Raw genomic sequence first — 121,894 nt, 5'->3', positions numbered from 1 at the left:
ACTTCCAAATTCGAGAGTTGCTTTGTTTTCTTTAAATAATACCAATTTCTTACCTTGAAATAAAGAAAGTATGTTTTAAATAAAATAGTAATCATGTTATTAAAAATCTGACGAATATGAATCCGTCATCGCACTGCGACTTTCTCTGAAAAAAATTTTTATCTCTAAAATATAGTCTGTGCACTATTTAGACATTGACATCTCTATATTCTGTGAAAAATGAAGAAAAAAAATCAATTGTCAAATGTCAACAAAGTACAAACACAAACGCAAATCTACAAATTTATACTAGTAATCTGTGGATTAGTCAAAAGTCAGAAAGAAACGTGAAAACAACAAAATCGCGTAAAAATAAAAAAGTTCCACTTTAATCATTATTGTTGTAAGCATAGTTTACTGTCGTGAAAGTGAAAAGTAAAGTTGAACCTATCCAGTTGTGATCTGCAAACAATTTTCTTTGTGTGTCTTCTAAGTTCTAAGACGGTGTTGGTATGTACCTGTTTATAAAATTTTCTTTAGTTTCTTACAAGAATGAAACAGAAATCAAACTCTCTTTTATTCAGAATGATGAATGATTGTGAATGCACGTATAACTGTTTCCTCTTTGACAGCAATAAAAGCGGCAGTATTATCATCATCATACTATCTGAACTGAACCATTCTATTTCTGACTTACTCCGGAATTTGTGTAGCTATCACTGGGGCTACTCCAAAATATTATTCACTCTGGCCTGTGTTAATTTTTCAAGTAAGGACTAAGGACATACAGTAAATAATCCGACCAAAATCTGACATGTTGCACACATCATATCAGAATATTGAGAGAAAAATTGTCAGACTTTGATACTGTCTATGCTGGTGCCTTTAGTATGAAAATGTTGCAGTAAGTATAAATATATCCTATTTAATCTGCACAATAAACATGCAAATACTAGCTTGTCTGTCTTGCACTCTTGTTTCACTAAAAGAATTAATTACTTTAGTTGTTGTATTAATTTCATTGATTGGAAATTCTAGTGTTTTAGGGTTTAAAGGTTTGAACTCATATTTTCCTTTCATGTGGTCTCCTTTTTATCTATACCACTAATATAAAAATTATATAACATGAAAATTGCTCCAGTAGTTAGTGAGATAAGCCCTTACAAATAATTTTCCACATTTTCCTCTGTTACTTTGCTCCTATTAGTCTTAGAGTGATAATATAGCCTTCCTCGATAAATGACTGATTTTTCATATTGGACCTACTGAGATTAGCACGTTCAAACAAACAAACTCTTCAGCTTTATAATATTAGTATAGATGTAACACTGCATAACGTAATAATAAACTAAGAAGACATATTTTAGGGGAAATGTATTGCTCCATTAATTAGGAACATTACCACTAATTTTGGTGAGGTATCATGCCTTTTACCTTTAATCTCATATTCTCAAGCTGCAAAGCACCTGAGTATCAAACTGAGATTCCGGATACGAAAATTCGTTCTAGGTGTGATAGCTCATAAGTCATAACTAAAAATTTTTGCTAAAATATTTTGATGCAAAAAGTTTCAAATTTAATATGTAGTACTATTTTAATATGTATTTGTGGTTAAAACCCATAGGTAAATGGCTTGAGCATTACATTTTTGCCTTGACCGACAATGTGTGAGTTTTGAGCGCCAAATTATGCTTGCATAATGTGTGCTATTCTTCTAACCTTTGTCATTTGGTTTGAAACTCACTGGTTTTTAGGGTTCTGTAGCCAAATGGCAAAAAAACGGAACCCTTTAAATAGATTCGTCATGTATGTCAGTCTGTCTGTCTGTCTGTCTGTCCGTCCGTCCGTCTGTATGTCACAGCTACTTCTCTGCAACTATAAGGATGGATTGCACCAGAGGAATAGTTATAGTTAAGGTTGTCGTCAAATATGGCGTCCATTATGAACTATACTATTGAAACTTGGTAAGTAGATGTAGTCTGTGAACCGCATTAAGATTTTGATACAAAAATGGAAAAATTATTAATAGGGGTCCCTATAGGTACAACTGAAACAAAAAATGTTTTTTTCATCTAACCTATGCGTGTGGGATAACTATTTATGGATAGGTCTTCAAAAATCATATTGAGTTTCTAATATTTTTTTTTTCTAACCTGAATAGTTTGCGAGAGATACCCTTCCAAAGTGGTAAATCTCGCTTTCACGCCAAAACTACGGAACCGATTGTAATGAAATTTTGTACACAGATAGTCTAAAGCCTGAGAAAGGACATAGGCTACTTTTTAACTGGAAAAAGGGGTTGTAAGGGGGTGAAAATGCGTAAATTTGTTCAAATTAAGTTAGTTCCAAAAATTAATAACAGATGGCGATAAGAGTCGTCTACATCGCGCTATCGCTTGCTCTTACGTGTTTCTATAAGAGGTGGTACCATCTCAATTCTCAAGTTACATTTTTCGATTCTTTAGATTGTTTTACACGCTTAAATTACATAACTCCCTACTCAGTACTTTATCTATGCAGTGACGTAACCTTAAACCTTTCAATGATAAATAATAAATTATAGTTTATGGGTAATGTTGTGTAATGGGGGACTTAATAAGCTTAAATATTTGGCATAAATAAGATATTTTGATGAGATGAGAATTTAAAATAATGAAATATTATGTGCACACTGCACAGCGGTTTTTGGGTATTTTGATTTAAGGTATACAACGAGGATTAGTGAAATTTCATGTTTTTATTTTCACTAGAACTTTGACCAGAAGTAATTATAAGCATTTAAACATTTTTTGTAGCTTTGTTACGTTCCTTACCAAGGTTCCTGACAGCTTATAATTTTAATTTAAACTATTTACTACTAAAAAAAGAGTAATAAAGAATGATACTTTCAAAATTTTATTTCGACTAGAATTCAGCGAAAATAAATGCAGGAAAAAATATTTTTACACAAAAATGTTTAAATTATGATTTCGAAGGTCCTGGTCAGCTTCGTTTTTGATAAATAATAATAATAATAATAAAAATAAGTAGTTTAGATCACAAATTCGAACGATTTGTTATTTTACAAAAGCAACGATTTGATTTTGAATTTGCCACTTTAATTCCACAGGCGCTTTGATGGATAAAAATTTAATGACATAAGTCAAATCTGTGTGTCAGAGGCTGATTGTCTATCATAGAGTATGTTCACAAATATATCCCAGTATTCTGGCCGTACAATAGTACAGCGCCGTAATTTGACGTCTTGAGCAATGGTCAGTAGACTGAGTTTTATTTCGGAACCTAGTCAACATTTTTGGTTTACAAATACTACAATATTGCTTTGTAACCTAAATTATATGGCGAGAGACTATCTAATAAGATGCTATTTGATAATTTACATTCGCTAAACGATCATTATTACGTTTTTGGTAGGTTTTAAAGTCATAAAATGTAAACATTACAGCTTAGTCAGAAAACAATGTACAGAGTACTGCAACAGAGAGTTATCTATGTGTCAAAACTTTGTAAAATGATATTAATATGTTATTTTATCGCACATGTCCAATCCTTAGCAATAGAAAGAATTATCACATCTTAGCACTGGAGTACTGAAATCTGCACAAGAAATCGCAAAAACATAGTGCTATTATCATGCGGATAGATCTAGATCTATAGATACCTACACCATGATTTTGGTGCACCTCGGGAGGAAATAACTAAGGATTCTTTACAGAAAATATATTGTGATCGAAATGAAATGCCCTAAAACCTTATTTGATTTTGAACGAAAATCGCGACGACATTTAGAAGTAAATAGTAAAGAGCATTTATACAATTATTAATTCTTTACTCACAACAATTTGATGCAATATACAGGAACCGTAAATTTTTTCGGGATAAAAAGTATCCTTTCTAGTTTCTTCACCAAATTTCATAAAAAATGGTTCAGCATGAATCAAAATCAAAGATGACAGACAGACTATTCTAATATAAGTATAGATTATTATTAAAGTTGAAATATAATAAGGTACATATTTCCTAAATATTTCAAACACCTACCGCTTGTCATTATTGAATTATTGATGTCAAACAAAAAAGGTCTAAAATCGCGTTTTTGTTTTGAATATTCCAGCCCTCTTAAATATTCATTTTAGCTTGTTTCTATTTGTTGTTATGGTAACAACAAGAATACGTATTCTTTAAAATTTCAGTTCGCTAGCTACCGCGTTACTTGATATTGTTACGTGCTATCCACTGACTCATCTACCAGTGGCTATTTATATGGGCCGAGACGAGTTCCAGAACGTACGAGAATTTCCTTCCATTCCTTTCTAGAATGTACCCGATTCCCGTAAATAAGTGTGGAATATTTCTGAAAGCCTAACGCCATCTAGTATCGAATAGGGGTTTTATGTTGTTTGAGAGTATAATATCCCCCGATAAGTTACATCGGTTTGACGCTAGATGGCATTATATGTCGTAAGTTCGTAACAATATACACCCTGGAGACAGACGGATAGATAGCAAAGCGAAGACTTCCCGGGCCAAGGGTCTCTTTTGGGAACAGATTCCTGAAAATGACAAAGAAAATATGAATATGATTTGCATATAACTATAATGAATATTATAATCTAATTAAAAACTTGTCAAGCGGGTCAAAAACGTTACCTTGCTGCAAGTAGAGTTTTAGTTTTTGAACTTTTGGAGGGTGTTATATAGATTCCAGGTGATGCTGCAGCGTCAGATACAAGTGATTGTCATGATGAAATTATTGTAGCTAAGAACTTTTGAATCTACTTTACCGAATTTTAAATCGACTTCGGTATCAATACTTTGGGGTACGTATATTATATTATCATTTTCACTGTGAAAGTAGCAGTGCTAAAAGAGTTACTTTTGGGTTCCATGTTTCTATGGAAAATACGCCAATATGATAAATAATATAGTATTTCTTTATAACTATTTTATGGCAAATTCATAATGTTGGCGTATTTTCCATGCACAAGCATATATTTATGCAATGAACTATACAGGGTGTAACAAAACTAAGTGATAATAATTTAGAGTGTGTACATGTTCCTTGTAGAGAGTTCTCTGTGAAAGTAGCAGCGCTGAAAGACCAATTTTTTTTCACTTTTGTATGGGCGAGCGCCCCAGCGTCACAAGTTTCTCCATACAAATGTGAAAAAAATTGGTCTTTCAGCGCTACTACTTTCACAGTGAACTCTCTACAAGGAATACATACACACCCTAAAGTATTATTACTTAGTTTTGTTACACTTTGTATACTTGTATAGGTATGGGTAATGTTTTATTTTGTTATACATTGTATATGTATTATTTAGAGGAAATACATTTTTTATGTTCGTGAGTACTGAGTACAGAACAAACATCATACTTAAATACCTAATACATACCTACGTTCGTCGCCAATCGCCACATTCGTAAAGAATTAACGATTTTCGTACAGAGATGTTAAGAAATATATTTATTATACAAAGGGTTTTATTTTAACTACTACTAAATAGAATATATGTATATAATATACTCGTACAAAGAGCTACACGCATTAGGCTTTGTTGCTTTATCGAAAACACTAGCTCGCACGGCCGCGCCAGCGTCCCTGACCGCTTTTCATTGATGCATGATGAAAACTAGGTTAAAAGTACATTACGAAAGTCATCAGGGAAATACGAAAAACGATAGGGGATTTCCCGATTTTTTTTAAAGAAAAATCCGGGATATCTTACAGGCATAATATTGAAAATTATTATACTAGACGACGACGTCCGAAACTTTGTTGCGCCAAGATTCGTTTATTACGTAGAAACCGTATCCATACTAATATTTCGTGGATATAAGACGTATCCATACTAATATTATAAATGCGAAAGAGTGTCTGTCTGTCCGTCTGTCTGTCTGTCCGTCTGTCTGTCTGTCCGTCTGTCTGTCTGTCTGTTACCTCTTCACGCCCAAACCGCTGAACCGATTTGGCTGAAATTTGGCATGGAGCTACCAGTGGCGAAGGGTGAATATTTTCAGAAGGGAAGCCGGAGTAAAAAATCTACTTACCAAAACGCTCAGCACTGATGTTCAACAATGTTTCAAGTTTGATAATGATGCCTTTGAAAAATGCCTTCTGAGTTAAGTTGTATGCTTGACGGCACATGCGGTCACAATAGACATAACAACCAGTAGTTCGACTGCTAAGAAACGGACAGGTTTCAATATCTGTCAAATTCGTCGGGTTTCACTAGGATTATAAATGGAATGTGCCTCGCGCTGGCTGATATAATTTATTTTTAAATATTTAAAATAAAGATTTCAAAATTGGATTCTGACAATTTTAATCGCGTGTGCCAAAACACAAACAACAATACGACCAAAGAGGAACACGTCCAGCGAATATGTCATAGTTTTAAATTCGTAGGTAACAAGTTAACAACCCTAGCGACGATTTTCGTCATAATACGTCAAATTTAAAAATTTCAACATCAGTTCTAAGTCGGCATACTCTATAGTTCCGTCTACTCTGATACGGTCATTCAAAACTAAGTTTGGAAAACGAAGTTTCCTTCGACAGCAAATAATCTGTCAGACAACAGTCTCAGCTGTACGAGTCACAATTAACCATAGACTTAATAATTAACAAATCACAATACAAATTAATTTAAATTCACGACACTGCACTCTTCTTAACGTTAAAACAAATAACATTCGACATTCGACAACACGAAACTAACAAGTTGTTTACAAACACTCATCCGCCATTTGACTCTGAATAACAATTTACAATTTTACTTCATGACTCATCTTTCTCGCTCGCACTTGTGCGTTGCTAATTAACCTTTCTCCGTAATAACTCGCCGAGTATCGGCTTATTTCCGAGTATATTGGTGCGTGGTAGAACGAGACAGAACATGACGATCAGTTCACAGGAATGAAAAGGACAGATGCTTACTATGAAATATCGTTGTATGAAGAAATAACCCGCTAATTTATCGGCTTCTATCGGAGATTGCCTGCACGTTGCATTGCCTATATAAATTTGTAGGCGATTAATTAACGCCCCCACCCTAGGCGATATCGTAATATATAGCCTATGTGTTGACCCGACCTCTAAGTAATATCCGTGCAAAATTTGAAGTAAATCCATTAAGTACTTTCTGAGTTTATCCCGGACATACATACAGACAAACTGACAAAAATTCTAAAAACTATATTTTTGCCTTCTATATCGATTGTAGATCACGTCGCAAGTATTATGTTTCAAAAATTTTCAATGTACAGAATTGACTTTCCTACGATTTTATTATATGTATAATAGATAATATTACATTCATGATTGTGCACCTATCTGCTATCCATATCCAATCTCTCTCCGTAGGGCTGCTGGAAGAGAGACACAAAGGATCTGCTTATTAGAAATAAGCAGATCCTTTGTGTCGTCTTTCTGTGTAAATTATTGTTTTGTTAATATTTCTTGTGCACAATAAATCATTATTATAAATAAATACATATAAGTATATTATGTCCTTTCCCGGCACTCAAAGTATCGCCATACCTCAGCAAAATCGGTTCAGTGATAATTGGGCGTGAAGAGGTAACAGAAAGACACATTCCCGCATTTATAATATTAGTATGGATTTGCGCCGATCTTGTTCGCGAGCGTAGCGCAAGTTGCAACGTATTGTCCGCCGTATAAATGCGAAAGAATAGAAACAATATACTGTACTCGGCGAAACATGGCGGTAGCGGTCATTGACTTCTTGTCAAAAACTTGTCATTTTCTATACAAACCGTGATTGACAATGAAGTGTCAGATGTTCGGTGTTCCTAGTCGGGCTAGTCCATTGTCAATCGCGGTTTATCATTTACTCCCTGTCAAAAAAACTTGTCATTTTCTATATTTAAATATAGAAAATGACAAGTTTTTTCAACAAGACAGGGAGTAAATGACCGCCACCGCCATGTTTCGCCGAGTACAGTATAGTTAAGAGGATACACCAGGGGCTAGAGAAATAAAAAAAAAGGACGTGAAATATCTATAGCTGTCTCCCTTACCTCAAGCCTATACCGCAGAACGCGATAGAGACAACTGCAGAAAATCCAGAAAATCAACGATTCGTTGTCCCCTGATTCCTTCTCCAAAACTTAACCGATTTAAGTACTTTTTTCATTAAAGATTAAAAAAAGGCTTGAGCTGTGTTCCTATGTTTTGCTTTTTTTGTATAATCTAGTCAAATCTGTTTTCTGGACGTGAACACAGCGAAAAATCTGGCAATTTTTTTGGGTTTTTGAACGTTCATATCTTTTTCAATAATTAAATTATGAAAAAAAAGAAAACATAGGGACATTGTATTAGTGGCCGTAGATATTCAGGAAAAAAATTATAACTCTACATTATCCAGGGAGGAAACAGGGGACAACGTTTGTATGGGAAAAAGGGCGGTGTGGACTCCTCTTAATGTTAACCCGTCCCCAAAGTCTGTTAACAGACTTTGGGGACGGGTTTCCTTTGCCAATCTGTCACTTGGCCTACTCTTCCGTAGAAAGATATGGTGGCCATGCCAAGGCCTATGTTTCCTTGATGTTATTAATTGGCGTCATACCAAGAATATTTTTTTAAATACATAGTAAGTACTGTGAAGTATTACATTGAATTAAGCTGTAAACCGTCACGAAAAAAGCGCTATTAAAAACTTTAACGTGTCCATGTTAAAACTCTCCAAAGCTTGGCAGGATTTAATTAAAATTGCGTTGTATAAAATTTCGAACATCTCTTTGAAGTTTGACAATTTTTTTCGTTTAAAAATTACTGAGCTATTCTTAGTTTAATTGCGACGCTGCGATCATTAGTTTACCATTTTAATGAAAATATATTTTATCTTATCATTTATCTCATCATCATTTATAATATTATGTATTAGTAATAGTATGAAAGTATGGATTTAATCAATAAGGAGCTCTCAGAATCCTACTTCCTACTATCCTACTAATATTATAAAGGCGAAAGTTTGTTTGGATGTATAGATGTATGGATGTGTGGATGTATGGATGTTTGTTACTCTTTCACGCAAAAACTACTGATCGTATTTTAATGAAACTTTACAATAATATAGCTTATACATCAGAGTAACACATAGGCTACAATTTTAACCGACTTTCAAAATGGGGGAGGTGTTATGTTCGTTTTCTTTATTCAACGATTACTCCGCCGTTTGTTAACCGATTTTTAAAATTTTTCTTTTGCTATATAGGGTATCATCCCAATTTGGTATTATATTCACAAAAGTGGTGATCTGATGAAGGATCCATAAGTAATCGAGGGAACTCGTCAAAATTTATAGGGAAACATGTGGTGACTTCGGTTTCGTGAAAAGTATTCTAAGCATATAATGCTACCAACAAGTAAGATTTTGCACCAAGGTATACCTGGTATACCGTGGTTCGGAAGGTGCTGAGAGAACTCCTGATTCTTTATAGATACAAGTTTGGGAGTTTTGGCGTTGTTTTAAGAACGGAAACGCGGAATTTAATATTGCAGTGAAAGATGTCTGTCCTATATTCTTTATTCTATTAATGTCGAAGTTTAATGCGACCTAATTGGGTAATTAGTCCATATTATGAACTACTTTCATAACTCGTATGGACTCTAGTGAGAGTAAGTTATAATTAGTAAACTAAGACGTTCCGCGCGGCTTCGCCCGCGTTAATTAGGAACTTAACGGAAACCGTACATTTTCCCGCAAAAAAAATAGCCTGTCTCTTCACGTGGTCCTCTTTATATCTGTGCCAAATAACATAAAAATTGCTCCAGTGGTTCGGGAGTTCGTTTTTTTTTCACATTTTCCTCTGTTTCTATGTTTCTATTTAGTCTTAGCGTGAATAGCCTTCCTCGATAAATGAGCTATCTAACACTGAAATATTTTTTTTAAATCGGACCAGTAGGTGAATCTCTATTCTCTCTCTACTACTAACTAGCTCCGCTTCTCAAAGTCTGTTGTCTGACTGTCTGTATGTTATGTAACTTTTACAATGTGCCAAACAAAACAAGCAGGCCTATGGTTACGTACTGTGTAATTATAAACCAAAGACCATCATTCGCACCAGCAATCACGGGTGACGGGACAATTTGAAAAGGCGAAAGGACAGACCACTTGTCTGACACTAGGATTTTCCATTGCCAGTTCGTACCAAATACCAATCGTTTCGCGATGGATCGAAACGATCGATCGCAATTCGCAAATGATTAGGTCTTGATTACACCTACCGAGAGAGTGGCTTTTGGCCAATCACATTATCTGTATTGTCTCCACTCGGTAGGTATAACAAAACCCTGAGGGTTGATCTAAGATTTCACGCGGATTTTTTTTTTCACCACGGAAGTTTATTGTTTAGTGATTATAAGATTACAGTTAGAACATTAGAATGTAAATTGGTCTACACCACGTGAGCCAATTATAAACGCTAGTTTCGACTACGGTCAGGATACGGTATTGGTTGCGTTATTGTCTTCCGGTCAGCGGGGTGTCTGATTATTGATAGATTAGTCATCAAACGGTTCCGCATGTTCTTTGTGCTCATCATCAAAACCTTGCCTTAAGCCCGCTGTACATTGGTCCAATGCTGGGCCAACGCATTGGACCAGTGCATGGAGCAAACGTGTAGAGCAGGGGTCACCAAATGGCGGACCGCGGTCCGCATCCGGACCGCCGACCCATTGTGTGCGGACCGAGCATGTTCGAAGATGATCTTCGTTTATCTTTGGACTTCAACACCTCCAGGATTTAATGTCAATATCTATGGCTTGCACCAATATTTCACTCCAAACTTCAGAGAGATAATTAGCTACAAAAAAATAAAAGCTACAAATAAATACTTAGTTCTAGTGCTAAGTACAAAAAAGAGACATCTCAGGGCGATCGACAAAGGGGTGGGAGCTCACACACACGCTGATTATATTTTTGGTGTACCTCTAAATATTTTTATTTTCCTGTATATATGGTATGTACCTAGAACATCTAGGAAAGACTAGAAGACAAAAAGTTTGCGACTGGTGTAGAGTACGGAATGTCGCTCCCAACTTATGGCCAAGTAGGCTCTATAGTCTATAGGCTCTACACGTTGCCCCAATTCGCTGGCTCAATGCGTATGCCCAATGTGTATAGCGGGCTTTAGGTCGTATATTTCAATTCCTCATCAAAATCTTGACTCTAGTTAGGTACAGTTCCTAGGATCCGAACCAAAAGTCACAAAACTGAATATTAAATGTCGGTATATGTGACACACTTTGACTATAGTATATCTGCAATGACCAAGGATTCTCTATCCAAATGACATTGGAGCGAAGGTTGGTGTCGTGACTCGTGAATTTCCCAGTTTCAACAAAAACAATGGCTTATATGACGCGTGTATTATGACAGATGAAGGTCAGGAAGGCTCAAGGTCACCTAAATATTGCAAATGTATTGAAATGTGTACCGAAGGTACACTTTTTTAGTAGTATTGTGGAGCATGTTTTTGACGGAGTTACTTTTCCTTAGTTTTTATTATTCGTAGCTATTAACTATCAAAAATGCAAATTAAATGTCAAGAGAAGGAATTGCAGACTGTCATTGCTTTCAAAAATGTTCTGGGAATTTCAAATCTGATACTTTTTGAAACATTGATCAGACGAAAATTAAGTAATCTGTGATCATTTTGATTTGACATGCGATTTGTTTATTTTCGTTCATTTGTCAGAATTCCGAATTTCAATTTTTCAGACGATATCGAATCCTAAATTCTTCTTCATTATAGAAATGAAATTGATTATAATATACATTTTTTGAAAATAAAACGAGTACTGCAAATAAACAGTTTATTTGCATAATCGACGTATTTCTTACGAATTTTTATTAAAACTTCATAATAAATGTGTTTACGTAGTTTCAAAGGGAAAATGTAGATTCACATAAAAAATCATTGAATTCATAAGTTAATTCACCCACAATTACCGACTAGTTGACACAGCTTTTGACAAACCTTTAATCTATGTTCACGGCTTGACAAGCGTTTCGGAAACCCAAAATGGCGGTTGACATATCATTCTCGAGTCAAATTAAACAGCTACCGTCAACTGGTCGCGCTGATCAAATTAAACTAACTAACCGTGCTTCTAGCAACCCAATTTTTACTTGACAAGAGATTTAACAGGCGATTAGTTAATTTTAGTGTTGATCAGCCTTTCAGAAACCGGGTGTAACTGCCGCACTCACAAACGAATATTAATTAAGTACTTAACTGTTGTTAAATGAAAAATTTTGACATAAACCCCTTAGGCAACCATTACACGGTAGGTTTTGCTGCCAGTTTTACCACAGTCATGAGTCATGACTGTGATTGTTGAATAACCTACCGTGTAATGCAGTGACTGATAGTTGTATGAAGTTGATTGACGAAAATCTGGATATCTTGATTTTTGCTTCATGCAACCATCAGTCACGAATTTTGAGCACGAGTGTTGTCCCATCTGACAAAATAGGAAAAAATTAGAAACGTATACCTTAGAAAATTTTAGCTTTGACTCACAAAAAACTGAAGAGAATTGCGTGACTGTCTAATAACATTCGTCAGTCCATCAGTCAAACATAATTAGTGATTGACGGAATTGACTGTCGCTTGCATGAGCGTGTAATGGATGCCATACATTATCTGTCAAACTCTTCATCAAATTGAAGTTTTTCTACCTTAGATTAAGTGCCGCAAAGATAGTAGGCATCAGGAAGACATTCTGAAAAAAATTGATTCAAATTTACTCAGAAATAAATGATTTTTTTTTTATATCGGTGTTGTTATTTACATGGCAAAGTGAGTATAATAATAATTACTTAATTAGTAATACAGTACAGTGCATACTGCTTGTTAATGTGTTAACTGTTTCACAAGCACGCTTGTTAATTAAAGTGTAATCTAAATCACTGTGACTGCTGTGATTTATTTGATTTGCCACTAAGATTGGCATGCCATTCTTATGTAATGTGCTAAGTCGCAAAAGTTGCTGGAAACTTTCAAACAAAAAACTATTTTTAACACCCGACCAAAAAGGGGGGTGTTATAAGTTTGACGTGTCTGTCTGTCGGTCTATCTGTCTGTCTGTATGTCTGTCTGTCTGTGGCATCGTAGCATCCAAACGGGTGGACCGATTTTGATCTAGTTTTTTATTGTTGTTAAGGAAATGTTTATATCCTGCCAGAAAACACACACAGACGGACAAATGAACAATCAACGAGATCTCGTTTTGTACAAAACATAAAATGATGTTGATACTGGAACTGTAAGCTATTTTCAACTTTGCAATGAGGCTTTCAGCTTGGAACGGTTGCGTTGCTAGTTGAGAGTTTCATGTGCCTGCTTAACTTTACATCGATACCTTGTTCAAAACAATGCTTTGTGATGTATATTTTACCTCGATAGTTCTTTAAAATATTTATAAGCGTCTATTCAAAATTAAGCTACTCGTGTGAATTTTGCTTGATAGTAACCGAAATGCCACATGTACCAAGGACCCGGAATAACGGTTGGATAAATTTTTAACAGGGATGGGCTGTTACTAAATGGACCATAAATCCATTTTCGTAGGTCTCAAAATCGAAATAATTTGGTGTCCTATACATGATTAGCCATAAATCTTCTGACCTTGACCCCTCACAGTCAAGGCTTACAACTCTCCCAATTAACTACCATTGGTCACGGTTTGCGACATTCACACAAAAACGATATTACCTCCATTTTCTTTCGCTAAAATCTCGTTATCTGTTAGTTTCTTACAATATAAAAATGTTCGGCGTGGCTGGTTGGTGCTGGTTATGGACAAAAAAAACTTCACCTCATCTATGTGGTATACTTGGTCAGGCCGAATCCCACTGTAGACATTTCAGACGTCAAGTGGTTACAAGATGTCAAATTGATCTCAGAAACCTCGATGTAGCGGTCAACGATTGTGTGCTACAACGATCTATTTGCTCCGCTACACCATCAGTCTCCATCGTGTAAAACCTGAGGCGGCACATTTTATTAGGAATCTCATTAATTTTGATTTTGCTCCTTTATGTCAAAAAAATATTTAATAACTATTTATAATTGTTTTTACTTCTAGCTTTATGGGTCATGAACCCTTAATTAGGGACAGAGATTGTACGACAATCCCAACTTGAGCTGAGTAGTTCGTGTTGTTCGTCTCTTGCGGCGCTGAAGGCTGACGCAAAGATCCTATCAACTCGTGTGAAGACTGGAGAACCATTCTTCTTGGGGACTAATTGACCTTAAACAGTATAGCGTCATCACTTTTGAAATGACAAAAGATTTGTATGAAAACCAAACAAATCGCTGTCTTAAGCCTGAGCTGGTAGAGCTAAAATGCTGAAAATGCTGAAATGACCTTCTACCTCTTTCGTTCTTATTTGCGAAAGAGAAGGCATGATATTGAAACTAATGATAAAATATATATTTTTAGGACATCAAATTTTTATGGTGATAAAATATGCTTAGTCAATGATGTAATTGTTATTTTAAAAGCTAAACAACTTGCTACTCTACTTCCTTAACCGGGTCTATAATAATAATTATACTATAGACCTATTTTTCGAATAATCATTTGTATCTGAATGACGGAAAATAATTTTACTCTGTACAATACGGTTTTTCACGAGATCGTGCGGACAAATTCAAAGAAATCCTTCTGAACAGTTCGAAAGTCTATTTTATTCACAGCATGATCGATGCGAATTAAATAAATTGCTTTACCAAAGATACTTTTTATGGGCTTTTTTGTTCAAAAATATATTTTCGATTTCAATTCATCGACATTGTACAGTGCAGTTCCTGAAGTGAAAAATTAATAATACTCAATATTGGCTGGCTCAATATTGTCTTGCAGTAGCAAGACAATATTGAACCTACTGCAAGACGATATTATTGAGACTCACACTTTATGAGGTGGCTATTTTTAACCGCATTGTAAGTTTCAAAACTGCATTCGCTGCCTTGTTCCAGTGATCGACTTTCGATTGGTCATAATATTTAAATGACAATTAAAAATATTATGTCAGTTATTGAAGTTATATAAACTAGGAAATAAGGTGCAAGTGAGACGAATTCGCTAAACTCGGGACATTACTCAACCATGCAACACCTAGGTCGATTAAAATCATATCAATCTTAAGTCTAATTATTATGGTGTTGAAAAACCGTTTGTTACGTATATTACAGATGTTGGGCAAGTAAAGCAACAGGTAGAAATTGGGATTTTGGAGATTATTTGTAAATCGTAAGTCATTAAGCTTACACTTAACTCAATCCTTTGGAAACAGGATATGTGTAAAGCAGTTTTTAACTTTTTTCTTGTCAATTGTGTCAAAGGACTGTTCTTCTTGCAAATCAAAACTCTTGAAACTCCTTTGGAAAGTCGGATGGACAGACCGTTGGCAGTTCAGACATAATTCCCAGGCCACGGTCAGGAAGTAAGATAATTCCGACGTGCCCTGGATGCTTGATCAATGTGACAGTCTTTCTCTTTTATGCACCGACGTTCTTGTGCTCAGTGAAAGTCAACCTTTTGTCAAACACAATTTCAAGCTCAAAGAGTCAAACTGTCATCACTCATTGTGACGACGAAGTTCGGGGACAAAAAAAATAAAGGAATCGAAATAGCGTTGATTTCTTGAACATCAATCACAATATCATAAAATAATTGTGAAGTGACGATGAAACATTTTTTCTCACTTTAACCTGTTCCATATCGCACAAAGGTTAGTTTAGTGTTTGAATTTTAGTCCACTATTTTCAAGTATCGCTTTATGCCTACTTTTGTTTAACCCATACACTTTCAAAAAATATATTTTTTCTGAATATAATTCTAATTTTTCGCGCTTGTCTGCGCGTCCGATATATTCTAGACATTGTCCGTGTTATCTTCTGCATGGCAATGAATGTCATTAATTTGCAACATGTCATTGATATAGTAGGTGATAGAACAAAGCCTTGTAGGACACATCGATAAATGTATTATCTGAGTATTTACCGTCTACAGCTTGCGTTATATACTTCTGGCTGCTAAGTTTTAAGAAATTATGCTAGTAGGTAAACTACCATAATTTCTCAGGAGCCCTTTTTAAACCGCTTTATGTAAAACACGATTGAAAGGTTTCGCTATGTGACTTGTCCATTGTCCACCCTTCTCCCTAGTATCAATTGACTGTGCTCAAATTGAGTCGAAAAAAGCAGAGTAACACTTACTGCAGAACCCTGGTTTTTAGGTACTGCTGTAAGAAGTCCCAAGGCTATTATGATCATGTGCACCTAAGCCGCCAAAATATTAAAAACTATTTTAACTATTCATTCCTTACGGCTAGCGAATGAAAGTGATACTTTTTTACTTTTATTAGTCCGCGAAATGAAAACAACGTCGTTATATTTCGCAGAGAAGCGGACGTCACACAGTGTGGACTGTTCACTGTGGACGGTTTCGCGGTCATTCAGTCGGTGTTGGCGCCCAAACGCGGCGCTCGTGTGTTGTGTTTCCTAAAAATATAAATAAAAAACATATCGTCGAAATAAGTATTACGGCGTCCCGGATTGTTTGTGATTGTGTGAAACTCTTAACTGGATCTAGTATTGTGTTGATTTTGAAAAGGGAGTCCTCGGGTTTAACAGGTTTGTCTAGTTCTATTTTTGAATTCCTCCGCAGCCTCTAGGGCTTTTAAACTTATGTACCTTGAATCGCCAAAGCTACATACCAGCAAGTTTAACTTTTGATACTTTTTTTTTATTTGTTTTTATTGGCACAAAATATATTCTGTTTTTAGGGTTCCGTACTCAAAGGGTAAAAACGGGACCCTATTACTTACTAAGACTTCGATATCTGTCCGTCTGTCTATCTCCAGACTGTATCTCAAGAACGGTGATAGCTAGAAGGTTTAAAATTTTCACAAATTATGTGTTTCTGTTGCCACTGTAACAACAAATACTAAAATCAAAATAAATTAAGTATTTAAGGACTCCCATACATTTACAACAACGTGATTTTTTGGCCTTTTTGGCTCTAATCCACAAAGGCTACTCGTAGCTAGAAATATTTAGAAAATACTTAATAATTGTATTTGTACTTTAATCATTTACTAGGTAGTTGACGGTATTCGATAAAACACGAATAAAATGACATTTTCTAAAAATGATTCTTAGCTAGATCGATTTATTGCCCCCGAAACCCCTTATGTACTAAATTCGTGCGTCAGTCCAACTGGATGATTATTAATTGATGTCACATAGAACCACGAACAACAAGGATGTAAATATTATGGTAATAGTTAAACTCGTGCAGAATATTCAAACACCTCGCTAATCCCTAATGAGAGTCACTCCTTTTACTCCTCACACGGAAGATTAATTTACATTTTATGAGTAACAGTACATAAATACTTGTCTCTTTTTAAAGTTAAAGCTATTTCATAGGGAGAAGAGATATGCGTGTTTGGGACTTTTTAATTATACATCGTTTTTTATTAAAAAAATCCACATAGTCCTGCAGTTTCGGACAGAAATATTGAAAGTAAATTCAGTATTAATATTTGAGAAATTCCGAGGAATGTTCGGAATCTTCCTCCTGCAAGTTTCCGCCATCGTTCCACGAGAAAAATATCCTCTGCCTGACTACCACCTTGATGAGTGGCAGTCTTCCAGCGTGCTTTATTCGCGTTACTCTCTACCAACACTCCGTCACGAACGTCAGTAACACTCCGGGACGAACTGTCGCTAGCAGTACTTCCGCACCAATATAACCTGCAACCTTCAAGAAAAGAGCGTAGTCTTTCATAAGCCTCTTAACGTGACGCCGCGTTAAAGTAAAAAATCGTTTTGGATATGTTTTAGATCGCTTGTTTTAAACAAGAAATGGAACAGCAAGAAATGGAAAGGGCGTAAGCGACAAAATGGTTGTTGTCGCGTAATTTAAATACCATAAATATATTTCATATAAGCTATGGGCAAACTAATCTAAGTACAAATTTTGAAAGCTTAAATCACTCTCCTCTGTTGGCAATTAAATTAGAATCCCTGTTTTTATAGAGATCTTTTTGATTGATTATTCTGTTATAAAAGTTGACCAATAGTGTTATGTTATGGGTAATTCAAAGATGAAGACATGATGAATACTGACAATGAACATAAATTTTTTAGCTTTAGTCATTGTTGAGAAAAATCGATATCGCTACAGCCAAATTATCAAGGCGTCACCTTAAGAGCCCATATGACCCTAACTTGACTACATACTTTAACCTAGATCTCAAAATCTGTAAGGTCTAGAAAACTGATTTTTTGACACAAGTAACTTCAGTTCATAAAGATTAAATGCTCAAGACGAAAACACGATTACTCCAAAAATGCTCGATAGTTTCTTTTTTACAAAAAACCTTGTTTTAGACACATTTTTGCTTGGATCTTCGAAGTTTGCTGTCTTTTCTTTAATATTTTTTAATATCTAAAAAGGTATTGATAAAACCTAAATTTGCTCAAAACACTTTTTTCATAATCATATATATGTAGTATATATGATTATGAAATATATATATGTATATATATATATTTCGTCTTTTATTCAAGTAAAACCAACTCGGCGATGATTCCGCGCCGTCCTTTTTCACCTGGCATATGAAAGACGGGCGTGAGTGTGAAGAGAGAAGGACGATGTATGATTTTTAGAATCAGGTGAGCTCTTAAGTCGACTAGATACGACATCATTTAAGGTCGCAACTCGTAGATCTATCATATTGAAAAGTTGAATATTATTGTCAAGTGTGTATTGTCTTGCGTGTAAGGCCTAGCGCGCACCACGACTTTATGCAACGCGATTATTTTATCGCAGAAATACAACGTAGTATGACAGTGCGCGCACATGCGAGTAAATAATCGCAGCGATTTTAAAATTGTGATTTGTCATATTTTGCTGCGACTGCTCGCGACGCGATTGTCCCGAAAATAAAATGCAGAATATGAAATTGTGCGGTACCGCGCGCACTGCGATAATAAAATCGCACACTCGGGCCGACCGGCACTTCATTTGTATTTCATCTGTCCACAGATTAATACATAATATTATCATCTGTCCAACAATAAACATCGTAGTGGTTTATATTATACTCTTTATTAAGTATGTTGGATTGTCGGCGCCTGTATCTCCAATGAAGTGACCTTCTCTAAACGATACGAAGATAGACGTGGAACATTTGATAATCGCAGTACAAGAAAGACCGACAGCATATAAATAAGTCTATGAGAAAGACCACAATTATGTTTTTATTCTATAATAGCCAAAGAATTTTTTGGGATACATCCGAATTCCGTTCATGGTATTTCTGATAAAAGAAACCTTTGATAATTGTATCCGCTGTAAAAGGATGAGTCCAGTATTGACGAATTTTCTTTTTTTTAATTCTGATCCTCCGAAGTAGTAAATAAAGACAAGCAACTTGTACGAAATCCATGGTGAAAGTGAGCAAAGATCACTATTTATTTATCGCAGTGCGCGCACCGTACTCTCTGCGATTTTTTGCAGCGCGATTTTGAAATCGTGTCGCAAAAATTAAAATCGTGGTGCGCGCTAGCCCTAATAAGAATTTTATCTCTACCCCATGTAGACGTCCAAAAAGTGTTAATTTTTAACCAATTTGGATTTTTTAAAAATCATTATCATTTTTTAAAATATACGAAGGAACTAAGAAGTGAGATGCGTTGGTCTTTTATATCTTATTTATCGCTTATTAAACAAACTGGTAATAATATTGACCTTTAGTAACCCTGACCTGAGTAAGGCGAATGATTCACATATTATTATGGTGTTATCCCCAAGATTGCGATCCAGATGAGATGAGACTTAAAGAATTTTTTGATATGGCATACTTCCTGTGATGTTGATTTTTCAAAGAGCCTGGGTAGATAAAAGTAATACGCATGAGAAAGTCAACTATGGTACACAGTTTGAATAAATTGGAAATTGTCTGCTAGTTTTGCATTAGGTAATTAGAAACTGAAGATAATAATGCCTATTATATTGTATCATAAAAAGTTTAATGCGTCTAAATAATATGCCAAGCCCGCGAAAGAATATTAAAATCGCATTTATTGGCAATTTGCATCATCTCGTAGCGAAAGTCCCTAACGACTTGAAAAAATTATGCTTTTATTTTGTTTCTTGGAACTTGTAGGTAGCTGAAGTAGTTATAAGGTTTTTATAAGAATCTTGGGTATGACTTTAAATATTTGGAATATCTGAATTTTGAAGGCGTTCCGGCGTTACTAGGGATTTTTTTAGGGTTCCGTAGTCAATAACGAACAATTATAGTTTCGGTCTGTCCGTCCGTCTGTCCGTCTGTCTGTCCGTCTGTCTGTCCATCTGTCTGTCTGTCTGTATTTGGCATGAATGCACATATTAATGATGCCAAAAAAATGGTACATTAAATCTAATTTTTTTTGTGGTACCTTCCTACATATCAAGTGGGGATGATTTTTTTTTCGCGTCCACCCCATCGTGTGGGGTGTCGTTAGATAAGTTTTTTTTTAAATCTTAGGAGTATTCATAGATCATTTTCCGATTTAGGGATCCGTTTATGAAATATTAAGTTTTAAAGTGGTAAATATTGTTAGAGTCTAATGTCCCCCCCCCCCCCTTCTAGCAGCTAAACGGTGGCTTCTGGAAATGTGAAAAAAATCACGGGAGTAGGTAATATGCTGAATTTAAAAGGAAAACTATTACGGCTAAGAAGACTTCATAAATTATTGAGTAATAGTCGATCAACTAAAAAAATGTATTCGGCAATGTATAAAGGAACTTTTCGTTCAAATTCCTTTAAAAGTAACTGAGATGATGTTGTTAGTAGTGTATAACACGTAATATAAAGGTACATTCATAGACCATACAAAAAATTTAAAAAACTTTAATTTATTGCGCGTGGCCCGACATGCACTTGGCCGGTTTTCTAGGGTAAACGTCGCCCTTTTAGGACTTAGGTAGGCAGTAGGTAGTGGAAGCTGCGTTGTTGGTAAATCAGTGTTGGATTTGAATAACTATGTATGAGAAGATTTTCAAATACTTACTAAAGTTTAAACGGATAATCAAGGCACAAAACTTCACAATTTTTATGTAATTCTATTCGTACCTGTAATAGTCGTTCCTGGGAATCTTATTTCCCAGGAACTTTACGTCATTAGAATACTGAATGATGAGCCCGCAACTCCGTGGGAACCGCATATTTTTCCGGGATAAAAAGTATCCTATATCCTTTCCCGGGACTCAAAGTATCTCCATACAAAATTTCAGCACGAACAGTTCAGCGGTTTGGGCGTGAAGAGATAATAAGCAGACCAGACCCACTTTCGCATTTATAATATTAGTAAAGTATAAAAAAAATTATATATCTTTCGCTACCGACAAAATCTAAGCCAGTGCGTGGCTTAAGAGGATACCACAGCGGCTAGAGAAATGAAAAAAAAGTACGTGTAATATCTATAGCTGTCTCCCTTACCTCAAGCCTATACCGCAGAACGCGATAGAGACAACTGCAGAAAATCCAGAAAATCAACGATTCGTTGTCCCCTGATTCCTTCTCCAAAACTTAACCGATTTAAGTACTTTTTTCATAAAAGATTAAAAAAAGGCTTGAGCTGTGTTCCTATGTTTTGCTTTTTTGTATAATCTATCCAAATCTGTTTTCTGGACGTTTGAACACAGTGGAAAATCTGGCCATTTTTTTGGGTTTTTGAACGTTTATATCTTATTTAATAATTAAATTATGAAAAAAAGAAAACATAGGGACATTGTATTAGTGGCCGTAGATATTCAGGAAAAAAATTATAACTCTACTAGCATTATCCAGGGAGGAAACAGGGGACAACGTTTGTATGGAAAAAATGGCGGTGTGGAATCCTCTTAAGGATTTTTGCGCAGTTATACGTCATCCCCATCTGTTGCATGTGAAAAGTACAAGGTTGAACGTAAACTGAAATCGATAGGGCTATTTGTTTTCCCTTACTCCATTTGTTGACAAGAACTTTCCTATACCGTTAGAGACCAAAACATTTGGACACGTAATTTTTTTAACCTTATTTTGTTTGCGTTGGGATGAAGTGGATAACTAACATTTTGCTATTTTTTTTTCCTTATAATTTGAACAAACCTTGTAACTTACATTACTTCATCATCTGGCTTCTCTTCGTCTATTTGGCAATTTATAAAATACACATTTTTTTCGATTTCAATTCATTTTCCCAATCTTAGAGCCTCCAAATGTTTTATTTCCATTTAAGCTTCATAAAGAATTTGGTGATGCCACATAGAAAGTTCTCCAACGTAACACTTCGGTACAGTTTTAATCGAATATTTGCGTGTCACGAGAATTTTGAAATTGCTTGCCTTATGCTCCAAACATTGGGTTTAAAGCTGAGAAGATTCGAGCGTTTCTCGTTTATTGTGGGCTTTCTTGGAAGACATTGGTTGCTAGAAGTAACAGCCAAGAAATGGTATTCCTGGCGAAAATAATGGGTTGTCATGAGTTGGTCTTGCCGCTCTCAGAAATATTTAATGATGAAACTTCAATTGAGTGAAGAGTTTGACAGATATATAATATAATATATGGGGCTGTCAAAATCTTTATTTAATTACAGATAAGTTATTAATATTCGTGTCTGAGTGCGGCAGTTAGATCGCATACGATAACTGTAATAAACAAAAAGTTGGAAAATATTGATTGCAACAATGATATAATAATAAAAAACTCAAAGCAGATATGTTACTACCGCGCGCGTTGTGAAGCTTCAAATACGACCCAATTGGGTCGTCTTTTATTTAGTCTGTCTCTTTTATGTAAATGGCATTTCGTATCTTTTGTTTCACTTATCTGTCAAATTTGTCAATGTTGTTCGGAAGAGATTTAGCCCGGCCGCACATTGTCCGAATTCTGATCAGAAACAGTTGAATTTCGCCGGACCGCCACCCCGCACACTATCCGAAATATCCTTCCGGCGAGCTCACTCGGCTCAGTACAAAATGTAAGAGACAGCGCGGATGTTCAACTGTTTCTGATCAGAAATTTCGGACAATGTGCGGCCGGGCTTAAGCCGGAAAATAGTATGAACGTAACAGATCTGTATAAGTAGAATATCATTGGATTGCTACCAATATTTAAAAAAAAACTTATTCCTGTCTGAGACTAGTCTTATGTATAGTGGAGGTTCAAGAGTCGACCTCTAATCCTGTTCGTGGAGTTGAATGAACTGTAATATCTATTGGGACCTGGAAAGCTGCTTAGAGGCTCTTTGCTACTGGCAACCTTATTTCTTCATCGCTTTGAGAATTAAGGATATTGTGTTTGTACCCTTGGGCAAATATGATCTTCGTATTTTCGGGAAATTCCCTTTTTTTTTGGGGTTTGTCAATTGGTAGAGGTTGTTTCTGACATAATTTCGTGATATTAAGAAGTACTCCTACAGAACCTTAAAAATTAATTCCGGTAAAAAAATTGGAAAAAACGGCCAGTTGCAACTTTGCTCTTGCGAAGTTTTCGTATCATCAAAAAGTTTTTTTTTTGCATAAATAAAGGTTTAAGATCCGGAAAATTACTTGAAATAAAAAAAACTAAATTTTATATGTAACCAGATATATTATTACCCGGATTATGAGTAGGTAAGTTACAAGGATTGTACAAATTATAAGGGAAAAAAATGAGTAATTATTGTCTTTATGTTATAAAATATTAGTTATCTGGTTCTTCCACACACGTCCTTGATTGTCTGCAATCGATATATTTATTTTTAAAACAGGACATTCGTTCAGATTTTTTTTTCGTCGGCACCAGCTTACTATAATGCAAATGGTGTCAACATTGTTGTGGTAGAATACTGATGTTGTTCATTTAACCATTTTTGGTACAAATTGCGAAACCGTTAGCCATGCTCCCATTTGGCAATCGTAAAAATGTACAGCATTAATATTTTGATAACAAAATGTATAAAGCTCACATTTCATTGTATAATAATGGTTTGCATTGTTTCAATATTATAATGTAGGTCGACGCAAAACTGGGGGCATGGTAGAGCTGCCGCCAAGACGAGCCAAGCGCGAGGGTACAACGCTATTTAGGGTTCCGTTGTCAAATGGCAAAAACGGAACCCTTTAAGATTCTGTTTCGGAACTGCTCTTCGAAATATTTTAATGGTGGCCAAATATAAGATAAGTTGCTAGTAATGTTCTTCGAAGTAATGAATTTGGTTTAGATTTTGCACCTAAATCGTAAGTCAAAAGACGGTAAATTACGCATTTATAGGTAATTCAGATGCAGCTACTGAAGTCTTAAGGCGTAAATAAGCGCTGTAATCACGGAACAAGAAGCGTAAAATTATAGCGCCAATCAGTAAAACTATAGTGTGTAAATTCAGAAAAAAAATGTCTGATAAACGGGTACCGGTGAGATGGGCGCACGCACTGCGGTCGCCTCGGGCCGTTTGCCATCGCCACCGCCAACGGAACGTCAACGACAAAAATCCATACTTGGCATACTATAAATAGGAAAGTATGTCTGTCTGTTTGTTACCTCTTCACGCCCAAACCACCGAACCAATTTTGTGGAAATTGAGTATGGAAACACTTTGAATTCCGGGAAAGGACATAGGATACTTTTATTCCAGAAAAATGTATGGTTCCCCCGTGATATAATTATGAATTTAGGCGCAACGGGGTTGCAGGCATCATCTAGTTCTAGTCTAATATGAAACCACTTTATGACCTAGACTTGGTTTCATTTTCTACCGACATGGGTTTAGCGACCCATGCCACCGCTGCTTTGTAGTGGCATAGAGCAAAATAAACTCATATACAAGTTGAACTAAGTGATAATACTTTAGGGTATGTATGTGTTCCTTGTAGAGAGTTCACTGTGAAAGTAGTAGCGCTGAAAGACCCATTTTTTTCACTTTTGTATGGGGCACCTCGTGACGTTGGGGCGCTTGCCCATACAAAAGTGAAAAAAATTTGGTCTTTCAGCGCTGCTTTCACAGTGAACTCTCTACAAGGGACACATACACACTCTAAAGTATTATCACTTAGTTTTGTTACACCCTGTATACTAGGTATTTTATTTGAATTTCTGTCGACGTCCCGGTGACGCGGACGGCTCACGGCGGCAGTGGACAGACGGACTCTCACGGTCTATTAAAACGTAATTGTGAATACGCAATGCGTCCAGCGGGGCTAAAATGGTCGCTTTGAAGAATCATGACATGAATCATAATATGATTCATATTTCTAAAATCGCAAAATGCAACTCTGCTTGCAATTCATTTCTGTATTTCTGTACTGATTTGACATTTGTCAGTTTGACAGTTATTACTGTCAAACTTACAATTACAATTTACAATTCATTTGCTGAATTGATTGAGAGGGATTGCTAAATGTGACCATTTTAGCCCCGCTGTTCACATTGTCGTTTATTAGTTTTAGGACGACACGGCATTGCCCAAGTCAACTGGTCCGAGAAGCATGTGCAACATTTATAAATTCCTAGACTGAAGCGATCGCTATTTCCTGTCTGTCAGTTAAATTCATTCCAATCCATGCTAATGTCTGTCTGTCTATCTGTAACCTCTTCACGCCCAAACCGCTGAACGTATATGGCTGAAAGGTACGGAGATACTTTGAGTCCCGGGAAAGGATATAGCCAGGATACTTTTATGTGATTAAAAAAGTTAATGTGATATTTATGTTCAATTAAATAATTATACACTTTCCTTGTACTTATTCCACTTTATTTTATTAGATTTATTACAAAATTATTAAGTATATACACGACCGGTTTCGAAAAAGTCATCATCAGTAGCCTTAGCACGGTAACCAGTGGAAATGCGAAAGTATAGACAAACTGTGGAGATATGGTGGAGATAAACTTAAGGTGTCGTTCCAAACTTTTTTCGTTCCGAAAAATTCAATTAAAATGCCACTTTATGACAGACTATAGTCACAAACTGTGAAGATAAACTTAAGGTGCCGTTCCTATCTTTTTTCGTTCCGAAAAATTTAATTCAAATGCCACTTTATGACAGAATATAGTCCTAAAAATTCAAATAACATCTTACTTTACGACATATACTATAGTCTGTCATAAAGTGGCATTTTAATTGAATTTTTGTCGGTCGCGATTAGCCGCGGTAAAGATCGGACCGGCACCTTAAGTTTATGTCCGCAGTTTGTCTATACTTTCGCATTTCTACTTTTCGCCGTGCTAGCACTACTGGTGTAACAAATCTATTAAAATAAATTGATATAAGTGCAAGGAAAGTGTATAAATAATTAACATGAATTACCACCAAGAAGTGATAGTACATTCAATATTATTTGCTATTTATGTGTGTAAAAAGACCTGTATCTCTCCTCACATATTTCTCTTTTCTTTAGAAAAAACTTCATGATATTATAAGCATTATCTTTAAGGATACTTAACAATTTTTATTAAGAAACTGTTTTTGTTGCTTTCAATTCGGTCCAAGCACGTAGTCTAGTTAACCTTGGCTATTGAAATGTCTTGAAAGGGAAATGATTTTATGGGCTTGAATTTATTCAGAACAACGTAAACTTTTAAGTGACTGGGATTTTTTCAAAATTATAACACTTATGACATTTTTCACCATTTACTGATAAGTACCGGATAGGCTTTCCGCAACTTATCTGACAGATAGAGTATGGAGTATCTGTCAGATAAGTTGTGGATCGCCTATTCGGAACTTATCAGTAGGTAAGTGGTGAAACAGGCCCTTAGTTTTCAAGTTAATTCTTATGCGGCATTTTTTTTCAATACTGGTATTCCTTTTAATATTGGCTTGTCATGTAGTACGAAGTTCTTTGTCTTTAAGCAACTAATCGTTTAAAAGCACTTTGAATCGTGACCAATTCACAAGATTACTTTGCGCCATTGTTTCCTTCAAATGTTCCTACTTAATTATTGCTTAAAGATTTTGCGACATTTGACGACGAAATAGCTTTTTATCTTGAAAAACTATGTACTATGTAGCCCTTATCATATTCGTGACATTATCACCAAGTTTTATGCGAATTTTGGAAAGTTTTATTCTGTTATTGTTGCCATTGATCATTGTATTGACGACATTTATGGGAATTTAGGAAAGTTTCCTAAATTCTCTTACAGTTTTAGTACCCGATTGTTTAAAAAATTGCAAACAATCGCCTCGTCTAACGGCAGCATTGTCATGTTCCTTTGATACTAAACTCCATTTCCTCGGTAGGGGTCATCCATAAAGTATATCACACCAAAAGGGCGGTGAGGGGGTCGACGTAGTGTGACACGGTGTGACAAGGACCGGGACGTCCCACGTGTTCCTAAGTTTTGTGACATCACAATTTAAAATTACTATTTTAAATTGAGTAGCGAAATTTCAATTCAATTCAATTCAATTCGTTTATTTGCTATAAAAGTGGTGAATACAGTAGGTGGTAATGATTATTTTCTTAAGATCTAACACTTTTAGCTATGTATAAAATAGCATGCAAATATATATTTAAATTATAATCATGTACAAAAATATGTTTTACACTAAAAATATTCAAATCAATTTTATACATAAGTTATCAATCATCATTAATAATAGTAATAATTAAACATATTATCATAAAGTTATAATATAAGTAATTATAATCATACAAAATATATTTTACGCTAACAATACCTATTCAAATCAATTTTTACATACTTAGTAATAATTAAACATGTCATGAGAGTAATGAGAAATCTATATATTTATGTCAAGAAATTAAATAAAGTAAAAATGTCAATTAATTTAAAAACTATTGTCATAAAATAAAATAAGTTAATGTCAACTATTTAAGAATTCCTTTACATCATAATAAGATTCATTTATTAGCATTCTTTTTAGTTCTCTAATAGACTGTTTTTTAGACAAGTGTTTTATGTGATCTGGTATTTTGTTATAAATCTTTACACACATTGTATATGCATTATTTAGAAAAAGAGTTGTTTTTGGTTTTTTATTTATAATTAATCTATTTGAATTTCTAAAATATTTAGTTGGGTTTGTGTCAATCAATTGTGTAAAAATGTCCTTATTGTGTGTAACGAATTTAAATATTTCTAAAATGTACATGCTAGGTAGAGTCAATATGTTGAATTTTTTAAAGAAAGGCTTACATGACTCATACGGTGGAATCTTAGCTATAGCACGAATACATTTCTTTTGCACAATGAATGCTTTGTCTATATGCGTTGAGTTTCCCCAGACAACTAGACCATATCGCAGGACTGAGGACACGTAGCCGTGATAGGCTGTAATTGAGGTTTGGATACTAACTGTCCATGCTAACCTGCGCAAGACAAAAACAAATTTGTTCAGTTTTGAACAAACTTTATCTATGTGTGCATGCCAATTACAGTGTTTGTCAATTTGTACGCCTAAAAACAAGTTTTCCTCAACTTCCTCTATTTTTTCATTATTGTGTGTTAATTTTAAGTCAACGGGTTTTTTGTTATAAGTTCTAAATTGTATATACCTAGTTTTATTAACATTAATTTTAAGGTTATTACATGTCAGCCATTCAATTAAATATCTAAGTGTCAAGTTTATGTCATTTTCGATTTTATTCACGTCCGATTTATTATATGTAAATATTATAGATATGTCATCAGCAAATAATGTAAATTTATAATTATTCATGATTATTGGATTATTAATTTCAATGGGAATGTCATTTATGTAAAACAAGAATAGCTGAGGACCTAGTACAGAGCCTTGTGGAACTCCATATTTATTAAGTAAGACTGCAGATTCAGTATTGACTAATTCATTATCTCCGTTAATGTTTTCTATTATTGTGTATTGCGTTCTATTTTCAAGGAAGGCCTTAATCCAATTTAAAGCATTTGAAACATTGAGGTAGTTTTTGACCGACTTCCAAAAAGGAGGAGGTAATACGTTCGGCTGTATGTATTTAGATTTAAAATTGCAAACTTATGGCTTCACACATGGGAGGGGAGCGTCTCAACCTGCTCTGAGGTCTCAACTCTCACCAATGTGACCTTTGGCAAGGAGAAGAGGGGGAGGTTTAAAAATCCATGAAAATTGCATGACGTACTTTATGGATGGTCCCGTAACACAAGACATGACAATGGGTAGGTATACTCAAACGTAACCCAATAGGCGATCTAATCTTGTTGTAAGCGATATGGGTGGTGCAACAGCAGTGACGACACCATTGTACTGCCATGTTTTATCTCGTTAAACCCACTTGCCCTAGTCTAGGCTATTGATAATTGGTACCTTAACGCATGCCTTTTCTTTCAAGTGACATAGTTCTGCAGGCTCAGCATATAACAACATTAGAAACGAGATTGAATGGGTACCTACACTGACAGATTTTAGTAACAAAATGGCGGATTACCGTTGTCCATCTGTCACTTTGTCTATTATCCCGTAGAAAAAAACCGTTTCTATGGTAAGTGGTGACCATCCTGCTCAAGGAATTTTAGGAATCTTCAAGGAATTGGGATTCTTCTGGCTTGATTCCCACACCGGTTGTAGGTCAACAAGTATGACAATTCTAAAAAGTTTCCAAATCCAGAACTCTTTTGGTCGCCTTTACCATTAAAAATGTACCGTATCGAAAGCGTTTAAGAGTATAAATTACAGGATGTAATCTGTGTTGTTAGCTTACCGTAATTGGTCGCTGTTAAGCATTAGTGTCCTAACCCACAAATTTTTTTGTTGTTAAATTTTGAATGCAGTCTTGTTCTAAATCATCTAAAGAACATAACTGCATTCATAACTCAACACGTAATTTTTGTGTGGGTTAGTACACGAATGCTTAACAGCATCCATTACTAGGGAGCGCTGGGCATGACAGAATAAGGCCGAGTATTGTGTGTCACTCAGATGGGCGGAAAATTAGATTTTTTATTGCATAGCTCTTCAGCAATGTATTGTTTTATGTAAATTACCGTGACGATGATGCCTCGTCCTTTTCTTGGCACGTTTTCTAAGATATAAGATGGATATCGCAGTGTTTTCTACAGAGCAGCTAAGGTCCAGCATAGACAGTGTTGCCAAATGTCCGGTCTTTACGGTGAAAAACTTACGTAGGTACGTCCGTTTGAATGGAATAGGCTATGTTCGTTTTGTTACCAAATATGTATTTGTAAAAAGTAGGCTTGGCTAAGGGCTAAGGCGGTGCTTACTAAAGGTCGAAGTTCGTATTGCGTGGGTTCTTAATCTGTTTGCCATCAACTTTAGTATTGAATTTGGGCGAAATACATTAATATTTAAGTACTTCAATTTAGCTTTAAGGCTTACCTTAATATTTATTTCTGTATTTGTATTTAAAAATAAAACAAAATAGGCGATTATTGGCATTTATCTTCCTTGTTGTTATTTTCCTTAAAATGATTTTTTTTTAATTATTGTATCAGTTTAGAAATTCCTTTTTATTTATTTCCTTAGTATAATTACTTTTCTTTATAATTCATTATTCTTACGATTCAAATTAAAATCATATTTGGCTCATCCGATTATAGCGGAATCAATAGTGCTGTTGGTGCCAGACAAAATAATTTAGGACTCATTTCGTCTTAGTTATAAAATAATATAGTAATATCTACTAGTCGTTGTCTGATAATTGGAAAAGTCACAAAGACAGCGAAAATTGAATGCTTTATGTTATCCATATTCCATACTAATATCCATACATCAATATTATTATTTAGTTTATTTACATTATAAATGCGAAAGTGTGTCTGTCTCTCTGTCTGTCTGTTTAACTTTAAAATAAATAAATAAACTCTGCTTCCTCTTCACGCTGATTTTTGCTGGAATTTGGTATGGAGATAGTTTGAAAAAAAAACATAGGATACTTTTTGTCCCAGAAAAATGAGCGGTTCCCGCGCGATAAACAAATTTTGGCGAAACGGAGGTGCGGGTGACGGGTGTCATTTAGCACTGCAATAACTCTTTATTCTATTAGTAATGGGGGCAAAGTAACATTGGAATGAACAGTTCAAAGCGGTATTCGTTGACAATTCAAGTGAGATGCCCGTTAGGTGGAAAAAATGTCAGAAATGGACCGTTGACGGGCCACGGGCCACGCGGAGCGGGCAGCGGTCGTTGCGTGTGAACTAGCTTTCCCACTCTCAAGGCTGAGCCCCGGATGTCTAATGGAGGGTGACGTCTACGAGAAGAAATCTCGTTGTTGCGTAACGCGTAGACAGATCCAAGATTGGACGTTTTCAGGTTTAGCATGGCCACTAATTATAGTGGCCATGCTAAACCTGAAAATCTTGGATCTTGGATCTGTCTACGCTATTAAGAAAGGTTTATTCTATATATCTATTAAGAAAGGTTTATTCTTGCGGTAAAGTAGACAAATGGATTAACAAAGGAAATCTGTCAGTTTGTCCGCGAAAACTGTCAACTTTTCGCAAAAACTGTCAGCAATACGCACTTCTTCTGTGGCCATATTTGTCCTTTTTATAAGTGCCAAAGATAGAATTCGCTGAAGCTTTTGGCAGTATGTAACTATTCTGGATGACCAAAAACCACATGTTGTCCACCAACCATGACCTTATGTCATTGGCTACTAAAAATATAAAGTTATTTTGTTTCTTATGTTTCATTTTTCAAAATTATTTTCTTGTTGTTTCAGGCGTGCACTGTTGCGACACCAATGAGTTCACGGTGAATCACTGTTCAAACTATCCCATCGGGTAAGCGTTCTTGAAATAATTTTAAGCACAACACCAATATGATCTTGGGTAAACGTGCGTTTCTACCGGAGGTGCGTTGTGAAGAATGTGTTTCTAGGATCCAATAGAATCACTGCGCTGAGCGAGGTCAGGCAAATGAACTGACCTATTGGTCCCTAAAAACTCATTCCTCGCAAGTCGCAACACAGATCCTGTAGAAACGCAGCCTAATGAACTCTGGCTTATTCTAGCAATATTTTAATGTAAAAAATATAAATCTAATACTAATAATTCTATCTTGGCTAATAGACGCTTGGTTGTGTCATACTCAATCCCCCAGTTTCCACCCATGACACTACTGGTCGTTTGTGAATTGATATACGTAGGAATTAGGATGTAATATGACCAATACAACTACTCAGGCAATAATATTCTTGCTCTTACTCCTAAAGAAGAGCAAACATTTTTATTTTTAACTTCCTTGTTTCCACTGGGACTTCCCCATGGTCCAAGCCACAAGACGACTCACAAAACTTCATAATATGAAAATGTGACTAGATTTGCATAATATGAATGACTTGCCTCAAAATTTACCTTGCCTCTGACCATGATGTGATTTAAACATGGCCGACTCCAGCGGCTGAAATGTGTCATTGTTTCCGAAACAAGATAATTTTCCTCCTATTTATGCTTTTAGTGTCCCCTAATACATTTGGAGCTAATGGTAATGAGTGTGAAGAAAAGAATTAAGAATATTATTTCTTGTATAATATTACTCATTCCAGCCGGTTATGAATTTATTGTTCAGTTAGTGAAATCCGAATACATGAAAAGAAACAGTTGCTAAGTAAGCTGGAGCCTGGAATTAATTGTCGCTCGCAGTATTTCTGGACTAATATACGATCTGCAAACCCTCAAGAGTGCATATTCCCTCTTAAAAGGCCGGCAGGGCAGCGCACCTGCAACTCTTCTGATGTCGTGTCCATGGGCGATGGTAGTTGCTTTCCATCAGGCGGGTTACTCGTTTGCTCCTTAATTTTATAAGAAAAAGCTAATACATTAGTAATATGTAATCAACCAATTACCGATATTCCAACCTTGCGGTCGGTTGATTACTTCATCGGTGCCCTCCGTTCGTGGGATGTACACAATATAAACATCCGACGATTCAAAGGGGCTTTTATTTACTAAGTAGTATGTCATCAACAGTTTAATAGGGAGTTACGTCGTTTGATTCTAATGCGTTCATACATAATATATTTTATCTAGCAAAACTAGGCTACTACCACAGACATAGATCAAGATAGATACCGCATGTCGCTCCATTTGTATGAAAACGAGCGTGCCACTTTTTTATAGCTACTGTGTCGTTTATATAGGCCAACGTTTCCAGCTCAATACGGCACTTTTAGACATTTAGGCATTTTTAAAATTCCGATTGACGTCCGATTCCGTCTCTTCTCGTCGTTTGGGAGCGCGATATGGCACGCGAAGTACATACACATGCGGTATCTATCATGATCTATGTCTGTGGCTACTATCATGTTTCCTTTTACAACAGCTAAGCCGTCAATAGATGGTAAATTCTATAAGAACTGTCTGTCATTGATTTAAAATATAAATAAAGAATATTACGCAAAGTTCCGAGCAGAGGGCGCTACTAGCAAATACATGATACAGCAAATAACCCGACCAAAATCCGACATATTGTACAAGACCACATGTCATATGAGTTGTCAAACATCAAACAAAACCTTTTGGTTACTGTTTATGCTGGTGCTACATTTAGAGCAGGTATGTACACATTGGGCGTTTTGAAGCGCGCGCTTTGCTAACGCGCGTTTTGAGAACCCCGGATTCTATTGAAGCGTGCACATGCAAGCGCGCCAGACGCCAATAATGCGCGTTAGCAACACGCGTGCTTCAAAACGACCAATGTGTAGGTCTGCTCTTAATGCGAATGCTCCCGGTGACGAAACTGTTACTGGAACACGTGGAATATAAAACCCCAAAGCGTTTATACGTGGGAGAGCCATGCTTCGGCACGAATGGGCCGGCGCGACCGGAGAAATACCACGTTCTCACAGAAAACCGGCGTGAAACAGCGCTTGCGCTGTGTTTCGCCGAGTGAGTGAGTTTTCCGGAGGCCCAATCCCCTACCCTATTCCCTTCCCTACCCTCCCTTATTCCCTTCCCTTCCCTTTCCTAACCTCCCCTATTACCCTATTCCCTCTTAAAAGGCCGGCAACGCACCTGCAGCTGATGCTGCGAGTGTCCATGGGCGACGGAAGTTGCTTTCCATCAGGTAACCCGTTTGCTCGTTTGCCCCCTTATTTCATTAAAAAAAAAAGCGATCTTGTCATAAAAAGAGCTTGTACACAAAAGGAAAACGCTATTCAATAGTCTGATTCAATGAACTTGTACAAATACAAACTGGCAAGCCTGTATGAATCACTAATCACTATGTTGTGATACACAGCACACACCCACGAGTGACCACTGACCAGTCCACAGAGGTCTTAACTGTAACATTTTATGTAATTCTTTATGGTAATTTATACATAAATCCAACTCTTTCGTTGTTATGCTCTCTATGGTAATTTATTGTAATTTTGTCTGCGCCTTGTTAACTATATTCGCGAAAAGATTATTGTTGACTCTTTCTTGTTATTTTGATTGCAATGAGACAAAACATTTTTACGAGAATTTTAGTAATATTCATTTGCAAATATAGGTACCTAATTAAAATGTGGAAGTATGTTATACTTACTTATGATTTATTAATGTCATTATTTTTTTACTCGTGTGAATAGTTGATCTATTTCAGAACGCAATGCACTATCTATTGAAAAAATCGTAAACCTTAGAATCAGTTAACGTTACGCCTTGTTTCTCGTTAAGAATTTTACGTAATAAATCCTTCAACCACCCGGGCGTTAGCGGTAGGTACAGATGGCAGCATGCAAATATTCCATTCACATTCTTCATATTTCTTGAGTATATTTAGAGTTGGTTCCAGAATTCCGGTTGAGTCAAAGCGATGAATTTAATCTATCGTTACTCAACTCGCTAAAACTTGAGAACGGCTGAACCAATTTGGCTAATTTTAGTCTTGAAATGTTCGTGGAAGTCCAGCGGAGCTAAAATGGTCACATTTAGCAATTCCCCTCCAGCAATTCAGCAAATGAATTGTCGAAACTGTCAAACTGACAAATGTCAAATCAGTACAAAAATACAGAAATGAATTGCAAGCAGGGTTGCATTTTGCGATTTTGGAAAAATGAATCATATTATGATTCATATCATGATTCTTCAAAGCGACCATTTTAGCCCCGCAGGTTGTAATATATTAGGTGGAAAATGATACGAAGCTCATCGGATCATTTAGATTCTAGTTATAAGTTATATTCTACAGTGTGTAACAAAAATAAGTGAGTACTTTTGTATGGGGAAACTCGTGACGCTCGGGCCCTTGCCCATACAAAAGTGAAAAAAAATTTTGGTCTTTCAGCGCTGCTACTTTCACAGAGAACTCTCTACAAGGAACACGTACACACCCTAAAGTATTATCACTTATTTTTGTTACACACTGTAGATGACGCCCGCAACTCCGTTGCGCCAAATTCGTTTATACTTATCGCGTGGAAACCGTTGATCTCTCCGCACAAAAGGTAACCTATGTCCTTTCTCAAGACTCAAGGTATCGCCATACCAAATTTCATCAAAAGTGGTTCAGCGGTTTGGGCGTGAAAAGGTAACATACAGAACACTTTGGCATTTATATTATTAGTATTGGATACTTGTGAGAAGATTACTCAACCATTTCTTGTGTTGACGGCATGGATATTCCAAATGAGTGACTAATCAGCCCCCTCAGCTTCTACGTATCTGATTCATAGGTATTACAAACTGCAAAGTTGATGCTTTCTTCCTTGTAGAACAATGCACTTTACCTTAGTCAACGGTTTTAGCTGCATCTCCATAAATCGGGTAATGATAGGCAAACTAACAGATAACAAGGGGAATATAGTGTAGAGCAGTTTTACCTTTTTCAGCCACGGACCCCCAGGAAGTGAAGCACGGTTTTCACGGACCCCCTTAATAAAAAAACAGCAAAAAATCGGATTATGTATGGTCCAGAAATGACCAAACAAATACTCGCGGACCCCCAAAGGTCCGCGGACCACAGGTTGGGAAACACTGCTGGAATATGCTGGAGAGCTTATCGAACGATGATCTTCAGACCGAGCGAAGAACACTTTCTTACTTATTTTCAGACTTCGCGTTGTAATCACAACTCCTTTTAGAATCTCCAACTTTCAGTAAACAATTTCAGTTCGATAATGCGATTGATTTTGCGGTTATTGGCTCTCTACAACGGTATTTCGGGAAAAAATGATAGCTGACGCATTATCAATTATGTCGCCGCCTCACTAGAATTCATTGAGCAGAGTGTACTCCAACAGCGACGACTATTAACGCTGGAGTGCGCATCTAAATTAACGTCAAGGGAGCGCGAACTCGCAGCAATTTCCATTTGCAAACGAGCGAACAACCTCCGAGATGAGTGCGATTTATTCAAGTTCTCTCACTGCCTTCTAAAGCACGAATTTTCAGGACATTTTTGGCCAAGTTAATGATTAACCGCTTTTCGGGTCGCTCGTCTTTTGTTTTGGACTTTGCTATGAATATATGTTTAAAAATGTAATAAAAAAGCTGCGGGGCTAAAATGGTCGCTTTGGAGAATCATATATTGAATCATAATATGATTCATTTTTAAACTCCACTTTGCGTGCAATTCATATAGTGATTCGCTTACATCAATGATTGGTCTCTCGCGCGGCGCTCGCGCGCGGCGACCAATCATTAATCGAAGCGAATCACTATATGAATTGCACGCAAAGTGTAGTTTAAAAATGAATCACATTATGATTAATTATTATATGATTCTCCAAAGCGACCATTTTAGCCCCGCTGATCGTCTGGTCAACACAGAATCAACTAGCTGGTCAAACTCGGGTGAAGCCAAACGAGCGTAATTTGTGAGTTTTGACTTGTGAGTCGCAGAATTTCGGCTGGCAGAAATTCTGCTGCATTCAGTTTCATACAAAAGTCCTCTTTGATACACACGAGCGTAATTTTGTGAGTCATGATTAAAGCTGGAAACTTATAATTTCGCAAACGTGTTCCTTTCACCTTGTTGGGTTTAAGGAAGTTTTCTTGAAATTCCACCCCTAAAAATATTACATAAATTGCGAGTAAATATGCTCAGTAAATAAATATCCTCAAGATAGTGAAAGAACAAAATAAATAATAATGTTATTGCATCCGGGGTGAAGCCAGACTGCAGCCTCTAAAGGTCAGCAGCCAGCCTTTAAAGGTTGCTATTATATTTCAACAAATACCTGAACTATGGAAACAATGGATTCCAGATACTGTTAGGACATAGCAAGTCGTGACCGTATTATGATCTGAAGGTTGGTGGGCAATGGGCATTGACCGACCGGGCGTTTAAAGGATGTTTAACGTAATCAAACATAGAAGTACGTACGTTTTTAGAGTGTAGAACGGCCATTAGTGAAGTATAGTGAGCCAAAAATACTGATCGTAGAGACAGAGTCAATCTGTCATTTTGTTTATTTACACTTCTGTAAAAAGAAAGCTTTTTCAACGCAATACGTGTAGGGCCTAAAAGTTCCATAAGGTGTCACGGAACCTTAAAAGGGAGGTTCTTTAGATAATAAATGCCTTAAACCTTGAAAGAGCAGGTTGCGGTTTCCGTGTATGGACACGAGATATCGACGCCAAAAGGTATTACTGTCCAGTCATCGGATATGGCGTCATATTTTGTCTTCGCGCTAAAATAAAACATAGATCTCCAGTACGTTAACCTTTGTGAAATGGAACCCACGATGTCCTAAAGGGGCCAGTCATGGTTCGGTAGACCCGTACAAGGATCTTTTTGAGTGTAAACATAGTTACTACATGCCAATTTAGGACTGTGCTTTGCTACTATTGATAGCGGCAACTGCTCTACCAGAGGACAAGACATCTGATGTAATATGTCTTAACAGCACCATTGAGTCGGAAGCACGCACACATACTTGCAAATAAAATAAACACGTAGTCATTTCTTGCAAAGGCAATAGTTTTGAGACACATCCTTATTGTGTCAGTCAAGCATTGATGATGATTCAATAATCATGCATTGACGTCAATCAGTTTTTCTTTGAACCCCATTAAATTATACTACATGACACCCGAAACTCATGTATCGAGAAACCGTTCATTTTTCCGGGATAAAAGCATCCCGTGTCCTTTCCCGGAACTGTAAGTATCTCCATACCAATTTTCAGCAAAATCGGTTCTGAGGTTTGGGCGTGAAGAGGTTAAACAGACAAACAGACTGACAGGAAGACACACTTTCGCATTTTTAATATTAGTTTGGATGGAAGTCCAGATATCGTCCTATCCAACATCATCTTTCAAAGCAAGAAGGTATTGTATTGACACAATGCATTCGTTTTCACAAACGATAACGTGGCCGCTCGTAATTATGTTAGTAGTGTGTTTCTCACGGTCACGACATAAGATTGTTATGTAATTAAGAAACCATTACCACAACGCGGAAGGCTTCACGTTGCATTAATCCGATACATAAACTATATCTGTGTCATCGCTGTTGTCTGTTGGTCAATTCTTGTGCAGCCTCCTAAATAATCGAGGTAATGGGTTATACTCTTTAGCAGAGGTAGGTAACAGGCGGACCGCGGTCCGTTTGCGGACCGCGGTCCGCAAACGAAACGGACGGAGGTCGAATCTCGGACCGCAAAATATTGTAATGTATTTTGTGCCAAGTATCAATTAATTTAAAGATGAGGTAAACGTATAACTTTATTAATTAAATAATATTTTTAAGCTACATAGGACAAGTGTGTTTTTTGTTTCTGGACCTCGTCAAAATTTTTCAGCAGTATCCGGACCGGACCCCACCTAAAATTACTTGCCGACCCCTGCTCTATAGTCTATAGTAAGTATATTTGGTTTCTGTCAAAAAGCGGTAGCGTATATTCTAAGATCCAGTATTACTGGATTCCAACGTAGCTCCAACGTGAACATAATATTTATTATTCAGTATCCAGCAGAAGGCGCTCGGTCCAAGCGCATCAGATAGGGGAGGCGCTTCTGTACCAGTATTAATCAGCACTGGGTGATCTAATTTTTGTTGGATACAAAGTTATACACAGCCTTAAAATACACACAAGGCCTTAAAATATCCTGAGTATTCCTGAATATTTTAACGTCTTGTGTGGTTTCGGTTTAATACCAAGTTCAGTTGTGTAATTTAATAATTGTTGCTTGTTGCAGGTCGCCCCCGCAGTCACCCTGACGTCATGACGCTGCACTGGTGGATGCACTGGTTCTGGGTGACGATGTTGCTCACCATTCTAGGTAATAAATACCACACATTACTTAAGTTACTGATAGGTAGTTGATTGGCACCTATACAATTTTGATGTTGTTAAGCTCAAATCCTAACTGGTTGATCCTAACGTAGCCCTGACAGCCTATGGGCTATGTAGGGCATCGAAACTCTTGCCTTATGAGTTATGAGGCATTAAGTTAAGAGGAGTCCACACCGCCCTTTTTTCCATACAAACGTTGTCCCCTGTTTCCTCCCTGGATAATGCTAGTAGAGTTATAATTTTTTTCCTGAATATCTACGGCCACTAATACAATGTCCCTATGTTTTCTTTTTTTTCATAATTTAATTATTAAATAAGATATGAACATTCAAAAACCCAAAAAAATGGCCAGATTTTCCGCTGTGTTCAAACGTCCAGAAAACAGATTTGGCTAGATTATACAAAAAAAGCAAATCATAGGAACACAGCTCAAGCCTTTTTTTAATCTTTAATGAAAAAAGTACTTAAATCGATTAAGTTTTGGAGAAGGAATCAGGGGACAACGAATCGTTGATTTTCTGGATTTTCTGCAGTTGTCTCTATCGCGTTCTGCGGTATAGGCTCGAGGTAAGGGAGACAGCTATAGATATTACATGTACTTTTTTTTTCATTTCTCTAGCCCCTGGTGTATCCTCTTAAGAAAATACTCTTCAATTTGTCAAGGAAGTTAAAGTTAAAATACCTTAAAGGAAGTACCGATAATTACCGCGCTCCTAATTTCTCGTAATTAAATTCTTTGTCAGGAGAAATTTTAGAAAGTAGGATATTATTTCGACAATAAAGGCTTGTAATAAAGAAGGAAAGTTTTTAAGGCATTTAGGTACTAAAACGTAACAAAAAGCGGAGGAAGAAGCGATAAACAAAATAGATGGAAGTGGACGGTCACGTCCTCAATGCACGTGTGTTGATTGACAAACAGTAAAGTGTAGTTCACACGTAGGTGTCACAACTGTGCTAAAGTAAACTAACAGAGCCAAGGATCGGTGTGAATTGCTGAGGTTCGACTGCATTTAAATTATCGGGAGTTGGCATGAAGGGTTTCGTTTAAAACGTCTAGATAAAAATTTGTTTGAACGAAAGCACCCTTTTAAAATTTATCTTTGTACTGTTTAATTAGTTTAAACTTTAGCCGGACTCTAGGAACTTCAATTAAATGCATTATTTTATCAGTTATCAGTTAGGTTAGTTGCTGTCCTTGATATCCAGCTAAGAGACGGAGACTATGATTTAAGGAACCCTTTACTTTAACAAGCGTCTGAGAATCAGTCGGAGAACTGAATTAAACACTGTTTGTGTTACGACTTACGACACCATTGTGATTGGGACAATCGTCGTGTGGTGCATATTCTGTCGCAACTTGCAACCAATCGTGATGTTGCATCCCCTACTCTGCTCTGATCTTAATAGCTCAATTAGCTATGCTGACTTCTGAGTAAGCTAAGCACTGCTTGCTTACTTAAATTTGCCCGCGTATATACCTACAGGCTACAGGGAATCATGATATTTGTACTTATACAAAACTTTTTGTAAATCTATCTACACTTAGTGGTTCTTGTAAGAGTATGAAACCTCCGTGATAGAATCCGACTCGAACTTGCCAGTTTCCAAGGAGTTATCTCAAGACATTCGAACCTACCTCTGTGTGTATGCGTAGGCGAAGGTAATACTAGTAAAGAGTCGTCTAAAGTCAATATTGTCGCTTAGCAAACGAAATGCGAGCTCCTATGACAACACTATAGTCGACTCAAGAGTTATTGTGGACTTGATATTGCCCGCAACTTCGTCTATCGCAATATAATATTTTATCCGTGATGTGTTTTTTTTTTATGAAAGAAGGGGGCAAACGAGCTAACGGGTCACCTGATGGAAAGCAACTTCCGTCGCCCATGGACACTCGCAGCATCAGAAGAGCTGCAGGTGCGTTGCCGGCCTTTTAAGAGGGAATAGGGTAATAGGGGAGGGTAGGGATGGGAAGGGAAGGGAATAGGGGTGGATATGGAAGGGAATCGGGCCTCCGGTAAACTCACTCACTCGGCGAAACACAGCGCAAGCGCTGTTTCACGCCGGTTTTCTGTGAGAACGTGGTATTTCTCCGGTCGAGCCGGCCCATTCGTGCCGAAGCATGGCTCTCCCACGTATATAATGTGTCCTTTTCAGGACTCAAAGTATCTCCGTGCCAAAATTCATTTAAATCGGTTCAGCGGCTTGGGCTTAATAGACGGGCTCGGCGGAATACACGTACTTACTCGTACTCAATGGCTAATGTAATAACTATAAGCTCTTTGACTAGAAACATGGATTTTGTGATTTTAAGGATTCTTTGGTCTTAACAGGCAAACATTTCAACCACTGTTCGTTTTCCCTGACACTTGCCAATGGAAACCCAGCCTTATTCATTTAGCTGAGCTAAACTAAATTACAGTAATTAAGTTAGCGACGCTAAATGCTATTATCACATGCGAGCACTAACATAAACATGAAAGAACTGGTGACCTTGACTTGCGTAAGCGATCGAAAAGGCTTCTATAGATAATACGCTAATGCGATAGGGGTAAGTGCTGTCGATTCTATGACATGACTCATCAGTCATCCTGCATGTCATGGGTATCTACGGGGGTTTAGAAATTAAACTAAAAGTTACTTGAAAATGCGGTGCCCTTGAATGTGGCCTCTTCATGTCGTAGTATTTGTTGCTTGTTTCATTAATATCCTGCATACTAATATTATAAATGCGAATTTTTGATATGATAGATACTTTGAGCCCCGGGGAAGGATATAGGATACTTTTAATTCCGGAAAAATGTACGGCGGTAAAACTCGTTTACCGCGAGGGATCGCGGTAAACGAGTTTTACCGCAAAGGAGTTTCGGGTGTCATCTAGTATTTCTATAAATTCTACGCAATATATCTGGGTGTGGACAGTGCCGTAAATAGGGCGGTGCCACCGGTGCCCAGGCACAGGGCGTAGACTCCGGGGGCGCGCAAGAATGGCCAGACAGATCCTTATTTTTCGAATTGCTCCCGATAAGTTCCCGCTGCGCCCTAGAGATGTTTCCCAATGTATTAGAAAAATATCCACATCCGAACATAATATAACCTCCTCCTTTTTGGAAGTCGGTTAAAAAACAAAGGTGCAGTTATACAGGGCGCAAAAAAGGCTATTTACGGCACTGGGTGTGGACCCTTTCCTCCCCGCACCCATATTGTGTTTAGTTCGACCTCGCGCGTGTTTGTAGAGCCGAGTTAATACTCTTATTAGCTTAATCGCAGAGCTCGCAAATAAGACCGGATTTTGTTATTAGCTTGTTATTATCTACTTAGTACCCGCTTATTGTGTGTTGGGAAAGGATATCTTGGAATCTGGACACACCTAGTTAGTAGTTAAGTAGGTCCAGTTTGTAGCGGACGATTTTAAACTACAGCAAACGGCGTGTCGCATTGATACTACTGGTTTCATTGAATTTCTACGAACTTCTTTTAGTACTTACTTACAAGTATGGAGGGTGGATGGAGGAGAACTACCTTATATGGGGGATATTTGAAAAAGTGTCCAGCTGTACGCAGTGAATAACAGTTGAAAAATACTCTAAGAGTGACGCTAGCTGCAGCAAAGGGTATGGAATGAATGTAGCCGTTGGTGACAAAATATAAATTGAAGTTAGCCGAATAGCCGAGTCACAGAATTACTGGGTTAATACCAATATATTTTGACCTAAAATAGCTGAAATAAAAGATACTAAATGATTTAAAATTTATCTTGTTGCTACTATAGCGCCACCCTAATTTAACGCATTTCAGCGGACACTTTTTACATACAGAGATAGTTCTCCTCCATCTACACTCCATACTTACTTGCTAGCAAGTGAAGAAAGGCCTATGGGGGATTTTGTATGGACCCCGTTCCCACCCTTCAACAGTCATGGGATGCGTCTCGATTTGTTCACTGGGACCCAGAAAAGTCTTAAGTACCAGTGTCAGTTTCAAATCAATGGGGTTCATTAAAAAAATAACTTTTCTCCAAAAAAAAGGTGTTTATTTTTTAACAAAAAAATACTTTTTTCTACAAACAAAAAGCATATCAGGGTTCCATAGTCAACAAGGAACCCTTATAGTTTCGGTCCGTCCGTCCGTCTGTGTGTCTGTCTGTCTGTCCGCGGTTTTTCTCAGAGACTACAGGCCTACAAAGCTGTAATTCGGCATGTATGCATATTATCTTAATGATGGCGACAAAATGGTATATAAAATCTTTATTTTTTTATGGTACCTCCCCATACACATCAAGCGGGGGTGATTTTTTTTCCGCGTCCATCCTATCGTGTGGGGTGTCGTTGGGTACGTTTTAAAAAAAAATATTTAAAGTATTCAAAGATCATTTTCCGATTTAGGGATCCACTTGTGAAATGTGAAGTTTTAAAGTGGAAAAAAGAGTCCAGTGTCCCCCCTTCCACTAGCTCAAATTGTTTTAGCTCAGGTTTCAGGCTCAGGTTTAGCTGTTTAGCTCATGTTGCTTCTGGAAATGTGGAAAAATTCGCGGGAGTAGGAGATATTATGCTGACTTTAAAGGAAAACTATCACGGCTAAGAAAACTTCATAAATAAGTAATTGAGTAATAGTCGATCAACTAAAAAAATCTATTCGAAGAAGTATAAAGAAACTTTTCGTTCAAATTATTTTGAACACAACTGAGATGGTATTGTTGGTAGTGAAAAACACGTTACAAATGTACATTCATTGACGATATAAAAATTATCAAAAACTAGCGGTACTACAGAGCCCTATATTGCGCGTGACCCGATACGCACTGTGCCATTTAATTCCATGTACAAACAAATGACGATTTAATTGAAGACAATAATATTAATATGATCTCCATATTTTAACACTATTTGTTTGGCGACGTTTCTTCTCATAGTCCTTTCTTTCAAAAACTTCCTTTGCTTCCAGTAAGGGCCTCGTTACACCTACCTAGTAGTGTGGCGAGACAGTGCCCTCGGCCGAGCACATCCGTGCTATTATTCAGGCCTTTAGTGTCGCTGTGGCCTGCGACACGTCGTTTGTGTCGTGCGCTAGGCAAGCGTTGGTTGTGGACCATATCAAATAAAATAGGTAGGATCGCATACTTCTGAGTAATATGCTACTTGTACTGATTGTCAATTTGATGATGTTTCAGCAACAACTCGAGAGAACCACGCCGCTCCCCACGCTGAAGTCGAGTCGGAGCGCCAGGCGCGCGCCATGTACTTCACTAAAACCCAGCCCGTCGTGCCCGTCACTACGCCGCGCGACGACGCCAACGCCACCACGACGCCCGAGAACGTCACTACGCCCGTCACGTGGACGCCCGTCAACGTGACGGAGGCGCCGACGAATGCGACGTACACCAAGCGTCGTAATCTCACAAGGCCAGTGTTTGTAGCAGACGACGTGGCGGCGGAGAGCCGCATCGTGACGGAGAAACCGCTGTCGTTGGAGACGACTTTCCTGCAGACGAGGGTGCCTGATGTGGAGTCCTCGCGACGGGTTAGTATACACATTAATATCCACAGACACTTTTAAGGTCCACAGTAACTTGATAGTGTTTCAAGCCTACTACGTTTAAAATGATCCCAGTCGTGGACCGTGTCAGATAATAGAAAATAAGTTCATGTTTTGCGTACGTTTATAGGAACTAAAAGGACAAAACGGACTAATGTCCGGGTTGGGTAGTACTGTAATAGCTGTTAGCCTGTTTATCCGACGCAATCTGCAATCACCCTGAGGGTCTGATAACATGGGCTCAGGGAAAATATTCAGCTTATCATTTGTCAATTCCAGGTGGTCCAAGCCGGCTCTGTCGCATCCGGCGGTCTGGACGCTGGCGCCATCGCGGGCATCTCGCTGGCGACGCTGGCGGCGGCTACGCTGGCTGCCAGCACGGCGCTGGTGCTGTACCGCCGGCGATACCTCAACAAGCCGCAGACGCTCAACGACAAGTGCTCCAACCCCGATAGCAGCGGCTACCTCGATGATAGTACTATACGGGTAAAAGACAATATTACTGTGCACAATAAGTAATCTGCTGGCCGGGACGCTGGCGTCATCGCGGGCATCTCACTGGCGACGCTGGCGGCGGCGACGCTGGCTGCCAGCTCGGCGCTGGTGCTGTACCGCCCGCGCCGGCGATACCTCAACAAGCCGCAGGCGCTCAACGGCAAGTGCTCCAACTCCGACAAGTACATACACAGAGTAAGCGTGTGCGACAATTTTACTGCATGTGAGAAAGCTGTAATATAACAAGAAAAAAACTGGTCAAATTCGACTCGCCGACACATAGACAAACGGACTGACAGACCGCTAAGTCTTATTGATTTTATTTGGTTTTCTTGTAAAATAAGTTATAAAAATTATTGATAAAAAATGTTTATTTGTTATTATTGACCTGCAATCTTACTCCCGAAACAGATATGATTTTGATTTACGAGTCTAATTAGTTCCAATTAGAGCCGCAGCACGATCGTCCGCTAGTATAGCTGTCAGGAGAGGGAAAAGCCGTTGAGATCGAATTAGACTTTGCGCTAGTATACCTATATGGCGGAAGTAGCAAAAGCTTTGAGATCGAGCTGATTCGATTCTCCATTCGATTCTGATTCTGTCGGGAGTAAGGCAGCTGTTTATGTTTTTACGTAATAAAATATCTATTAATAATCATTATTTTCAGGACAACTCTGAGGAGATGTACAGTCTGGACAACGACTCGTTCCTCAACTCGCTGGAGGCGATGACGATACAGAACTACTGGACCGACACCGTCAAACACACCAAGCTCTGAGCTTGATTATGGGCACTTGATACTTGACATCAAACTTGAGTGATATTGACGCTAAACCTGTACAAATACGGCAGAACTTTATTTTATGCGGCCGCGTGAATTAGTAACTGCCGCTTTCAGTGACGTTTAACTAGTGGTGGACTCTTATTTAATGAAGAGTTTGTCGTACATTCTATAAATTTCCTGTAAAACAAATCATTAGCTATGTCCACACTGTACACTTTCATCTTCAACTTTCATATCGGCGCAATCAACAATAGAATGCGTCAAGGAACGCAACGTCAATATTGTCATTTTTGAAATTTTGGATACGGTCAGAGGGCATGCGTCGCGGGCATGCCTCACGTGCGCTGTTGACTGCGCTATAACGCATGCCCTTGACGAACAGAAAAAGGCACAGTGTGGACATAGATATTGAATTAAAGTTAAGTACCTAATTATTTAATGTTTCTGAGTGCGGCCGTAAGACTACTGGGCTATATGATCTATGTGGCTGTCTCTGTCTGTCAATTGGATTTTCCAAAGTACTAGACAAGGACAGAAACATGGATTGGTTAGTTATGTCTTATTGGTATTGGGCATCGAGATGGAACGTAATTTTAAAGATAGACATTCAAAATTAAACTCTATTGAAAAACAATTTCGTTGCAAGAGCGACGACTCTTGCAATGAAACATGTATCTTCAAGTGTAATAAATAAAGTTCAATTTTGAATTCAAATCGTCTCGGTGTGGGTGAACCTACTGTATTTAAAGTAGCTAATTTACAGAGGTTTCGTCTATAGAAAGTAATATACTAAGCTAAGCAATATGAAAACAAGAATATGACAAAATTGCAAATAAGCAGAAAGTTGTTAAAACTTAAAACTGCTATTGCTTAAATTATGAACGTGAATTGGCGGTGGTGATCGTCATTTTGACGTTTGACCTTTTCAAAACGTAAAAAAGTAGGAACGTCAAAATTTTGACATTTATACTTTTTAAATATTTTAAAAAAGTCATCAACCGCCAATTGATGCTCATGGTATTAGTTCTGACTTCTGATCCTCATTGTCTCAATAAAAAACAGCTATTTAAAAACAATCATTGGCTTCGTGGTCATGCTTGGTTATGCTAAATCCATATAAATAATTATTATGGAATTTTCGGTCTATGTAAAGAGAATAATATTCTGTAAAAGGTTCAACCTGTTCTTAAAAATGATTATTGCAAAGTTGTCAGCAATAGTTCTGAATTGCAGATACTTTATTATTGAGTTTCCAAGAAAAACAAAATATACATAAAAGCCTGTCTTGGTTAATTACAGCATGTGAATAAAGCTTGTTTATCTTAAAAGCTTTTCGGCCTCCTGAGAGATAATGATTTGCTTGTGACTATATAAAGACGAAAGCTTTTCTAAAGCTATGGAAAATGAACGAAACATAATCACTACAAATGTATAATAATTATATGACTATGAAATAGTTTATTTTAATAATTTATATAATAAATATCTGATATTAATGTTATGGATGTGAATGTAAATAGTACTTACAATCGTTGTGATAAATTATTATTTTAATTATTATTTTTAAATAACATAATATTATTTTCTGTGTAGAATTTTCGCTCTATACAGTGTTATTGGTATTTTTACTAGCAACAAGCTATGAATTGTAGGATAACTTTTTATTTAAGACTTGTATGGACACACAAGACACATTAAAAGTGTTATTTTACAATCTCTATTTATAATTACACATTGAACTGTTTTCATCAATATTTCATTGGATTTATCTTAATATTGTAAGCGCGTGTTAGCAACGAGCACAAAAGACGGGAATTCAGAAGTTTGTATTGATTTGTATTGTCAGGATATCTACATAATTCATAGGCTGAGGGACATAATATCTTCTAGGCTCTTGTGCGCCAGACTGGAATTAAAACATAACTTTTCTTTTTTTATAATTAAACGAGAGACAACATATTACGCCTCTAGTACACCGACGCTGCTGTGGCGGTACCCACAATTCGCCTAACAATCCTGCATCGCGCTATCGAAGTTTCGGAGAATGGCAAGATATAAACCACGTCTGAAATGACATCAGTGGGCATCGGCCTGACCGAGCATGCTATCTCTCTCGGTCGGAAGATCTTCCTTTTCGGCCGCCACGAACAACGTTAAACGGAATATATTTGCGTTATATTGCATCTCGCGCAATATAACGCACTGTCGTGTGGCGGATGAGACAGTAAATCGGCTCGCCGCTGTTTCGCGTTTTGCAGCGTCGGTGTACTAGAGGCGTTAAGGTGCCGGTTGGCAGCGCACGACATGAAGCAACCGCAGACGACGTGTCGTCGCGACACTACGGGTTTCTATGTTCTATGAAATACCCTCCGCAGCTAGCGACACGAAGCTAGCGACACTTATTCATAAAGATACATAGAAACCAGTAGTGTCGCGACGACACGTCGTCTGCTGCAATTCATATAGCCGGCTTCCAACTTGTACCTATCGTCGACTAATTTTTGCTTTGTTAGTCATTGCTGCTAAATAATTTAACAGACAGTTCTGATGCAAATAGATGTAACAAAGCCAACAAACGGTATTCTGATTAGATTTCAACCCTAGTTCAAATTCGTTTATCGCGCGGGAACCGTACATTTTTCCGGGATAAAAAGTGTCCTATGTCCTTTCCCGGGGCTTAATTGTGATTATAATATTATTTGGACGTCGTCAACTACGACAAAATATGCGATCTACCGAAATGTAACATCTTTAGGAACTATATTTTATCCAAATAAATATCATTTCATTTCATTAAAATATCTCTTTCAGCAAAATCGGTTCAGCGGCTTGGGCGTGAAGAGGTGACCGACAGAGACATTTATAATATTAGTATGGATAGCTTGTGAGTTAGAGCGCCTGACAGTATAAAATACAGTTGTTCGTTCACATTAGTATTACAATGATTGTATTACAATTGTCGATAAAGTAAGTGTTTTGATCTCAGTAATTCAGTAGTGAGAGGTATAAAATAAGCTTTAAACATTCGTTGTGAATTGAAATTGATCTTACAGACTAGAATAAGGGGTATGATGTTAATTACCATTATAGGGAATATTATAGTCTGTCAAAAAAGTGAAGAAATTCAAAAGTGGCAACATCGTAGTGTCATCCCTTTTTTCTTAGATTGATTTGAAAGGGATGACGCTACGATGTTGCCACTTTTTAATTTCTTCACTTTTTTGACAGACTATACGCAAAGGTCAGAGCAGAGGGCACTACTAGCGCATACAGTAAAATCCGACATGTTGCACGCACGACATCAGAATATTGACAAACGTTGTCAAACGTCGAACAAAACGTTATGTTTACTGTGTTTGCTGGTGCTGCAGTCTAGCGTCGAAACATTGCAGTAATATATCCTATTCATAAGAGGGCTATTGACATAAAGTTGACATTAAAAATATTATTTAATTTCAAGTTTGCATTTTTACTGTAAAATCTTTAAAAAAGTAGATCAATCAATATTAAGTATTGTGTGAGATTTCTAGAATTTGTATGCTATCGAAAAAGTCGCCTAACTGCAAACTAATATTTATTGTTTGTCTTTGTTGTACTAAACGTCCTTGCGGTAAAAATGGTAACTAAACTTGATCGCACATTTGTCAGCACCGTACGCGTCGAATGTATCGAACACGAAATGCGGCGCGTACGGTGCGCCGGCCTTGCGGACGAATGTGCGAGGTTTCACATCATTTCATACAACGAATTCTAATGACATAAAATGCGGCGCGTTCGGCGCGTGCATGCTGATAAATGTGCGATCATCTTTACACTTAGTAGATAGCATAATGATATTATGATAGCAGTATTTGACCCTACCATTAAAAAAATTAATCGGTATACGCAATACATGTGCAAAAAATATTGAAATTATATTTAAGTATGATTAATTTTTTGTTCATTATATTTTACGTTTTTCCGTCCATTTTAAAATTTGTTTGATCTTTATTAATTACAATGTAATATTATGCTTATTAGTTGAATAATATAAAACTTATTTTATATTATAGAAGAATGTTTTAATTGTTGTGGTTTATTGATTTTTGTACAGTATTAAGACATACATTTCTAGTTTCGACACAAAACATGTATCAGAAAAACAAACAATTGACAAAGTATTCAAAGCGCTTTATGCTATTATTGTGACGAATGAAAGTAGAATCAAAATTATGACCTCATCTATACAATTTTCATTTCATACCCATTTTAAAATTTCTTTGGCAATTGTTCGTGCTGGGTCTAATGCTGGCACTTCACTGGCTATTTGTATTTGCGTATTTGATGTATTCGCCAAACAATCACCATGTGTAGACGGTATGTTTGACAAAGTATTGGCCTTATTTGCCTATTTGATAAATATGACCAATACCAAATATCCGTCGTTTGGTACCTTTGTCGGTTTTTGACGCACATCAAAAGGATCAAATAGGCAAGTAAACAAAATCAAGTAAAAGTTTGGTATTTGACGTCCATGTGTGGAAGGCCCTATTTGCCTTTATTTGCTTGTTTGTTTATACGTCAATAATTTTGCCAAATGCGACAAATAGCCAATATTAAATACGAATAGCCATGACGTGAAGTGTCAGCATAAGAATGAAAAGCATCAACAATTAACTTTTATTCCTGACGTGTCGAATGAACATTTCATGAAAATGAAGAAAGTGCCGTGCGACAAGGCGTGGGTGGGGGCGCTGCTCGTAAAGGAGAACTGTCAAAAATGACGTTTTTGTATGGTGGCAGCGTTAGTTCCTTTTTTCGCCACGTTTATTTAAAGCCTTGTCGAGCTGTATATTTCTTGTTTTCATTTGATAACGTCATGATTATTGTATTATTTTTTGTGCTTAGTAAGCCCTCTGTATAAAATATTGTGTATGCAGTAAACAATTCGTATTGGCGCTTGGGAAAAAAGATAGTAATTTCCATAAAAATATCAGTACTGTTGCAGAATGGTTTGAGTGTGGTATTCATGTAAATACAGCGATGTGAAAAAAGTATACTAATTCAGTATAATTCTTATATTTAATTAATTAAAATATTTATATTTTTAATTATAACATAGTATTAGTAGATTATAAATGGTAATAAACTATTCTTAATTGATTTTTTTTTTAATTATCCACCCAAATTGTTTAAAAACATTCAGCGCAAATTTTACAGACACAATGTCGTTAATTGCTGGTTCTTACACAAGTTCTTGTTTACGTCACGTTTATATAATTTTAACCATTTATAAATAACTTATATCTAATGTGGTTCCTTGAATTTATAAGGGCGTTCGCTGCGTCGCGTTGAGCGGGCACCTGCGCCGTGCGCTCGCCATAGTAATCGTGCGACGGCTGACCCACTCAACGCAGCGCTGCACTATGGGATGACATGAAACAAGCACGCCTCGCGGGTGGCCGCGCCGGGCGCACGCTTAAGAGGGCGACTAACCCAAAAAAAAAACAAACATCGTCCTTCTCTCTTAACACTCACGCCCGTCTTTCATATGCCAGGTGAAAAGGGACGACGCGGATATAAATCCGCGTCAAAAACTAATTTGGCGATAACGCCAAATTATTTTTTTCTCAATAACTCGTAACATACAACATTTAAAAAATCCGCTTAGTCGGTTTCTCAATGATATAATTTTACACAAAGTGTTAAAATATTAACTTAGTTCAATGCACGGTTATGACAATAAATGAAAAATTCGTGAAAATTAGATGCATCTTTGTGATTTTTTTCTATCGAGACAATTTTGAGATATCGTGTTTTTGCTCAGATCGAATTCTTGAAAATATAATGTACCTAGTATGTAATTTTAGAAAATGAAACGATTGAGGGCTTATTTTCAAGTATAAAAATGAATTATAAAATCGAAAATTTTGGGTTAGTCGCTCCCTTAACGCAGCGAACGCCCTAAGCCATAAAGGTGCTCCCTCACCGGGAGCATTTGCTTATAATGTAACGTTACAGGGTCGAGCATTACAATGCGCACCTTGTAATGATATAGTGTGTAATATTTTGATACAACTTGTAACATCAACTAGTATTGTACTATAATGCTCAAAGTCGAATCTTTAATGTTACATTACACGTGTAATGCAATGCTCAAACGAATCTATAATGTTACATTACAGGTGAATGCTCGCGGAACTTGCAGTTTCCATGCTGATAAATACGAGGGCTGCTATTTATGTATCCGGAACTGGCCACTTACAAGAACAATATTTAAAAAGTAATTACAACATTTGAAAATAGAACTCTTTGGTTGAAGAATACATTTTGTTTCATGTGACTGTCAATTATTTTTCCATTGTGGCGTCATTTTGAAAATTGCGTGTCTTCATTTGCCATGGATTTAACGCGTGAACATTTTCGTGCAATGATTTACTACGATTTTCGGCGTGGGCTAAATCAACAACAGTGCTTTATTCAACTCACCGCAACTTTTGGAGATGAAGCACCATCAAAAACCACTGTTTATCACTGGTACAGTGAGTTTAATCGTGGGCGGTCTATGCTCACGGATGAAAATAAAGAAGGTCGCCCAAAAACAGCTGTTGTCCCACAAAATATAGATGCTGTGCGGGAACTAATAATGCGTGATCGTCATGTTACATATCGCGAGATAGAGGCGTCCTTAGGCATAAGTATGACGAGCATACATAAGATATTACACGAACATTTGGCTGTAAAAAAAAATATGTTCGCGTTGGATTCCGCACAACTTGACAATCGATCAAAAACGGGCTCGTGTCGATTGGTGCAAAAAAATTATAAAAAAATACAAACGTGGTACGTCAAAAGCCGTTTATAATATCTACACAGGTGATGAATCTTGGATCTATGCATATGACCCCGAAACTAAACAACAGTCAACGGTGTGGGTGTTCCAAGATGAGCCGAAACCAACAAAAGTTACTCGTGCAAAAAGTACTTTGAAGCAAATGCTCGCCTGTTTTTTTGGAATTAATGGACATGTGGCTACAGTGCCATTAGAGAATCGTAAAACGGTTAATTTTGAATGGTATACGACCATTTGTTTACCAGAAGTCTTTGAAGAAATAAGAAAGGACAACCGACAACGCAGAATCATATTACATCACGACAATGCTAGCTGTCACACCTCAGCTGAAACAACTCAGTTTTTGGAGGGTCAAAAGATCGAATTGACTGGTCATCCGCCGTACAGCCCTGATTTGGCACCTAACGATTTCTTTTTATTTCCATACGCGAAGAACAAATTACGTGGTCAACGTTTTTCGAGCCGCGAAGAGGCTGTTGATGCGTTCAAAATGCACGTTTTGGAGATACCTCAATCAGAATGGAAAAAGTGCTATGAAAATTGGTTCCAGCGTATGCAAAAGTGTGTCGATCATCGCGGCGAATATTTTGAAAAGCAATAAAACCATATTAAATGATATATGTTTGTTTCTTTTTTTAATTCCGGATACATAAATAGCAGCCCTCGTATTGGCTGGTTAAAAAGTATAAGTATACATAGAATGTTCAAGTATCTATAATGGGAATTAAAATGAAATTTCAAATTATACATAATCTGTATTTAAATTTAATGAGGAACAATTACAATAATTTTATTAATTAAGCCATTTATAAATTTTCAATATTTTTAATCAATACAATCGAATAGTCGAATATTGGCAATAATTCAATTTGACCAAGTCTGCACCAAAACTCGAATAAATAAAAAAGTTAAAAAAATATTTTACTATTGAAAAACCCGACTGCAAATTCTTTTGATTTAAAATAGACGAAAAATTAGGTTGAAGTATTTTATCGATTCCGTTTAAAACATGTTTTTTTTGCAATCGGGTTTTTTAATAGTATTTTATTTATTATTGACTGATTTACTAGTATATGAATATTGTCTAGTTGTTCGGAATTGCTCCTTATTGCTTTATACTGTATTTGCATATGATTTTCCCATTGATGTTTGCTGCCGTTGTCACATAGCAATCGCAAAAACATTTAATTCAATACATATTTGTGGTCAATGTAAGTGCATCTTTACATCATTTAGGGCATATCTAATATATTATAGTACAATAATAATTATTCTAAGGTATTTATTTAAATTGAACACTTGGCGTTTGCCTTTTTTATTTCTGACTTCCGCGGTTTGCACACCGACGCGAAAAAGCTTTAGAGCGAGATGCAACATATCGCATTACTGTATGTCGTATGAGACAGTAGATCGTTAGCCGCGGCGTCGGTATGCAAAGAGCCGAATTAGTAGTATTTAAAAAAATAAAAAACTTATGGGACAAAAGTTATTTACCCTGAGCATTATAGGTTCTTTAAGTCGTCAATTGTATAAAACAAAAATGCATGCATTTTAAGCAATACGTCAGCTAAATAGGCTAACTCTCAACTTTTTAAATTATCCATTCACCTTAGAGTCGCGACAACAAAGTTATTGCTAACTAGACGTTGCATGCAACATTTATCACGCGGGTATTATACATTTTGCGCTATAAAAACTATCCTATATTTCACCTCGACTCAATTCCCCATACTACGAATAAACAAAACTAAGTAAACGTAACTCCCATACTATTACCGTTTTAAATTTGGTGCCTTACGAACTGCCATGTAACGTCAGCCTTATGCTAAGTACTTACATACGGTTTTGCTCTATCGAGCAATTACGTCGAGCAAAACCCGCGGCTCGGGCTTTCGTCCACACATTAAGCATTGCTCGATCGTGCAATAACGTCGAGCAAAACCCGCGGCTCGGGCTTTCGTCCACACATACAGCATTACTCGATAGTTTTATTCTAAATCGATATATTTAATTCCATCAAGCCGGCTCGATGCGAGCCTTCGAGCTGTCAGTTTTGCAGTCCACACAGTAATTATTACACGATTTGGAGTAAAACTATCGAGTAAAACCGCATGTGAGTACTTAGCATAATACCGCTCAAGGCCACCTAAATATTGCAAATGTATTGAAATGTGTAGCTAAGGTACACATTTTTGAGATTACAAGTATTGTAGAGCATGTTTTTTGACGGAGTAACTTTTCCTTAGTTTTTATTACTCGTAGACTCCATACCTATTAAAAGCGTGAATACTTGACAGACTTTCGCATATTTAGTATGGACACCTCTTCTTACGTATTTAAGTCTCAGAACTTGCGATAGCTGGCAGGGTATTTGATGGGCAGCGCTGCCCTTATCACCTTAGCCAGTGTTTCCCAACCTAACTGGTCGTACGCCTCAGCTAATCTAATCTCGGCCTCCTTCGAAGGTTTTTCTTCTAGCAATCGTGTAAGCAGCTTGGCGGCGCGACCCCACTGGCCTACCGTGAACGTATGCCAGATGCCGTATGGTATCACCTGAAATTTTAATCTTATTTTTATTTTCTCTAAATGATATGTTGTTTAGAAATTAGATATGAACTGAAACAACTACGTTTGTTATTCGTAGAATTTTTTTTTTTTCCTTATAGTTTCCGTCTTTATCAAGGACTAAGGAGCGGAAACTGTAACTGAGAAGTGAGAAGTGACAGAAATTCACACTCAACCATAGCCCCAAAATGCAATACCTTGCAGTCAGTAATATCGGCCAGCTGCAGCAAGTCGTTGAGGTTTTCGGTGATCTTCGTGTTGGCGCCGCCGCCGCCTGCCAGCGCGCGCAGCCGACACAGCGCCGTGCCGCGTCGACATAATGCTTCTATCAAGTAGCCCTTCTGTTTTTCTTGCTCTCTGTAAATTGAGATGGTCATAAAAGTTATCTTATATCTATGTATTCCTTTTTTTGGTCGAAAACTTTTCATTTTCTATATTATTTAAAGCCGTGATTGACAATGGATTAGGAACAACTGACACTTCATTGTCAATCGCGGTTGGAACTAAGGGAATGACAAGTTTTTGACAGGGAGTCAATGACCGCTACCGCCATGTTTCGCCAAGTATAGTATATGGCTGCGTTTCCACTGAAGCGGAGCGGAGCTTATCGGTGCCCGAATTGACCAACTTGCTATTACAGCGGAATGACAGCGAAGCGGAGCGAAGATTTCGAGCATGGTGATTGGTCAATTCGGCACCGCTAAGCTCCGCTCCGCTTCAGTGGAAACGCAGCCTTACATCATTAATGCTAAATTGTATGCGTCTGTTTTTCTGCCTGTTACCTCATGCTGAAACATGTTAGGGATAGATACTTGAGAAGCGTGGAAAGTACAGTTTTTATCGCGGCAAAATGTACGGCTTCTACGATAAACGATTTACTGCGCACCGGAGTTGTGAGCAACGTCTACTCATAATATTATAAATACGAAGGTGTAAAATTATACGCCAAGTACGAAACAACTAGCCATAAAGTGTGTGTCTGGCCTTAATGAAGGCAAGTAAGGGTCAAATCAGTCTGCGACGTGACGCGCAGATGCACTTCTAAAGTACTTGCGTGAGACGTCTTCTGTCAAATCCATACAAGTTTAGAAATGCATCTATATGTCACGTTGTGGTCTGAATTAACCCTTAGCCTTACCTGCTGGTAAGGCTAAGGGTTAATTCAGACCACAACGTTACAGTATTTCCGGACCAATACGACCTGCAAACCTTCAAGAAGAGAGTGTATTCCCTCTTAAAAGGCAATGCACCTGCAGCTCTTCTAATGATGCGAGTGTCCATGGGCGACGGTAGTTGCTTTTTATCAGGTGACCCGCTTGGTTGTTTGCCCCCTTATTTTATTAAAAAACACTTACTGTTTAATTTTGTTAGCGTCTGGCCGCGTATCATTTTTCATGCCGATGTACGCCAGCAGCTTCTCCTGGTCTATCGCCTTTATTACCTGTCACAAAAGGTTTATTTTATATCCGACAAATCAAACATTATCTTGAGAATAATGATAACAATACTGGGCCTCTATCATGAGCTCTTAAATCCATTCACTTTACGTCCTTATACTTACTGTATAAGGACGTAAAGTGAATGGATTTAAGAGCTCATGATAGAGGCCCTGGAGTGTAAGAAAATAATTGAAAAAATTTCAAAAATCACATCAAGGTCTCAGCAATAGGGTCCCATTTTTACCCTTTGGGTACGGAACCGTAATAAAAAACCCGCTAGGGCAGGGCTTCCCAAACTGTGCATCGCCGGGGCGTCACAACATTGTCTCAAGGGCGTCGCATATCAACACAACCAAATCGAGTAAACGCCTCGCCCATTATGTCTTTCATACATCCCGGGCAGTCTATATCCCCGCTTTCAGAAGCTATGCTCAGAAAAGCAAGCACATCCTTCACTTGAGCCAGCCTTGCTGGCTTATGCTCGTGTTTTTAATTTGGTCCTTATTTCCTAATTCTTTTTTTTTATGAAATAAGGGGGCAAACGAGCAAACGGGTCACCTGATGGAAAGCAACTTTCGTCGCCCATGGACACTCGCAGAAAAGCTGCAGGTGCGTTGCCGGCCTTTAAGAGGGAATAGGCTAATAGGGGAGGGTAAGGATGGGAAGGGAATAGGGTAGAGGATTGGGCCTCCAGTAAACTCACTCACTCGGCGAAACACAGCGCAAGCGCTGTTTCACGCCGGTTTTCTGTGAGAACGTGGTATTTCTCCGGTCGAGCCAGTCCATTCGTGCCGAAGCATGGCTCTCCCACGTATAATAACAATATAAATGTCTAAATAGTGTTTTGTGATAACCTATGTTGGGTAAGCTAGTTCTAAAATTAGAAAGTGTTTTTGGGGGCTGGGTTGAGGGGCGTCGTAAAGAAATGGCAAAGTCCCAAGGGCGTCACAGAACAAATAATTTTGGGAAGCCCTGCGCTAGGGTATTTACGGTTGTCATTTCGCAAATTTTTGGCGCAAATCTTCGACCAATAATAATTAATTATTGCCGCCAACTGATAAGCAATTTCTAAATACGTTTACCTTGTCGGCAATGGCGATAAGTTGCTCGCACCACGCCACAGTCACGACCGGCGCCTTGTCGGCATGAGGTAGTCTGTAAACAAAATATTTATTTGAAAAAAATATTTTTGTTCAATTACATTCTATGCTAGATAGGCAAACTCGTGAAATGATCTTTTGATCAAAACGACACCACCGACTATTAGTGATGTTACATAGTTGCTTAGTTGTTGATATGAAAACTCTAATTAAGTTCAAGCAGTAGTTTATAAATTTTATATGTAACTCAAATGGTCATCTTGACATCACTAGGGAAGGAACGCAGGTACACTTACTTCTTATGGTCGGTGGGCGAGTCTAGCGCCTGCAGGTAGGCGGTATGTATTGCGGCGGCCGCGACGGGTTCCGTCCAGCGTTCGCACGCCTCTTCGTATAGTTGCTCCAGCTTCTCTCCTTCTGCAATATAACAGGTGACATTAAAAATTAATAACTATAAATCATAATTACGAGGCACAGAGTTTTACACAAATTTTCATATTTTATATTTTGTGCCTAGATTCTAGAACTTCGTTAGCGGCGTTGAGAGTAAAATTTTAATGTCGTATCGCTACAAAGGCATCATGGCAGATGCGCCGCGTATTGGATTATAATAAATGATGAGCATAGTAACACTTCTGCCGCAATTCTTATTCATGTCTTTAAGAATCTGTACCCAAAGGACGTAAAAATTACAGAGACTTCGGTGTCACTAAAAAAATATATAGGATGTTTGTCCATTGCTTACCAAACCGATTTATTAGCACATACTTTAGTCATCAATGAGGATAATTCCACAAATCTTCGTTTCTTTCATTAAAAAAAAAGAGCGTGTGTGCCGAGCACGCGTGTCAGAAGTAAAACTTACGTCAAGATCGTCGCCTTACTACGTGACGGTATCGCCATGATCATACTCTCAACGCGCCTAAAGAAGTTTCACTTGAAAAAATATAAACGCCAAACTTACCTAATTTAGGCAGCCAGTTAACAACGAGGTCTCGGTACGCGTCGGCGTACTCGTCGCGATCGCGGTCGTTGCGGCGTCGCGGCGCCTCGCACGGCGTGTACCGCACCGCGCGCCCGCACACGCGCCGCAGCGCCTCGTCGCGCGATAGCCCCGCCCACCCGGATAAAGTTACGCCCACTGTAGGCCGGCTGATCCTAACCGGAAATAAAATATATGAAATTAGATGTTTAGGCAACGCTACCAAGTACCACAGTATGTACCTCAGAGAAGTTGATTCCTAGTCAGATGGGGGACCTGCGTAATTTTCGTCGCGTTTTGTCAAACCCATCCGACAGATCACAGAACATTGAATAAGGGTAAATTCAGACCGCATCGCGACGCGTAGATGCATTTCTGTATGGATATGACAGATTTGCACGACGTCTCACGCAATTGAAATCTTTCAATCAATACAAATTTAGAAATGAGTACACGTCACGTTGCGGTCTGAACTGACCCTTCCTCGATCAAATGCCGAAGAAATCCGCTATCTGCCTATGAATAATTTTTTTCGATAATACTTATATCTCTGTTATATCATCGGTTCAGAAGTTCAAGTGACTTCTTTATTTATAAATGTGATAGGATTCCGTACAAAGTTTATTAAAACGGAGCCCTATAGCTCAGACTTATATGCCATTCTGTCTTTCTTTCTGACTGTATTTATAAATTTTTAAAAGTTAAAAATTTTACAGATAATGTATTTTTCTTTGCAACCACAACAAGATACTTGAAACATATGAAATGAATACTTAAAACGGTTTTTAATATCCCTACAGCAAATGTATTTTAATCGTATCATATGAAACTCTCCGACGCGACGCGCGACGTAAGAAATGATATAAACATTACAATTAATAAAAGCCAGAAGACCGGACAGACGAACAGAAGGACAGAGCGAAACAAAGGGTCCCTTATAGTACTACGGAACCTTAAAAAAGACTCCACTGCTCTACTGACTTGTCGGCGGGTAGCGGCGCGACGAAGAAAGGCTGCACCGCGCCGCTCTGTAGCGTCACCGATGAGAACTTCTTACCGCCAGTTAGGGCCTGAAAACATAATTTACAGCATTAATATTGACTAATGAGCGTTGTAGTAGTGAGTATTGAGCGAGGAACTTCAAACGGAAAACATAATTTTAAAATTTGAGTTATTTATGTTCCCTATGTAACTTCGATGAACACGAACTTCCTTGCTTATTATTAACTTGGTCACAATTTTGACGTAAAAACTTTTTAAATATCAATTTTAAAAGTAAAAACATCGAAATTTTGACATAACAATTTTATAAATTGTGTTTTAATAAGGACAAACGTCACAATTGTGACAATGTTCATCAAAGTTACATAATTCGGGGGCTGAGAAAAGAAGCATTCACTTCAGTTTCGCGCGCACATCGTGCCGCAGTGTGTGCTCAGTTCAGCTGCGGCGTGTACTCACGAGGTGTTGTTCGGCGTAGACGTCGAGCGCGAGCGGTTGCGGCAGTCGCTGCTGCACGACCACCGGCAAGTCGGCGAGGCGCTCCAGCTGTGCGCGCACGTCGTGTCGCACGTTCAGTCGCAGTGTGTATTCGCCCTTCTCCAGCTTTATCGAGTACTGAAATAAAAAGTCGTTATAATATCAACCCCGCTTATACTTTGTATCATTGAACAAAACGCCAAGATATCAAACCTTTAAGGCGTGACTGCACTAAGCGACATTACGATGCACCGGCGCGACGCAACACTTCTCGTGTCGCGTCGCGTCGCTGTCGTGTAGTGTACAGACGCGACAGAAAGTTGTTTGATAATAATAAGTAAATAATTAGTCTGCGGTAAAAACGCACGGGTTTTAACCATGCTGTCCCCGTTGTGTATGGTCCACGGCTTAAACACTATCATTGACTATGCCATTTACTGTTTTGTTTTCTGGACTGAATGACAATATTATAAATAAATACATAAGTAAATAAGATAAACAATTACATTGCTTTCGCATTGTGAAGACATTATATGTACCTTTGACGGGTAAGCGTCGCCGACAGCCAGTAAATGCTTGCTGCTGTTGTATAACATCCACATCTGCGACTCGTACTCAGACTCGTACAGCATCTCACACAGCATGGGCACTAGCGGCGACACCTGAAAATTCAAAAATAACATTTTTCACCGCTAATCGCTGAAACTATACTTTTTGCGGGATAAATAGTATCCTATGTCCTTCTTCGGGACTTAAAGTATCACCATATCAATTTTAACGAAATTGGTTCAGATATTTGGACGTAAAGACGTCATAGACAGGCAGACACTTTTTTCTGAAACGTGGACAAGCTACTATTTATATTTTTTTGATTTATATAAAATATGTTATAATAGGGGTTCGGCGTTAACTATCATACTATGGCGGTCACGCCCGCAGTGTGACTTATAAAGACATACCTCTTACTACTACATACTAATAAAGACATACCTCTGTCGCCTTTGTAATTGTAAAAGTGTATGTGTTGATCAGCTGGTATATTTGCCGGCTCGGTGGGATTATGTCGCGCGCTGTAAGTGGGCTCAGTTTTGATTCCGTCGGTCTGAAACAAAGATATATGAAACTGCAATCAATCCTTAATATACGAGTGCTATCAGAGAAATTTTGTTCATAGGCAGACAGCGTACCTACGTAATTTAGACAGATTTTGTCAATCCCATCTAATAGATATTAAACAATGAACATAACCAAAGCAAATAACGTAGGTATGTCCGTTATGTCTTTTGATAAATAAATAAACGTTTACTCCCCTTTTTTACCATTCCAATACACCACAAGACATTACAACGATAAAAAACAAAAGAAATAGAATGTACAAGGTTACAAATAATTTTGACAAATGGTACAAAACAATCCACAATAAATATTACAAACAAAGTATACTTATATACTACAAGACTATAATATACATATCAATAATGGCGTAAGGTTAATAAAATATCACTGTTGGTACTAAAAGTAGTTTGTATAATGTTTAATTTACCTGTACACGGGGTCAATGAACTTCAGCGTGATGCTTGGCAGCATGTCTTGCGTACGCAGCGCCGTGACGTGCACGCAGCCCAGCGACGTGGCGCTCAGGTGCAGCGCGTCGCAGTCCGGATGGAGGCCGTTGAAGTCGATGGTATAGTCGACTTGCACCTCGCCCGCGTTCGCCCAGTACTTCGTTATTGCCACTTCCAATGTTAAACCTCCCTGTATAGAGTATGATTTATGTTAACTGGTTTAGATGTGGATACGACCTCTTGGAGTTGCAATACAAGGCAGTGATTTTATTTGTGTCTAGTGTGGAGTAATGGAGTGGTTCGCTTTCCCAACAGCATTGTGGTTTGCTAATGGCATATATTATGAACATATTCTAGAAGGTCGTATCTTAGCAGGATTTGAACACACAAATACTACTGCATGAAGTTTAATTCGACCAAAAAGCATTTGATATGAAAATATTAAGTTACTTATCAAAGTATACACACAAGGACTGATCAGGCAAAACTTATATAATGCTACTGCGCAACGAACTAAAATAACAAAAAATATAGTAACTGCAGTATAATATAATACTCACAACCAATCTGAAATGCATCTGCGTGGGCGCATCTCGGTCTAACGCGAGCATCTTGTTAGTGTCTAGCGCTCGGCACGAACGGCGCGGCTGGAGCTGCATGGCGTGCACAAGGAACCGCGCACCCGCCTCGCCGCCGCGGTAGCGTATGGTGAGAGTACCCCATGTCGCACGGTCCGGCACTGAAACAATACATGTTGGTGATAAAATTAGTGGATGATGGCTGTAGCACGGTGATGGGCACGCGCAGCACCGGCCCCTTCTCGATACATCGCACGTCTATACTATCGATTACTGTTGTCCAACTCATCGACAACGATATGGCGGCGCATATCAGCGGGGCGGAACGTGATATCAGTCTCGTGGAGCTGCGGCGTGGCGGGCAGCGGCTGCGGCTGTAGCACTGTGATACGCACGCGCAGTACCGGCCCCTTCTCGATACATCACACGTCTATAATATCGACTACTGTTGTCCAACTTACCGACAATATAGCGGCGCATATCAGCGGGGCGGAACGTGATATGTTGTCTCGTGCAGCTGCGGCGTAGCGGGCAGCGGCTGCGGCTGTAGCACTGTGATGCGCACGCGCAGCACCGGCCCGTTGTCGATACATCGCACGTCTATAATATCGATTACTGTTGTCCAACTCACCGACAACAATATGGCGGCGCATATCAGCGGGGCGGAACGTGATATGTTGTCTCGTGCAGCTGCGGCGTGGCGGGCAGCAGCTGCGGCTGTAGCACTGTGATGCGCACGCGCAGCACCGGCCCCTTCTCGACACATCGCACGTCTATAATATCGATTACTGTTGTCCAACTCACCGACAACAATATGGCGGCGCATATCAGCGGGGCGGAACGTGATATCAGTCTCGTGCAGCTGCGGCGTGGCGGGCAGCGGCTGCGGCTGTAGCACGGTGATGGGCACCCGCAGCACCGGCCCCTTCTCGATACATCGCACGTCGTACGCGTTCACGCTGTAATCATAGACGTATGATAGACATGGCATTGTAAGCTACAAATTTTGCCTTTGGAGTTTTTTGGAGGTCATTTCCACTGACCTTCGATATATTGGGAGATTTTACGTTAATGTCAAACTTCAATAAGTCGTTACATGATTTTTTTTTAATATTGATGATTTGAAAACTTTGGCTGGAACAGTTTTCCAAGAACTATTTATTTTCGCACTTCAAAATTTATCAAGACCAAGAGAGATGTTTTTATAGGGTTCCATAACTATGTGGCTGTAGTTAATTGCACGCCGATTACCAGTTACAGAACCCTTTAGGAAAGCCGTCTAGCGCTTTGCCAAATTACCTCGCAAAGTGCGGCCCCGGCGGCAACGCAGCTAAGTTAACACGCAGCGCGAGCGCGCGCGGCGCGTGCGACAGTTCCGCGTGCGCGGGCGCGCAAACCCACGCCGCGCCGCACGCCAGCGCCAGGCGCATGTTGAAGTTGATCTGAGCCGCTATCACTCCCACATCTGTAACGGGCACGTTAAGATAAGTTTAAATGAGCCGTTCAAAACTAAACTTTGTCCGCAACACAAAAAGATATGTGCATAGAATTGACAGACTTTTCCGTACCGTTATAGGGCAAAAGTAAGCCACAACAGACAGACGGACAGACAGACAACGAAGTCTTAGAAACAGGGTCCCGTTTTTTACCGTTTGGGTACGGAACCCTAGTAAAAATGAATCCATATAATATCCCTTAGTCACATGGTGCCATACTTATTTAGTCACTTCAATAAAATGATGGGCGAAATCGGAAATACTTTATATGGTAAAACAATGTTTGCCGGGACAGCTAGTAATTAATACAACTCACTTTGTTCATCATCAGAATCCTGTAGGAACTGCGGTTCAACAGTGATAGGTATCTCCTGGTATGTTTCATTATTTTTCGGCATCAGTAGTATTCCTTTCTTGTTTCCCATACACTGCACGCTGAATGTCACGTCCCGCTCGGGCTCACTGTGGTATGTGGTGAGTAGATCGAACGCCTGGAATTGTTTAATTGTTTCAAATATTATATATAAAAGAGAAGTTATACTATCAGAGAGGTTGCGTTAGAATGTTAGAATTCTTTGTAAATGATGTGAAACCTTGCACATTCGTCCGCACCGTACGCGCCGCATTTCGTGTACGTTCGACGCGTACGATGCATACGGCGCGATCAGTTAAAGACCAAATATGAAGTACCTTCTGTATATTAAGCAGGCCGCAGCCCTGGGCCCAGGGCTCCACGCTACTCAGGTATGTGGCAGAGTTCTCCAACCCGCGCTTGATGGAGAAAGGAGAATACTGCAGACCCTTCGCCTTCAGACCGGATACTAGGGCAGCTGTAAGGATAAATTAAATCATTTATAGGTTGCTAGATATTGCCTTTCCATGCTCGTTTTCGTTGTCGCCGTCACTGCATATATTTATGATAAAATTATCCTTAAGGTATTATTAAACATTAACATGGATTTTCTGTCTGTGGCCACAACAGACAGTCAGCCGAATAAATAAATAAATAAATTTATAATATTAGTATGAAGATATGGTTTAGTTTAAAGGCTATATTAGTTTATGTTGCCCAGGGATTTGTACGCATAACAATATCCCATCGCAACTGTAAACAGATAAAAAGTAGATTACTTTTTATGTGTAAAACAGATAAAAAGTACTTTTTATCTATTTTACACATAAAAGATCCCAAACTTTTAGAGCCTACTTGTTTCAAAATATTAAAAAATCCAATCTTTCCTTTTCCTTATGCAAATGAAAAAGTGACTTTAAGGTATGTGTGTGTCACATAAAGTTAATATACCTAGCGGAATAGAAAAACAAGGGCCTGAGCAAGAGAGATGTCACTATCAGTAACACTGCGTGCTAAAAAGAGACGTGTGATACATGACAGCAGCTTTCTTTTTTTGACGTCCAGTCGGCACGTGTCGCAAGTTGACAATTTAATCTCATAGAATTCATGTTCAATCATGCTTGTGTAAGTGTATACGTACACATATTTTTCACACAGATGAAAACCAATTTTGGTTACGTTTGACAGCTCGAGATTGTTGCTCTATTCCGCTAGGTATATTAACTTTTTGGTGTGTCATATGTCAGTTAGTATTAACAACATATCAAATGTTACAACTTAATGATTTCTTAGGTTTACGCGAGTATCACTCATTATATTACAAGGTTCAAACACTTACGGATTTTGTCGCGGAGCACTTTTATTAATCCCGACGTTTCGGCTACTTTACAGCGGCCGTGGTCACGGGTGGACTGAGGTGACAGGCGTCCAATTTATTGAAGTTCTTCAACTACCCGAAGATTCATCAATTTTTGTTTGCGTTCCGATCTACGCAGAACGAACTTACAGTGTCATGAAGCCGAGGTTTCCTAGATTTGTGCTTTAGTTTATTTATCACTGGATCCCAACTAGATGGCAGCACCCAACCATCTTCGCGGTTAAAATTAGGGTGTTTTTTAATTTCAATGGCCTCGCGTATCATTCTTGGGAGGTATCTTGCTTCTTTTGCCAATAAAAAAAGTTAATAAAAGTGCTTCGGGACAAAATCCGTAAGTGTTTGAACCTTGTAATATAATGTTACAACTTACCAACAGCGCCCGCAACGTGCGGTGCGGCCATTGACGTTCCGTTCATGAGTTGAGAGTTCCTCAACGTGAACCTGAAACACGTACGTTGTGAATTATTACGTGGGAAAGCAGTAAAAAAGGGGGATGAACTTTAAACATGTAATGTACAGTTTGGTCACACATATTATCACATATTATTATATTATAATAATATGTGTTTTGGCGCAATTGGTTTTCGTGTATATTCGATGAGCGGGCTTTAACATACGGTAAAACCCCCAACTTTTCGCACTTTAAGAGTTCACTACACAATACAATAGTCCTATTATTATTAGCATCATTAGTATTACCAAAAAAATCTAAGGTGCCAAAAATAGGATGGGTGCCAATAACATGTTATTGGCACCCATCCTATTTTTGGCATTATGCAGCCATTAATGCCATTAATGGGTCACCCCACCTGGACACGGACGCTATGGCGCCGCCGGGCGCGCACACGGATATGCCGAGCGCGCCGTCCGCGCACGGGCCGCGCGAGCTCCAGCTGAACGCGCATCCCGGCGCCGCGCCGCGCAGCGAGTACGTCGACACCATCATCTCCGGCGACACGTATGCCGCCACACCTGTGGAATAAGGCCTATATTGATACAAGGATATCAGATATGCATAGAGGCCGCAAAGGTAAATTATCCGACCGAACGAGGTTTTACACTATATACATGATGGTATATACATGGAGGTTTTACACTATATCAGATGTTGTATGTTTTTACTATCTCAGAAACTTTGACAGCACGATTCAGGAAAGATTATGCATAATGTTTGGGATATGATCACCACTTAAGATCGGTGTTAAGTAGGTGTATGAGAGCTGTTTATAGTTCTTGCAATCTACGAGCGCGCGGTACCTACGCACACAAACGAAAATGTATGTTTACAACTCCAAATAAAGGCTACGCGCGCTCGTAGATTGCAAGAACTGTACTTATAATTTTAGAATTATCTAACTTTATTTTGTTAGGTTCATGTCAAAATCTTCATTAACTGAATGTTAAAATATAAAAGTTGTTGTTAATATCGTACCGATAAGCACGGGGTGCGCGATATCGGGCGGCGCGCCGACTGTCGCGAGGGCGGGGCCGTGGTTGCCGCCCGACACCACCCACGACACGCGGTACCGGCTCACCACCGCGTTGATCAGCTCACCCACACGACTGTAATATAGAACTTGATTAAAAACAGTTATCCAACAAATTGTTACAACAAACAAATTATATATTAAAATACAATATAACATTATTATACAATTTTTATATATATAACATATAACATTATTATAATATAATAATGTTATATGTTATATATATAAAAATTGTTTGATATAATTTGTTTTATTGTATAATTATATTATAATTATACAATAAAACTAATTATATCGGAACAGAAAACTGGTCTTTACTGTATAATATCTACATTGTAGTGTAGGTCATTAGTTTGAATGCCACATATGCATGCCACGTTGCTGCAAGCGGGCCCCCTTTTGTAGGAATGTGTAATACTCGATATCTTAATATATATAAATCTCGTGTCACAATGTTTGTCCTCAATAGACTCCTAAACCACTTAACCGATTATAATAAAATTCGCACACCATGTGCAGTTCGATCCAACTTGAGAGATAGGATAGTTTAAATCTCAAATTATAGTCGCAATTTTAATTTATTGCTAATTATTTGTCTGTTATTATTTGACAGTCACAATTATCTGTTAACTCCAAATGATTCTAACATATGTCGATACCGATTATCAAATCGTCATAAAAGCCGACAGAGTACCATTAGGTGAACATTCTGGTAGATTCAACGCTCCAACTGTTGATGAGGTTGCTGTTATCATGGTTGGTGATCCAGTTGACAAAAGATCTATAAAAATTACACGGCGAGACAACACTGTCAGTACGATTTCGGATCTACACCGTTCATATGACGCACTACAATATCCATTGATATTTTGGCAAGGACAAGATGAATATCACCTTAATATCAAACAGTATGATCCAAATACCGGTAAATTTGACAATTATCTATTTACTTTCTTACTGTATGTATAGATTTTAATTTTTTTAGGTGATTACAGAAATAATAAAGTTAGCTCAATGAACTACTACGCACACCGAATAATGGTTAGACAACATCAAGACAATTATATCCTTCGATATCGTCAGCTGTTCCATCAATACATTGTTGATATGTATGCTAAGGTCGAAAGCGAACGCTTGCGATTCCTTCGATTCAACCAGGCAAAACTACGATCGGAAGAATATATTCACTTACGAGATGCTGTTGCTGGAAACATCGATGGAAATTTAAATCCCAATGACATCGGTAATGCTTTCATTTTACCTTCAAGCTACATCGGCAATCCACGGAACATGCAGGAATACATACAAGATGCGATGACTTACGTACGTCATTACGGCCGACCGGATTTATTTATTACATTCGCATGTGATCCGAATTGGGAAGAGATACAAACTTTACTATTGCCAGGACAACAAGCCATTCATCGTCATGATTTAACTGCACGTGTGTTTAAACAAAAATTGAAATCCTTAATTGATTTTATTGTTAAATATTCAATTTTTTGTATCACACGTTGTTGGTTGTATACGATAGAGTGGCAAAAGTGAGGTTTGCCTCATGCCCACATTTTGGTTTGGCTTAAAGATAGAATCCGTCCTGAAGAAATCGATCAAATAATTTCAGCCGAAATTCCAGACATTAGAAAAACAAGAAATTAGAAGAACAAAAAATGATTTATGATCGGATTATGCTGGCTGTTGCTGCTGAACAAGGCGGTTTTTTTTTTCTTGGATGCACCCGGTGGAACCGGTAAGACATTATTAATATCGTTGATTCTTGCCAAAATACGGTCGCAACAAAAAATCGCATTAGCAGTAGCATCGTCAGGCATTGCGGCTACTTTACTGGATGGTGGGCGAACAGCACATTCAACATTCAAGCTGCCATTGGACGTTCATAATAAACCAGATGCAATGTGTAACATCAAAAAGAATAGTGGAATAGCTGCAGTGTTGCGGAAGAGTTCTATAATAATTTGGGATGAGTGCACAATGTCACACAAATATTCACTTGAAGCATTAAACAGAACTATGCAAGATTTAAACAGCAATAATAAACTTTTCGGTGGTGCTATCTTACTTTTGTCTGGTGACTTCCGGCAGACCTTATCGGTTATACCTCGCTCTACTTTCGCGGATGAGATTAATGCATGTTTGAAACAATCATTCTTATGGCGAAGTGTTGAAACACTTCGATTGACCATAAATATGCGAGTACAATTGCAAAATTTTCCGAACAACTACTAGATATTGGGAACGGTAAAATAGAACTGCAACCAAATACGCAATGCATTAAATTACCAGACAATTTTTGCACTGTTGTTCAGGATAAAAATGAATTGATTCAGAGTATTTTCCCGGATATACAGAATAATTATTTGAATCATGAATGGCTTAGTCAACGGGCGATTTTGGCAGCCAAAAACGTTGATGTTGACGAAATTAACTTCCAGATACAACAGTTGTTACCAGGCGATCTGATGTCTTTGTTGTTGATGAAAATGAAAGTGTAAATTTTCCGATTGAATTTTTAAATTCATTAGATATCCCTGGAATGCCACCACATAATCTTCGATTAAATATTGGTTCCCCTATTATTCTCCTCCGTAATTTGAATTCACCTCAATTATGTAACGGTACGCGTTTGGTCATTAAAAAGATCACCGGAAACATTCTTGAAGCAACCATTTTGGCTGGGAAGTTTAAAGGAAAAGTGGTCCTGCTGCCATGTATTCCGATGATAGCATCAGATTCTACCATACCCTTCAAACAGCTACAGTTTCCAATTCGTTTAGCTTTCGCCACGTCTATAAATAAATCTCAAGGTCAAACAATGTCCATTTGTGGTTTAGATTTGGAAAATCCATGTTTTTCTCATGGGCAACTATATGTTGCGTGTTCACGTGTTGGGAAACCGTCGAATCTATTTGTGTTAGCTAAAGACAGGTTAACCAAAAACATTGTGCACCGATTGGTGTTAAATTAAATTGAAATTGAAAGTATTTATAATTCAAAAAAATAGATATTAATGTTTAAAAGTTTAAGACTATCTGCCTTGCCTACCTCATTCATGAGTTTAAGCGTCACATGTTATTTACTGTATTATACTGTAATATACTTATATTTGTTATAAAATTAAATGAAAATAATAAATCTGATAAATTTTTATTTTGTACCTATTGATTTCTGCTTAATATCAAGTGTGAGAACATTTTAATTAATTGTGTTCAACGTACTTCCCCTTCTAATCTCAATCCAGTGAATTTGTATACCAATATCAACATTTTCGTCTGTTCGTAAATAATTTCATTGTACTAAAGGGTTATAGTAGTAGAAAGTCAAATAAGGAGATCACCATATTTTTTTACAAATACCATCCCTGTGAAAAAGCATGGTGGACTCCGTGACTCATGTTCTCTTATTGTTCCTCTTAGATTGTTTACTATAATGTAATATAACAAAAACTTTAGCCACAGCAACGCGTGGTCGCAAAAAAAGTAAGTATGTCATATATCTGTCACAATACAATAAACAAAAAATATTATTTTGAGGAGTTATATAAGCAATGGCGGCCCAATACTGACCAATAACAAATCACACTAGTAGTTTTTACTAAAACAGCACTTAACAGCATAATGGCGTTATTAAACTGGCTATTGCAAATCTGAGAGTGGGTGCAGATCTCTTATGTAACTCACAAATAATTTAACATTTTAGAATAGTATTTAGTGTAAGTGTAAGTAATGTGTGTAAGATTATTCCTAAGTAATTAAAATGTAATGATAAGCCTTATTTAATTTCTAGTTTTAGTTATATTCCAATTCAAGCTGCACTGTTTTTTAATTTGTTTCCATGCGCCAGAGGTTGCTTGGAAGAAATCGCTAGCGCTGCCGCTGAGTTCATGTGAATTTCCTATATTTCATTTGTATAATTTTGAGCACAATAAAGCATATTCATTCATTCATATTTTGAAATAGTGAATGATTAGTTGAAATCAAACTTACCCAGCATTTGACCAGTGAGCGTGTTCACCATAGCTCATATTGACTACATCTATCTTTTTCGTCTTGGACAGTTCCATGATCTTAATGCAAGCTCGAACTAAGCTCGTGCCCGTTTCCATTGATCCCAGCCGACTGTCTCCGATGGAGAGGGACACGATCTTCGCACCGGGAGCAACTCCATTTTTCTCAGGTTCATCGGGAAAATTGCCAGAAGCGATGGCCGCTACGTGTGTGCCATGAGGTGCTATGGAGAATAAATTATTACATATTAAAATAACGGTCTATTTCCAGATAAAGTTTTGGTCACTTGTAGATGCCCGTGAAAGTTATACCTAATAAACAGGGCATCAGAACCTTGAGTATAAGACTATGTGGGATCTTATTAGTAAGTAAGCTTTTGATTAAAAAATGTATTAGAAAACAAATCCCATAAGGCCTTATTCACAGCTAACTGACTGAAATATAATAATTTCACACAATCTAAAGAAATACTGATTAGCTAAATTTATGTTTTCTTTAATGAATATGTGGCCTTTTCAATTCGCCTTATAATTAAGAGTAATGAGAAAGACAACTGTAAAAATCCAGTCTATACAAGTTAGCCTACATCACATAATTCTAAGAGGGGAAAAGGGACTTAACAAAAGGGAGGTAATGAAGGAAAGTAAAATAAAATAAGTTATTCAATATACTCACAGCTCATGCCGACAACTTCCAGCGTGTTTCCCTCGTCATGTACATTAATGCTAACAGTTAACTCATCTACAGGCGTCAGGTGTCTATGCTCGTGAGTCAAACTGTACTCTCCTAATAAAACTCCACTTGACAAATCACCAGATTCAGATGTATCTATACAAGCCCTGGAACAATTATAAAAATTGTTACATGTTACTATAGTAAATAATTAAAAGTTTGTAAATTCTAATAATTTACAAACATTTAATACAAATTTATGAAATCTTAATAAACAAGTAGCACAATTAACAAAATATGATACTGGTCAAAACTAATTTTGGTTTCTAGCTTTTGAAATATTACAATTTATAATAATTATGTTAGAGACTTCTTTAGCTTTATACACAAATTTTGAGCATTCCGTAAAGTTAAAATTCAATATTTTGATTTGATTAATAGGCTACTTGATTATATTCCATTTCATTGAACAAATGCATATTTCTAGTAGAACTTGGCCTGGGAAACCGTATTTCACTCTTATCATCAAATAAAAGCTTATGATTGATAAATAAAGTCGATTTGAAAATATGATTTTATGAAAATAGGATTTGTACTGACGAAAACGCTTTTGCGGTACTTCCGATTTGGATGTGACGTCATCAGACTCCTAATTTAATATCTTTTATTTATCGCGCTCGTTATATGTAAGTTTATTTGTACATTAATAATAAGAACAAGCCTAGAAAGATTTCTTAAATATATTTTCTTGAATAATTCAAATAAAACATCAGTTTTTTATATTATCTCCATTTATTGTAGACGGGAAATGAAATGGCCAAAACTTTTCTCCAAAAGTTTTCAACATTACAAATGATTTCTAATTTCTTATTTAATTATTTTATAATTTTTGGGCACTTTTAGACTCGCACATAAAAAAAATGTTCAATAAAATGAGTATAAAATACAAAACGTATGACGTCACACTATGGCGGACAGTGTTTTCGGCGCCATATATAATATAAGGCATATTTTTCAATCAACATTTTTATGGGTTTCTATTGCGTAAAATATTAAAATATTAGTTTTTTTTTTTTGTGAAAATGAATGATTAAGAAGCGATTAGCATGAAGAAAAAAATTTGGTCAAGTAGCCTATTGATAAATCCATGTCAACCAATGATGATATAATTTAATACTTTATCAGTGATATCCAATGTTAATTGTTATACATACCTCCAGACTTTTCCGTCATGATATAATACACAATCATATGTGGGGCCATAATCTGAAAACTTCTTCTCGGCATTCTGCAACACTTCAATTCTCGCTTCCAATTCTTCTTTTTGAAGCTTTTCTTCTGCATTTAAGCTTGAGCCTTTTGATGCTATAATTATAAAACATAATCACACTTAGGGCCACTTGTTTTCATTTTGTGTCAAAATATTAAATAATATTATCACAGTTGTTATATCTTTTAAAATGTGAAGAATGAACACAATGTAGTACATCCAAACAAATAATCCACAATAAACTATATAGCTTAGACTGGCACAAGGTTTTGAAATACATTAACAGACTAACTTATTTTGAAGCCTGAAATAACACAGGTATTTATTTTGAAAAATGTTCATTTTATACAGATAATGTACTACTAAACTATAATATAGCAATATAACTCCTGCGAGAGTTAAATCCAACCCACCCATCACCAACTTAAATGGTCATGCAAATAATTTTTCTTTTAAAAAATTCTTTTTTTTTATTCAGCGCATCAAGTATTTTATTTGAAGACCCCAGCCATTGTTCACTACTACTTACCAAATAGTTGCAACAAAGTATTAAAGTGATTTTATTGCTATTTATACAGCTTTTAACGTGGGAGAGCCATGCTTCGGCACGAATGGGCCGGCTCGACCGGAGAAATACCATGTTCTCACAGAAAACCGGCGTGAAACAGCGCTTGCGCTGTGTTTCACCTAGTGATTGAGTTTACCGGAAGCCCAATCGCCTATCCTATTCCCTTCCCTTCCCTTCGCTTCCCTACCTTACCTTCCCTTATTACCCTATTCCCTCTTCAAAGGCCGGCAACGCACTTGCAGCTCTTCTGATGCTGTGAGTGTCCACTGGCGACAGAAGTTGCTTTCCATCAGGTGACCCGTTTGCTCGTTTGCGCCCTTATTTCATTAAAAAAAAAAGCTACTTACCTATTTCATTTTCAAACTCCTGAAGCTGTTTGCTGGCCTCGGCAAATGCTTTTTTGTATCCTGGATCCCAAAGATGTTCTTTTCGGTAACTTTGCATCCTCTCCTTTACTTTTGAGGGATAGATACTGAATGGATAAAGGACCCCTGTCCTCCATTCTCCTGATGGGTTGTTCCATGTTTCTGGAATCTAAAAAAATATTTTTATGTAACACTACTTTTATTTATTTTTATTTATTTATTTAAATTGATACACAAACAACTTATTGCTACAAGATTACAATATTATTTCTTTACAGGTATACTTATTCTAAAACAAAAGTACACAGCATTCACTTACTTTTTGTTTCATTGTTTTGCTTTAATACTTATATAATATTATCTCGATCGTGGAAAAACCAGACACAATAGCTTATCTATTGTTATTGCGGCCATCTACATACTTCATTTTGATAATATAAATGCAAGCAAAGCAAAGTATGAGTGGCTATTTTCGGTGGTTACAAAAAAGTAATGCTACCAATTTAGTAAAGCACACAATAAATAAATTCAACACCACTAACATGATTAGCTATGTCCACACTACGCAATTTTGTTCAATAATTGAATGCATCAAAATCCGCTCACGTTGGAAAGAAAAGTGTCATACCGCCGGGGGCATGCCTCACATGCGATGTTGACTGTGCTATAACGCATGCCCTTGATGAACAAAAAAAGGTACAGTGTGGACAAAGCTATTGTCTTTTTTTCATTTACATATGAATTAAAACAGACTATAGAGTTCAAAATTAGTATAAAATGTATAGTCTGGAACAAAGTTTAGAAGCACTCATCAGCTGCATGATGTATTTACTACATCAGCTGATCACCTCAGGTTTTACAACCTAGTATGATGCGAGTCAGTGACCTCTTGACATGTCAACATAACTATGACCGTGAGCGTGGACAAATCTTATGTTTACAGGTGTAACTTACCTTTAATTTACGGCCCGTTACACCGGTTATGCAGTTATCCACGACTTTACGGATAATAGTGCTTGTGTCCACATCGCCGGCCCCACTGCAGTCAAACCTCTCGATAACCTTCGTTTCTCCAGTGGTTGTGACCTGCAGCGTTATAATATAGATAATCTTAGCCTGCAAGGAAAGAAATCTTGGCTAACCAATGCGTGACCATTATTTCTTTACCTGCAGACCTTCCGCGGCTGGATCCACTCCCGAATCGAGAATTGCAATAATGGTATCTCTGCCATCATACTCAGGATATTTGTTTAAAAATGCCACAACCCCAGTTTCTTTTTTCGGTAATAATCCCCAAACGGGGAAATCACAATCGATTGGTACGTCTGCCATTTTTGATGACTAAACATCAGTGATCCAGTGGTTTTCAATTTTCTGACTTCTTCTTCTTCTTCTTCTTCTTTTATTTATGGCAAACAATCGCTTTTTAGCAACATTCTGCCAGTGTCAAGTATGGAAAGTAAAAAAAAATATATATATTTATTTAAATATATATTTAAATTAATATATCATAACAACGAGAACGGAACATGAAAAATTATAATTATTGCTTGATTTTGGTATTGAGCAATAATTATAATTTTTCATGTACAATTATTATTTTTTTGACAACTGACAAGTAAATGACAGTTAGGGTCTAGGGATGGCAATGAATAAGGAAACAGATGGAGGCGACATAACTACAAAAAAGTGTGGCCGGCGCCATATTGCCAAGAACTAAACATGGCGGTCTATAGTGATGGGACCATAGACATAATATATACTATTAAAGGTTTATGGATGGGACACTCGGTTGATATTTGTCGAGGACATCGATAAACTAACATGTTATAAGTGAGCGTCCTGTTATATTATCCCCGCGTTCCAGATGACGTTAGAAACGCTCACGCTCAAAACCGTAGTTTTTCCCGTTCCACTAGCTTGTGAGCGTCAGTGATACAAACCCAACTGGAACGGATTATGGATTGTTTTGAGCGTTTTGGGAAAAGTTTAAAAAAAGAACTAAGTATATATTTTTTATACATAGGTACATTGAACCAAACTTAGATATTACGATCCTTTTCTTCAATTCGAAATAAAAGTAATTTTATTGTTTATAGTTACATTTATTTTACAAAAAAAATACATAACATTATATTTGTTTCGTTTTTAGTATTACATTTTTTTTTACTTAAGTACTCATATTTTAATATAGTTAAACTTGTATTACATTTGAGTTTTCACATTGAATCATATTTTAATAACATAACCACATGTACTTTGAATATTGACTATTGTCACAATATACATATAAACTTTAGGTAACAATACCGCTTAATGCTTAGTCAAGTACGAGTAAGTCAACAGGTATAGGAAAGATGAAATCAAAATATTTCATTAAATGTTATTTAATTTATTTGATTAAAATATTATTTGTAATGAAATAATATAAAGTTTTTTTGTCTCTACTCTCTCCTGAAATCTTTCCGAACATGGCTTTCGCGATATAGTTACGTTAAAATTAAAAAAAAAACTAGAACGCCCACTTTGACCCATCTTCGTCAAGGGTCGTTTTGAGCGAAAATGATGACGTCATGAGTGACGTCATAGCCGCGATCAAAACGACCCCGGTCGCCAAAGGGAACGGCAGAAGGGGACGTTTTGAGCGTTTTGGTCAAAATTAACGTCATCTGGAACGCAGCCTATATGTTATATTGATATCAAAAATGATTTTTTTTATATTATATAAAAAAAATATCATTTTCGCCTATTTTGTCTCTATGTATTATAGTACATAGAGACAAAATAGGCAAATATGGTTTTTTTTAATATAGGAGCCTCCTTAATTTTAATAAAACAATTTAATTTATTTTAAGTTTATTAATTATTATTTAAGTTGCCATTATTGATATCGGGAAAAAAATACCAAAAAATCGGACAAATACTAGTTGTACTCGCGCACGAAGTGTTTACAGTTTATTTTAATTTTACCATCAATTATTATTATTATTATTAAAGTATGTATACAACTGAGTATTTTGTGAACATTTCAAGTGCCTATTTTTTTCGCGATATATCGAGACTAGGGTTGTTGAGGAAGTGATTATGAGGAAGAGTAATTGTCACGCGCAAATTTTGAGGATGAGGATGAGGAAGAGGATATTTTATGAGGAAGAGGATGCGGATGAGGAAGCGGATGAGGAAGCGGATAAGGAAGAGGAAGATAGAAAATTATAAATACCAGCGGACCCAACCCAAACATTTGTCCTGTCTGTACTTTGTACATAACGTACTAGGTACATACATTACACAAAAATTAATTAAAAGGGCATTTTCCAGTGAACCAAACTATGAATCTAAATTCTAAACCATTCTCAAAACACACACAATAAAGAATCATCAAAATCAGTCTAGCAATAAGGGCCGCGCTACATCGGAATGACAGCGGCGAGGCGAGCGCTTTCAGTGTCTTAAATATGATTTTAAACTTTATCTTCATTATTGTAATACATAGTATCGCTTGAGAAGTCTACGGCCGCCCGTGGCCGCTGTACTATGTATTACAAAAATGAAGATAAAGTTTAAAATCTTATGACACTGAAAGTGCTCGCGTCGCCGCTGCCATTCTGGTGTGTCGCGGCCCTTAGGCTGTTTAGACACACGCCGCAGCGGCTCCGCTGCAATACTCATCTTTGCACTTCTATGGGCCCTCAGGGAGAAACGGTGCGGTGCGGCACCGCTCCGGTGCCGCGCCGCCGCGCCATAGCGTGATTGGATACGCCAGATACGCGACGCGCATGCGCAGTGTAATTCCTCATAAATTTCTCTTAAATTTTGAGGAAGCGATAGCGGAAGAGGAATTTTTATTTTTATTTATGAGGAATGCGGTAACGGTTGAGGAACCCAAAATATTGCGGAACTTCCTCATTATGAGGAAGCGGAAGAGGAATCCTCAGCAACCCTAATCGAGACCGATATTGATATTTTTTTAAATATCGATGTATCGATATTTTCTTTCAATTTCGACATCCCTATAATACGACGTTTAAAAGCTTTTATTTGCTCTGTATGTATGTAAGTATGTATGTTACGGTGGAATTTTGTAACTCAATTTTGAAGTAGATATATTTAACCGATTGAACTGAAATTTTGCATACGCTTTTAGTTTGGATGACCATCAATATGGCTGACCAATGACCATCCAAGATGGCGAAATAATTATTTTCTATGCAGTCCTGCAATATGGGTATCAAATGAAAGGGCTCATTGAAAGTAATTCGAAAACGAATGTAACGTCAATCTACATCAAATATGGCGGCTCATCCAAGATACGGGAATAGTTATTTTTAACGCACTTCTGCAATATGGGTATTAAATGAGAGGGCTTACTGAAAGTTACTCGGAAACGAATGTCATGTCATTCTATATCCAATATGGCAGCTTAGCAAGATAGGGGAATAGTTATTTTAAAGCACTTCTGCAATATGGGTTTCAAATAAAAGGGCTTATTGACAGTACATTGAAAAATAATAGTCAAGTCGTGTCGTGTGGTATTGTGTCGTGTCGTGCCGTGTCGTGTCGTGTCATGTCGTGTCGTGTCGTGATATATATATGTATAAAAGCTTGTCGCGCTATGTACTTGATAAATATTTATTTAAATGAAATATTATATTAATTTACTCAGTTGTACTAGTTACTTTGTTTATTTACAAATCGCGCGACAAGCTTTTATTATCATGCAAATTGTATAATATATTGAGGATTATAACTTAATAGTTAAATTTTTTAAGGAGAAATTATTTTCTTCTTTTTAGACTATTTAAATAAAAGCTTTTTCTCAAATTAGTTTTTTGTTTATAATTTAATTTTTGTTTTTTAGTTATCTCTGGCTAAATTATTTCTGCATGACTAAAAAGTTAAATTTAATTTAACAAAATTGATCGGATTCAACCGGGCATTTTATGAAACCCGGCTGTCAGCCACGTCATTTCTCGTCATGTCACATGACGTCACGACACGTAACGTCACGTCACGTAACGTCACGTCACAAGTGAGGGCCATTCACGGCAGGACTGCCGTGCAGTGAATGGGCCCTTTTAGGCAATAGGCATGATGACTATTTTTTTTCTAATCGGTAATTGAAAGATAGAAACATTAAAAAATAGAAACATCGTTGAAAGAATGAAGAGTCTTCTTTCAACGATGTTTCTATTTTTTCATATCTTGGTGAATTTTTAAGCTATCAGAGGATAGCTTAAAAATTCACCAAGATATGACTATTCAAATATCTAATAAAAAAGACCTGCCCGAAACGCTCCATACAAAGTGCTACGAAAGTATGACGTCAGTCTTTCGTAGTTTGTACGCATCGGGAGACAACTTTGTTCGACAGGTATATTAAATATTGCGTTTATGAAAGTGGTTTCATAACAAAAGCTGCTTTTAATTGCATAAGTTATCGAATTGTATACAAATATTAAGAAATTTAATTGAAAAAAAAATCGACTTGAATATCCAACTTTGAAGGCGTATAACAAAAAAAAATACAAATGCTATCAAGCTGAAATTTTGGGAACACTTATTTTTGACCGTGATTTGTTTATTTTATTAACAAAATTCGCTAATCTTTGACCTTGTCATCATCCCTATTAATATGTCCGATTGTAAAAGTTCCCAAGCGATTTTGTCAAACCCCTTTAGAAGTAAATTTAAATTCCCTTTAATTTTTAAAATTAGGGAGCTACTATTTAAATGCTATTGTAGCAACATACAGGTTGTACTTGCTTGGATTCCTGGTCATAGCGGGATTATAGGAAATGAATGTGTGGATCAGTGTGGATCTATATAAGTATGCCAAAGAAGCTGCAAAGTCTGGTGGTTTAAGTAATTTTAAAATTTTTTGTCAGGATCTTCTTCCTCTAGCCAAGTAGCATTTGACTCTGGAGTGGAATACTATTTGCACTGAGTCGAGTAGGAATAAAGAACGTTTTTACGCTGAAATTCAAGATTCAGTACCTAGTCGACCGTGGTTTTTTAAATATTTGAAAGCTAATAAGCCTGCTTTGATAGCCTGTTTGCTCTACTATCTGTCGGCTATGTCTCGGTCACTCGTGTAACCCGGTATTTCTAGCTAAAATAAGGGTGAGGGATAGCTCATTGTGTGAATGTGGCTTGGATGAAGGCTCTCCAGACCATATATTTTTTGCTTGCGAAAACAACCTTTCACTGTACGATTGCATTCCAAAATCTAGAAGTGTCTATCCTTACGCCATCTACAATCTTAACTAGATGGCGTAAGGATAAACACTTCTAGATTTTCTATTGGTTCCTCACCGATCTGAAATTATCTGCAGGTTGGCATCACTGACTACATATGGGTTGTGTTTCCAAAAAATATCAATGTACTGTCAAGTGTGACATAAATCAAAATATCTTAAACCTAAGCGATCATTGACCTAAGCGATTAGGCCAGTATACTGGTAATAGTTTAGGAACACGCTGACATAATAAAAACTTGTCAAACTGAAAACTGACAACTGAAAAGCCCCATCCCCACTCGCGCGCGAGCCGCGCGCGACGCCGCGAAATTTCCGCGAAACGTGAGTGTGGATCCGATTTTTTTTATTTCTGAATAAATTTAAAATAAATGTTTTCAGAATGTCCTACATGATGCCTACCACCGGTTCGGGAACTAACCCGGCGAGAAGAACCGGCGTAAGAAACTCGCACGGGGCCCACTTTTTTACCAAAAAAAGCGTTAGTAACATAGAATATCATTGAAAAAAAGTGAGAAAAAAATTAATCTTTTAAAATAAAGTTTACAATTTTGTAACTAAATATTATATACAATATCCACATACATATACTTTTATTACGTCTGTGCATACATAATTGTAAGTCCTATAATAATGAAGAATCTTGCAAGAAGCCATCCTACTCCCAAGGTGTGCCATCGTTTATGAAATCATTGACCTTATAATAGGCTTTGGCACACAAACGTTCTTTAACTACTTTTTTAAATTTTTTAATGGAAAGATTTTGAACGTTTTCAGGGATTTTGTTGTAAAGGTGTTTATATTGACCTTTAAAAGATTTACTGACTTTACTAAGTCTAATCACCGGCATATCTAGCTTGTGCTTATTTCTAGTATTCCTAGAGTGAATGTCACTTTTAACTTTAAATTTACTTATATTTTTTCTAACATATATTACATTATCCAAAATGTATTGAGAAGCAACAGTTACCAATTTCTTTAAATTTATCTCTCAGAGATTCTAAAGCAGACATTTTATAAATAAAACGTATGGCTCGCTTCTGCAGCACAAATATTGTATTAATGTCGGCAGCGTTTCCCCATAAAAGGATTCCATACGACATCCTACTATGAAAATAACTAAAATATACTAATCGTGCCGTGTCTTCGTCAGAAATTTCCCAAATTTTTCTGACTGCATATGCTGACGAACTGAGCCTACCTGCAAGATTAACAATGTGAGGACCTCACTGTAATTTACTATCAAGTGTAATACCTAAGAATACAGTGTTGTCTACTAAATTCATCTCCTCATCATTTAATACTACATTGGTTTGGACTTGCCTAACATTGGGCAAAGTAAACTTTATACATTTAGTTATACTAGAATTTAAAAGTAAGTTATTGACATTAAACCAATGTACTATTTTTGAGAGAGCACTGTTTACCTCGTCGTAGTTCGACTTTTGTCGCTTCACTTTAAAAATAAGTGAAGTGTCATCAGCAAAAAGCACTATCTCATTATTATTACCCTTAACTAGATAAGGTAAGTCATTTACATAGATGAGAAAAAGAAATGGGCCTAATATAGAACCAAAATTTATAATTCCTGTGACATTTGGTGTGAATATCGATAAATTGGGCTATTTCTTCCGTGAGTTTTAACTAAAACATTGTTATTATAACTTTATTAGCCTATTCATTAGAATATAACATCGTGTCTTTTTCAAATTAAAATGTATCAAGTTTTACATTCTTTGCAAATCAGATAAAAAATTTATAATGTATTGAGAACAAATGGCAAAAATTCGTTATTTTTATAGATGAAAGTACTAGATAATATACTTAGTAGGGACGTCAACATGATCCAGGGTCCTGCCCCCCCCTCCTCGGTACGCCCATGGCTGTTTGATTGAACGGCTATTTTAACCAGTGGACTGCGACATTTACATGACTAATTTTGGAATGCCTTTGATTGTTAAGGACACGGCAACAGAAATACATTATCTGTGATAATTTTAGAAGTCTTACTTAAGTGGTTCTTGAGATACAGCCTAGAGAGTAGAGACAGACGGACAGACATTGAAGTATTGGTAATAGGGTCCTGTTTTTACCCTTTATAGGTACCTTGTTTCTGCAAATAAATGATTTCTTATTTCTAATTTAGGTATGGTCTATGGAACCCTAAAAATTACCATAGAGTACAGAATTCTTTGCCTACTAACAACTGTCATTAGCTGTCAAATATCTGTGACCAAAGAGAATATATCACTACGTTTTATCTGTGACATTGACAGCTGTCAGCTCCTGGCTTTTTAGCAAAAAAGTCGCAAAAACGCAAGAATAAAATTACAAAATATAATATAAATTCTTTAATTATTCATCATGTGGTATGAAATTATTCCAAGTTTTATGGTCATAACAGCTGGATTAGGCCTACCGGGGTTGGGACTCTATCACCTTCACAATTTAACTTTAAACAATGTGAGTATATTGTTATGTACCATTATGTAAGTCAGTTTTCGTAAGAGATGCGTTTCTGGCGAACTTGATATAACAAATAAATAATGTTTACTAATTTTAGCATCACAGACGCACCATGATTGAGAGATGGGACAGAATGTCCTACCAGAGAGATGAGAGAATAACTGGAAACCCTTATGTTGTAGCTGTAAGTATTGGGTACTAAACTATTATTCTGCGTTTCCAGAGCTGCATTGTGAGAAGTATGTTTTACTAAGTGAGGGCAGGCAAATGAAGCTTTTCTATTTGTTTATAAAACACATTCCTCAAACAAAACACACGCTTCCTGAGCCTTTAATTATTTAATTATTTAAAATTAAAAATTAGAAGAATAAAACAGTTTAAGGTATAGTGAAAGTAACAAATAACTTTATACAAATTTTTATATTTCCTATGACAAAGACTTGATTTGGTGTTAGATTTTTAGTTTGATAGCTTAGTAAGAAAACTGTGGCTACTTACTTACTAATAAAACTATACAAAGTCTCAATTTGGCCAGTTTTTGCCCTTTCCAACAAAATCTGTTCTGTGGTATAAACAGTACAAAGTTTCTAAACATAATCACGCACAAAAGGTGGGTTTTTCTCTTTGTATTCCACAGAGAATTTTCTCTTTAAATATTATTTATCACCTTGCAGATTTTTATCTCGATTTAATAAGGCTTTCATATTTTTTATGTGATTTCAAAATTGTGTACAGCGTAGTACTCTTTATTGACAAGCTATTTAATCACTAATATGGAGGTTTCAATATCTGTCAAATTCGTCGGGTTTCACTAGGATTATGAACGAATGTGCCTCGTGTTGGCTGGTGTAATTCATTTTTAAATATTTAAAATAAAGATTTCGAAATTGGATTCTGACAATTTTAATCGCATGTGCCAGTGTTTTGGCACACAAACAACAATATTATGACCAAAGAGGAAAATATCCAGCGAATATGTCATAGTTTTAAATTCGTAGGTCTGTGTATTATTTTCCTCTATGTCGTAGGTAATAAGTTAACAACCCTAGCGACGATTTTCGTCATAATACGTCAAATTTAAAAATTTCAACATCAGTTCTAAGTTGGTATACTCTATAATTCTGTCTACTCTGCCCGAGGGAAGTATAGTCATACTGTTCTACAATAACAAAAGCAATGTACCAGTTTGTCATTTAATGAAGAAACTTTATTTATTTCAGGGGCTGGACTCACTTCCCGACAAATAAGTTTTTGATGTTAGATGATCACCAACTACGTCATATAAATTTAGAGAATAAAATTAATTTTATTAATTCACATTTTTCTTTTATTGATTTTAAGTACGTCAAGGCAACTTCCCTGTCCCTTTGTGGGTAAATTGTAAGGTACCTAATTGGGATTCTCTGATTTTTTACATACTATAGATATATAAATTATAAATAATCTTGAGTTCCCTTGATTACTCAGGCTTATTATCTTATCAAATTACGGCTGGATTTATCGCTAAACGCTTAATAATAAAACCAGCCTACAAGCTGCTACCACACCTGAATCCTGATCAACACAGTCATATACATAGACTAAGAAGAGATACTACGTATGGGGGATATTAGATTATCATATATATTGGATCCAAGATCATTGAGTCAATGATATTGGATAATGTAATATAGACATATGATTCATTTCTTCCTTGATCATAGATTTTTGACATTTGCTGAGAGATTGGATCCAATAGTCTGGCTAGCGAAAGATGAGACTGGAAAAAGGCGGCAAATTAAAAAAATCAACGTATAACAACCCTGTCTATAGCCGGAATTATAGTTACGAACTACGAATAATAAGGTTTCTTAGGTTTTATTTTTCGTAGTTCGTAGAACAAAACTATAATGCCGCCGATAGACAGGGTTATTATACGTCGATTTTTTTAATTTGCCGCCTTTTTCCAGTCTCATCTTTCGCTAGCCAGACTCTACGGTCATAGAAATAGGTGTTGCACGTAATTTAATATAAAAAAGAGTTTTTAATTTCTTGTTCGTTAATATGTTTCAAATAATGTAATGTAATTATTTTTCTAATTATATACTTGGATAATCTTGCTGAAATAACAAAAAACAAGCCATATTAAAAATGACGATGTCTTTTGACAAATCGAATTCTCTGAGATCTAGTAACCCTGATGTCAATACCTGTCAGCGTTAGCGCTCTCCATTGGCTATTAAAACCACATATGACGTAAAATTGGATCAATGAAATATGATAATGTAATATGCAGATATGATCAAATGATCATATAATTATATTGGATCCTATATATGATCATAGAAATAAATGATAATGTAATACCCCCCTAAGTCATATAATAAAGTACTCTGTGACAGTCATAATCGCTTCATAGTTTAGAACAAAGTTTGGAAGTCAGGTTAAAAAAAAATAGAAAATCACGTTTTTAAAAATATTGACATTGGCAACTTACCAACAACTTACCGAGTGAACGCGATTACCAAAAACAAATATATATTATTAATCTGTGACCAAAAAGAAGAAGGAGAAATACAAAGTAACAAAAACAAAAACATTCTATAGGTCATATATACTAGTAATCTGTGCTATAGGTATTATAGGTACCAATTTTAAAATAGGTATTGTTTTCAATGTATTTTTAGTATTTACTACAAGTAACAATATTACACCATTAAAAATATTATGAGAACAATTTCTTTGGATACTAATTCAAGTGAATATAAAGTGTGACAAAAGTTATAAAAGTATGGATGACTGCCTTACAGACTTAACTGTTGAGTTTTTAGCTGTTGCTTTTAATAACATTCTTTATTTTACTTCTGTATATCCTAAATCAATATTTGAAAGCAGAAAGAAATACAATGTGGTAGTTTATAAGTCTGTTCATCCACAAGTCAATCAATATTTAGATATGTGTCTTAAAAGTATTGAAGCTTGCCTAAAGAACAATAAATTGAAGAGACTTGAATTTGTTATTACTGATGAAAATTACAAGGCTTTATTAAGCTTCATATTTGATTTTGATATACAAAATCAACATGAAACCACTGATACATATTTCATTAAAAGTGAACAGAACTTTCGAGCTTTTTGTCTGAAGCTATCTACAATGTTTCATATTTTCCAAAAATTACCTGAAAATACATCTTTTACAATATATCTACACACGAATGAATCTACTGCAGTCTCATTGGTCACCAATCCTGAGGTAGAAGATTTTCCAATGATAGAAGTCGAGAATGAAAGCAAGAAGTCTGATGGAATAGTCCCAATAAGAAGTTTTGACGTGGGACAATACAGTTTGTCTACATATGTTGAAATAAATGAATTGGATATCAGTTACAGTATTCTTTGAATAGAAGCACTAACCCTCCAAATAATTAACAAATGATGATCATCTTTAACTAAAATAAGAAAAGAAGTATTCAGGTATAAAATTATAAAGGCTTATATTTAAACCATCAAAATAGATACTATTTAAAATTTTGCTTAGCTACTAAACAAGTTCATCATTATGATTATATTTGAGTTGCAGGCATCTTAATCTTGAATATATCTCATCCCAGTCGACATATGCACCTATTAGTTTTCTTACATTATTAGGTTTATCTTCATATTGATTTCTGCCATGCAACAATCTGATGTTGTCAAAGACCAGTATATCACCTGCATCAGTCTTAAACTTCGCCGCAAAGTCCATGTTTAATTTAAAGAAGAGACTATGGGCTTTATACCATGGCTTAACAACTTCTATAGGACCGAGGAAGTGACTCCCTCTCTGAGGAATTGAAAAGTTTATCCGCTCTATTTGTCCATGCTTATCTAAGCATATAACTGGGGCTCTGTGAAGCTTAAAGAATTCATTGCCCTGTTCCGTCCCTATGTCACTCCATTCTACATCAATATCTGTTAGTAATTTAAATTGTTCAGGGTGGTAAGTTTTAATATACTCTGCAGTGTAGTGTCCATCGGATAGCAGGTTTTCTCCACCTCGGCTGGATGTTTGTACGAGACAATGAAGCATGTTGACCCCAGGGCAATATTCATAGTAAGGAAGGTCCACATGTATTTGAAGGTTGCTGTTTAAGTATGCCACATTGCTAGTATTGGGCACATTTTGAACTATAAAGTTTGTTCCATAGTGAGTTTTCTTAGGGAATCCGATTTTTTGCACCACACTGTCTAATGCAGTTTCTTTATTAGGTGTATTCTTAATCAAGGCTACGCCATACACGGAGAGATCATGAATCCATTTAAAAAGTTGCTTGTCATCATTGATAATGCCGCTGAATTCATGTTTGGATAGTATCTTCTGGAAGTTGTTGCCGTGCCAAGTTTTTTTCGTTGGCTTGAAAATTGTATCATTATAATTTTTTCTATGTTTGTCAGTGAAACTTCTCAATTTTAGCCAGTTTATTTTGTACCGCGATTCGTGTCCGTCGTCCCACGTCACTTGCAAGGAATTCTCGTCTTTAATAACATCTTTCGGTTTGCTGTCCAAGTTGAATTTCGCCCAATCCACGACTCGGCTCTTGGCGGTGGGATGGAAGCACTCGGCACATTGGCAGTTGTCTCTTAACCACACGTACGGGAATTTGAGGATTTCGCCGTGAATGTTTAAGTCTAAGATGTCCTCATTTTCTCTAAACGTAACGTTTTCGGTGCGCCCTTCGTAGTAGGTTCTGACGTATTTGGGTAGTAAAAGTTGTTTGATCAAGTGCCGTACACTTAGGAGCCGCTGAGACGCGGTCATCGCGCCGAGCTCAGCTTACACACTGCGATACGTAATCGTGAACTTCGAACCTTGACGTGATACCGAATATTGTGATACTGTTACTACACTTATGTAATAGGTAGCGAGTTATTATTTAACAAGTTCATATTATCACGCGTTCACCGCTAAAAAGTCGCCTATGGTCGTATATCCTCGTTTTGAGGGCACATCTTTAACCATCTCTAGCATTGAAATACTTGGCGTTAACATATCGAGCGAAGACCAGTTCCGATATCATCTAGAGGGTAAGGCCAAGTTAGCCTCGAAGAAGCTTGGTGTTCTTAACAGAGCGAGACAGTACTTCAGTCCGGACCAACGCCTACAACTTTACAAGGCGTAGGTTCGGCCTCATATGGAATATTGTTCTCATCTCTGGACAGGGGCACCTAAATACCAACTGTTCCCTCTGTACCGTATCCAACGAAGGGCCGCTCGAATTGTTGACTGCCATAGTGTTTCAAACAGCTTGGACCTCTTGGGATTACGCCGAGATGTAGCTTCACTCTGCATCCTCTATCGGTTGTATCACGGGGAGTGCTCTGAGGAATTGTTCGGAATCATACTACCTGCAACTTTTCGCCATCGTCCTACGCGAAAAATATACCATCCTCATCACCTTGATGAGTGGCAGTCTTCCACAGTGCGTTTCTCGCGTAACTTTCTGCCGCGCACTGTTAAAACTCTGGTACGAACTGTCACCAGCAGTTTTTCCGGACCTGCAAACCTTCAAGAAGAGAGCGTATTCCCTCTTAAAAGGCCGGCAACGGTTGCGAGTGTCCATGGGCGACGGTAGTTGCTTTCCATCAGGTGATCCGTTTGCTCGTTTACCCCCTTATTTTATATAAAAAAAAATATCAGATCTTACGCATCTGTCTCCCTCTGACCCTCAAGTCTCTTTGGCGCTTTATTAAGATGTACTTTATTTATGATCGCCCTTATAAGGGCCCTACCCTTATAGGGCGAGCTTATGGAATTTATCAGGGTGTTATAATATCTTTAAGTATCGCTACTTTTTTGTTTGTAGTTTGAGAAAAGAATATCGAAAAAAAATATTTTATCTATATTTTATCTAGGCTAAAATAATAAACCACTCGGAGGTTGGTTAAAAATATTGTTAAGTTTTTCTATCGGTAATTTTGTTAGGTAGGTAATAATTCAAGTCATAATAATTAATAATGTTTATTTTATAAACAGACTAACAAGGTGTTATTTTGTTGCTTTTATTAAATAAGTTTTAGCACCAAAAAGCATCAAATCTGAAAACACTGATTAACATTGATTCAATCCTGGACACTAGTATCACTGGACTCCGCCGGATTAGCACCAATAATAAATATTAAATAATATATTTTTTTTAGCTACCAGTGGGGGATATTAAATTATCATATATATTGGATCCGAGATCATTGAGTCAATGATATTGGATAATGTAATATAGACATATGATTCATTTCTTCCTTGATCATAGATTTTTGACATTTGCTTGGATGCAATACGGTCATAGAAACAGGTGTGGCCAGTTATTTAATATAAAAAAGAGTTTTTAATTTCTTGTTCGTTAATATGTTTCAAATAATGTAATGTAATTATTTTTCTAATTATATACTTGGATAATCTTGCTGAAATAACAAAAAACAAGCCATATTAAAAATGACGATGTCTTTTGACAAATCGAATTCTCTGAGATCTAGTAACCCTGACGTCAATACCTGTCAGCGTTAGCGCTCTCCAATAGCTATTGAAACCACATATGACGTAAAATAGGATCAATGAAATATGATAATGTAATATGCACATATGATCAAATGATCATATACAGTGTGTAACAAAAACTAGTGATAATACTTTAGGTTGCGTACATGTTCCTTGTAGAGAGTTTACTGTGAAAGTAGCAGCTCTGAAAGACGAACATTTTTTTTCACTTTTGTATGGGCAAGGGCCCGAGCGTCACGAGTTTCCCCATACAAAAGTGAAAAAAAAATTTGGTCTTTCAGCGCTGGTAATTTCACAGTGAACTCTCTACAAGGAACACGTACACACCCTAAAGTATTATCACTTGTTTTTGTTACACCCTGTATATTGGATCCTATATATGATCATAGAAATGATCATATATAAATGATGATGTAATACCCCCCTAACTACTTATATGAATTGTAAGAAAAAATTCGAGCCCAGTACCGAGTATCTGACGCGAGGTACTGTATCAATGAAAAAAAAACTAATGTTTAATATTGACTTTGATCTTGTTGTAAGCATTACTGAGTATGCCACGGATGTTCCATATGTGATCGAAATTCTCTGGCTGAGTATTGAAGTTGCTGTCTGTTGCCTTCACCCAAATGTCGACGGTACTGGCCTGTAAATAAATGGGATACGTAATGTTAAGTCTAGACCCATGATACTGGAAAAGCCGCTCTTGTGATAAAGTGGAAAAGCTAAAAACTATAACTCAAATATAATATAAACAGTCCATGTTATTGAGACTTTAATTGCACATTTTCTACGTGGGAGAGCCATGCTTCGGCATGAATGGGCCGGCTCGACCGGAGAAATACCACGGGCTCACAGAAAATCGGCGTGAAACAGCGCTTGCGCTGTGTTTCGCCGAGTAAGTTTACCGGAGTCCCAATCCCCTACCCTTTTCCCTTCCCTACCCTCCCCTATTTCCTTCCCTACCCTCCCCTATTTCCTTCCCTACCCTCCCCTATTCCCTTCCCTACCCTCCCCTATTCCCTCTTAAAAGGCCGGCAACGCACCTGCAGCTCTTCTGATGCTGCGAGTGTTCATCGGCGACGGAAGTTGCTCTCCATCAGGTGACCCGTTTGCTAGTTTGCCCCCTTATTTCATATAAAAAAACCATTACTTATTCAAATCGGATCAGCAGGTAGTTTAAGAGCTACAGTGGAAAAACTAACATTTTCAAATATTTTTAGCCTCTCCTCTCCTTGATTGGAGTAAAAATTAGGTGTAGTAGTTAAGCGCACGATGTGGTAAATGTACTGTAAATCCCTTTTGGCTTCGCCGTAGCGGGGAAAGAATCGTGTATGTTATGTTACATAGTTTAACTTTGCCATTCGTAGGTCAATAACCAGTGAGGTAACATGATATTAGTTCAACAATACTGATGTCACTATACCTTAGGATCTGGCAGTCGTAACCGCGCACTCCACAGCGCCCAGGCGTAGTGTCGGCGCGGAGGGGCGGGGTCAGTGACAAGCTCCGCCTCCTCCCAACTCGCGCCGCCGTTCAGACTCACGTCCACACGTAGAATCTTAGCCCCGCCCCCTGAGTACGCGTATCCTGTTCAAAAGAACTAATTAGACATTGCGTTAAGATGAGACTAACGCCCGTATCATTCGTTGTTTCCTTTAAATTTCCTCCACTCAAATCCTCAAAAACTATGTGGATTTGTTCAACAAAACGTCATAATTTTTGAAGACTCAGAAAAAGTGTAATGAAAAAACTATGGTTTTGTTAAAACTTAAAAGTATTTCGACATCCTCACATTGAATACTGTCTAGATATAGCCTCTGTACCGTGATCCCGGTGACCGAAGTGACTGGCAAAAGATCAGGCACAGAACAAATTTTTAACCCCATCCAACGCATCCAATTTCGCTTGTCTGACAAAACCCAAGATGGGTTGATGACATGACCTCTGAAACTCTAAACATCGAACCAGCTCTGGAATTATGTATTAAGCCATGACCTATATATATATAGGCAGCGTCCTATGGCGTCCTGGGATGGCGGCAGAGATCCTAGAAATTCGGCCCTATAGGCCTACTACGAAACCGTTTTGAGACTCAAACAATCGGACGAGAATGCCGCGTCCTGCTCTAACAACGTCATTTCACGTTTGTAAGAGTAGGACCATAAAGTTAATATACCTAGCGGAATAGAGCAACAATCTTGAGCTGTCAAACGAAACCGAAATTGGTGTCATCTGTGTGTAAAAATATGTGTACATATACACTTACACAAGCATGATTGAACATGAATTCTATGAGATTAAATTGTCAACGTGCGGCACGTGCCGACTGGACGTCAAAAAAAGAGTGCTGCTGTCATGTATCACACGTCTCTTTTTACCACGCAGTGTTACTGATAGTGACATCTCTCTTGCTCAGGTTTCTCTATTCCGCTAGGTATATTAACTTTATGAGTAGGACGCAACATTCTCGTACGATTGTTTGACTCTCAAAACCGTTTCGTGGTACGGGCCCTGCATCGAACCTCACCTTTGATATCTATGTGTCCGTCATCAGCAGTAACAGTGTCGCCATCTAGCGGCTGGCACACCGCCGACGTTACTGGCAGGCTGTATACTGGCGGGGCGGTGCTGAAGTCCGCCGTCTCCCATGTCTTGGACGGGTTGAACGAGCGATAGTCCTTTTGGTGCCAGTGGGATGGACTCTCTTCGGTTGATATTGTTATGCCCTCTGAAAAAAAAAGATACTAGTGGTCTGAGAAAGATATGGTAACTGTAGAAGAGGGTTATGCAAATGAATAGGAAAATATTTACAGAACATAAAATTTATTCAAAACAAACACGTTTTATATGCAGTGCTATAAGTGACACTGATGTTACGGCACACATCTGACTTCTCTTTTTGACCTTCTTTTTGAATACCAATCCAAAATAATACATTGTCGGTATACAAGTATTATATTGTTATGTGATTATTGGGTTTTGTTTCGACATATATATTGTCTATCTCCTCCTCAATTCTAGACAATGAAGGCACAAAGTGATCGGAACAGTGCGGTACTCACGTAGCCATTTGACAGAGCGTACAGCGGGCGCGCCGGGCACGACAACACGCAGCGGGTACCCGTGGTCGAGCGGCAGTCGCTCGCCGTTCATGTGCGTCGCTAGTAGAACCTGCTCAACATGAAAATCATTTTTTTAAACTTCACACTTCTTCGGCGTGCATCCGTTGTCTGATTGCCATAACACAAGTTTTTACTCAGTATGGGATTAGACGACGTGATGTACGCTACCTAGTTTATACTATAGTCCGTGCAATCCACGAAGACGCGCCCCACAGCCCACTATTCCTCCTAATCGTTTATAGTATACTAGCTGTTGCCCGCGACTTCGTCCGCGTTAGCATAGTAGATCACATCCCATGTATTATTTATTGTACAAAAATATTCAATAATATACAGAATTGACTTTCCTACGATTTTATTATATATAGATGTTCCGCGCGACTTCGCTTGCGTAATTTAGGAATTTCATGCAACCGTACATTTTGCAGCAAAATGTAGCCTATGTCCCTTCACGTGGTCTATTCTTCATGTTTGCCAAATAAAATAAAAATTACTCCAGTAGTTCATATCTCCCGTTTTTTCCACATTTTCATCTATTTCTTCGCTCCTATTAGTCTAAGACCCAATTTCACCAACCTCTGTTTGTTAAATCCTAACAAGGCATAACTTAACGGACCTTGGAAAATTAAACAGACTGTTAAAATACTTATGTCCCACAGTAAAAATTTAACAGCGGATTAGTAAATGCAATGTTAAGTGAACAACTAGTGAACAACAATCAATTCGTTCATTCTTGTTATAAGGCGACGAAATTGCAATGTACAAGATTAATACGACGTGTTTGATGCAATGTGTCACTTTCTTCCTTATTAGTATAATAGTAGATAATGCGACCAAATTAAAATATCACTGATCGCATACATTTGTTACGCTATAATAGTTCTTAATTTACCAGGTTAATAATTATTATCTGTCAAAGCTGAAAACATGAATCATAATACAAACTTTTATTTACATATTTTGGTTTGGTTATTTTGATACAAGTTAGTATATTTGCAATGTCAAGGAAAATCCGAAGGCTGAATTTTTAACAAAGTGAAAATAAATAATTATTCATAACTATGAAAATAATTAATAATATGGACGTAGCGGAAACATGGCGGAAAGACTCAAAAGTCAAAACAGATTCTTATATTGATATTGCATATTATTGTCTTTGAAAGTTGTTATTTTGACTCATATAACAGCCTGTTAAATATTTAACGGACCTCCACAGCAGGAATTAAATTTAACACCGTGTGAGGTGATTTAACATGACATTAGGGCATGGTGGAACGCTCGATAGCTCTAACAGGTCATTAACTGATTTAACAAGCCATTATTTATTTAACATTGCTTGATGAAACTGGGTCTTAGCGTGATAAAATGTAGCCTATAGCCTACCTCGATGAATGAGCTATCTAACATTGAAAGAATTTTTCAAATCGGATCAGCAGTTCCTTAAATTAGCGCGTTCAAATAGGCCCTTTCATATAATTTCCCCCGTTTTTTCCACGTTTTTTTCTATTTCTTAGCTCCTATTAGTCTTAGCGTGATAAAATATAGCCTATAGCCTTCCTCGATAAATGGGCTATCCAACAGTAAAAGAATTTTTCAAATCGGACCAGTAGTTCCTGAGATTAGCGCGTTCAAACAAACAAACTCTTCCCAATTATAATATTAGTATAGATGTGTGCAAGCTTTCATCAATGTTTGAGTGTTATCAGTACACACTAATTACCTATGAGTGCACGCGCACACTACAATAAATAGACCAATTAAGAAAAAGCGTCACGGTCAAAGGGAAAGATGCTAACCCAAAAATTGGTGGGGCGCGTCTTCGTGGATTGCACGGACTATATTGTCTATTATTGTGTGCTTGTAGAATTTGAATTAAAGGCGCGTAATATTAGGTATGCCGAGTCACGAGTGTCTGCTACGCTAGTTTTGTAGCACAGACCCAGACGGGCAAAAGCGAAGTTTGGCAACGTCGCACAATAGCGCGCGACGTTGCCAGCTGGCGCGCAATCGACGGCACATGATTATGCTTCGTATAGTCTAGACAACATTTGGTGCGCCAGGGCCCCCGTACTAGTGCCTGTGTGCAATAAAAGGATTTTGGCGCCCCTTTAGGCAAGTTTTTTGGGACCTTGGTGTTGGCGCCCTTAAAGATGGCAATTTAGCGCCCCTAGAGGATGGCGCCCGTATGCATTGCACATATATGGTAGCGCGTAGCCCTGTGGCGCGCAATACGTTTTGAAATAGGAAATTTATACCTGTGCGTCTGCCGCCAGCGCCGCGTTGAGCGGCAGCGACGTACTGAAATGCGTGCCCGTTGCGTCTATGTCCGCACCTGTGAACTGTTGTTTATTATGCTTGTTATATTCTTAGCGAATCTCGGATTAATTCTCATCAATTTGCATGTGAAAATTGATGAATAAGAAGATGACAAGAAGACTACAGAGTACAGTCTAAAAATTAGTTAACATTTGGACCATTTAGAATGACAGATATTTCGCATGAACGCCGCTACTACGTCAAAATCATCCAAGTGCGAATTTTTTGCACGACCGTACAAATCTACATAAAGTTGCATCGGCAAAATTAGTAATAACGTCGCCATGTTGTAAAATGTTTTATACAGCTGTTTCACACTCACACCCTCCTTTCAGTATTAGGCGTTAATTTGATTAACAGCTGATTTACAACAATCCTGAAATGTCAATGCCATCAAAGTGTCAAAACATCCTTGTAAGACTGTATGTACGCACTATAATGTGTCGCTCCACGTTGCGGGGGTCCCGAGGGTCGAGGCCGCACGCCAGCAGCACGTCCCGCAGCAGCGCGCCGCGCCACGTCGCGCAGCTGATCGCGCCCGCCTGCCAGCTGAGACCCTTCACCGGCTTCACCTGCAATATTCATATCAATGTACAGGGGGTCTATTATGACCATTCACGGAAACTGAATTGTTCCAGGCAATAACCAGCCAAGTCAGATCACAATGGAGCAGTGTATTGTGTTTTGTCTATGGTTTTGTGCTCGTTTTGTGTCACGTGACCGCTGGCTGGCTGGAAAATCACTGGAAAATAGAGCTCATAGTACCAAAACGACAGCTAGCCACTTTAAGGACGTAAAGAAAATGGATTTAAGTGTCCCTCGTAAGTCGTAAAGTATACTGTGAAAGTGGCGGCGATTATGGCTTTATCATAATAGCAGTTAGTTAGATGGTTGTTGAGCGATTGCATGGCAGTCACTAGATCATAGGCAATTCGACCGCGGCGGACAGCGGCGCTCGCTAGGGGCCGCACAGTGTGATAAAAACCTCGATTTTGTTTCACCGCGTTTTTCTTTCAAAATACTATAGTTGATAGCTATATAAACATAAGAGTAAAACTCCGAGATCGATATTCTTTGTAGTTATTATTTTAAAGAGTTTAAAAATTTGCATAAAAATTAATTAAAAAAAACTAATCAAGTAACATTAATTTTGTTTAAGTATACCAATTGAACAAGCACTTAATACTTTAATTTTTCTCCAAATTTGGTTAACCTACTTTGGTCAAGTAGAGAGATTATTTAATAATTTTAGTTTGTCATTTTTAATTTCGCGGTTAGATCGAATTAGAAAAAGTTTTAAGCATGAAACGATAGTGTGAGTAATCCTTTATCAATGTTATTAAAAATTACACTCTAATAACCTCTGTGTCAGAAGTTATATCCAATTAAATATTTTTTTTTATAAAAATATTTTATTTTTCCCGACTAGATCAGAAGGTGATTACTGATTAGATACTGTTTGAGCATATAAAATCATTAATTTACGATGTATTTTTTCACTTTTTAGATTTTTTATTATTAGACCTACCTAAACGTGATCTTGATATTTTTCGTATAGGATATCGACTGCGAATTTGCGTATCAACCGGATAAATCAAACAAGAGACCTTTAGTGACAACCCTAAGTACAAAAAATCCGAATTAAAAAAAAAAAAATTAAATTGGAAATAACTTCTGACACAGAGATTATTAGAGAGCCACTCTGACATTGGCAACTCACCGAGGCGGCCATTTTTAAAAGAAGAAGAAGAAGAGTGTGATTTTTAATAACATTGATAAAGGATTACTCACACTATCGTTTCATGCTTAAAACTTATTCTAATTCGATCTAATCGCGAAATTAAAAATGAAAAACTAAAATTATTAAATAAATAAATATCTCCCTACTTGATCATAATTCATAGTAGGTAAACCAAATTTGGAGAAAAAGTAAAGTATTAAGTGCTTGTTCAATTGATATAAACAAAATTAATGTTACTTGATTAGTTTTTTAAATTAATTTTTATGCAAATTTTTGACCCGGAAAAACGCCAACTTGGACACTCTTTAAAAAAATAACTACAAAGAATATCGATCTCGGAGTTTTACTCTAATGTTTGTATAGCTATCAACTATGGTATTTTGAAAGAAAAACGTGGTGAAACAAAATCGAGGTTTTTATCACACTGTGGGCCGGTATAAATAGTACTCAATGGTACTCAAGATGCATCTCGGTCTCAAGACACGGTTCAGGCTCTGTGATTGGTTGGCTGTCAAATTTTGGACCAATCATAGAGCCGAACCGCGTCTTGAGACCGATATTTATACCGGCCTAGGTGTATGGGGGTCGCGCAACCGTTCCGTGGTGTGATATTTAAACCACCATTGTGAAAAGGTCCTCAAAAACTAAAAGCCACTTTGTGTTTATCATCATCATCTAGTGCCCTCTTCATGTCGAAGTTCGGCGGTCAGCTGGTTGAATTTCTTCCGGTCTTGGGCTAATTACTTTAATTGTGGGTAGCTACAATTAAATAAATTAGCCAATTGTGAATTAAAAATTGTTTTTATGAGTGTGCCTGTTTGCAGTCAGCATTCCATTTGTGAAACCCTATGCCAAAAACTGTTACGCCGTGTTATTTATTATAAAAACATTGGTTCTGGTTAATAAGATATAAAATGGCAAAATATGTATTTCTGTAAGTCATTTGAACTGATAATAATTTTGCACACCATCAAAATACTATGAATACTTATCGTCGACCTTGTAGGTACTCTGCTTGGGTTTTTACATGCATGCTAATAAAATGTCAATAGCTAAATAAGTATGTCATGTTAAATGTGTGTTAACTATGTTACTCAATTTGTGCTAATAAAATTTTACTGACTGAGGGAGAAGCCACACGGGCGCCGCCGCCGCCGCCGCACCGCACCCGTGTGGCTTCTACCTTACTCCTCTGTCAGCAGAGTAATGCCTGCCGAATTGAAGTAATTACGTTCCTGATATTCTAGCATGAAGATGGTCTGCTATTTATTATATAATTCAACTGTGATTTAAGTATAGATTAAAGAAGGGCATTTTGAAACGACTTCAAAAAAGGAGGAGGTTCTATGTTCAGCTGTTTTTTTTACCTTGTTCATTTCACTCCGTCTATTCCCGGCGCACATGAGCGCGGCTCTCACAGTGACTTGCGGGAACCGCTCTATGTCCTGCAGGGTCAGGCTGATGGTGCTGGTGCCATCACCCACAATGGTCACCGTGACTGTATGCTCCTCCTCTGATAGCTCGGGGACGGGCATGTGCTGGCGAACGTAGAATAGCTCGCTGGGAAAGATTTTTTTTTATAAAATAAGGGGGCAAATGAGTCACCTGATGAAATGCAATTATCGTCGCCCATGGACACTCGCAACATTAGAAGTGCTGCAGTTGCGGCCTTAAAACTTGAGTTTTCAGTCTAGTTACATTTGGTGGGACCTATGGCTATAATAATCAGCATGGCGATTTTGTATCTTGCGACGGTAATCCGTAATGCAACAGATTGACAGCAGGTATGGCTGTCCTAAAATTCATACCGGTCATCGATTAGAGAGAAATTTTGAACACTCGACGCCTTTTATTCAGGTACAGTCGGTGTATAGGTCAAAATAATATTGCTTTCGTGAGCGAGTGAAAATGATATAAGTGAGTAAAGTCATTTTCAAAATTTTCAATACAAATGACGTTCGACTCTAGTTCGAAAACTTTTCGCGCTATTATTCGTTAATTAATCCTGGTTTGCGTTTTTTACCTGCTATTAAAATTGCTGAATTCGAGCATTACGTAGGATGATATCGGAAAGTCCGATATTTGGTTGAATAATAATAATAATTCAAAATCACTTACTTGGGTGTATCAAAATGGGCTATCTGGTATTGGGGGGGTATTTCGGCATTAAACGGTTTAGCTGTTTTGACGATCAGTCGTTTGTCTCTATATGGTTCCTTCACCCATAGTTCATCATCACTGTAGTCTGCCACATCATCATCATGTAGGTTTCCTGCAATCAACTTTATAACGATAAATTGAATGTAACATTACAAACGTTGATTCTTTGATAGATAGTGAACCTACATAACTTTGTTAGGTTATACCAATGCAAGCCCTGCTGCCGACAGAACATAGCTAATAGCTTACATTACCATAAGTCTTGAAATAACCATCACTGCCTAGTATAAAACAAAGTTGCTTGAAAAATCCACTTTGTTTTATACTATGTACCTAGTACTTTTAAAGAAAACCGCATCAAAATCCGTTGCGTAGTTTTAAAGATTAAGGAAACAAAGGGAACACACAAAAAAACTATTCTTACCAATTCTATAAGATTCTAGAAGCTTGTACACCTCTTGAGTTTTGTGCATTCCATACACGTTCCAGAAGGGTTCAATGCTGTATCCGGCAGCATTCATGATCTGCTCTCCACCGGGATGTGATGGCAGGAAGGAGGTGACATCATACACACCATACTTATATATCACCCAGAAGCTTTCCCTTTTAATGTCAAAACATCATAATATCGGCACATTTAGTTAAAACAAAAAAAAGTTTAATAAAACATGTTTTTTTTTTAATTTTTTCAAAAATTTTAATAATTAAATATTGCATTGTCATTGGCTCTTAATACCTCGATCGTGGGAATCACAAACACAATAGATTTTCAATTGTTATCCGGTAGCCGTACCGCTTGGTGATGGATGGGTTAATATGTATGTAAAGTTTCAAATAATTTTTGACTACCGGGGATAGGCAATCATGCTCAAATATATTCCGTTACATACATACAGCCCAAGCTAATAAAAGTGTGTTAAAAAAAGTGGGTGCCTTACCCACATTACATAAATTGCAAAAATCACAGAACATGGACTAATATTTGTTATGGTTAGTGATAAGTGATTAAACTTACTTATTATCATGCTTGCTAACTTCCTCTGCTCTGAATGTTGGTAGGTCTGGCCTTTTAGCTCCAGCGTCAATGAGAGTATCCTTCTCATTCTTACTGTTCTGGTCATCTGTAGAGTATAAATCTTGTGTTTATAACTTTTACAATTTGAAGCTCATTGGTAAAAAAGTATTTACTATGTTTACAGTGACATTTAATTTAAGCTTCAAGCTGTTGAAGCTTGAAGCTTAAATTAAGTAAGCTTAGTGTTCAAATTAAAATTTGGTCAAGTGCAACATAGTAAATAAATATATAATAATACTCTAAAGTAGTTTTATTATTATATGAATTACAGGTATGTGTACCATTTGTTTTTTTTACTGAATATACACATCAGTTTGCCAATCAGCAGTGGCCTTTTCTTTTGAAGTTTTCTAACTTGTTAGTAAGTATTGCATATTACTTACCTTGAACTGTAGAAATAACTACTGCACTTAGCAATGCAGTTGCTATTTTTCTATTATAATAGAACCACTCATTTTTCTCTTCATAATTATTGTATTTAAGGTTTTGAACAGCTGACACACATGGAGCAATTTTCACTAATTTATTGTGATGTGCAAGAGATCTAAAATATAAAACAGAGTTCAATTTGCTAGCAAATATAATAATTAAGATAGTAATAAGAGTATTTTGGTACCTTAGATTCTACTAAATAGATTATGAAATTTAAATGATTACACCAAAACATTTTACCTTAAAAACAAGTTTCTTAGAGACATTTTGCATCGAGGCGTTAATTTAAACAACTGATTTCATATTAACTGAATAATTATAAGCTAATAACAGTTTACTTGGTGCTCCTGACCTTGTAATTTATCTTATCTCGAATTGATGTAGCAACCAAATGACGACAATATACAGTTTCAAAACAAATATACGTTAGTAAAAATGAAAATATTTAATTAAGTAGCAGATAATGCCTGCAAAAATAATACGTTTCAAGTTCAAGAGCAAACTCTTGTGATAAATTACGTTCCACAAGTCACAACACAAGCAATAAGCAGTTTTTGGTGACATTAATAACAACTGTCAATGTCAGAAATCAGCTGTGTAATTTTTTTTTAAGCCTCAACAGACACTGAGCCAAAGTGACTAAGGTGTGGACACGGTGTGGACGTGATAAGATTTTTTTTACAATAATTAGAATAATGTTTCACCACTTTAAACTTTTTACTTGGCCCTGCTCTATTTAATAGCCGTAGCAGTATGTAAAGCGTCTACCACTTTTTACTGAATCGACCGACTTGAATTCTTGACTGCATTGACTTTTATTAAATAAAAGTCAATGCAGTCAAGAAGTCAAGTCGGTAAAATTATTTTATAGTTTTATAGATTTTGGACCTGGCTGCCACTTGACGATATTAGGTAGGTATAGAAAAACAATAACTCAATATTTTCGAGCTCCACTCATGGGCGTAGGAATAATAACTTCTCTCTACTCTGACCGGACTGCACACTCACAACTTTGCTCTCAACAAAAATACGAGCCCAGCGAGAGGTTGGATGAGATGCCGTGTATCCCTTTCTAGTTTCAGTTAAGCCAGGGCTTCCCAAACAATGCGGCGCAGCGCCCTGGTGCGCCGTGGAAATACAAGAGGGGCGCCGTGAGTCCTGACTCCTGAGTGAGATCCTCATTTTCCATAACCACAAATAAAAGTAAATAAAATAATAATAAGTATTAAGTATGAATTTTACAGAGCAGGCAGATGATTAAAATATATTGGTTTATTATTACTAGACATCGGATTTTAAGCACGATAACTGGCCGAAATATGCAAAAAATATGCACAATCAAAAGTCACTTATTATAAAAATGTATAATTTTTGTGAAGGGATAAAGCGTCAATTTTATAATTTAATCAAATCCAGGATTTTTAATTTTTTATACAGCACCAATAATAATTTACTACCAACATTTTCCGATTGCAATCTTAGTGTACCATGGTAGTTTAAGAGATCGGTAACTACTTTAAAGAAAAATTTTGTTTCTACTTTCTAGAAAGATATTGTACCTATCGGGTGTATTGCATTATTTTAATGGGGATGAGGGATGGAGCCACATATTCGAAGTGTTTTTTAATTTATACCTCTGTTTTGTGGCCTCGGTGTGATAGCTAGTTTGAAGACTGCGAGGGCATAAAACTAGCGAAATATGCACTAACGCCTAAAAAGTGCCATTATATGCATTTCATATCAAATGCATATCATCAATCCGATGTCTAATTATTACTTATTTACTTGCTTAACCTAACTATAATCAATAAGGGGTGTTTAATTATGTATCTTTTTGTGTTTGGTAAAGTTGAACGCCCGTGCGCGCGCCGCCGCCGCCGCGCGCCGCGCCGCGCGCCGTGACAAAACATTGGGACTTGTAAGTGCGCCGCAGGCTGAAAAAGATTGGGAACCCCTGAGTTAATTAAGCGTTACAATCTCAGAATTATTGTGATAACATGTAAAGACAAGTTGCACCACAGGCGTTGTTATAGTTACTTACAGTTAAAGTTTTTGTGCAGTAATGTTGGTGCAAATCGAAGTAAACAACACATGCACTTAAAAAAAAACTTCATGTCAAGAAAAAAAGGCGCGTTTCTAAACTTTAACCGATAGTAATAAAGCTAGCTAATATTCTTAGTAGTTAGTACTTAGGTACTTTTATAAAACTAATACTAGTTCCGCTGTTTTTGTTTTTTTTTATGAATTATGACACATTTCCAATGCAGTATAATATTAATGTACCTACTCGTTTAAAATAAGAATAAGTAGGTATAGCTATTAATGATTAGCCTGTCTTCACGAATATCCAATATTTTTCGATTCTATCACCTGTTGAATTGCCGAAGAGATCAAGTTATAGGCTATAAAACAAAATTAAGAAAGCAATAAAAATTCACCGTGAGCGCTGCCGAAATATAATGTTTTCGTTATGATTTATTTGTTCGCTTTATGGCGGCCTCAGTCGTTAAATTCAACCCACGTAAATCATTTTCACTTTTATCAGGGTCGGATTAACTATACAGGACTTGTAACGTGCTTCGGGCCCCGCGCTTTTGGCGCCCTTTAAGCTGTTTTTAAACTGAAGTCCGTGACTGGCTCTAGAACATCAAAATACTTATTACGTACCTATATTTTTATACAGGCTGTAAAAATCCAAGTGATAATACTCTACGGTGTGTAGCCGACTTGTATGTTACGTAAGCTTACCCTAATAGCACATTTACATTGGTCCATGGTTGGGCCTCGGTTATTGGCTCGGTTGGCCAACAGTTAGATTTGGCACACCTGATTGCAAAGCAGCCAACGATGGCGGCCAACGATGGCCTAATGGTTGGCCCATCATTGTTTTCTTTTGTTGGGCCTACGTAGCATTTTATGAAGGTAGTTTGTTGGGCCTGCCGCATGGTTGGCCAACAGTTAGATTTGGCACACCTGATTGCAAAGCAGCCAACGATGCTGGCCAACAATGGGCCAACATAAAGGCCGTCAAAAGGCCTACGGTTGGTATATTTCATGCTTACTTGTGTAGGACCAACATTGTTAGGTTAACGTAGGGCCTACTGGATAGTCCCACGTAGGGCCTACTAGATAATATGGTTCGTTGGGCCTACTAGATATGGTTCTACGTTGGGCCTACTGGACAGTCCCACGTAGGGCCTACTATATATGGTTCTACGTAGGGCCTACTAGATATGGTTCTACGTTGGGCCTACTAGATATGGTTCTACGTTGGGCCTACTAGATATGGTTCTACGTTGGGCCTACTAGATATGGTTCTACGTTGGGCCTACTAGATATGGTTCTACGTTGGGCCTACTGGATAGTCCCACGTAGGGCCTACTAGATATGGTTCTACGTTGGGCCTACTGGATAGTCCCACGTAGGGCCTACTAGATATGGTTCCACGTTGGGCCTACTGGATAGTCCCACGTAGGGCCTACTAGATATGGTTCCACGTTGGGCTTACTCTGCATAGTCCCACGTAGGGCCTACTAGATATGGTTTAACGAAGGGCCAACTGAAAATTAATATGTGTAAGGCCAACATTGTTCATTGACGTAGGGCCTATCGAAGAAATTGTATGTAGGGCTAACGTAATGCTCATAATGTGGGGCCAACTTTATGTTCAGAACCATATTCCCACTGCAGGTTAAGGGTTGGATCATAATACCGGACATTGCTGTCATCCCATACAAAATGCTGTGGTCCGGTATTGTGCTCTGTATTGTAACCCAACCTTTAACCTGCAGTGAGGCTATGGTTCTGAAAATAAAGTTGGCCCCACATTATAAGCATTACGTTAGTCCTACATACAATATTAAAGAGAAAGTAAATAAATTGACAAAATGCTTCATTACGAATTAAATTAATAGTCGATTGACAATACAACTTGGCCTCACACATAAACAAATGTATTTAAAAAAAAAAAACAAAAAATATAATGGTTACAGTAATTTATTTGAATTAATATGCCTAAGTATAAAAACTTCGAAGTCATAAACTACAATTAAACCAAGTAGACATACTAAACAAATAGTGGCCAAAGGAATAATTTCCTCTGACGCCTAGAGATATAAAGGCACTGAAGATAGGACAGGCAAAAACAAAATATTATCTCTTATTTGCAACTGGTCAATGAAAGTGACCCTTATGCTAGGGTCACTTTCATTGACCAGTACCTTTTTAGCCAGACAGGAGACAAATGAACAAACTGATACAGCAGAAAGTAAGCAAGAGATTGTAATGTTGATGCATTACAATCTCTTGCTGCATGGTGTTGCACCACTAACCGTATTGTTAGTGGTGCAACACCATGCTAACGAAAGGGAAACAGATGAATTGTTGCTTGCTGCTATGAATGGGTTCTTTGTAAAAGTCAGTTTTGTTTACAAAGCAGTTGCACCTCAAAGTATAGGAACTTACATCAGTTTCCACAATAGATTTAACAATAACAATATCACCATTTGAAGTAACAAAACAGGAATTTTTCTCTCTTTGTGAGGTACCAATAACGTAATCATTGTAATGTATTTTTCTTATCTGTCCATTTTGTTCTTTAATAGGTTTTCTTTTAGTAATATTCTTTTTTTCAGAGTTACAATTCTCACCCATTCTTTTAGCAACCTGCTCTAATGGCATGTTATGACCACGAACCATGTTCTTTATTTTAGACATAAAATTCTCAAAGGGAAATGCCGAAAAGTTATCAAGATGGCCAAAGTTATATGCGTCATCTGCAAAATGGAGCAGATTGTGGACGTTATATACAAGAAATTCGTTGCTGTACAAATCTGACATGTATAGAACAAAACAATGTAGCAAGTCGCCGGCGTACTGTCGCCATTCATCATGTTTACAAATATTTGCAGTGCATAATATGTAAATTGCACAGTGCAATAAAAGAAAATGCGCGTACAGTGTTTTGCTTAACACACCACGTAAAACAACAGGGCCTAAATACAAAATGAAAGCTCTGAACTCCGTAGCTTTCCAATATTTGAACATATTGATAGGTCTAGGATGTCTGGAAAATTCAGTGGGATATTTATCCCGTATCACCCGTAAACGTTCTGATATTTCGCCTATTTTCGAAGCAGGCATTCTGCATTTTTTTGGTCCATTTTCTAACCAACACCTTATCAGTTTTTTTACAACCCCCAGACACACCAAGTGCATGTAATCTAAAGGTACTTGGGTTATTAACCCTACATCAAGTTCAGATAGTATACTTTTTGATTGCTGGTGCTCGTCGCCATACAATTGATTTGAAAATCCAGCATCAGTTCTAAGGCGCATATCTGATGTGTATAACCAAACAGTCCTCCCCAGATATGTACCTTCTTGCTCGCATTTCTCACACCCATACAGTGAATTGAATGACTTAATACTTTTCAAAAAAGATCGCGCTGGTGCATCTGCTATTATGCAACTCACTCGGAAGTTATAATGTTGTCCATTAACAACCAACCCATGCTTTTCTAAATGGAGACATTCATCGACAAAAGGTCTAAGATAATCATTGGCATCGTTAGGTTTTGAAGAGCCATAATAAATTCCTACAATAATTGGTTCTTTATCAATGGACTGATCTAAAATGCTTAAAATAGGCCAAAATGAATTGCTGCTACTGGAATGCACTGGTAAACCATCAACATTAAGAGTTATAGTTATGTAAAAAGTACTTCCAAATTGTGACAGTTTTCTTTGCATCACAGGATAGTAATTTGAACATAAACCAGCAGAAGCTCTTTTTTTTAACTGATTTTTAAGCCCAAAATACACATACGAGCCTCCTGCACATTGGACAACATTAATACTCCTTGGTGTCTGTAACAAAACGCGAGCATCTTTTGGCAAACTTGGATGGTATACTTGCAATCCTTCCAGTAGATGATTGAGTGCGGAGTGTGAAATATTGTACCGTTTAGACCAAGAAACTAGAAATGATTTTAAAACACTGTCATTTGTGTCAAACAGAAGGGGACTGTTTGGCAAATTAACATTGATAGTGACGTCATCGTCACTGTCACCGAGCATATTATTTGTATAGTTTGATTCACGAGTAAAATTACTGTTACCGACATCTACAGTATATGGTTGATTAGGTGGACTAGTTTCCCCACTGAGCCCGTTTAACTCTACAGATATTTCTTGTATCTTTAAGGCTAAATGTCTTTTCTTATTTCTAGTTGACAGCCCTGTGTAACGTTGATTATTGCTGGATAGAAGTTGGCTCAATTGTCCTGCGTCTGCTTTCTCGACCTCCATCTCTATCTTTGGAGAAGCGGAACCAGTTGCTAACCACGGTCTTTATCTCGTTTTCTGTAGCCGTTTCGGCGACTTTGTGCCGACGGAGAGCTTCTAAAATAACAAATTTATCGATTTTAGACGCGCTTTTATCCTACTATACCCTATTTTATTTAACATTAGAGAGTTACAAACTTAAATAATTAACTGTAAAAACAAGTTAGCTCTACAACCTTGCTTTTTGCAAATACTGTCGACGTCACCGCGATTGAATACCTCTTTTAAGGAAAGCAAATAAAGTTTGTATAACTTTTCTAATGTTAAAAAAAAACGAAGTTTAGATAACATTACAAAATGTGACTTTAGTCGCATTTGGTCCACTACAAAAAAAATTTGGTCCACTTCTCATTTGGTTAACTTTTGTTTAATATTTTTTATAAGACCTGTCATGGCATTCAAGGATGCAAAGAAAAGAAATTGAAATTAAAGACAAACGGTATTGCGGGTTGTACAGATGTGGACTCACAGGTGCAAATACAAGAAATTTATATTAGAGAAATTACACGGTTACATACACAACAGACCAACCGCAACCAGATAAGTCACAGGAGAATTTTCATTAAAACAAATATTTTTATTTGTGATTATCATAATCATAGTTAGAATTAAAATATTTTTGTAGTTATACATATAAATAGAATAACTAAAAAATATACTTATTTTTACCTGTTACTCTTTCACAGATTGTCATGAGTCATTACAAATCAACCAAAACCAAATGTCCTTCAAATAAAAAAATTATACATACAATATTTAACCAAAAAATTAATACATATATGTTAGCAGAGTTAGAAAGGTAACCTGTTATTTAAACTTTATATAGGTAGTTATATTACTTACGTTTTTAGAAGAGGCTTACTTACCAGTAACAACTTTAATTAAAAGGTGATCTTGTAGCTTATGTTTTCCATTTTTGCCTGACCAATTACAGATTTCCGCAAGTTTGTTTGAAAACAGTTTTTCAAGAATCCTCCTTAATATTGCTGATGTTTTGTTACCGCCTACATAGCTCAAGTGGTTAACCTACAACAAAATATTTTGCACATAGTGCTTGCACATACATACATTCCAGACAGCCAAAAGATAAATAGCGTAATAGGTACTGCCTAGTGTAGTCAGTCATTATAAAAATAATTAAAAAGCTTACAAGTAGCATGTAATTTTCGTCCACTGTTAGCCAGACATCAATCTTTTTAATCTCTTCGATCTGGGTGCATGGTAAATTGACTCCTTCTGGCAGGGACAGGGCTTGATAACCAACAGCTACAGTCGTCGCAGTTGCTCCAGAGCGTAGTCTTTCCAATATTTCTTTTTGGTTTAATTGCAGTTCCTTGATGCCTTCCTCGAGTTTGGCAAGGTGTCAAGCAATCACAGCTAAAATTGTGAAAAATATCGATTAACATTACCTACTGATAAAGCTTATATCTATCTATCTATGTGACTATTTGTAACTACACAATATGCCAACGAGTTAATGGCGGTTAGGGATTAAGGTAGGGTTAGATGTTTTATAAAATTATTAATACCATATTTTAGAGCTCCTGGTCTCTCTAAAATAAGGCGCTTTCCCTACTAATATTATAATTAAAATTATTATATATAAATAAATAAAGTAGGGAAAGCGAACAGCTGAACCAATTGTGATGAAATTTGGTATCGAGATAGTTTGGCACTCAGGGATAAAAAGAGGCTATTTTTACTGGTGTCCATGGTGTTAATGTAAAAGGGTTTCTATGCGGCCGAAGTCACGAGCAACAAGAGAGACCTCATGTAATGTCTTATTAAATTAATGCTCACCATTTGATGCAACCACAGAAGATGTCGAAATATCTGAAGTTTGTCGTACAAGTACACCTGGAAATTGATGTGGTGTTGTTAAGTGTTATCCATCTCTGCCTCAGTCTCCTCCGCTATTTGTTTTCTGCCGGGCTCTGTAACAAATAAACATGTACTTAACTAGTTTTCCCAATCAGTGCTTCATTATGTAGATGGGGCACAATAGGGGAAATTAATGTTCCCTCTATTGAACACTGATATACTAGATATCAACAAAAATACTTGCCTTTTGGTGGTTTTGGAAAATTCATTCAATGGCCATCATCTTCTTCTTCACTGGATACTGACAGATATCTTGTAGTTATTTTGTGTTTTCTTTTTAGCTTAATGTCTAGTTCTACTTCGGAATTAAGTTCGGCTTCTTTACATTTCTTTCTAGCACTGAGAAGGTCATCTAAAATCATACGAATAAAACATATTTTATTTCATGGAAAATCTATAATAGAAATGGAAGCAGAGCTAGGTACCTACTGTGTCTGTTTGCCTGCTTACTTATCCAAAGGTAGGTATTTGGGACTTTAGAAAACTCCCTTACATACCTAGTATCATTACATTACTGACTTACCAGTTACATAAAAAATGCGTCGAATTCCAAAAACATTCCACGTGTCATCATCTAAAATTGTGCCCGTAAGACATTTCTTGATCTTTTCGGAATTTTTAAATGGAGGCCAAGCACTATGTTTCTTAGTGGGTGAAATCCAAGACGAGCGCACAATAGCGACGCTGTCATTCTCACTAAATTCAACGACGCTATACATTTCTGAAATGAGTAAACCAATTACCTAACCTAGTAGGTACCTATCTATCTTGGGAAATGAACGTAAATCGGGCTATTACAATGATTAATATGATATATTACCTATATAATATTATTGTATTGACTACCCCGTAAGTATAATACTTATTTCAGTTAGGTCCTTACATAAGTTTTTGAGGTTTTGTCATGATTTTGTTAGAAAATTTTAAAGAACATGGCGGTTCGGCGTCCCCCGCCTTAGCGTCTCTCTTTCACTACCTACTTTCTTTCTTAATACAATAATCTCTCTTTGTTTGATACACACTGTAAACGTAGCTAATCTTAAAAATATTACTTTCTACTTACTTTAGGAATAGATATTCCGTTTTTTATCCTCTTGAAACCATGAAATTACAGGTATTTTCTTTTCTGCATCCAAACACTACGAGCACAAAATAGAAAGAATGCTAACGCTAGGCTTGGGTAAAAAAAATATATATATCAAAATATCGATATTTTTTCAGAAAATAATCGATATATTATATCGGCGATTTTTTATTCTTTTATATATCGATTTTCGATATTTATTTTCGGATATCAAAAACGATATTTCGCTTCGAATTTTCATTTTTTATTATATAATTTTTGAGATTGCCAACTATACAGGGTGCAATTAAACCTTCCTGCCAAATTTTTCCAGGGCTTAGGTATCATTAGGAGAATCCATTTAACCAAAAAAAATTGGGTGTTATTTTTTTGTTAATGACATATTTTATCCCATTTAAAATCGTTGCAGAATGCTCACTCGCGGCGGTGGGTGTGATCGGGGGTGACGCGGGGCGAGGCGCGCGCGCGGGGGCACGTCACGCGCGGGCGACTCGTAGGCCGGTATAAATAGTCAGTACTTAAGATGCGACCCGGTCTCAAGACGCGGTTCGGCTCTGTGATTGGCCCAAATTTTGACAGCCAACCAATCACAGAGCCTGAACCGTGTCTTGAGACCGAGATGCATCTTGAGTACTGACTATTTATACCGGCCGTAGTGTCCGTTGTAGTGTTTTTTAGGATAACTTTCGGAAGCCATTTCTCAACATTTTAGTACTGAGTGATTATAAAAGAAAAAATACGTGTATTTTTATTTTTGACAAGGATCAATAAATATATCAAAATTTGGCAGGAAGGTTTAATTGCAGCTTGTATTAGTGAGGGAGCCCTAGAACAATTTTTTTTGTGATTACTAACAAGCAAATTTTTTGTGAATAGCTACATTTTGATATTTAAGATGAACAACATTTTTATTTTAGGTCAAGGACAAGGACAAGGTTACTTTTAATTTATATAACTATTAACCTACAAATATTATACAAAAAATCTGCTGGTCAGGGTTCCGTTTTAGGGTACAGTAGTCAACCAAGTTTTGTTGATTACAGAACCCTAAAACCTTGTCTTACAAATAAAACAATCCATATTTTAGGACCATCAAGTCAAAGTATGAAATACTTTCTATCTCTGTTAGCTACCACTTTCGAGATTTTTCGAAAATAAAAATGTTGTTCGTCTTATCAAAATGTAGCTACTCACAAAAAATTTGCTTGTTAGTAATCACAAAAAAATTTGTTCTAGGGCTTCCGTAATACGAGTATTTCTAATTAGTCTGTGCTTCCGTACTATATAGATAACCTTCTCGAGGCTCGAGGCTTAAGCAAAAAATATCGATATATCGGAATATCGATATTTTTAAAAAATATATATCGATACATTTGAAAAGTATCGATACGATATATATCGATATATTTTTTCCATTTGCCCATCCCTAGCTAACGCATCAGACAGCTCACAGCGCTCTTCCATAGTGAAAAGATGTGCTTGTGCCATATAACCGCACATGTTGATTTTGACATTTTGTTTTTTTTATAATGGGACTAAAATTATTCACGGAGATTCTTTCATAACCTTAATGGCATGAATTACACCATCAATATAATCACGATTCCGTGATAATATTGATGGTGTAAGCGGCCGAATCGCAGAATTTATTTATTTATTTTTATTAGGAACAACAACAGCCATCATTCTTATATCACTAATGACACTTGTAGGTATAGCTAATATTATTTTGTAAGCTATAATACATTTTAGGCAATTATAAGCTATACTTAACAGTAGGAAGTAGGGCCAATAATAGTTGTTCACTTATTACAATCTTAAATAGATGTTATTAAAAACTTAATATAACAACTTGTGTAAGAATTTTTTTTTTTATTAATCATGATTTTTTATCAGAGATTCTTGAAATCCACGCAATACTGGGGGGCGTGGCTTCCACAGATTATGCGATCTCGTTGGGCCTACGTTGGTACATATGTGTTGTAGGCTACACAACCAAAAACACTTAAAGGGCCTTCGTTGGCAGATTGTTGAATTTCACTGTTGGCAGCAGAACGTAAAATCAATGTTGGGCCTATGTTGGGTATTTGTACATATGTGTTGTAGGCTACACAACAGAAAGCCACAGTAGGGCCTTCGTTGGCCGGTTGTCACCAATCACTGTTGGAAAACTATAACAAAATATATGTTGGGCCTACGTTGGGTATTTGTACAGATGTCCTGTAGGCTAGACAACCAAAAGCCACAGTATCGCCTTCGTTGGCAGGTTATCACCAATCACAGTTGGGAAAATAAAACAAAATATATGTTGGGCCTATGTTGGGTATTTGTACATATGTGTTGTAGGCTACACAACCAAAAACACTTAAAGGGCCTTCGTTGGCAGATTGTTGAATTTCACTGTTGGCAGCAGAACGTAAAATCAATGTTGGGCCTATGTTGGGTATTTGTACATATGTGTTGTAGGCTACACAACAGAAAGCCACAGTAGGGCCTTCGTTGGCCGGTTGTCACCAATCACTGTTGGAAAACTATAACAAAATATATGTTGGGCCTACGTTGGGTATTTGTACAGATGTCCTGTAGGCTACACAACCAAAAGCCACAGTAGGGCCTTCGTTGGCAGGTTATCACCAATCACTGTTGGGAAAATAATACAAAATATATGTTGGGCCTATGTTGGGTATTTGTACATATGTATTGTAGGCTACACAACCAAAAACACTTAAAGGGCCTTCGTTGGCAGATTGTTGAATTTCACTGTTGGCAGCAGAACGTAAAATCAATGTTGGGCCTATGTTGAGTACTTGTATAGATGTTCTGTAGACTACACAACCAAAAGCCACTGTAGGGCCTTCGTTGGCCGGTTGTCACCAATCACTGTTGGAAAACTATAACAAAATATATGTTGGGCCTACGTTGGATATTTGTACAGATGTCCTGTAGGCTAGACAACCAAAAGCCACAGTAGGGCCTTCGTTGGCAGGTTATCACCAATCACAGTTGGGAAAATAAAACAAAATATATGTTGGGCCTATGTTGGGTATTTGTACATATGTGTTGTAGGCTACACAAACAAAAACACTTAAAGGGCCTTCGTTGGCAGATTGTTGAATTTCACTGTTGGCAGCAGAACGTAAAATCAATGTTGGGCCTATGTTGGGTATTTGTACATATGTGTTGTAGGCTACACAACAGAAAGCCACAGTAGGGCCTTCGTTGACTGGTTGTCACCAATCACTGTTGGAAAACTATAACAAAATATATGTTGGGCCTATGTTGGGTATTTGTACAGATGTCCTGTAGGCTACACAACCAAAAGCCACAGTAGGGCCTTCGTTGGCAGGTTATCACCAATCACTGTTGGGAAAATAATACAAAATATATGTTGGGCCTATGTTGGGTATTTGTACAGATGTCCTGTAGGCTACACAACCAAAAGCCACAGTAGGGCCTTCGTTGACTGGTTGTCACCAATCACTGTTGGAAAACTATAACAAAATATATGTTGGGCCTATGTTGGGTATTTGTACAGATGTCCTGTAGGCTACACAACCAAAAGCCGCAGTAGGGCCTTCGTTGGCAGGTTATCACCAATCACAGTTGGGAAAATAAAATAAAATATATGTTGGGCCTATGGTGGGTATTTGTACAGATGTCCTGTAGGCTACACAACCAAAAGCCACAGTAGGGCCTTCGTTGGCCTGTTGTCACCAATCACTGTTGGAAAACTATAACAAAATATATGTTGGGCCTATGTTGGGTATTTGTACAGATGTCCTGTAGGCTACACAACCAAAAGCCACAGTAGGGCCTTCGTTGGCAGGTTATCACCAATCACTGTTGGGAAAATAATACAAAGTATATGTTGGGCCTATGTTGGGTATTTGTACATATTATTATGTGTTGTAGGCTACACAACAGAAAGCCACAGTAGGGCCTTCGTTGACTGGTTGTCACCAATCACTGTTGGAAAACTATAACAAAATATATGTTGGGCCTATGTTGGGTATTTGTACAGATGTCCTGTAGGCTACACAACCAAAAGCCACAGTAGGGCCTTCGTTGGCAGGTTATCACCAATCACTGTTGGGAAAATAATACAAAATATATGTTGGGCCTATGTTGGGTATTTGTACATATGTATTGTAGGCTACACAACCAAAAAGACTTAAAGGGCCTTCGTTGGCAGATTGTTGAATTTCACTGTTGGCAGCAGAACGTAAAATCAATGTTGGGCCTATGTTGAGTACTTGTATAGATGTTCTGTAGACTACACAACCAAAAGCCACTGTAGGGCCTTCGTTGGCAGGTTATCACCAATCACTGTTGGGAAAAAAAAACAAAATATTTGTTGGGCCTATGTTGGGTATTTGTACATATGTGTTGTAGGCTACACAACCAAAAACACTTAAAGGGCCTTCGTTGGCAGATTGTTGAATTTCACTGTTGGCAGCAGAACGTAAAATCAATGTTGGGTCTATGTTGAGTATTTGTATAGATGTTCTGTAGGCTACACAACAAAAAGCCGCAGTAGGGCCTTCGTTGGCATTTTACTGTTGGCGGCGGAACGTAAAATTTATGTTGGGCCATTGTTGGCTCTTCGTTCGGAATTTTAGTGTAGGAATTTACGATTGGCTTTTTGTAGGCCCTTTGTTGGGATTTTCTCACACCATTCCCCGACAGTTTACCAACCGTTGGCAATCGTTGGCCAACGGAGTGTGCTACTAGGGTACATTCTTTTTGATATGGAGTTTAGTGTAAAAGTAGCAGTGTTGAAAGAGCAATTTTTTTAGGATTTGTGTGGGCATGCGCCCAGCGCCTTGGATACATTTTTTTTCAGAGCTGCTTTTTCCACACCTAAACTCTCCAATGGGACTCATACACACTCTAAACTACTCTAAACCTAAAGGCCAATGGCCTTTTACCAATGGCCATGCCGACTGTATGGGCGCCGCAGACTCGATCGCACAAAAAGTCTGTCGTCTGCGATCTCCCTATACTGTACATTGGTAAAAACACCGCTTTCACTATGTACCTAAGTATATTAATTATTCGTTTTAGCAATTCTGTTATTAAAAATTTAAAATAAAGTCTTCATTCAATAGGGTAGGGGAGGCTAGGGAAGAGAATATGGTAGGAGAGGGTAGGGAAGGGAATAGGGTAGGGGATTGGGCCTCCGGTAATGGTAAACTGCACTCACTCGGCGAAACACAGCGCAAGCGCTGTTTCGCGCCAGTTTTCTATAAGCCCGTGGTAATTCTCCGGTCCGGTGACCACTTTGTAATTAAAAAAAATGAATCATATTATGATTCATAATATGATTCTCCAAAGCCACCATTTTAGCCCCGCTGAACTACGTAATAACATGTTTCAACTTTCAATTTCTCTTCTCCCACTCAATAATCTTATCCTACTATTAATTTGTAAGTTTTCCAGCAAAACGTAAATTAATAATCATGATAAGATATCCTGTCCGTCTAAGGCAGAATTCTATTTAAACTTGATGAATAGAAACATTTGTGTCGTGAAGTCCAGTGAGAAATTGAAAACAGCTTTGGGGTTGTAACTTGTAGCGAAAATTTATCAAATAAATCATAAGCTCATTATAAATTATTATAACGTAAATCTTTTCATGAGCGGCGGCGGGCTGCGGGCACGGAACTGGCGGCTAGCGATTTTAATTTGACTGACATTTTATTAGTGAGGTACGGTGCCAGTGGCCGCCGGAAATTTTTACCCGTTCCGTACCCAAAGGGTAAAAACGGGACCCTATTACTAAGACTTCATTGTCTGTCCGTCTGTCGTAGGTAGGTACTTCAATTTTTCTCAAAGTACGTAGTTGTATGTGTATTTTAATATTATTTAATAACAAATAACAATATTAGAATAAAATATAAAATTAAGCGTGGCTCCCATACAAAAAACATAATTTTTGGCCTAATTTTGCTTTATAATGGTACGGAACCCTTCGTGCGCGAATCCGACTCGCACTTAGCCGATTTTATTTTGACTTAGAAGATATTGGATGTTGAGAAAAAAATCACCGTCTTTTTTGGGAAAAAAATATTGCGACGCGTTGGCGCGCCGCAATATTTTAATTCACCATACATAATATTAATATTATTATCATAATATTAATACGCGAACGAAAAACTTTGTATCCCTTTTGACGAAAAATGCGGAAAGGTAGGTGAATGAAATTTTGCACAGTTATATTTTATAAGGTGAAGGAGTGCATCGAGCTAATATTATTTTGAAATTATGCTTTTATCACACATTTTTTAACAAATAAAACATTACACACACTACGAGTACAATACGCACACTCAAGAAGATGACAGATATTTGAGTGACAAACCTATACATACAAATTATACTCTTCTATTTATAGTTGGTTTTATTTTTTTTATTGAATCTTAGATACTATTAGACAATGCTTACACGGCCAGTCTGAGATCAGCTGAGTCCCAGAGACGAGAGTTGAAGAAAAAAGGTAAAGTCAATATTTTTTTACAAATTAAACGTAGTAGTCATAATGTGTTTAAAAATAAGGTCGAATTTCGACCATTGGGCGATCTCTAGTACTAGTATAATAATATATGTGGTGAATTAGAATTTTGCGAATTTTTAGCTAGAACCTGGAATTAATTATATCTCTAATCTAAATTTCGTTCTGTACTGTAAACGTCAATACTCTTAAATTAGAGAAAAAAGCAAAGGCAGACACTAGGCAATTCGTATTTAGAATTAGTTTTAATTTAACCATTTTAACTCCCTAAAACCGCTGAATGTGCGGCCACGCCCGTTTTTAGATTGACACGAGGTTTGCGTCCAGAGCTCTTGATATTGAAAAAGTTATGGGGATTCTTTGTTAGATTTTTTGCATGGAACATTCGGCTGATCGCGAGTGGACTCGAGGAAACTCATTGTTACCGCTTTTCGATCATATAATATGACAATAGAAGTATCTATGAATATGTCGGAGAATTTATTGTTCGTTTTCATAGTTCAGAAGGTGACAAGAATCTATATGTTAATACGTGAGCCAAAAACTTTAGTATCCCTTTTGACGAAAAATGGGGAAACGTAGGTGAATGAAATTTTGCACAGTTATAGTTTATATGGTGAAGGAGTGCATCGAGCTAATATTATTTTGAAATTATGCTTTTATCATACATTTTTTTAACAAATAAAACATTACACACACTGTAACACACCCACTAGGAAAAATGACATATTTTTGAGTGACAAGCCTATACATACGAATTATACTCTTTTATTTATGGTTGAAGACTGTTCACAACAAGGTGACAAATTGAAAATGGATTATAGTTTTTTTTTATTGAATCTGAGATACTATTAGACAATGCACAATGCTTACACGGCCAGTCTGAGATGAGCTGAGACAAGAGAGATAAGAGCCAGAAACGAGAGTTAAAAAAATATGATAAAGTCAATATTTTTTTACAAAATATAGGTAGTAGTCCTAAAATGTCGTTGAAACTAAGGTCGAATTTCGACCATTGGGCGATCTCTAGTTATTTAAAACATACGTATATGAAAAAAGACCCACAGGGGTTAATACCCATAATCTGAAGTCGTAAAGTACATACTGGCGAAAATTATATCTGCTCTTGATCTGCTCAGTTTGAAAGATTTGCCTAGTTTCTCAGTGTTTCTGACAGACGTGTGGGGTTTACATTTATCAGAAGGTTGCGTGTTCATATCACGTCGGGGTCACTAATGTGAAAGATCTTCCGACTGGAGCCCACGTGGCTAAAACAAATCAACAGCTCTGTGCTTCAACTCCCAAGCGGCCACATGCGGCCGCGATAACAATAGATAAGCTATTGTGTCTTATCTGGTTTTTTCACGATCGAGGGATTAGATACCTTAACTCCAGGCAAATAACCATATAAACCTGCCATAAATCATATAATTACAATCTCATCTTGTATACAGCAAAGACTTTAATGTTACGTACTGAAAACCCCACTGGACTTCTGTAATACAGGGGTAGTAAATGCGAAAATACTAGAGCATGAAAAATTTAAATCTAGCCCACGAGATTGCATTCCGTGTAGAAAATGAGATTGCGTTGAAATTGCGTTGGGACGCCGTGTCACGACACGATGATGCGGCGTAGTTTCACCAGACGGATAATGCCTGGGGCCGTACCACGGAACCGTTTTGCGACTCAAACAATCGAACGAGAATGCCGCGTTCTACTCTAACAAACGTGAAATGACGTGTGAGCAGGACGCGGCATTCTCGTTCGACTGTTAAGAGGATTCCACACCGCCATTTTTTCCATACAAACGCTGTCCCCTGTTTCCTCCCTGGATAATGCTAGTAGAGTTATAATTTTTTTCCTGAATATCTAAGGCTACTAATACAATGTCCCTATGTTTTCTTTTTTTTCATAATTTAATTATTAAATAAGATATGAACGTTCAAAAACCCAAAAAAATGGCCAGATTTTCCACTGTGTTCAAACGTCCAGAAAACAGATTTGGATAGATTATACAAAAAAAGCAAAACATAGGAACACAGCTCAAGCCTTTTTTTTAATCTTTAATGAAAAAAGTACTTAAATCGGTTAAGTTTTGGAGAAGGAATCAGGGGACAACGAATCGTTGATTTTCTGGATTTTCTGCAGTTGTCTCTATAGCGTTCTGCGGTATAGGCTTGAGGTAAGGGAGACAGCTATAGATATTACACGTACTTTTTTTTCATTTCTCTAGCCGCTGTGGTATCCTCTTAAGGGCCCCGAAGACGATCAAACGGTTTGACTCAAACACGTAAATTTTGGTTTGACTCAAACCGATTCGATCGTTTACAAAGCTAGTTTGAACGGTTTGTCAAACATTTACGTGTTTTTTTTTTTTTTTTTTTTTTTTTAATGAAATAAGGGGGCAAACGAGCAAACGGGTCGCCTGATGGAAAGCAACTTCCGTCGCCCATGGACACTCGCAGCATCAGAAGAGCTGCAAGTGCGTTGCCGGCCTTTTAAGAGGGAATAGGGTAATGCGGGAGGGTAGGGAAGGGAAGGGAATAGTTGAGGGTAGGGAAGGGAATAGGGTAGGGGTTAGGGGATTGGGCCTCCGGTAAACTCACTCACTCGGCGAAACACAGCGCAAGCGCTGTTTCACGCCGGTTTTCTGTGAGAACGTGGTATTTATCCGGTCGAGCCGGCCCATTCGTGCCGAAGCATGGCTCTCCCACGTATAAAGCTTGTTTGTGTGTGTGCAAAGCCACGTGTTTGAAGCTTGTTTGATGTAATTTCATATTTTCGTTGTGTTTGACGCGCCGTTTGATCGTGTTCCGACGCGTTTGATCAAACCAGCTCAGTTTAGTGCTGGATTATGAAGAAGAAAAAAAGAAGCTGTAGTTTCTAGCACTTTCCGTAGATGTTCGTGGGTATAACAATATTATCTTACGGCCGTTCCCAATATTTGATCTATCTCTGGTTTTGCCCTACTAGAGATAGGAATAGCTCACAATTGACATAAAATATATGTCTCTAATGTCTAATGTGAGCTATTCCTATCTCTAGTAGGGCAAAACCAGAGATAGATCAAATATTGGGAACGGCCGTAAGTCGATAGGCCATACCTACCATTAATTTGGACCAAAGTCGTTTTCTTTTTTATTCTCTTCTTTTTTATTCTCTTCTTTTTTATTCTCGCAGGACATTAGCGTTATAAACATAAGATAAGAAAATCGCGATCCTCGTTCTAGAATCTAGACTCTAGACTAGAGTCTAGACTCTAGAGCATCTTCTGCATCACAAGACGTGTACTCGACAGCGCGTATGCCGTATTGAATGAAACTGCGCAGTGTCGTTTGACAAACCATTTAAACCGACATCAAACGGTTGCATCAAACACGTAAGGTTTGAATCAAACAGTTTGATCGTCTCGGGGGCCCTTTAGAGTCTCAAAACGGTTTCATAGTAGGCCTTCTGATTACACCTACCGAGTGACGAGACAGTGTTCTATCTGCTGCGCACTCGGTATCGTACTATGTTTATTACGTATGTGCTCGGCCGAGGGCGCTGTGTCGCCATTCTGCTCGGTAGGTATCAGGTCTTTAGAGAGGCTGCTGGTTTTGCAAAACATTGTGACCCATCTTATATTAGTATTGCGTAAAATTAGGCGTATTTAAATACTTACATGGATGCCCATGGGTATCTACAAATGGTAAAACTGACTAGAGCGTAATTGAACATTTTTTAAATAAACGAAAAATACTTTAAACAGTCACTAGAATAGGAATAAGAAAGTTAATTTGCAAAAATATGGCCTAGCACTAGCCTGTTTTATCCCCCGACAAAAAAGAGGGGTGTAATAAGATTCACTACTGACTGTCTGTCTGTCTGTCCGTAGCATTGTAGCATTTTTTTTTTATGAAGTAAGGGGGCAAACGAGCAAATGGGTCACCTGATGGAAAGCAACTTCCGTCGCCCATGGACACTCGCAGCATCAGAAGAGCTGCAAGTGCGTTGCCGACCTTTTAAGAGGGAATAGGGTAATAGAGGAGGGTAGGGAAGGGAAGGGAAGGGAATAGTTGAGGGTAGGGAAGGGAATAGGGGATTGGGCCTCCGGTAAACTCACTCACTCGGCGAAACACAGCGCAAGCGCTGTTTCACGCCGGTTTTCTGTGAGAGCGTGGTATTTATCCGGTCGAGCCGGCCCATTCGTGCCGAAGCATGGCTCTCCCACGTATAAAAGCATCCAAGCGGGTAGACTGATTTAGTTTTTTATTTGAAAGCTGACATGATAGAGAGTGTTCATAGCAACAGTTTATCATCATTCAAAATTATAATAGTTTTCAATCGGTGAGCAAGTAAAGCAGTAAAGGTGGTAGAAATTTCCAAAAACTGCGCGTGATATCCACTCTAGTTTATATTTCAATACAGCAGTAATCCCGGGCAAACGAAGAGAAATGGCTAGGGCGTCGGTCGCGGACTCTGGAGGGTCAATTTAAAGTAAAATATATGACTTCGAGGACCGAGATCATAACGTGTTCCTATATCGTTAGTAGCTACGGTTTTGTGGTTAATAGACTCAGCACAAGCCAAAAATTCCACATTAAAAGCTATTTATTAAGACTAAGTATATCCTTTTAAGATTCTTTAACTGCTAGTTCCTTTTTGATCTAGTTAGGTAAGATTTATTAAGGACTAATGGCTTAAGTACATAAAAAATAAATTAAAACCCATCAATCCCCAAGGTGCAGCCAGCTGCCGCATAGCATTTGAAAATCTATATTCTATTATGTCTGCGATTCCACGATGGAGGTGCTACAAATGTATCGCATCGTGACGTTGCAATGTAAACTGGTATTGTAGCCTGTAGGTACTGTATCTTACTACTTAGGCTGGATTAAAAATCCAGCGTCCGTGCGAACGAGCGGTTTGGTCGTCAGTAGCGCGCTACACCGCGGTCCGCGGGACAAGCAATAGTATGTAACGATTTCTTTTAAGTTGACTCCGCGTTAAATTAAAAAACCGTGTTGGATATGTTTTAGAAAACAAGCAATGGAACAGCAAAAAATAGAAAGAGCGTAAGCGACAAAATGGTTTTGGTCACGTAATTTAAAAACCATAAATACATTTCATATAAGCTATGGGCAAATTAAAGTGTATATTTGAACCAATTTTTGTACAAATTTTGGAAGCTTAAATCACTCTCCTCTGTTGGCAAAATAGGAATCCCTTTTTTTACAGAGGTCTTTTCGATTGATTATTCTGTGTTATAAAAGCTGACCAATCGTGTTATGCTATGGGTAATTCAAAGACAAAGACATGATGAATACTGACAATGAACTTTAATTTCTTAGCTTTAGTCATTGCTGAGAAAAATCGATATTGCTACAGCCATCCTTAATAGCGGCGCGGTCGCGCTATCATTCACGTACAGTTGCTTGTGATTTCTTGGAGTAGCCGCCAAACCGCGCTTTCGGGCGGACGCAAATAAATCGAACCTTAAAATCGACACTTCAATCCATACTAATATTATAAATGCGAAAGTGTGTCTGTCTGTTAATTCTTCACGTCCAAACCACTGAACCAATTTCGTTGAAAGTTATCGAGATACTTTGAGTCCCGGGAAACGACATAGGATACTTTTCGTCACAGAAAAACGTACGGTTCCCGCGTGATAAACGAACTTTGGCGCAACAGAGATGCGTTTTAATAAAACACCGAATTCACAAAATTTTCATTAGGTATATCAAATTTCGTACACCTTTGTAGCCTTTGTGGCGGAATGCTAATTAGATTTTGCGTCCATTATAATAGCGGGTAGCAACAGGCTTTT

The 121,894-nt window shown here is 37.4% G+C and overlaps 5 protein-coding genes and 1 long non-coding RNA gene across 8 annotated transcripts; 2 read left to right on the top strand and 4 right to left on the bottom strand.

The window, feature by feature from the left end:
• The first annotated feature begins 297 nt into the window (after positions 1–297).
• LOC121730298 lies at positions 298–61,920 on the top strand. Of its 3 annotated transcripts, none has more exons than XM_042119285.1 (7): positions 298–472; positions 2,955–2,960; positions 31,703–31,763; positions 39,111–39,194; positions 44,379–44,728; positions 45,023–45,229; positions 45,906–46,325. In XM_042119285.1, exons 4-7 carry the CDS (start codon positions 39,137–39,139, stop codon positions 46,014–46,016), a joined length of 726 nt encoding a protein of 241 aa, XP_041975219.1. In that variant the 5' UTR covers positions 298–472; positions 2,955–2,960; positions 31,703–31,763; positions 39,111–39,136; the 3' UTR covers positions 46,017–46,325. The 3 variants fall into 3 exon arrangements, 2 of the variants coding, with proteins under 2 accessions (XP_041975219.1, XP_041975217.1); XR_006036090.1 differs by lacking the exons at positions 298–472; positions 2,955–2,960 and adding exons at positions 16,466–16,656; positions 61,908–61,920 and having other exon boundaries at positions 45,906–46,111; XM_042119283.1 differs by lacking the exons at positions 298–472; positions 2,955–2,960 and adding an exon at positions 16,466–16,656.
• Positions 53,892–75,564, bottom strand: LOC121730287 (tripeptidyl-peptidase 2). The gene is made up of 26 exons (XM_042119266.1): positions 75,346–75,564; positions 75,133–75,264; positions 74,161–74,347; positions 73,190–73,340; positions 71,979–72,142; positions 71,283–71,526; positions 67,221–67,351; positions 66,598–66,760; positions 66,159–66,229; positions 64,749–64,888; positions 64,375–64,549; positions 63,862–64,027; positions 63,367–63,521; positions 62,545–62,723; positions 61,963–62,174; positions 61,410–61,521; positions 60,959–61,081; positions 60,402–60,557; positions 59,922–60,010; positions 58,923–59,116; positions 58,255–58,375; positions 57,941–58,013; positions 56,775–56,860; positions 55,617–55,776; positions 55,117–55,407; positions 53,892–54,576 (listed from the first exon to the last, which is right to left on the bottom strand). Exons 1-25 carry the CDS (start codon positions 75,508–75,510, stop codon positions 55,198–55,200), a joined length of 3,759 nt encoding a protein of 1,252 aa, XP_041975200.1. The 5' UTR covers positions 75,511–75,564; the 3' UTR covers positions 53,892–54,576; positions 55,117–55,197.
• Positions 75,565–85,530: 9,966 nt separating this feature from the next.
• LOC121730299 (mitotic spindle assembly checkpoint protein MAD2B) lies at positions 85,531–86,292 on the top strand. Its single transcript, XM_042119286.1, has one exon. The coding sequence runs from the start codon at positions 85,669–85,671 to the stop codon at positions 86,275–86,277; it is 609 nt and encodes a 202-aa protein (XP_041975220.1). The 5' UTR covers positions 85,531–85,668; the 3' UTR covers positions 86,278–86,292.
• Positions 86,293–86,376: 84 nt separating this feature from the next.
• Positions 86,377–87,756, bottom strand: LOC121730295 (gamma-butyrobetaine dioxygenase-like). Its single transcript, XM_042119276.1, has one exon. The coding sequence runs from the start codon at positions 87,673–87,675 to the stop codon at positions 86,419–86,421; it is 1,257 nt and encodes a 418-aa protein (XP_041975210.1). The 5' UTR covers positions 87,676–87,756; the 3' UTR covers positions 86,377–86,418.
• A 2,046-nt stretch (positions 87,757–89,802) lies between these two features.
• LOC121730292 (sulfite oxidase, mitochondrial) lies at positions 89,803–100,768 on the bottom strand. The gene is made up of 12 exons (XM_042119271.1): positions 100,499–100,768; positions 100,210–100,370; positions 99,767–99,872; positions 99,176–99,354; positions 98,710–98,863; positions 97,959–98,151; positions 95,285–95,422; positions 94,790–94,873; positions 92,475–92,583; positions 91,940–92,140; positions 90,836–90,999; positions 89,803–90,055 (listed from the first exon to the last, which is right to left on the bottom strand). Exons 1-12 carry the CDS (start codon positions 100,522–100,524, stop codon positions 89,918–89,920), a joined length of 1,653 nt encoding a protein of 550 aa, XP_041975205.1. The 5' UTR covers positions 100,525–100,768; the 3' UTR covers positions 89,803–89,917.
• A 5,304-nt stretch (positions 100,769–106,072) lies between these two features.
• Positions 106,073–107,868, bottom strand: LOC121730301. Its single transcript, XR_006036091.1, has 3 exons — positions 107,754–107,868; positions 107,470–107,629; positions 106,073–106,660 (listed from the first exon to the last, which is right to left on the bottom strand). It is a non-coding gene; the product is annotated as an uncharacterized LOC121730301 (long non-coding RNA).
• Between the last annotated feature and the right edge of the window lie 14,026 nt (positions 107,869–121,894).

Source organism: Aricia agestis, chromosome 9 (genome assembly GCF_905147365.1).
Source record: "Aricia agestis chromosome 9, ilAriAges1.1, whole genome shotgun sequence".
NCBI classification, from domain to species: domain Eukaryota; kingdom Metazoa; phylum Arthropoda; class Insecta; order Lepidoptera; family Lycaenidae; genus Aricia; species Aricia agestis.
Note: the sequence above shows the minus strand (reverse complement) of the source record. Positions and strands in the feature narration are given on the sequence as shown.

What these genes read in the sequence shown, in the direction of transcription:
- LOC121730298 (XM_042119285.1), top strand. Translation starts at nt 39,137, where the DNA reads ATGACGCTGCACTGGTGGATGCACTGGTTCTGGGTGACGATGTTGCTC. An exon ending in ATGTGGAGTCCTCGCGACGG is followed by an intron (nt 44,729 to 45,022) that starts GTTAGTATACAC and finishes TGTCAATTCCAG; the next exon opens with GTGGTCCAAGCCGGCTCTGT. An exon ending in TCGATGATAGTACTATACGG is followed by an intron (nt 45,230 to 45,905) that starts GTAAAAGACAAT and finishes CATTATTTTCAG; the next exon opens with GACAACTCTGAGGAGATGTA.
- LOC121730287 (XM_042119266.1), bottom strand. Translation starts at nt 75,510, where the DNA reads ATGGCAGACGTACCAATCGATTGTGATTTCCCCGTTTGGGGATTATTA. An exon ending in GGAAGTTGTCGGCATGAGCT is followed by an intron (nt 71,527 to 71,978) that starts GTGAGTATATTG and finishes TATTCTCCATAG; the next exon opens with CACCTCATGGCACACACGTA. An exon ending in TCGCCCACCGACCATAAGAA is followed by an intron (nt 58,014 to 58,254) that starts GTAAGTGTACCT and finishes TTTTGTTTACAG; the next exon opens with ACTACCTCATGCCGACAAGG.
- LOC121730299 (XM_042119286.1), top strand. Translation starts at nt 85,669, where the DNA reads ATGGATGACTGCCTTACAGACTTAACTGTTGAGTTTTTAGCTGTTGCT.
- LOC121730295 (XM_042119276.1), bottom strand. Translation starts at nt 87,675, where the DNA reads ATGACCGCGTCTCAGCGGCTCCTAAGTGTACGGCACTTGATCAAACAA.
- LOC121730292 (XM_042119271.1), bottom strand. Translation starts at nt 100,524, where the DNA reads ATGTCTCTAAGAAACTTGTTTTTAAG. An exon ending in CGGACACATAGATATCAAAG is followed by an intron (nt 91,000 to 91,939) that starts GTGAGGTTCGAT and finishes TCTTTTGAACAG; the next exon opens with GATACGCGTACTCAGGGGGC. An exon ending in TACGACTGCCAGATCCTAAG is followed by an intron (nt 90,056 to 90,835) that starts GTATAGTGACAT and finishes ATTTATTTACAG; the next exon opens with GCCAGTACCGTCGACATTTG.